The following is a 138,178-nucleotide window of genomic DNA, read 5'->3' on the forward strand; positions in this document are numbered from 1 at the left end:
TGGACGCACGATCTTAGTGAATCGCGGCAGCTCCGAATCCTCGTCGGACATTGCTGATCGGCGGCATCAACGCGACGGGTAAGTAAACGTACCCCATTATGTCTTCAAATATCTGTAAGTATGGTGGATTACACGAGAAAGCCTGTTTTTCCTCTACTTATATATATTAAGAAGACTTGGCACTCCTATTTGTTGCGTTTTGAAAAACAGTGAGTTTTATTTCACAAGTAAATTAGTGTGGCAATCCAATTAAACATGCAACTAGAGATGAGCGAACATACTCGTTCGAGCATTAGCGTACTCGAAACTGCTCGTTGCTCGGACGAATACTTCGCCCGCTCGAGAAAATGGCATCTCCCGCCGTTTTGCTTTTTGGCGGCCAGAAACAGAGCCAATCACAAGCCAGGAGACTCTGCACTCCACCCAGCATGACGTGGTACCCTTACACGTCGATAGCAGTCAGGGCCGCTTCTGCCATGAGGCGGGATGAAAATCCCGCCTCAGGCGGCATTTTGCAGCTCCGTTCAGAGGGCGGCGTTCGGAGCGATCGCCGCTCAACTCACGTTGCCTTGCCGCCGGCAATACCGCCGCTGTGTCCCGGGCTGTGTTGCCGGCGTTTGCGCAGCAGTAAACCGCTGCGCTTAGTCTCCGCCCCCCACGTGTGCCTCCGCGGTCCCGCGGACCGCCCTGACTTCCTCTGGCGCCAGAAGTTCGCGCGCGCCAGAGGACAGAGGACAGCCGAGGACCGCCCCGCACCTGCTTCGACCAGCTCCCGGCCTCTGAGGTAAGAAACTACTAAGGAGGCCTTTGTCGGCCTGGTGTGTCTTTGACTGAAATGCCTATAACCAGTCTTAGACACACCAGGTGGCAGCCCAGTGGATAGGGTTCGATTTCTATATGAACCCTGTCAACTTGCACTGCAGGAATATGAGGAGAATATTCCTTTCATGTGGCTTTCTGCATTGGAAAGGGTTAATATGGCATTGCAAGGGTGGTAAAGGTAGTCCTTTACCACCCTTGCATTGCCATATTAACCCTTTCCAATGCAGAAAGCCACATGAAAGGAATATTCTCCTCATATTAACCCTTTCCAATGCAGAAAGCCACATGAAAGGAATATTCTCCTCATATTAACCCTTTCCAATGCAGAAAGCCACATGAAAGGAATATTCTCCTCATATTAACCCTTTCCAATGCAGACAGCCACATGAAAGGAATATTCTCCTCATATTCCTGCCATGTTGCTTTCTGCAAGGCAAGATGACAGGGTTAATACAGGAAATTTTCCAGCTTGATAGTTCTTAACCCCTCCCCGGGTCCCGGGGCATGGAGAGAGCTCGCGGGCCGAGCCCTCTCCATAGCTGGTAAGTCTTTGCTGCATATTGCAGCAAATGCTTACCGGTAACACCCGCTGATCGCTGCTAGCGGCTTCAAAAAGTTGGCGGCGCATGGGCGCCCCTTATACTGCCATACTGTAGTATGGCAGTATATGATAGGATTGATCAGACAACCTAGGGTTAATGTACCCTAGGGGGTCTGAAAAATAGTAAAAGTGGAAATAAAAAAAAGTGTAAAAAAAATTAATAATAATAAAAAACCTTAAAATTTCAAATCCCCCCCCCTTTCCCTAGAACTGATATAAATATTAATAAACAGTAAAAATCATAAACACATTAGGTTTCGCCGCGTCCGAAAATGCCCGATCTATCAAAATATAATTCCGTTTTTCACTGCGTTAACCCCATAACAGTCCTAAAAATGATAGCAATGAAAACGCTGTCAAAAGTCGCAAAAAATTACACCACCCACAGCTCCTCACCGTACCGCTCTGTGCGCCCATTGCCAGACTATGGGGGACTTGTGTGTATATATATATATATATATATATATATATATATATATATATATTTATATACACACACACACACGACCCCAACAGTTGTGTGAATGTAGCCTAAGGATGTATTCACACAGTTGATTTTTGTATGCATTTTGAAATGCACGTGACGGAACGCAGGCATCTTAAACGCATGTGTTTTGCATGTATTGGTTAGGTGGGTTGCTTTAAAAGTGTCTTTTTTCTTTTCTAGGCTCCTGGAACCTATGGATTAAATAACAAGTGGATTTTATTACAGTTAATAAAATGGTCAAAGAGGGGTCTGGGGGAGTTTTTATTTCAATAAAAAAATTATTTTACATTTTGTGTGTTTTTTTTTATTGTTACCACCATGCAGCCTTAGTAATATTCGCTTACAGACGGCGACCATTACTAAGGCTGGGGGCTTAGTGTCGACCACTAACCCCCAAACAATTACCCCGGCACCCACCGCCACCAGGGGTGTCGGGAAGAGCCGGGTACCCGCAGGAACAGACCATCTACACTGATGGCCTGGCCCTGAGGCGGCAGCAGGCTGGTTTTGCTGGGCCAGGAAGGGCCAATAATAACGGCTCATCCTGCCCTGGCACTGCCAGGCTGCTGCTGCTGGTTGTATCTGGCTGAAGAAGTAAAAATGGGGGAACCCTATTAGTTTTTTTCCCCCTAATTATTTATTTATTTATTTAACAAACAACATGAGTCCCCCCTATATTTTACTTCTTCAGCCAGATACAACCAGCAGCAGCAGCCTGGCAGTGCCAGGGCAGGATGAGCCGATATTATTGGCCCTTCCTGGCCCAGCAAAACCAGCCTGCTGCCGCCTCAGGGCCAGACCATCAGTGTAGATGGTCTGTTCCTGCGGGTACCCGGCTCTTCCCGACACCCCTGGTGGCGGTGGGTGCCGGGGTAATTGTTTGGGGGTTAGTGGTCGACACTAAGCCCCCAGCCTTAGTAATGGTCGCCGCCTGTAAGATAGCGATATTACTAAGGCTGCATGGTGGTAACAATAAAAAAAAACACACAAAAAGTAAAATAATTTTTTTATTGAAATAAAAACTCCCCCAGACCCCTTTTTGACCATTTTATTAACTGTAATAAAATCCACTTGTTATTTAATCCATAGGTTCCAGGAGCCTGCAAAAAAATGAAAATACATTAATATGCATAATATAAATACTACTCACCTGTCCTCAAATTCTTACAGTGCTATCCTAATCCCTGGAGGCAGCAAGAATAGGGACTTATAAATCTCAAATACTCTCCCTAAAAGAGGCGTAGTTTTCCTTATCCCATCCTGGAAAACTTTGCATATTTTCCCAGTCCCTGCTCTCTCTATTTCCATGTGATGTGCCACCTATTGGCCAAATTTAATAATTGCATCTAGATCTGTAACTAAATATTGAAGAGTATAAATAACTGTTAATGTTGAATATAGTGGCATATACATGTGTATAATTGGATGTGAGTTTTATTGGGAAATTGTATGTTCTCATTTGTGTAAAAATTCTGTGTTTGCCACAAAGTTGCGTGAAGGTAGTAGAGGGTGTCAACTGACAAGACAGATGCAATCACTGGATTGTCTGCTTTCAGAAATATATAGGTTTTAGTGCATTTACTTTTCAATGTGGTGATGTAGTATAGCATTTTAATGAATTACTTCCAGTGGACGAAATCTGACCATGGTCATTCAGTTTACACAGCTCGTTATATCACACGGCTCTGATTACTCTCTGTGATATAACGAGCCGTGCACCTGTGTGACCATGTTCAGATTTCTGTCCACTGGATGTAGACGTAGAAGCTTTCTGTAGAATGACAGCAAGCAGAGATCTAGAAAGCTATGAGGAATTAATTCAGAAAGTATATTGGAAAATTGTATAACTTTTCAGTATGCAAGCAATAACATTTATTTGCTGAAATGGGAATACCCCTTTAAGTTTTTGTCATGTTTTAATACCGTTGCATAATAGACAATGCATGCTATAGACAGAAGTATATTTGTCAGCACTGTAGATGAGTTTAAAAATTGCTCTGTGTATTGAGACCTGTAACTATTTAAGAAATTATAACATGAAACACTTATTTTCAGAGAAACGGAAGAATGTCTGATGGAAGAAAGCGCCTCTCTGGAGCGGCATACAAAAAGAGGCGTGAAGCCAAAAATGCTGCTCTTGCCAAACAAAAAGGGTCTCTGTTGAAGTTTTTGTCATCAGAACCACAACGTGAACCCTCTTCTGAACACCGTGAAAACGTCACCATGTCTAGCGATGTTGATCCTAGCACAAGTGCTTCTTCATGCAACCTTGCACCTGTTGAACTTTCTGGTTCCTTACAGACATCAGCAACGTCTCCTGAATTTTTACATGGTCCTGAAGAACAAAGTTCTGAAGACGTATTTGCAGAGGTGTTATCTACTACATCAACATCAGAAATGGACGTAATTTTGGTTCAAGAAGAAGCTGAACTGGAACCCAGTGCAACTGAGGTGGAGCTTGATCTGCGGCCTGGATCCAGTTTGGACTTTGAGCCTATACTATTGCAAGATCCGGGTCTTTGGATGGACATGAACAGAAACCTGAGGGATTTCCTTGTATTGCATGGTCCCCAGCAAGTGAAACGTTTTAGATATCCCAAGGATGGAAGTAAAAGAAGCTTTGACCGCAAGCATTATAATCGTGAACTTCCCAACAAGGAGATAACAGAAAGGCAGTGGCTCATGTATTCAGCAAGCAAAGATGCTGTTTACTGCTTTTGCTGCAAAATTTTCCCTCCTCGATTTATTGTAGCTGCCTTGTGTTCTACTGGTACAAGTGATTGGAGGAACTTAGTTCGAAATTTGGCAACCCACGAAAAAAACGATTACCATGAAAGAGCATTCCAGAAATGGAAAGATCTTGAGACAAGATTGCGGATGAACCTAACCATTGAAGATCAAAATAAAGTAGTTATTGAAGCTGAAACACTTCACTGGCAAAATGTTTTAAAAAGATTGATTGTGCTTGTTAGAACACTGGCTGTGCAAAACTTAGCTTTCCGTGGGACATCCAACAAATTATTTGAAAAAAACAATGGAAACTTCCTGAAGTTTGTGGAGGCAATAAGCGAATTTGATGAGGTCATGGAGAAACATGTTAGAAGAGTAACCAATCATGAAACTCACAATCATTATCTTGGAAGTGGAATTCAGAACGAGATGATCCAATTACTGGCACAACAAGTAAGGCAGAAGATCCTAGCGCAGCTGCATTTTGCAAAATATTACTCGGTTATCTTAGACTGCACTCCTGACATTAGCCACAGAGAACATATGACTTTAATGGTGCGCTTTGTTCGATTGCAGGAAAGTGATACCACTGAGGTGACCATTAAAGAACACTTCTTGAGTTTTATTGAAATGGAAAGCACAACTGGTGGTGAAATGACAAGTGTCCTTCTTCAACATCTGGAAAAACTTGGAATTGACTTCAAAGATATGCGAGGTCAGGGCTACGATAACGGCGCCAATATGAAAGGCAAAATCAGCGGTGTCCAGGCTCGTGTGCGGGAACTAAATCCTCGCGCTTTTTTTGTACCTTGCAGCTCACATTCATTGAACCTTGTTGTCAGTGATGCTGCATCAACTTGTGTGGAAGCTGTGGAATTCTTTAATGTAATTCAAAGCCTTTACATGTTTTTTTCTGCATCCACCCAACGATGGAACCTACTAAAGCAGAATTTGGCAACTTCACAACAATATTTAACCCTAAAACCATTGAGCACTACACGCTGGGAAAGCCGAATAGATGCTGTGAAGGCTGTCAGGAACCAGTTGCCAAAAATAGATGATGCCTTGACTGCAGTTATGGAGGATACTACCTTGACAGGCACAGCTCACTCAAAGACTGTTGCAGAGGCTAGAGGAATTCAGAAAAATGTTACAGAATTCAAATTTTTTTGTGGCCTTGTACTGTGGTTTGACATTTTATTTGAAATAAACGTCACTAGCAAGAGACTCCAAGGCATTGAAATGGACATTTCTGGGGCCATAGAACAATTGGAAAAAACCAAATTGTACCTTCAAGAATATCGTTCTGATGCACAATTTGAAAATGTTCTGAAGGATGCAAAGAAATTAGCAGAGGAATTAAATGTTGATGGAGATTTCCCAGCAGTCCAAGAAGACTATTTGATTATGAGGCAGAGGATGAACAGCTCACAGATCCAAAGGAAGTTTTCAAAGTTCAGTTCTTCTATCAGATTTTAGATTGTGCAATCCAGTCAGTAGAGGAACGTTTTTTGCAGCTTCGAGAGCACAGCAGTGTCTTTGGGGTACTGTATAAAATACCCTAAATAAAAGATTGGACAGTGGAAGAAATCAACATCCATTGCAATAAGTTAGGAGAAATTCTAGCACACGACAATCAACGGGATATTGATGCAGCAGATTTATGCCATGAACTAAAATCTGTCTCCAGATACATTCCCACTGATTGTATCACACCCAAGAGTGTTTTAGAGTATATTGCAAAAACAAAAATGACCAGCATATTTCCTAATATCTGCATCGCTCTTCGCATTCTCCTTACACTTCCAGTAACCGTTGCAAGTGGTGAGCGCAGCTTTTCCAAATTAAAGCTCATCAAATCATATTTGCGGTCAACTATGACACAAGAAAGACTCATTGGCCTGGCCACAATATCCATTGAGCATGAACTTGCCCAAGAATTGGACCTGAATGAAGCAATAGGTACATTTGCTTCTCAGAAGGCAAGAAGAGCAACTTTGTTTTAACATATTGTTGAAGTTTCAAGTTCTGGTTTGTGTTTCAAGTTAAGCAAGTTGGCAAGTTATCAAGTTTTTGCTGTGTAGTTTTTCTGATCCAGAGAGAGAGTAACCATTAAGTCTTCCTGGTAAGTCAATGTTAGCACAAATAACGACAGAAAGTTTATATCTTTTTCTAAAACTTGCTTACTGAAATTCACAGAAATACCTGTTACTTTTTAGTGTATTGAATATGCAATGCATTTTTCTTTTCAAGATCAAAATCCTAATTATCTGTCTATGTTATTGTCTATGTTTTTCGTCTTTATTATAGTTTCAGGTGTTTGATTACTTAAAGTTTCAAGAAGAAGTTTAAAAAATGTGGGCCTTCATCCAGATATCCTGGTAAGTTACTGTTTTACTATTTAAATTCTCTATTTATTTGCAGTTTTAAGTTTTGCCTAGTAAAACTAGTAACATTAAATATTTTCTGTCTTTATTATAGTTATATTTCTGCACATGGGTTAAATATTTTCTGATGCAAAATTTGCTGAAAGAAGCTGGATATAGATTTTTCTGGTAAGTTATAATTTTTCTACTTATAGCTGTGTCAATATTCACATTTAACTGTCATATCATGCATCATTATATCTAAATGTTTAATTTAACTGTGGATGATTCAGTAGTAGGCTACAAGGACTTTTTTTTTTTACCTCTTATGCAGGAAGGGGGGGGGGGGCAGCATTTTAATTTTCGCCTCAGGCAGCAAAAAGGCTAGAATCGGCCCTGATAGCAGTGGTTGGCTGGCCAGATCAGGTGACCCTGGAATAGACTAGCCCCTGCCCGCGCTGCTCGGATCATTCTGTGTCTGGATGCCGCTAGGGAGAGAGCTGCTGCTGGTCAGGGAAAGCGTTAGGGTGTTCTATTAGAATAGTGTTAGGCAGGAGTGATTCTACAAGAACCCAACAGCACTTCTTAGGGCTACAATAACGTTATACTTTTTTTTTTTTTATTTGCTTGTGGCTGGGCTTGCTGGCACTAGTAGTGCAGCTAGTACCATATTGTGAGGAATTTGCAGGGGGACTTGCTACCGTTGTGTTTAGCTCTTAGTGACACACATATCCACCTCAAACACCAAAGTGGGACAATTTATTAGGGGTTTGATTAGAATTAGGCAGAGTCTGCTGATTTATTTATTTTTTTTACCTTTATTTCATTTTATAGCTCAAACTCATCTTGCAAAGTAGTGTGCTTTCAGTGTAGGCTACAAAATAGCCATATGAGAACCCCAACGGCTTACTTAGGCCTACAATAGCGTTATATTTTCCTTTTTTTTGTTTGCTTGCGGCTGGGCTTGCTGGCATTAGTAGTGCAGCTAGTACCATATTGTGAGGAATTTGCTGGGAGACCTGCGACCGTTGTGTTTAGCTCTTAGTGACACGCATATCCACCTCAAACACCGAAGTGGGACAATTTATTAGGGGTTTGATTAGAATTAGGCAGAGTCTGCTGATTTATTATTTTTTTTTACCTTTATTTCATTTTATAGCTCAAACTCATCTTGCAAAGCAGTGTGCTTTCAGTGTAGGCTACAAAATAGCCATAGGAGAACCCCAACGGCTTACTTAGGCCTACAATAGCGTTATATTTTCTTTTTTTTTGTTTGCTTGTGGCTGGGCTTGCTGGCATTAGTAGTGCGGCTAGTACCATATTGTGAGGAATTTGCTGGGAGACCTGCGACCGTTGTGTTTAGCTCTTAGTGACACACATATCCACCTCAAACACCGAAGTGGGACAATTTATTAGGGGTTTGATTAGAATTAGGCAGAGTCTGCTGATTTATTATTTTTTTTTACCTTTATTTCATTTTATAGCTCAAACTCATCTTGCAAAGCAGTATGCTTTCAGTGTAGGCTACAAAATAGCCATAGGAGAAACCCAACGGCTTACTTAGGCCTACAATAGCGTTATATTTTCTTTTTTTTTGTTTGCTTGTGGCTGGGCTTGCTGGCATTAGTAGTGCAGCTAGTACCATATTGTGAGGAATTTGCTGGGAGACCTGCGACCGTTGTGTTTAGCTCTTAGTGACACGCATATCCACCTCAAACACCGAAGTGGGACAATTTATTAGGGGTTTGATTAGAATTAGGCAGAGTCTGCTGATTTATTTTTTGTTTACCTTTATTTCATTTTATAGCTCAAACTCATCTTGCAAAGCAGTGTGCTTTCATTGTAGGCTACAAAATAGCCATAGGAGAACCCCAACGGCTTACTTAGGCCTACAATAGCGTTATATTTTCCTTTTTTTTGTTTGCTTGTGGCTGGGCTTGCTGGCATTAGTAGTACAGCTAGTACCATATTGTGAGGAATTTGCTGGGAGACCTGCGACCGTTGTGTTTAGCTCTTAGTGACACGCATATGCAACATCCCCCACCGGGGCCTAGCCATTTCTCGGGGCCTGGAGTCAGCCGGGGCCCGCAGTACCTGAGTGGCTGGCGGTTGCGGCCTAGGCACGCTAGTGTCACGGTGCTTGGTATGGGGGAACCGGAGGGCTGTCCTACAGCCTGGCAGGTCTCCAGTAGGGTGGTGTTGGCAAGAAATGATGGGGGAGAGGCTGCTATAGCGGATCTCCCTGGGGCAACCCTTTGGTGTCTAGAGCATGAGTCTCTGTGTGGTGGACAGGGTGCCTGTGATGAGGGTAGTTGTAGTAGCAGGGACCAGACGGAGGCAGAGGTTGAACAAAAACAACTTACAGTTCTTTATTGGAACCGACAGGAACTTCAGCAACGTGCCTTTAAAAGAATGGTGGAGTACTGAGATGCAGCTGGAGGAAGCCACAGGAGGTAGATCGCCAGCCTGGATGCAGAGGGCAGGCTGGGAGGTAGCTGTGTCCTAATAGGAAGCTTCAGCTTGTCCTGGAGTGCTTCAGGTATCACCCTTGAGGGTAGGATGGTACCCCTTTCCTCACTAACTCTAATCTATTAGCTCCACTCTTCAGAGGCAGGGGCTAGGCTCTTCCTGCTCTTATCTGGTATGCTGGCTGAATAGAGTCTGGACTGGGGTAACCCAGTCTGCTTCTTCTGATCTGAGATAGGCTAAATCTAAACTCTAGCTGATGTCCTGCAGACCCTCAGGTCTGACCAGGACTGGTCTCTTCTCCCTCCTGGGATAGACTCCCCTCTAGAACATTCCTGGCCAGGGGTTTTGTAACTCCTCTGGTCAGGTGGTGGTTGCTCCTCCAATTACATCTCAGCTTACATTGGATAGAATGCAATACAAGTGATTGGACGACAGATCTTGCATCATACAAAACACTTAACTCCTGCCCTGCCAGGCAGGAGCTACCACTGCAATGTCCCCTGTGTCCTATAAGGACTATGTAGTATGATGAAGTGACACTCTGTGGGACGTATTCGCAAGCATTCCTTCGCCTTGCATCGGCGAGGGTGTTGCACATATCCACCTCAAACACCGAAGTGGGACAATTTATTAGGGGTTTGATTAGAATTAGGCAGAGTCTGCTGATTTTTTTTTTTTTTACCTTTACAGGCGGTCCCCTACTTAAGGACACCCGACTTACAGACAACCCATAGTTACAGACGGACCCCTCTGCCCACTGTGACCTCTGGTGAAGCTCTCTGAAAGCTTTACTATAGTCCCAGACTGCAATGATCAGCTGTAAGATGTCTGTAATGAAGCTTTATTGATAATTCTTGGTCCAATTACACCAAAAATTTTGAAACTCCAATTGTCACTGGGGCAAAAGAAAAAAAATTGTCTAGAACTTCCATTATAAAATATACAGTTTCGACTTACATACAAATTCAACTTAAGAACAAACCTCCAGACCCTATCTTGTATGTAACCCGGGGACTGCCTGTATTTCATTTTATAGTTTAAACTCATCTTGCAAAGCAGTGTGCTTTCATTGTAGGCTACAAAATAGCCATAGGAGAACCCCAACGGCTTACTTAGGCCTACAATAGCGTTATATTTTCCTTTTTTTTGTTTGCTTGTGGCTGGGCTTGCTGGCATTAGTAGTGCAGCTAGTACCATATTGTGAGGAATTTGCAGGGAGACCTGCGACCGTTGTGTTTAGCTCTTAGTGACACGCATATCCACCTAAAGCACCGAAGTGGGACAATTTATTAGGGGTTTGATTAGAATTAGGCAGAGTCTGCTGATTTATTTTTTTTTTTTACCTTTATTTCATTTTATAGCTCAAACTCATCTTGCAAAGCAGTGTGCTTTCAGTGTAGGCTACAAAATAGCCATAGGAGAACCCCAACGGCTTACTTAGGCCTACAATAGCGTTATATTTTCTTTTTTTTTGTTTGCTTGTGGCTGGGCTTGCTGGCATTAGTAGTGCAGCTAGTACCATATTGTGAGGAATTTGCTGGGAGACCTGCGACCGTTGTGTTTAGCTCTTAGTGACACGCATATGCAACATCCCCCACCGGGGCCTAGCCATTTCTCGGGGCCTGGAGTCAGCCGGGGCCCGCAGTACCTGAGTGGCTGGCGGTTGCGGCCTAGGCACGCTAGTGTCACGGTGCTTGGTATGGGGGAACCGGAGGGCTGTCCTACAGCCTGGCAGGTCTCCAGTAGGGTGGTGTTGGCAAGAAATGATGGGGGAGAGGCTGCTATAGCGGATCTCCCTGGGGCAACCCTTTGGTGTCTAGAGCATGAGTCTCTGTGTGGTGGACAGGGTGCCTGTGATGAGGGTAGTTGTAGTAGCAGGGACCAGACGGAGGCAGAGGTTGAACAAAAACAACTTACAGTTCTTTATTGGAACCGACAGGAACTTCAGCAACGTGCCTTTAAAAGAATGGTGGAGTACTGAGATGCAGCTGGAGGAAGCCACAGGAGGTAGATCGCCAGCCTGGATGCAGAGGGCAGGCTGGGAGGTAGCTGTGTCCTAATAGGAAGCTTCAGCTTGTCCTGGAGTGCTTCAGGTATCACCCTTGAGGGTAGGATGGTACCCCTTTCCTCACTAACTCTAATCTATTAGCTCCACTCTTCAGAGGCAGGGGCTAGGCTCTTCCTGCTCTTATCTGGTATGTTGGCTGAATAGAGTCTGGACTGGGGTAACCCAGTCTGCTTCTTCTGATCTGAGATAGGCTAAATCTAAACTCTAGCTGATGTCCTGCAGACCCTCAGGTCTGACCAGGACTGGTCTCTTCTCCCTCCTGGGATAGACTCCCCTCTAGAACATTCCTGGCCAGGGGTTTTGTAACTCCTCTGGTCAGGTGGTGGTTGCTCCTCCAATTACATCTCAGCTTACATTGGATAGAATGCAATACAAGTGATTGGACGACAGATCTTGCATCATACAAAACACTTAACTCCTGCCCTGCCAGGCAGGAGCTACCACTGCAATGTCCCCTGTGTCCTATAAGGACTATGTAGTATGATGAAGTGACACTCTGTGGGACGTATTCGCAAGCATTCCTTCGCCTTGCATCGGCGAGGGTGTTGCACATATCCACCTCAAACACCGAAGTGGGACAATTTATTAGGGGTTTGATTAGAATTAGGCAGAGTCTGCTGATTTTTTTTTTTTTTTACCTTTACAGGCGGTCCCCTACTTAAGGACACCCGACTTACAGACAACCCATAGTTACAGACGGACCCCTCTGCCCACTGTGACCTCTGGTGAAGCTCTCTGAAAGCTTTACTATAGTCCCAGACTGCAATGATCAGCTGTAAGATGTCTGTAATGAAGCTTTATTGATAATTCTTGGTCCAATTACACCAAAAATTTTGAAACTCCAATTGTCACTGGGGCAAAAGAAAAAAAATTGTCTAGAACTTCCATTATAAAATATACAGTTTCGACTTACATACAAATTCAACTTAAGAACAAACCTCCAGACCCTATCTTGTATGTAACCCGGGGACTGCCTGTATTTCATTTTATAGTTTAAACTCATCTTGCAAAGCAGTGTGCTTTCATTGTAGGCTACAAAATAGCCATAGGAGAACCCCAACGGCTTACTTAGGCCTACAATAGCGTTATATTTTCCTTTTTTTTGTTTGCTTGTGGCTGGGCTTGCTGGCATTAGTAGTGCAGCTAGTACCATATTGTGAGGAATTTGCAGGGAGACCTGCGACCGTTGTGTTTAGCTCTTAGTGACACGCATATCCACCTAAAGCACCGAAGTGGGACAATTTATTAGGGGTTTGATTAGAATTAGGCAGAGTCTGCTGATTTATTTTTTTTTTTTACCTTTATTTCATTTTATAGCTCAAACTCATCTTGCAAAGCAGTGTGCTTTCAGTGTAGGCTACAAAATAGCCATAGGAGAACCCCAACGGCTTACTTAGGCCTACAATAGCGTTATATTTTCTTTTTTTTTGTTTGCTTGTGGCTGGGCTTGCTGGCATTAGTAGTGCAGCTAGTACCATATTGTGAGGAATTTGCTGGGAGACCTGCGACCGTTGTGTTTAGCTCTTAGTGACACGCATATCCACCTCAAACACCGAAGTGGGACAATTTATTAGGGGTTTGATTAGAATTAGGCAGAGTCTGCTGATTTTTTTTTTTTTTTACCTTTATTTCATTTAATAGCTCAAACTCATCTTGCAAAGCAGTGTGCTTTCATTGTAGGCTACAAAATAGCCATAGGAGAACCCCAACGGCTTACTTAGGCCTACAATAGCGTTATATTTTCCTTTTTTTTTGTTTGCTTGTGGCTGGGCTTGCTGGCATTAGTAGTACAGCTAGTACCATATTGTGAGGAATTTGCTGGGAGACCTGCGACCGTTGTGTTTAGCTCTTAGTGACACGCATATGCAACATCCCCCACCGGGGCCTAGCCATTTCTCGGGGCCTGGAGTCAGCCGGGGCCCGCAGTACCTGAGTGGCTGGCGGTTGCGGCCTAGGCACGCTAGTGTCACGGTGCTTGGTATGGGGGAACCGGAGGGCTGTCCTACAGCCTGGCAGGTCTCCAGTAGGGTGGTGTTGGCAAGAAATGATGGGGGAGAGGCTGCTATAGCGGATCTCCCTGGGGCAACCCTTTGGTGTCTAGAGCATGAGTCTCTGTGTGGTGGACAGGGTGCCTGTGATGAGGGTAGTTGTAGTAGCAGGGACCAGACGGAGGCAGAGGTTGAACAAAAACAACTTACAGTTCTTTATTGGAACCGACAGGAACTTCAGCAACGTGCCTTTAAAAGAATGGTGGAGTACTGAGATGCAGCTGGAGGAAGCCACAGGAGGTAGATCGCCAGCCTGGATGCAGAGGGCAGGCTGGGAGGTAGCTGTGTCCTAATAGGAAGCTTCAGCTTGTCCTGGAGTGCTTCAGGTATCACCCTTGAGGGTAGGATGGTACCCCTTTCCTCACTAACTCTAATCTATTAGCTCCACTCTTCAGAGGCAGGGGCTAGGCTCTTCCTGCTCTTATCTGGTATGTTGGCTGAATAGAGTCTGGACTGGGGTAACCCAGTCTGCTTCTTCTGATCTGAGATAGGCTAAATCTAAACTCTAGCTGATGTCCTGCAGACCCTCAGGTCTGACCAGGACTGGTCTCTTCTCCCTCCTGGGAGAGACTCCCCTCTAGAACATTCCTGGCCAGGGGTTTTGTAACTCCTCTGGTCAGGTGGTGGTTGCTCCTCCAATTACATCTCAGCTTACATTGGATAGAATGCAATACAAGTGATTGGACGACAGATCTTGCATCATACAAAACACTTAACTCCTGCCCTGCCAGGCAGGAGCTACCACTGCAATGTCCCCTGTGTCCTATAAGGACTATGTAGTATGATGAAGTGACACTCTGTGGGACGTATTCGCAAGCATTCCTTCGCCTTGCATCGGCAAGGGTGTTGCACATATCCACCTCAAACACCGAAGTGGGACAATTTATTAGGGGTTTGATTAGAATTAGGCAGAGTCTGCTGATTTTTTTTTTTTTTTACCTTTATTTCATTTTATAGTTTAAACTCATCTTGCAAAGCAGTGTGCTTTCATTGTAGGCTACAAAATAGCCATAGGAGAACCCCAACGGCTTACTTAGGCCTACAATAGCGTTATATTTTCCTTTTTTTTGTTTGCTTGTGGCTGGGCTTGCTGGCATTAGTAGTGCAGCTAGTACCATATTGTGAGGAATTTGCAGGGAGACCTGCGACCGTTGTGTTTAGCTCTTAGTGACACGCATATCCACCTAAAGCACCGAAGTGGGACAATTTATTAGGGGTTTGATTAGAATTAGGCAGAGTCTGCTGATTTATTTTTTTTTTTTACCTTTATTTCATTTTATAGCTCAAACTCATCTTGCAAAGCAGTGTGCTTTCAGTGTAGGCTACAAAATAGCCATAGGAGAACCCCAACGGCTTACTTAGGCCTACAATAGCGTTATATTTTCCTTTTTTTTGTTTGCTTGTGGCTGGGCTTGCTGGCATTAGTAGTGCAGCTAGTACCATATTGTGAGGAATTTGCTGGGAGACCTGCGACCGTTGTGTTTAGCTCTTAGTGACACGCATATCCACCTCAAACACCGAAGTGGGACAATTTATTAGGGGTTTGATTAGAATTAGGCAGAGTCTGCTGATTTTTTTTTTTTTTACCTTTATTTCATTTAATAGCTCAAAGTCATCAGGCACAGCACAAAATCCAGTTGTGTGCTGTCAGTGTAGGTTAGAAACTAGCCATAGCAATAGAATAGCATCGTTTTGTTAAAAAAAATAAAAATTAAAAATAAAAAATACAAAAAAAAAAAAAAATTAAAAGTTTACACTTTAATTTGGCAAATGTTTAACCCGAGGGCTAGGGGTAGAGGACGAGGGTGTGGACTTGGGCGTCCAACTACTGCAGGGGTCAGAGGCCGTGGTCCTGGGCAGGGTGAGACACCACCTGCTGATGAGGGAGCAGGGGAACGCCGCAGAGCTACACTCCCTAGGTTCATCATGTCTCAAGTTACTGGGACTCGTGATAGAGCACTGTTGAGGCCAGAACAGTGCGAAGAGGTGATGTCGTGGATTGCGGACAATGCTTCTAGCCATTTGTCCACCAGTCAGTCTTCCACACAGTCCACCCATGTCACCGAAATCAGCACTCCTCCAGCTCCTCCACCTCAGCCTCCTTCCCCCCAGTCTGCCCCCTCCCAGCAAAATTTGGCATTTGAACCGGCATACTCTGAGGAACTGTTTTCTGGACCCTTCCCACAGTCACAAACCACTTGTCCAGTTGCGGCTGAGCAATTTTCCGATGCCCAGGTTTTCCACCAGTCGCAGTCTGTGGGTGATGATGACATTATTGACGTAGTGGAAGAAGTGTGTAAAGAGGTGTCGGACGATGAGGAGACACGGTTGTCAGACAGTGGTGAAGTTGTTGTCAGGGCAGGAAGTCCGAGGGGGGAGCAGACTGAGGGATCGGAGGATGATGAGGTGACAGACCCAAGCTGGGTTGATAGGCTGGGTGAACACAGTGCTTCTGAGACGGAGGCGAGTCCTATAGCAGAACAGGTTGGAAGAGGCAGTGGTGGGGCCAGACGGAGAGGCAGGGCCAGAGCTGGTGCATCAGCGCCAAATGTTGCCCGTAGTCAAGCTCCCGTGGCGAGGGCTAGATTTTCAGAAGTCTGGAGGTTCTTTAAAGAAACACCGGATGACCAACGGACTGTGGTGTGCAACCTGTGCCAAACCAGGATCAGCAGGGGTTCCACAACTACTAGCTTAACTACCACCAGTATGCGCAGGCATATGAATGCTAAACACCCCACTCAATGGCACCAAGCCCGTTCACCTCCGGCCGGGCACACCACTGCTCCTTCCCCTATGTCATCTGCTAGTCAGCCCCCTGCCCAGGACCACGGCCCAAACACCTCCCGTGTGAAAACCCCATCTTTGCCTCCATGATCCTCCACAGCATCCACCAGCGTTCAGCTCTCCATACCCCAGACGCTGGAGCGCAAAAGGAAGTATAGCGCAACCCACCCACACGCCCAAGCCCTCAACTCCAAGTTGCTTAGCCTGGAGATGCTGCCCTATAGGCTGGTAGAGACTGAGGCCTTTCGAAACCTCATGGCGGCGGCCGCCCCTCGGTATTCGGTCCCCAACCGCCACTACTTTTCCTGATGTGCCGTCCTAGCCCTGCACAAGCACGTGTCAGAGAACATCATCCGTGCCCTGACCAACGCCGTTTCTGACAAGGTCCACCTGACCACGGACACGTGGACGAGTGCTGCCGGGCAGGGCCACTATATATCGCTGACGGCACATTGGGTTAACTTGGTGGAGGCTGGGACCGAGTCTGACCCTGGGGCTGCTCATATACTGCCGACGCCGAGGATTGCGGGGCCTACCTCGGTCCAGGTCTCAAAGGCCTACTATGCCTCCTCCTCCTCCCACCCCTCCTCCACCTCCTCCGAATTACCATCCGTGGGCATGGCGCCATCAGTCGCTAGCTCTAGGCACAGCAGCAGTGCCATCGCTAAGCGACAGCAGGCGGTGCTCAAACTGCTGAGCCTAGGCGATAAAAGGCACACCGCCCAAGAACTATTACAGGGCATCACGGCGCAGACTGATCTGTGGCTGGCACCGCTGAACCTGAAGCCAGGCATGGTTGTGTGTGACAACGGCCGTAACCTGGTGGCGGCTCTGCAACTCGGCAGACTGACACATGCGCCATGCCTGGCCCATGTGTTAAATCTCATAGTTCAGCGTTTCCTCAAGACATACCCCAATCTGTCTGATTTGCTCATGAAGGTGCGCCGCATCTGTGCGCATTTCAGGAAGTCCAGCACAGATGCTGCCACTCTCAGGGCAGCGCAGCGCCGCCTCCAACTGCCCGCTCACCGACTGTTGTGCGACGTGTCCACGAGGTGGAATTCAACATTAACCATGTTATCCAGAGTTTACCAGCAGCGCAGAGCGATTGTAGACTGCCAGATGTCAACTTCCACCAGAACTGGTAGTCAGGTCAGTCAGCTTCCTCAAGTCTACAAGAGGAGTGGACGTGGATGTCTGATATCTGTCAGGTGCTGAGTAACTTCGAGGAGTCAAGACAGATGGTCAGTGGCGATGCCGCCATCATCAGCCTCACCATCCCGCTGCTTGGCCTGTTGAAAAACTCTCTGGTCAGCATGAAGTCGGAAGCTTTGCGCTCGTCACAAGAGACGGGGGAAGAAGATTCCCTTGTTGATAGCCAAAGCACCCTTAGGTCTGTTTCTCAGCGCATATCGGAGGAGGAGGAGGAGGATGAGGAGGAAGAGGAGGAGAATGTTGGCGAGACAGAAGAGGGGACCATTGTTCAGTCCTTCACTGTTCAGCGTGTATGGGCAGAAGAAGAGGAGTTGGAGGAGTTGGAGGAGGAGGAAATGGGCAGTCAGGCCAGTGAGGGGAGTGAATTCTTGCGCGTTGGGACTCTGGCGCATATGGCAGATTTCATGCTAGGCTGCCTATCCCGTGACCCTCGCGTTCAAAGAATTTATTCCAGCACCGATTACTGGGTATTCACTCTCCTGGACCCACGGTATAAGCAAAATCTTTCCACTCTCATCCCTGGAGAGGAAAGGAGTGTGAGAATGCATGAATACCAGCAGGCCCTGGTGCACAAGCTGAAACACTATTTCCCTTCTGACAGCGCTAGCGGCAGAGGGCGTACTTCTGCGGGACAAGTAGCGAGGGAGAGTAGGCGAGCAGGCAGCTTGTCCAGCACTGGCAGGGGTACACTTTACAAGGCCTTTGCCAGTTTTATGTCACCCCAGCAAGACACTGTCACCTGTCCCCAGTCTCGGCAGAGTAGGGCTGATCTTTACAGAAAGATGGTGAGGGAGTACGTAGCTGACCATACCATCGTCCTAAATGATCACACAGCTCCCTACAACTACTGGGTTTCAAAGCTGGACATGTGGCACGAACTGGCGCTGTACGCCTTGGAGGTTCTTGCTTGCCCTGCCGCTAGCGTGTTGTCCGAGCGGGTTTTCAGTGCAGCTGGTGGCATCATCACCGATAAGCGTACACGCCTGTCGACTGACAGCGCTGACAGGCTGACGCTTTTCAAGATGAATAAAGCCTGGATTTCTCCGGATTTTCATTCTCCACCAGGTGAAAGAAGCTCAACCTGAATAATGTATGCACTCCTCCTCCTCATTGTCCTCCTTCTCCTCCTCTTTGTACACTAAAGCATAGGAAACTGGCTATTTTTTGCCAGGGCCAACTGGCTCTAGCTATAGTACTCTATGTATTTAATTTTTCTGGAGGGCCACCTACCCGGTCCTCTGTTTTAAGCAATTTTTGGGAGTGCCACATACAGGCACTAAATCGATTTAATTTTTCTGGAGGACCACCTACCTGCTCCTCTGGTTTGAAAACTTTTTGGGACTGCCACATACAGGCACTCAATTTATTTAATTTTTCTGGAGGACCACCTACCTGCTCCTCTGGTTTGAAAACTTTTTTGGACTGCCACATACAGGCACTATCCAAATTAAATTGTCTCCATAGCAGCCTCCACATGTCGTCTTTTTAGCTGGCTCCACACGTTGTCTCCATTGCTACCTCCACACGTCATCGCCATAGCTGCCTCCAAAAGTCGTCCATATAGCTGCCTCCATACATGGTCTCCTTATCAAACAAACTGTGTCAGGCAGAATTTTGGGTTGTTTTCATGGATTCCACATCAAACTTGTTAACTTTGTCGCCACCCTGCTGTGTAATCCACAAAATATACTGGCAAACTTTTATCATTTACCAATATTATTTCAGCGCTTCTTGTGCATCTGTTTACATTCCCCTCACCCGCCATATCCTAAACTTATAAGAACGCTACTACACTTGATCTTATACAAAAGGTTCTTAGAAGTGCTGTTTGGGGAGTAGCCTAGAGACAGGGGCTTGGATTGGCGAAAGCTTGCCTGGCAGCGGAGCGCCAGCTCCATCTCAAGATCCAACTAACATAGTTTTAACTGCAGCACCTTTAATCTACTACTAGTTCACTGCCTCCATACATCGTCCCCTTATCAAACGAGCTGTTTCGGGCAGAATTTTGGGTTGTTTTCATGGCTTCCACATCAAACTTGTTAACTTTGTCGCCACCCTGCTGTGTAATCCACAAAATATACTGGCAAACTTTTATCATTTACCGATATTATTTCAGCGCTTATTGCGCATCTGTTTACATTCCCCTCACCCGCCATATCCTAAACTTATAAGAACGCTACTACACTTGATCTTATACAAAAGGTTCTTAGAAGTGCTGTTTGGGGAGTAGCCTAGAGACAGGGGCTTGGATTGGCGAAAGCTCGCCTGGCAGCGCAGCACCTTTAATCTACTACTAGTTCACTGCCTCCATACATCGTCCCCTTATCAAATGAGCTGTGTCAGGCAGAATTTTCAGGTGTTTCACCAGATACATAGTGGAACTCGGCCCATCTGTCGCCGCCATGCTGGAGACCTGAAGTTGCAATCATAGCAGCGCAATATGGATGCCCCATACTGTCGCTCTTAATCATGGAACCATTTCCGTAAAAACAATTAAAAATAGAACCACTATGCTATTCCATTATTCCTAGGTGAAATATTCAAACGACCCAGCCTGCTTTGAAAATTATAATTTTTTCAAAGTAAACGCTTCTGGCCCCCAGGCCCATTTTGGGTGGGGAGGAGCCGAGAGACAGGGGCTTGGACAGGCGAAAGCTCGCCTGGCAGTGGATCGCCAGCTCCATCCCAAGATTAGGCAGCCTCAGAGGCATCCATGCATGCTGCCCCTGCTGTTTCCTGTCCATTTTGCCTCCACGATCCTCCACAGCGTCCACCAATGTCTCATTTCAACTCTCTATACCCCAGACGCTGGAGCACGAGAGGATATGCAGCACATCATCCCCTTATCAAACGAGCTGTGTCAGGCAGAATTTTCAGGTGTTTCACCAGATACATAGTGGAACTCGGCCCATATGTCGCCGCCATGCTGGAGACCTGAAGTTGCAATCATAGCAGCGCAATATGAATGCCCCATACTGTCGCTCTTAATCATGGAAGTCGTCTCCATGGCTGCCTCCACATGTCGTCTCCTTATCAAAAGAGCTGTGTCAGGCTAATTTTTCGGTGTTTCACCAGATACGTTATGGAACTTGGTCACTATGTCGACACCATGCTGTGTTATTGACTAAATATACCGTCAACCTTTTGTTCACATAGGAAATCATTTCACCTCCTTTGGTGAAACCTGAGTCCATTTAGGGTATGTCGCCATGAGACTCTCTAGCCTGCCACTGCTGCCGCTGCCTCTGCATGCCATCCCCTATAGTGTCAGGGTCAATTATTGGATGTTTTAGATGCTATCTAGCCTCATTCGGTCACTCTGTCATGGCCATGCTGTTGCCCATAATTTTGGCATAATGGTGCGATTAAGCAGCCTCAGAGGCATCCATGCATGCTGCCCCTGCTGTTTCCTGTCCATTTCCGTGGTGTTTCCATCCTTTTCTGAGGTTCCCAGGTGTTTGGCCAAGCTTCCCTGTGCAGAGCCTTGGTCCCCTTGAAAAATGCTCGAGTCTCCCATTGACTTCAATGGGGCTCATTATTCGAGACGAGCACTCGAGCATCGGGAAAAGTTCATCTCGAATAACGAGTACCCGAGCATTTTAGTGCTCGCTCATCTCTCATTGTAACCCTTCCCAACTTGATGCCTCAGTGTTCTTTTCTATGGATCAGGACAACTCAGGTGATTCAAAGGGGAATGATGATTGGGAAGATCCCTCTGATACAATTATAGACCCTCCGCAGTTAATTGCCAAACCAATTATCAGAAAAGATCATGCCCCAACCACTAACTTGTTTAAAGAAGTGAAGGCACTGTTATCCGATTACAAGGCTCAGGAGAAAGGGGGCTTGTTTCGGGAAAATTCTTCCCAGGAGTTATAAGACTGATAGAATAGCCAAGCCCACGGTGTAGAATGCCAGACCCCATGTAAATTTGCTAATTGATTAAAGACACAAAAATTATTGAAATGTATTTGCATAAGTAGATATGGGGCAGAGGCTACACTAATTTATGGAAATCCAAGCAAACACTCTGGGCAAAAAGTGACTATTACAGTGCTTGGTATCAGAAAATCATAGGCATTTGAACAAAAATCTGGCTAAAAATAGGGAATCTTCCTGTCAAATAGTAGTGGTTCATTGTAGTATTGTTAATTGTTCTAGTCCCAGTCCCTGAATGCATTATAGATATTGACATTTTAAATTGGATGCAGTTGCAGCTGCCTGACAGGATGCTTGCTTTTGAAGTAAAATTTGTGAAAGTTAATCCAGTTGTGATAGGAAAATTAAACATGAAACTTGTTGAAATCCCTAGAGCCACAAAAACAATCCATGTGAAGTAATACAGAATCCCAGGGGGAACTCAAGATATAATCCTGGGACAATCCAGCTTGAGTTTACGTGGTGTGCAGGTAAGTAATGAGGTAATGGATGTTGATTACTGAGGTGAAATTAGTGTGATTTTATAGAAGCATTGAGAATTCAGGAGGGAGAGAAGATAGAATAATTGCTAGTCTTGTCATACCACAAATCACCCTAGCTAAAGGAGAGGCTCCTACACTCCTGACTGTATAAGGTCCTGGAGGTTTTGGACACTCAGATGGAGCAAAGTATGTGTAAAACAGCCCAAGGTCCTCCCACACCAGCTGAAGTAAATGCAAAAGTCACTGATAATGTGCTGGTTACTATGGCACCTGGTGCAACTCAGTATCAGTGCACCCCAGCCAATAATGTGTACTAACGTGAGTAATTTCTATCTCCTATTAGGTTTGGATCCTGCTAATCCTCATCGGATGTCTTGTGGTGCTGCTATTGTGGACGTATTGCCCTATCAAGCCCCCTGCTGGTCCGAGAACAACCTAAGTCGAGGAGCAAGAGAGTGGGAGAGAGATCTATGAGAACGAAGGAGAACATGTGGCTGTACCTAGCTCGAGTACTGAATAATGTATATACCAGCAATATCCTGGAAACTTGTTTGGTCGCTGTACCAACTCCTGTTGCAGTATGGACTCAACTGTTACGCATACAGTTAAATGATACAGAATTAACGGACAATGATTTACTTATGCATGCGGACTGGATAAGTCCTTATTTTGCTTGTTTAAACTGCCCCACTTACAGTGATTTAGAAGAAAATATGATCAAAATATCAACTGGGGCTATAACTGATGCAGAATTATGCTTTGAATTTACATGTGACAAAACACACATCCCAGCTTGTAATAAATGTTTTCAGCACACCCCTGCACAACCAACAGAACAAACACCAGAACACACTGATGAGCAGGGACAAAGCGCTGAACAAAATGAATCCACAGATGCACACACAAAACCTAAGGCAGTGGTACAGAAAAGTTTGCCAAAAATTTGTGATAGAACTGACAAGGATTGTCACCTTCTAAGAGCCAGACGGCGAATGCAGTGTAACAGAACAATGATTGTCCCATCATTAGACTCACATGTACCCCTGCCCCCAGGTTGGGTTTTAGCTTGTAGCAATAACAGCTATACTTATTTACCTGCCAATGTGACCGGAGGTCTATGTGCATTATCCCGGTTAACCTTAACTATGGTCCCTCCACCACCTGAGCATGCCTTACGTATATCACCTGAGCATGTGTTGAGACACTATACAACTGCCCGAAGACTGTTATTATGATGTAACCCTCCTGTCAGCAGCAGAATATATAAGTCTGGCTGTATCACTAGTAGGAGTTCCCGGCTTAGCCGTAAATAATCAAAGAACACTAGCACATATGGCTTGCTTTATGATAAGAAATATAAATATTACTAGTGCTATTATAGAGGATATTTTGCTAGATTTACATTCACATAAGAAGGCTATATTACAAAATAGAGCTGCAATAGATTACCTGTTACTTAAACACGGTCACGGATGTGAAAGTTTTGCAGGACTGTGTTGCTTTAATTTATCTGATCATTCAGAAGATGTTCATGGTAAATTACAGCAACTGCATGAAATGATTACCCATATAAAACAAGATGTAAATCAAGGGTGGTGGGATTGGCTATTAGCCTTCCTACCGGATTTTGGATATCTCCGACAAATTGTCGGAATTATAATTTGCATAATAGCTCTCTTAATTATAAGTTGCTGTTGTTACCAATGCATTCCATCCTTATGTGCTATGTTCAAACCCACTAAGCGCCAGCATATAAAGGTAGCTTATGGTGCATATAAGGTGACCTGACCTGTCTAGGGTGGAATGTAATGGAAAACCAAAATGGAGTCGAAGATACAACATGTCTTCTCTATAAAAGACAGTTCATGTAACCTTATTTCAACTATGAATGAACCCAAGTTGCAACATAGCTTATCCTCATTTGACACTGTTATATATATATCACATATTTCCTGTATGCGTCCAACTCCTGGGATGCTTTCCGGTGGAAATTGGCCACTTCCATGGGAAACTACACCATTGGGAGGATGACGGGAAACACATGTGCATACACATGTTTTTCCACATAGTTTGGTGACGCAGACATAGGGTATAAAAACTCGGGGCTATCACCTAGTGGCAGGACACAAGAGAGACTTACAGATTAGAACAGAACAAATTTGAAAGCTAGCTATATACTGTTGCAGTTTGTATCTCTGTGGGACGCCTGGAGAACAAACTTGATGTTACCTGTCAATACCTGTCATTCTACTGCTTGGTGATAGTCCGTGAAGATCCCTACCTGCCGGGAGGTCATCAATGATGCTGGACAGTGTTGTAAGTTGATAAGCCCGTGAAGATTTGTGTGCCGGAGCTCATCAATGAAAGTTGACAGTGTTGTGAGTATTACATTTTATTTAACTCTTTATGTACTTTTGTATTGCAATAAACCTTTTAAATATTGTTGACTGTGTAATATTTCTTGTTCTATAACACGAAATCCAAAGAACCTGTCTCTCTTTGCAACACAGGGGCATAATCCCCCGGATATATTGTTTGTTTAGAGCAAAGGCTTCAGCTCAAAGCCAGCACACAGCAGCTGCCATGGAGGAGGTGATCAAGCACCTTGTGCAGTCAAACTTGCAGCAACAGAGAGCACATGCTGAGGCTTTGCGAGCCCAACAGGAGACCAACAAGCTCCTTGTCCAGCAGATGGCAGTACTGACAGACGCAGTCCGCATGCCGGAGAGTCCAGCTCTGCCAGACCAAGATGATGGTCACCTTGTCAGAAAGACTGTATGGGAAGCATTGCAGAAGATGACTCCGGAGGATGACGTTGAGGTGTTCCTCACAGTGTTTGAGCAACCTGCCGCCAGGTCAGTGGGCTGAAGTACTGGCTCCATATTTAACTGGCAAGCCCCAAAAGGCATATTATGAGATACTGGCACGGCTTGGTGCCACCTTAGCAGTCCGAGCACAGAGGGTGCACCACTGGGCCTATAGCCTGGACAAGCCGCCAAGATCACAGCTGTTTGACCTTTTGCATCTAGTCCAGACGTGGTTGCAACCAGACACCTGCTCTCCAGCCCAGATTGTCGAACGAGTGGTTGTGGACCAATTTATGCACTCACTTCCCCGTGCCATACAGTGCTGGGTTGCACAGGGTGTCCCCCAGAATGCAGATGATCTAGTGGGATTGGTGGAGAGGTTCCACACTATGGAGAAATCCCTGGGAGGGCCAGGGGATATGAAATCTGTATACTGGGAGCCCCAAAAAGTTTGGAACTGTCAGAGACTGGGGCCTAAAACCTCATGATGGTCGCACCAAGGACAAAGAGGGGCGCAAACCAGTGACCAAAGGGATACCCCGGGAGGTAATCTGTTGGAGATGTCACGCTCCGGGTCATATGGCGGCCCAGTGTCCCCTCACCACAGAGCCCATGGATTGCTACGTGGGTCGCCGCAGTTCCCTTTTTGCCCAGCCTGCATGTAGTGCCATACCAGCCAAGGGGGAGGGACCACAGATGTGTACCCTGATGGTTAATGGGACTCTTGTTTCAGGACTGTTTTCAGGGAGTTTGGTCACTCTCATCTCGGCCACTCTCCCTCACATTATGGCCCCCGGGAAAACTGGTTGTCACGTGCATCCATGGGGACACCAAGGTTTGCCCAGTGGCTCAGGTTATGCTTGGGACAGACCAGGGTACTGTGTTGCGCAATGTGGGGGTTGTTAAACAACTGATGTATGAGGTAATTGTTGGACGTGATTGCCCTCTGTTCTGGGACCTATGGGCCAAGGCAGCTTTGCAAAGTTCCCCAGAGAACCCAGTCAACACTGTTGATGGAAATCCTGAGGAAACACCAGGGTTTCCTCTGAATGTCCTAATAGGGGAGAATGAGGAAGATTCAACTTCAGAGGAGGCAGCTGTCCCTGACTTAAATGTATCCAGGGAAAATTTTGGCACATCCCAACTCCAGGACATGACTTTAAAAGGGGCGCTAGAGAATGTTACAGTGTTAAATGGGGCTGCTCAAGAACCTGGGGCAGACAACCAGTACCCACATTTTGCCCTGAATCAGGACCTTTTATATAGGGTGACTAAAATAAGGTATGAGAGAGTGGAGCAGCTACTAGTCCCAGGGCCATATAGACGTATGGTTATGGATACGGCCCATTCACACGTGTTGGGAGGTCACCTAGGGGTGAACAAAACACTTGAGAGGATACTACAACGATTCTATTGACCAGGTTGTTACCGGGAAATCAGAGATTACTGTCAATCCTGCCCTATCTGCCAGATCACATCCCCAGTGGCACATTTCTGCAGCCCTCTGGTCCCCTTGCCAATTATTGAGGTCCCATTTGAAAGAATAGCAATGGACCTGGTAGGACCCTTAGTGAAGTCAGCTCGGGAGCATCAGTACATCCTAGTCATTGTGGATTATGCAACACGTTACCCCGAGGCTGTCCCCCTAAGGAACCCCTCCTCCCGAAATATTGCCAGGGAGTTGTTCTATGTTTTTTCCCGCAAAGGGATTCCCAAGGAGATCTTAACGGACCAGGGAACCCCGTTCATGTCAAAGGTGATGAGGGAATTGTGTAAGGTGTTAAAAGTCACCCAGTTGCGCACTTCAGTGTACCACCCCCAGACAGATGGTCTTGTGGAGCGGTTTAATAAAACCCTGAAAGCCATGCTGAAAAAGGTGGTAGAGAAGGATGGGCGAGACTGGGACTGTCTTTTACCGTATCTTTTGTTTTCGATTAGAGAAGTGCCCGCATCCTCCACCAATTGTAGGGGATCAACTCAAATGGCAACTTCAGTAACAGTCCAGGTAGCTGTTTTATTTCTTTAACAAAACAGAATAGCTTGCTTCAGCATTTATCAGAAAATACAGTCCATATAAACAGGCTTGACTCACAGTCCTTTGCAGGTTGTGTATCCATCCAGCAGCATAAACAGACAATGTCACTATTGCGGATCCTTGGCTGTGTAACACCTCCAGCTCTGCACGAGATATAGCAGACTCCCAGACTGCAAAACACATCACACAGCTCACCTGAGCTTCCTGGCTTTATTTCGCAGCCAAAACCTGGCCTGGATATGTGGGAGTAGTCACCAACCCTGCTCTTGACTACTCCAATGAAAGCCGGCCCGGATCAACTGCATTAAGATCTATACAATACAACTGATATTCCTGTTGGTAAGATAAATTTCTGGTGTGTTCTTTGTATATCCAGTGTTTTAGACCTTAAAGGGATAGGCATTAGATTAATAAATCTTAATAGATATTTTCTAGACTTTTGTTTTGTCCTGTGGGCGTCAGACTCTGGAGCTTGAATATCTAGTACATCTCCCTTCTTTTGAGATGGTTGAACCTTTGGGGGACCGCGGGGTTGATATGTTCTATCGGGAGCACACTGAAGTCTTTGATGCTGCAATCATGATGGGTAGCTGCATGGCAGGATACACTATGTAAGGCAAAGCCAGTTTGGACGTTGTGTCTGTGTTTGTCAAACCTTTCTCTTAAAGGCTGGATGGTACGTCCAATACATTGCAGTTTGCATTTGCACTCTTTTAAATAGATGATATAATTTGAACTGCAATTTACAAAGCTTTTTATTTGGTAGGTTTCCTTCATTATGTTAGACATAAAAGTCCTCTGTTTATGCTTGATAGACTCACAACACTTGCATCTGCCGTGCCCACATCTATAGCTTCCTATCACTTTGAGGAAAAAGGATACTAGGGGATTCTTAAACACCTCTGGTCGTAATCGGCTGGGGGCCAGGATATTCTTAAGCGTTTGTGCTCTCCTAAAAGTCAGGCGCGGGTTCTTCGGGATAACTTCCCTCAGGAATGGATCGTGCATTAGTACGCCCCAATTTTCATTAGGATTTTTCTTATCTTTTTACTAACAGAATAGAATGTAGTAATAAAATTTTATCAAATGTCCCTTTTTCCTTTACATTTTATTTAGGTTGGAGACATAATTCTTGAGTCAAGGCACCTGCTTTATTGCGAGCCGTGTTTACCAGAGTGGAGGGTTATCCTTTAGCTTTAAATTAGGTTAACACCTGACTCTGATGAACATAATCCGAGTCATCTGTACAATTTTTTCTAATTCGCTTATACTGTCCATATGGCACATTTGTCAACCATTTTTTAAAATGGTTGCCATCAAACCCTAGGTAACTGTTAGTGTCTACCTGTTTAAAAAAGGACTTAGTTCTAATTGAGCCTTCTGTGGGATGGAACACAAAAAAATCTGCATTATTCTTTAAAATATTACAGGTAAACTCCAATATTCACACATTTTCATTCATGTCTCTCACAAAACAGTTAGCTTCTTCTTCACTACCATTCCAAATTATAAATATGTCATCTATGAATCTTTTATATAGTTGACATTGTGCAAAATCTTTGTATTGATAAATAACTTGTTCCTCAAACAACCCGACATAGAGTTGTCTGATTTGTGCGGTCGCACATCGACACCGGGTGCTACTGAGGATTAGGGTTCCCACCCCAAGAGTATTGACGATAAATTAATCCAAGCACTCCTCTTTGATTCAATGCCAGAAAGTGATTTTTATTTACATAAAGTGATCAGTCGGTGATGTTTCAGCCTGTCACAGGCCTTTGTCAAACACTACAAGACATAAATACAATGTACATATAAATATATGGGTAGAATAGCATGAGGACCATCATGATGTATGGTATACAGGTAAGGAGAGTCCTAAAGCGGTTATTCATTACAAAGGTATATAGGTTACTGGGTATCCTCGACAACAATATTGCATAAAGTATCCCTAGATATGTTATGTACATGTAAAACATAGATCCAGTATAGTATCAAAATATCCCTAGATAAGTTACATGCCAAGTACATGTAAAGCATAAATACGGTGCTGCAAAACAATATCCAGAAGTATCCAGAAGTATCCATCGGGGAGGGCAGAGACATCGGGGAGCAGCACAGAGAGATCGGGGAACAGGACAGAGACATAGGGAAGGGCAGAGAAATCGGGAAGGGCAGAGAGATCGGGGAGACTTCAGTGGAAGAAGAGGAGCGGATCCCGGGACAGCGTATCTCCCGACAAGCAGATGTGCCAAACATCTGTAATCTATTATTCACTGTGTTTTTCACTGTGTTTTTCACTTAAATGATCCTGTGTTCACTGTGTTCACTGTTTTTATTCTATTCTTCACTGTTCTTCACTGTTTTTTTTAATTAAATGCTCGATCTCGAGCAGGGGAAATACTCGTCCAAACAACGAGCCGTTTCGAGTACTCTAATAGTCGAACGAGCATCAAGCTCGGACGAGTATACTCGCTCATCTCTAGTTACAGTGCATTAATCCAGTAGCGTATGAGCTTCGCTTTCCTCCCAACATACGCAGTCCAAATTCCTTCCACTTCTCCCTGCTGATGCCTGTCATCCTAAATCGCTTCTCCCTGTAAGTACCTCCTCCTGCTCCTGAAGTTGATGCTTCTGCTGTCTTTGAGGTGAAAGAGGTCCTTGATATGAAGAAGGTCAGAGGGAAGCAATTCTATCTTGTTGACTGGAAGGGGTTAGGCCCAGAGGAAAGGTCTTGGGAACCCAAGGACAACATCCTAGATCGTGCTCTTCTACAGGTGGAGGCCGAAGGGGGGCTATTGTCACGGCCACGGGTGCCCCTGTGTCCCATATCTCGGGTAACAGTCGCACCCATGTGCCTTACTGTGCCCCCGGAGCCTGTCTGCTCATTAACTCACCTCTCCTGGCCCCAGCGGCAGCCTCCTTGCTCCCCACGGTGCGGCGCGTCTGTTCCTGTCTCCTTGGGCATGCTCGCACCGAGTATGTAAGATTTAAAGGCCCAGCGCGCCGATAATTGGTGCTGGCTGGCCCCTGTCGGATCTTTGTGCTTCCATGCCTAAGAGAAAGTTTTGTTCCATGCCCTTTGCCACTGAGGACAAAGTCGCGCCTTTGGAATGACCTGCCGCAGCAAGTACAACCTGCTTTGCGGCTGGTTCCCAGGTGTCGGCTTACATTATCGTCCGCGGAGGTCCAGAGGATCCACTACCTCCGATTCTGACATTCACTGACAAGAGCAATCACAGTATTACTGGATATTATTTAGTGACAGGAGCAATCATGGCATTACTGGATGTTATTCAGTGACAGCAATCACTGTAAACGCTTGAGAATGGCTGCACAGAGTCGCTGTTTCCACTTGTGAAATAAAAAACCACTTATTCCACAGAGTGCTGCTCGCCTGTCTTTTTCTCTTGGATGTGATTCAGTGACAGAAGCATCACATTAATGGACTCTATATGGACGCTGGTCTCTGACAGGAGCAATTACAGTATGTTTGGAACCCGGACCCTCAGGATTGTTCCTTATGGGATTGAAGGCATCTGTTTAGATATCTCCTGAGGAAATTTGGCTGGAAGAATTTAGGGTTATTGTTACCTGGGCTTAAGTCTGCCCGGTGGCAGTCGGTTTTGATTTGTTTTTGATTGGGGCCAATGGTTTACTGTCACTGGGGAGTCTCTTATTATGGCCTTTAGTGACAGCAGATTATTGGCTAGCAGTAGGCAGATCACATGTCCGGGGCTTTCTTTAAGTTTAATTGTGTGGTATCCTTATTTACTTTATGTACCGAGGAGAAAACTCCTGTTAGTTGAAGTCAGTTTTGGCTTATGGCAAAACTTATCTTTTGTAAATAAAAGTTGTTACAAAGTTGTTTTGAATAAAGTTTTATCTGAGTTGTGTTTACAAAGTTTATGTAAGGTAATAAATAAAGGTTGTGGAAATTACTTTTTCCACTCATTGGGTTGTCAGTAGAGATGAGCGAACATACTCGTCCGAGCTTGATGCTCGTTCGAGCATTAGCGTACTCGAAACTGCTCGTTGCTCGGACGAATACTTCGCCCGCTCGAGAAAATGGCAGCTCCCGACGTTTTGCTTTTTGGCGGCCAGAAACAGAGCCAATCACAAGCCAGGAGACTCTGCACTCCACCCAGCATGACGTGGTACCCTTACACGTCGATAGCAGTGGTTGGCTGGCCAGATCAGGTGACCCTGGGATAGACTAGCCGCTGCCCGCCCTGCTCGGATCATTCTGTGTCTGGATGCCGCTAGGGAGAGAGCTGCTGCTGGTCAGGGAAAGCGTTAGGGTGTTCTATTAGCTTACTGTTAGGCAGGAGTGATTCTACAAGAACCCAACAGCCCTTCTTAGGGCTACAATAACGTTATACTTTTTTTTTTTTCTATTTGCAGCTAGTACCATATTGTGAGGAATTTGCAGGGGGACTTGCTACCGTTGTGTTTAGCTCTTAGTGACACACATATCCACCTCAAACACCAAAGTGGGAAAATTTATTAGGGGTTTGATTTCAATTAGGCACAGTCTGCCATTTACTTTTTATTTTACGTTTATTTTTTCATAACTCAGCGTCATCTCATCTGGCATAGCAGTGTGCTTTCATACTTGGCTAGAAAATAGCCATAGGAGAATCCAAACGGCTTACTTACGCCTACAATAGCGTTATATATTTTATTTCTGGTTGATCTGCTGGTGGCTGTCCTTGCTGCAGTGCATCTACTACCAAATTGTGAGGAATTTGTAGTGAGACTTGCGACCGCTGTGTTTAGCGCTTAGTGACGCACATATCCATCGCAAAGACCGAAGTGGGAGAATTTATTAGGGGTTGGATTTCAATTAGGCACAGTCTGCCAGTTTCTTTTTATTTTACGTTTATTTTTTCATAACTCAGCGTCATCTCATCAGTGTGCTTTCATACTTGGCTAGAAAATAGCCAAAGGAGAATCCAAACGGCTTACTTACACCTACAATAGCGTTATATATATTTTATTTCTGGTTGATCTGCTGGTGGCTGTCCTTGCTGCAGTGCATCTACTACCAAATTGTGAGGAATTTGTAGTGAGACTTGCGACCGCTGTGTTTAGCGCTTAGTGACGCACATATCCATCGCAAAGACCGAAGTGGGAGAATTTATTAGGGGTTGGATTTCAATTAGGCACAGTCTGCCAGTTTCTTTTTATTTTACGTTTATTTTTTCATAACTCAGCGTCATCTCATCAGTGTGCTTTCATACTTGGCTAGAAAATAGCCAAAGGAGAATCCAAACGGCTTACTTACACCTACAATAGCGTTATATATATTTTATTTCTGGTTGATCTGCTGGTGGCTGTCCTTGCTTCAGTGCATCTACTAGCAAATTGTGAGGAATTTGTAGTGAGACTTGCGACCGCTGTGTTTAGCGCTTAGTGACGCACATATCCATCGCAAAGACCGAAGTGGGAAAATTTATTAGGGGTTGGATTTCAATTAGGCACAGTCTGCCAGTTTCTTTTTATTTTACGTTTATTTTTTCATAACTCAGCGTCATCTCATCAGTTTGCTTTCATACTTGGCTAGAAAATAGCCAAAGGAGAATCCAAACGGCTTACTTACGCCTACAATAGCGTTATATATATTTTATTTCTGGTTGATCTGCTGGTGGCTGTCCTTGCTGCAGTGCATCTACTAGCAAATTGTGAGGAATTTGTAGTGAGACTTGCGACCGCTGTGTTTAGCGCTTAGTGACGCACATATCCATCGCAAAGACCGAAGTGGGAAAATTTATTAGGGGTTGGATTTCAATTAGGCACAGTCTGCCAGTTTCTTTTTATTTTACGTTTATTTTTTCATAACTCAGCGTCATCTCATCAGTGTGCTTTCATACTTGGCTAGAAAATAGCCAAAGGAGAATCCAAACGGCTTACTTACGCCTACAATAGCGTTATATATATTTTATTTCTGGTTGATCTGCTGGTGGCTGTCCTTGCTGCAGTGCATCTACTAGCAAATTGTGAGGAATTTGTAGTGAGACTTGCGACCGCTGTGTTTAGCGCTTAGTGACGCACATATCCATCGCAAAGACCGAAGTGGGAAAATTTATTAGGGGTTGGATTTCAATTAGGCACAGTCTGCCATTTCCTTTTTATTTTACGTTTATTTTTTCATAACTCAGCGTCATCTCATCTGGCATAGCAGTGTGCTTTCATACTTGGCTAGAAAATAGCCATAGCAATAGGATAGCATCGTTTGGTTTTAAAAACTAAAAAACACAAAAAAAAAAACTTTCATTTTCAAAATGTTTAACCCGAGGGCTAGGGGTAGAGGACGAGGGCGGGGATGTGGGCGTCCAACTACTGCAGGGGTCAGAGGCCGTGGTCCTGGGCGGGGTGAGACACCACCTGCTGATGAGGGAGCAGGGGAACGCCGCAGAGCTACACTCCCTAGGTTCATCATGTCTGAAGTTACTGGGACTCGTGGTAGAGCACTGTTGAGGCCAGAACAGTGCGAACAGGTGATGTCGTGGATTGCCGACAATGCTTCGAGCAATTTGTCCACCAGTCAGTCTTCCACGCAGTCCACCCATGTCACCGAAATCGGCACTCCTCCAGCTCCTGCACCTCAGCCTCCTCCCCCCCAGTCTGCCCCCTCCCATGAAAATTTGGCATTTGAACCGGCATACTCTGAGGAACTGTTTTCTGGACCCTTCCCACAGTCACAAACCACTTGTCCGGTTGCTGCTGAGCAATTTTCCGATGCCCAGGTTTTCCACCAGTCGCAGTCTGTGGGTGATGATGACCTTCTTGACGTAGTGGAAGAAGTGTGTAAAGAGGTGTCCGACGATGAGGAGACACGGTTGTCAGACAGTGGTGAAGTTGTTGTCAGGGCAGGAAGTCCGAGGGGGGAGCAGACTGAGGGATCGGAGGATGATGAGGTGACAGACCCAAGCTGGGTTGAGAGGCCGGGTGAACACAGTGCTTCTGAGACGGAGGAGAGTTCTCGACCAGAACAGGTTGGAAGAGGCAGTGGTGGGGCCAGACGGAGAGGCAGGGCCAGAGCAGGTGCATCAGCGCCAAATGTGTCACGTAGTGAAGCTCCCGTGGCGAGGGCTCCCGCGGCGAGGGCTAGATTTTCAGAAGTCTGGAGGTTCTTTAAGGAAACACCGGATGACCGACGGACTGTGGTGTGCAACCTTTGCCAAACCAGGATCAGCAGGGGTTCCACCACTACTAGCTTAACTACCACCAGTATGCGCAGGCATATGAATGCTAAACACCCCACTCAGTGGCACCAAGCCCGTTCACCTCCGGCCATGCACACCACTGCTCCTTCCCCTGTGTCAGCTGATAGTCAGCCCCCTGCCCAGGACCCTGACACAAAAACCCCATCGTCGCCTCCACGATCCTCCACAGCATCCACCAGCGTTCAGCTCTCCATACCCCAGACGCTGGAGCGGAAACGGAAATATAGTTCAACCCACCCGCACGCCCAAGCCCTTAATGTCCACATCTCCAGATTGCTTAGCCTGGAGATGCTGCCCTATAGGCTAGTAGAGACCGAGGCCTTTCGCAACCTCATGGCGGCGGCCGCCCCTCGGTATTCGGTCCCCAGCCGCCACTACTTTTCCCGATGTGCCGTCCCAGCCCTGCACCAGCACGTGTCAGACAACATCATCCGTGCCCTGACCAAAGCCGTTTCTGACAAGGTCCACCTGACCACGGACACGTGGACGAGTGCTGCCGGGCAGGGCCACTATTTATCGCTGACGGCACATTGGGTTAACTTGGTGGAGGCTGGGACCGAGTCTGACCCTGCGGCTGGTCATATACTGCCGACGACGAGGATTGCGGGGCCTACCTCGGTCCAGGTCTTTCAGGCCTACTATGCCTCCTCCTCCTCCCACCCCTCCTCCACCTCCTCCTCCGAACTACCATCCGTGGGCATGGCGCCATCAGTCGCTAGCTCTAGGCACAGCAGCAGTGCCGTCGCTAAGCGACAGCAGGCGGTGCTCAAACTGCTGAGCCTAGGCGATAAAAGGCACACCGCCCAAGAACTATTACAGGGCATCACGGCGCAGACTGATCTGTAGCTGGCACCGCTGAACCTGAAGCCAGGCATGGTTGTGTGTGACAACGGCCGTAACCTGGTGGCGGCTCTGCAACTCGGCAGACTGGCACATGTGCCATGCCTGGCCCATGTGTTAAATCTCATAGTTCAGCGTTTCCTCAAGACATACGCCAATCTGTCTGATTTGCTCACGAAGGTGCGCCGCATCTGTGCGCATTTCAGGAAGTCCAGCACAGATGCTGCCACTCTCAGGGCAGCGCAGCGCCGCCTCCAACTGCCCGCTCAACGACTGTTGTGCGACGTGCCCACGAGGTGGAATTCAACATTAACCATGTTATCCAGAGTTTACCTGCAGCACAGAGCGATTGTAGATTGCCAGATGTCAACTTCCACCAGAACTGGTAGTCAGGTCAGTCAGCTTCCTCAAGTCTACAAGAGGAGTGGACGTGGATGTCTGATATCTGTCAGGTGCTGAGTAACTTCGAGGAGTCAAGACAGATGGTCAGTGGCGATGCCGCCATCATCAGCCTCACCATCCCGCTGCTTGGCCTGTTGAAAAACTCTCTGATCAGCATGAAGTCGGAAGCTTTGCGCTCGTCACAAGAGACAGGGGAAGAAGATTCCCTTGTTGATAGCCAAAGCACCCTTAGGTCTGTTTCTCAGCGCATATCGGAGGAGGTGGAGGTGGAGGAGGATGAGGAGGAAGAGGAGGAGAATGTTGGAGAGACACAAGAGGGGACCATTGTTGAGTCCTTCACTGTTCAGCGTGTATGGGCAGAAGAAGAGGAGTTGGAGGAGTTGGAGGAGGAGGAAATGGGCCAGTGAGGGGAGTGAATTCTTACGCGTTGGTACTCTGGCGCATATGGCAGATTTCATGCTAGGTTGCCTATCCCGTGACCCTCGCGTTCAAAGAATTTATTCCAGCACCGATTACTGGGTATTCACTCTCCTGGACCCACGGTACAAGCAAAATCTTTCCACTCTCATCCCTGGAGAGGAAAGGAGTGTGAGAATGCATGAATACCAGCAGGCCCTGGTGCACAAGCTGAAACACTATTTCCCTTCTGACAGCGCTAGCGGCACAGTGCGTAGTTCTGCGGGACAAGTAGCGAGGGAGAGTAGGCGAGCAGGCAGCTTGTCCAGCACTGGCAAGGGTACGCTTTACAAGGCTTTTGCCAGCTTTATGTCACCCCAGCAAGACACTGTCACCTGTCCCCAGTCTCGGCAGAGTAGGGCTGATCTTTACAGAAAGATGGTGAGGGAGTACGTAGCTGACCATACCATCGTCCTAAATGATCACACAGCTCCCTACAACTACTGGGTTTCAAAGCTGGACATGTGGCACGAACTGGCGCTGTACGCCTTGGAGGTTCTTGCCTGCCCTGCCGCTAGCGTCTTGTCCGAGCGGGTTTTCAGTGCAGCTGGTGGCATCATCACTGATAAGCGTACACGCCTGTCGACTGACAGCGCTGACAGGCTGACGCTTATTAAGATGAATAAAGCCTGGATTTCTCATAATTTCCAATCTCCACCAGGTGAAGGAAGCTCAACCTGAATAATTTATGCACTCCTCCTCCTCCTCATTTTCCTCCTTCTCCTCCTCTTTGTACACTAAAGCAGAGGAAACTGGCTATTTTTTGACAGGGCCCACTGGCTCTAGCTATAGTACTTTATGCATTTAATTTTTCTGGAGGGCACCTACCCGGTCCTCTGTTTTAAACAATTTTTGGGAGTGCCACATACAGGCACTCAATCTATTCCATTTTTCTGGAGGGCCACCTACCTGCTCCTCTGGTTTGAAAACTTTTTTGGACTGCCACATACAGGCACTCAATCTATTTCATTTTTCTGGAGGGCCACCTACCTGCTCCTCTGGTTTGAAAACTTTTTTGGACTGCCACATACAGGCACTCAATCTATTCCATTTTTCTGGAGGGCCACCTACCTGCTCCTCTGGTTTGAAAACTTTTTTGGACTGCCACATACAGGCACTCAATCTATTTCATTTTTCTGGAGGGCCACCTACCTGCTCCTCTGGTTTGAAAACTTTTTTGGACTGCCACTTACAGGCACTCAATCTATTTCATTTTTCTGGAGGGCCACCTACCTGCTCCTCTGGTTTGAAAACTTTTTTGGACTGCCACATACAGGCACTATCCAAATTAAATTGTCTCCATAGAAGCCTCCACACGTTGTCTCCATTGCTACCTCCAAAAGTCGTCCATATAGCTGCCTCCATACATCGTCCCCTTATCAAACGAGGTGTGTCAGGCAGAAATTTGGGTTGTTTTCATGGATTCCACATCAAAGTTGTTAACTTTGTCGCCACCCTGCTGTGTTATCCACAAAATATACTGGCAAACTTTTACCATTTAGGGATATTATTTCAGCGCTTCTTGCGCATCTGTTTACATTCCCCTCACCCGCCATATCCCAAACTTATAAGAACGCTACTACACTTAACTTGGTGCAGGCTGGGACCGAGTCTGACCCTGGGGCTGGTCATATACTGCCGACGCAGAGGATTGCGGGGCCTACCTCGGTCCAGGTCTCAAAGGCCTACTATACCTCCTCCTCCTCCCACCCCTCCGCCACCTCCTCCTCCTCCGAATTACCATCCGTGGCCATGGCGCCATCAGTCGGTAGCTCTAGGCACAGCAGCAGTGCCGTCGCTAAGTGACAGCAGGCGGTGCTCAAACTGCTGAGCCTAGGCGATAAAAGGCACACCGCCCAAAAGCTATTACAGGGCATTCCACATCAAACTTGTTAACTTTGTCGCCACCCTGCTGTGTAATCCACAAAATATACTGGCAAACTTTTATCATTTACCGATATTATTTCAGCGCTTCTTGCGCATCTGTTTACATTCCCCTCACCCGCCATATCCCAAACTTATAAGAACGCTACTACACTTGATCTTATACAAAAGGTTCTTAGAAGTGCTGTTTGGGGAGTAGCCTAGAGACAGGGGCTTGGATTGGCGAAAGCTCGCCTGGAAGCGGAGCGCCAGCTCCATCCCAAGATCCAACTAACATAGTTTTAACTGCAGCACCTTTAATCTACTACTAGTTCACTGCCTCCATAATAATAATAATAATAATCTTTATTTATATAGCGCCATCATATTCCGTAGCGCTTTATAAATCATAGGAAACAAATACAAATGTAATGTAACAGAGCACAACATTTGTATGGAACAACAGGAGTGAGGTCCCTGCTCGCCAGAGCTTACGGTTTATGAAGATGATGGGGTAACACGAGGTAAAAGAATATTTAATGGTCAAGCCATTCTTCTTAGGGAATAGAACAAAATATAATAAATGGAATTGCTGTCGCTTGAACCACTCAGCCGTCATCTTATATACCAGGTCCAGGGTGAATGGGACTGCAGAGAAGTCTGGTGCCTGTTGGTTGCTGGATAACAGATGGGAGGACGACACAGGACGGGTTAGTAGAAGAGTTAAAACTTCATGCAGTTAATGAGTGTTATAGGCTTGCCTAAAGAAATGGGTTTTAAGAGCACGTTTGAAACTTTGGAGGTTAGGTATTAGTCTGATAGTCCGGGGCAGAGCATTCCATAGATTTGGTGCAGCTCTAGAGAAGTCTTGGAGACGCGAGTGGGAGGTCCGCACTAGGGTAGAGGTTAATCTAAGATCACTGGCGGATCTAAGAGCACGGGTTGGGCGATAGACTGAGATAAGAGAGGAGAGGTAGGGGGGTGCAGCATTATACAGAGCTTTATGGATGAGGGTTATTATTTTAAACTGTATTCGAAAGGAGACTGGCAGCCAGTGCAGCGACTGGCATGAACTGTAGGCATACATGGTCCCCTTATCAAACGAGCTGTGTCAGGCAGAATTTTGGGTTGTTTTCATGGCTTCCACAACAAACTTGTTAACTTTGTCGCCACCCTGCTGTGTAATCCACAAAATATACTGGCAAACTTTTATCATTTACCAATATTATTTCAGCGCTTTTTGCGCATCTGTTTACATTCCCCTCACCCGCCATATCCTAAACTTATAAGAACGCTACTACACTTGATCTTATACAAAAGGTTCTTAGAAGTGCTGTTTGGGGAGTAGCCTAGAGACAGGGGCTTGGATTGGCGAAAGCTCGCCTGGCAGCGGAGCGCCAGCTCCATGCCAAGATCCAACTAACATAGTTTTAACTGCAGCACCTTTAATCTACTACTAGTTCACTGCCTCCATACATGGTCCCCTTATCAAACGAGCTGTGTCAGGCAGAATTTTGGGTTGTTTTCATGGCTTCCATGTTAACTTTGTCGCCACCCTGCTGTGTAATCCACAAAATATACTGGCAAACTTTTATCATGTACCGATATTATTTGAGCGCTTCTTGCTCACCTCCTTTGGTTCCTCTCTGCCACCCATTGGTTTGAAGCCTGAGTCCATTTAGGGTATGTCGCCATGCCACTCTCTAGCCTGCCGCTGCTGCCGCTGCCTCTGCATGCCATCCCCTATAGTGTCAGGGTCAATTATTGGATGTTTTAGATGCTATCTAGCTTCATTCTGTCACTCTGTCATGGCCATGCTGTTGCCCATAATTTTGGCATAATGGTGCGATTAAGCAGCCTCAGAGGCATCCATGCATGCTGCACCTGCTGTTTCCTGTCCATTTCCGTGGTGTTTCCATCCTTTTCTGAGGTTCCCAGGTGTTTGGCCAAGCTTCCCTGTGCAGAGCCTTGGTCCCCTTGAAAAATGCTCGAGTCTCCCATTGACTTCAATGGGGCTCGTTATTCGAGACGAGCACTCGAGCATCGGGAAAAGTTCGTCTCGAATAACGAGTACCCGAGCATTTTAGTGCTCGCTCATCTCTAGTTGTCAGTGTCATTTTATTATAGTTAAGGGATTTTTGTATACCATTATGCCTTTATAACCCCATTACTGGATACTTTATAAACTCTTGTCACTGACAGGACTAATCACAGTTTTAGCAGATGTTACTCATTGCCAGCAATCACTGTATTACTGGACAGTATACAGGGCCGGATTAAGGGTGGTGGGGGCCCCTGGGCACAAACTGGTGGGGGCCCTTCCAACAATGTTTTTGGAAGTATAAAGCCTGCCAGACTCTTTAGTATATAGCCTGCCAGACCCTGTAGTTTATAGCCTGTAGCCCCCTGTAGAATACAGCCACCAGTCCCCTGTAGAATACAGCCACCGGCTCCCTGTAGTATACACCCACAAGCCCCCTGTAGAATTTAGCTGCCAGTCCCCTGTAGAAAATGGCCACAAAATAATAAACTTCATACTTACCCTCACCTTCCCTTCCAGTGATCCCATGATGCTCTTCCTCGCTCTTCAGGCAGCCGTCGGCCACTGAAGGCACAGCTGCCATCGCTGGGGGAGATTGCTGATGCACTGTTTTGGCAGCAGCACGTAGTGATCAACTGACAGTCGGAAACTGGTGGGGGCCCCTTAAAAAGTGAAAGTGGTGGGGGCCCCGGGGCTAGAGCCCCAGGATCCCCTCCTTTAATCCGGCCTTGACGGTATATAAAACTCTAGTCACTGACAGGACTAATTACAATATTACTGGATGTTATTCAGTGACAGGAACAATCACGGTATAACTGGATGATATTCAGTGACTACAATCACGGGATTACTGTATGCTATTCAGTGACATGAGCAACCACGGTATTACTGGACAATATATGGACTGCCAATATGGCAATATGCATAATGCAGCAAACACTTACTTAACATTGCTAGCACCGATTGCCATCTTTGTTTGATTGCCGTTCCCAGTGACGGGGCGGTTTGGTTGCTATGACAGCCTGGTTTTAACTGCAATACTGTCTGCCATACTGTAGTATGGCAGTAAATGATAGGATCAATCAAACAACTTAGGGTTAAAGTATCCCAGGGAATCTGAAAAATAGTAAAAATTAAAAATAAAAAAAACTTAAGAAAAAAAATTCTACCAAAAAAACCTGTGGCAGTTTATGTATATCTCTTATTCTTATGTATATCTTTCATTCCTAGTTGTAATTGTTGGGGTTGAAAAGGGAGTGGGGGGAACTTTCAATAAAAACAATTTAAAAATAAATAAAATAAATAGATATTCAAATGACCCCCCTTTCCCCAGAAGCCATATAAATATAAATGAACAGTAAAAATCATAATCATAAACATGTCCCAAAATGCCTGATGTATCAAAATATACGTTTTGTACAACGTTTAACCCTGTAACAGAAAATAGCGCCCAAAGTTAAAATGGCCATTTTGAAAAACATAAAAAATTCGATAAAAATTGGTTAAAAGGCCATACAGTCCTAAAAATAGAACCATTGAAAACATCATCAAAATCCACCACTCACAGCTTCGTACACTAAAGTAGAAAAAAGTTATCAGTGCCAGAAGATTTGTTTTTGTGCAGGAGGTTTTAATTTTTGTAAATGCATGAAAACATTATAAGACCTTTACAAATTTGGTATCCCCGTGATCGCACCGACCCAAAGAATAATAGTAATAGTCTTTTTAGAAAGGATCGTATAAATAAAAAAGGGGGAGGGGTTTGTTTATATGTGAATTCTTGCCTCAAGCCTGTCTTGCGAGATGACATCAGTAACGCAAATGCAAATGTGGAGTCCCTATGGATGGAGATAAGGGGAGGGAAAAAGAATAATAAAATATTACAAGGGGTTTGTTATAAGGCTCCGAATATAATGGAGGCAGCAGAGGAAATGCTGATAAGTGAAATGGATGCGGCTTCAAAGCATGGTGAAGTACTTATCATGGGGGACTTCAATTACCCAGATATTGACTGGGGGGCAGAAACATGCAGGTCCTTCAAAGGTAGCAGGTTCTTGTCAACAACAAAAGACAATTACCTGTCGCAAATAGTCCTGGAGCCAACAAGAGGGGGGCCACTGCTGGACCTTATCCTAACCAACAGACCTGATAGGGTATCAAAACTACAGGTTGGGGGGAACCTGGGGAATAGTGATCATAATATCATTGATTTTGTATTACGCTTTACTAAGAACGTTAGGGAAGGGGCAACCAACACTCTAAACTTCAGGAGGGCAAATTTTCAGCAACTAAGGGAAGACCTTAAAGGCTTCAAAGAGATGGCGCCACCCTATTGTCGCGGATCGTTACTCCCCGATGATGTCACGGGGAGCGGTGATCCGTCACCATGGTAGCCTTGGGTGTTCCGAATACCCGAGGCTACTTCGTTTTAACCCACGCATTACAATGTGCTACTTGCACATTGTAATGAATAGGGAGTAAAATCAACATATACTGCCATACAGTAGTATGGCAGTATATGATAGGATGAATCAGACTACCTAGGGTTAGAGTTTGAAAAACAGTAAAATTAAAAATAAAAAAAAGTTTTAAAAAAATTAGAATAAATAAACCTAAAAATTCAAATCACCCCACTTTCCCTATAACTGATATAAATATAAATAAACAGTAAAAATCATAAACACATTAGATATCGCCGCATCCAAAAATGCCCGATCTATCAAAATATAATAACGGTTTTTCACTGCATTTAACCCCGTGATGGAAAATAGCGTCCAAAGTCGAAAATTGCATTTTTTGCCATTTTTAAAAATATAAAAAAGTTCATGAAGAGTGATCAAAAGGTTGCACATTCCCAAAAATTATAGCAATGAAAACGCTATAAAAATTCGCAAAAAATGACACTACCCACAGCTCCATACACCAAAGTATGAAAAAGTTATTGGTGCCAGAAGATGGCAAAATAAAAAAAAAATATTTTGTACAGGTGGTTTTAATTTTTTTAAATGTATGAAAACATTATAAAACCTATACAAATTTGGTATCCACGTGATCGTACCGACCCAAAAAATAAAGTAGATATGTCATTTGGGACGCAGAGTGAAAGCTGTAAAATCCAAGCCCACAAGAAAACGTCGCAAATGTGGTTTTTCACCATTTTCACTGCATTTGGAATTTTTTTCCCGCTTTCCAGTACACGCCATGGAATATTCAATACCATCACTATGAAGTGCAATTTGTTACGCAGAAAATAAGCCATAACACAGCTCTTTATGTGGAAAAATAAAAGAGTTATAGATTTTTGAAGTTTGGTGAGTGAAAAATGGAAGTGAAAAAATTAAAAAAGGCCAAGTCGTTAAGGGGTTAAAAACAAAGAATTACAAAATAAAATGACACACAACACGGCAAAACAGTTATAAAATAAAAAGGGAGAAAAATAACAGAAACTTACAACTTATAGTAAATCCTGATTCCCTGGAGGTGGGGGAAATAAGGAACACACTCAGCTTGTCAAGCAGCCCCCAAAATGTGAACACCAATTCCTGGATTTCATATTGTTTTATATCTTTTCAGTTTGGTTCAGATTTCAGAAACTCCCATTCATTAATTAGTCCAGAGCGTCATTCAGGATTGGGCAAAGTTTTAATGAGGGGGGAGAGTCCAGGAATATTTAAACAGTTCTTTGTCTCCAAATCCCTAAATGCAGGGGTGGGGGTAGGTGCAGAGGAGAGGTGACCAAATGGCTTTTGAGGTCACCACAGAACATTCTGCAGGTCAGAGTTTATCAGGTTGTAAGGATCTCCAGGATGGTGTAAAAGAGGCCTGGATGCTTCAATGGATGCCATATATTTCAACAAAGTTTGTAATTGCCCAATAGTTCAACAAATCTTACACATTCAAGAATAATATTTCCTTGACACCCACTAACGCAAAATAGTGCATAAATGTTCAAAATGCCACTTTTTCGCCATTTTGAAACATATAATAAATTTAACAACAAGTGATAAAAAGGTCTTACAGTCCCAAAAATGGTAGCAAAGAAAACATCAGCTAATCCCGCAAGAATTCACATCTTACACAGTTCCGTACACCAAAGTATGAAAAGGTTATTAGGGTCAGAACTTTTTGTACAAAAGGAAAGTTGTAGAAACCAAGCCCGGTAGAAAATGGCGCAAGTGCATTTTTTTCACCAATTTAGCTGCATTTGTCATTTTTTTTTTCCCACTTCCAAGTACACAACATGGAATATTAAATACAGTCACTAGGTAGAATGGAGAATGGACACAGATCAAGAAGGGGATCACAAGTTACTTTTACTTGTAAGTGGTGTATTGCACATAAAAGATTATGGCTTGCTTAAATGGTTAAGTCCCCTAAGTAACCGCACCTAGTCTGTACGTCCAAAGACCACATACTCAAAACCAAAAATACCCTTCACAGGGAAGGGAAAGGACAAGACTAACAATATACTTGTTCAGAATAAGAAATTGTTTTATTAATGACATACACAAAATAAATTTAATTAGTTAAAGACATTCGGAAACATGCAGACAGACCATGGCCCCATGATAAGGTGTCCACGATAATCAGTGTAAAACGGGATGATGAAATACAGAGAAGAATGGCGGCCACACTCTGGACACTGTGGAACTGTAGTATATACAAAATAATGCCTAAGCAACTGGGCAAATACTAGCGACACATTTGGTGCAGAACTGTCAGTCAATAAAGGTGTATATACAGCTCAGGGGGATCACCCAGCCGTGCCATAGCATGAGGAGGAGACCTAACCTAATATATCCCAGTTCTTACCTAGTGGAGAAAAATCAAATTGTTCCACTGTCCAGGGAGACCGCCTCCCCAGCACGCGTTTCGGGTCAAATGAGCCTTCGTCTGGGGGTGGCGTCTCTTCGGTCAGAGGGCACATGATAAATGGACATCGAACCAATGAATAAGTGATATGAGGTGCACTGTCGAGTCTATTGCACGTAATCCCGCAAGAACACAATACACACATACACAGGGTACGTAATTTGCTGGACACTATGGAGCACTACAAGACGCATGAGCGAGGGGCTCCCCCAGGAGAGGTGTTGGCGCAGCTAAGAAAAGAGAAGAAAAATAGAGAACTTATATGGTTATTCAGGATCGTTGTGCATAAATCGTGTGGCATTGTTGCCAGCTTGCCTTGCATCTATCGCACAGTGAATACGTTTCTACCTAAATAAATACCTGCTTGTAATAATTCATCATAGATAAGAGGTTGTATATAAAGTGCATTGTTTATAATACATAGATAGCAAATAACAATGTACACAGGTAATTTTATAAAAAAAACAACAAAATACAATAATGCGGGGCCATTAGGTTAGGACCGAATGGTGATACAAACACCAATTGATGCAGATGTTGATACTGCTGCATCTTAATCATACATTAAATTTAATACAGATTAAAGTGACCTGTGCATTAATGAAGAGACCTATATGTACCCTACCAAACACCAGTTAGGAATATATAGACATTAAATACATACATACTTAAATATATACTATAAATATAGCAATAACTACCTCTAAGGTGTGAGGGAGGGGGGGGGGCAGGTGAGGGAAGGAAATGTGACGTGAGAAGGTGAGTGAAGGCAAGTGCAGGGGTGGAAGGCGATATATTGAAGCAAGAGCATGAATATTATAATCTTATATGTTCATGGACATCATATCCAGGCTGGCCATTACCTTGGATGTGGTCCATGCCCTGAAAAAATGCATAGGTATGCTCAACAGCAACTTACATCCTAGAGAGCCCACACTAGTGTGCTGTCAAAACAAAAAAAGGGAGAAAGAAACATGTGTATTAAATATCCATATAAGACTCTGATGTCTTGTAGTCCAGCCAGCTCTTCTGCAGTCTGAGGTTTCCAGATCTATCAAGATCTATCACTGTACAGGGTTGTGAATTGGAATGGAGCCGATGTCGCTAAACTGAAACACACAATTAAAAGTTAGAAACATAGAATGTTAAAAACATATAAAAACTGGTGTACTGAGACGCCAGTGTGCAAAGTGCAAAATCACGACCCATTTATGGATGTAATAAATTGAAAAAAAAAAAGGGGGGGGGTCTGGGGAAACTGATAGGAATGGGGTACTGGCGTGTCTATTCAAGGAATGGAGCAAAGCTTAGAGTCTCATTGAGACCTAGAGGTTTAAGGGTGTTGAGGGTCCAATTGAGGGTTTCATATTGTGCCAAGCGTTATTGAATTGGACCACCCCTGGTGCCTAGGCCAATTTTAGCAATGCCGCATCCTTTCAGAAGACTCGGGTCAGAATTGTGTTTTTCCTTGGAGTGAAGTGCCACTTGTTTAGCTTCGGGATCGAAATATGTACCTCGGATGTCTCGCATGTGTTCCCTAATTCGTATTTTCATTGGGCGACTTGTTAGCCCAATATAGATCAGGTTGCACGGCATGTGGCATAGTACACCACCGCCTTTGTATTACATGAGATACTGTGTGTAATGTTATGTTTTACTCACTGAGGAGTCTGTGAATGTGTTTGCTCTTTCCACATTAGGGCATGTGATACAGCGCCCACAAGGTTTGCATCCCCATGGTGGCCGATTGGCACCAAAAATGGTGCTGGATAGCTCTATAGTGGCTCTTGACTAAACAGGTCGCGTAAATTTTGTGCTCTCCGGGCTGTCACAGAGGGGTATGGTGTAACATATTTACCCACAATGGAATCACTTTGTAAAATTGGCCAGTATCGTGTAAGTATTTGGAGCATTTCATGCCATTTTGAATTGTAGTTGGTAATAAATCATACCTGATCTGAGGTTTTTTTTCTTCTCCTTAGGTATCAGTAAAGTTTGACGTGCTGTCCCCTTTGTGCACCTATATGCCCGTTTCAGTACTCTGTTGCAATTGTTGAAATCTAGAACACAGATCTGCTGCTTGTCTTTTAAAATCTTCTTCGGTGGAGCATATCCTCCTGATATGGAGAAATTGTCCTGTAGGGATTGCTTTTATTGTTTGAATTGGGTGGGATGCTGAGATATGCAGTAACGAGTTGACAGAGGTCTCTTTTCTGTAGACATCTGTCTGCAGAAATCCGTTTGCGTCTTTCCTAATGGCTACATCCAAAAAAGAGACACAGGACTTATCAGCATTATACGTTAGCTTGATATTGTATGCGTTGTTATTCAGTGTAGCAAAGAAACGCTGTAACTCCAATAAGACGCCCCTCCAGACAATCAGGATGTCGTCTATGTACCTGGTCAAAAAAAGGACCCAATCCATAGCGACATCCCGATCTTCGATCTCCCAGAAGGTCCCTCTCCCACAGCCCCATAAATGGGTTGGGGTTTTGGACTTTGCACACTGGCGTCTCAGTACACCAGTTTTTATATGTTTTTAACATTCTATGTTTCTAACTTTTAACCCCTTACCGACATTTGATGTATTATGTCACATGCCCGGTCCCGGTGCATGGAGAGGGCTCGCGGGCCGAGCCCTCTCCATAGCCAGTAAGACTTTGCTGCATACCGCGCCTTACCGGTAACACCCGCGATTGGTGCCGGATCGTTGCTCCCCGTGACGTCATCGGGAAGCGGCGATCCGTCGCCATGGTAGCGTTGGGTCTAACGAAGACCCAAAGCTACTTCGGCTTAACCCATGCATTACAATGTGCTATCAGCACATTGTAATGTATGAGGAATAAAATCCCCATATACTGCCATACTGTAGTATGGCAGTAAATGATAGGATCGTACAGACACCCTAGGGATAAAGTAAAAATGAAAAATAAAAAAAAGTTAAAAAAAATATATAATAAAACAACCTAAAAATTTTAATCACCCCCCACGTAACAGAAAATTGTGCCCAAAGTCGAAAATGGCACTTTTTTTGCCATTTTAAAAAAAAATGTAAAATTCTATAAAAAGTGATCAATAGGTTGCACAGTCCTAAAAATGATAACATTGTAAATATCATTAAAATAAGCAAAAAACAACATCAGCCACAGCTCCATACATCAAAGTATAAAAAAGTTATTAGCCCCAGAAGATGGCAAAATCCCCCCAAAAAATGTTGTACAGGAGGTTTTAATTTTTTTAAATGCATGAAAATATTATAAAACCTATATAAATTTGTTATCCATGTAATCGTACCGACCAAAAGAAAGAAGTAGACACGTCATTTGGGGCGTACAGTTAAATCTGTAAAATCCAAGTCCACAAGAATACGGCACAAATGCGTTTTTTTACCAATTTCAATTCATTTGGATTTTTTTTCCTGCTACCCAGCAAAAGGCAAGGAATATTAAATACCACCATTTTAAAGTGTAATTTGTTACGCAGAAAATAAGCTGTGAGACAGCTCTGTACATGGAAAAATAAAAAAGTTACAGATTTTTGAATGTGAAGAGTGAAAAATAAAATTGCAAAAACTAAAAAGGGCTGCAGAGGGAAGGGGTTAATTGTGTGTTTCAGTTTAGCGACATCTGCTCCATTCCAATTCACAACCCCGTACAGTGATAGATCTTGATAGATCTGGAAACCTCAGATTGCAGAAGAGCTGGCTGGACCACAAGACATCAGAGTTTCTCTATGAAATAGTAAAAGAAGGAAGAAATTAGGCAGTTGCTGTCATCGGCCATTCTAAGCTGAATGTGCCTGCTCTCGTCAGATCGCAGCAGCAATGCAGCTTAAGGCTTGGCAAGTACCAGCATGGGAGACTGGCTGGAAATCCCAAGTTCCGTTGACCTTATTGAACCTGAAAACTGTGTTAGTTTCTCTATGAGATAGTAAAAGAAGGTAGAAATAAGGCAGCTGCTGTCATCGGCCATTCTAAGCAGAATGTGCCTGCTCTCGTCATATCACAGCAGCAATGCAGCTTAAGGCTTGGCAAGTACCAGCATGGCAGACTGGCTGGTAATCCCATGTTCCGTTGACCTTTTTGAACCTGAAAACTATGTTAATTTTTCTGTCAAAGATGGTAAAAGAAGGTTCAAATTGAACAGCTGCTGTCAACTGCCATTCTAAGCTGAATGTGCCTCCTCTCGTCAGATCGCAGCAGCAATGCAGCTTAAGGCTTGGCAAGTACCAGCATGGGAGACTGGCTGGGAATCCCAAGTTCTGTTGACATTTTTGAACCTGAAAACTGTGTTAGTTTCTTTATGAGATATTAAAAGAAGGTAGAAATTCGGCAGCTGCTGTCATCGGCCATTCTAAGCTGAATGTGCCTGCTCTCGTCAGATCGCAGCAGCAATGCAGCTTAAGGCTTGGCAAGTACCAGCATGGAAGACTGGCTGGGAATCCCAAGTTCCGTTGACCTTTTTGAACCTGAAAATTGTGTTAGTTTCTCTATGAGATAGTAAAAGAAGGTAGAAATTAGGAAGCTGCTGTCAACGGCCATTCTAAGCTGAATGTGCCTGCTCTCGTCAGATCGCAGCAGCAATGCAGCTTAAGGCTTGGCAAGTACCAACATGGGAGACTGGCTGGGAATCCCAAGTTCCGTTGACCTTTTTGAACCTGAAAACTATGTTAGTTTCTCTATGAGATAGTAAAAGAAGGTAGAAATTATACAGCTGCTGTCATCGGCCATTCTAAGCTGAATGTGCCTGCTCTCGTCAGATCGCAGCAGCAATGCAGCTTAAGGCTTGGCACGTACCAGCATGGGAGACTGGCTGGGAATCCCAAGTTCCGTTGACCTTTTTGAACCTGAAAATTGTGTTAGTTTCTCTGTCAAAGATGGTAAAAGAAGGTTCAAATTGAACAGCTGCTGTCAACGGCCATTCTAAGCTGAATGTGCTTGCTCTCGTCAGAACGCAGCAGCAATGCAGCTTAAGGCTTGGCAAGTACCAGCATGGGAGACTGGCTGGGAATCCCAAGTTCCGTTGACCTTTTAAAATCTGAAAATTGTGTTAGTTTCTCTGTCAAAGATGGTAAAAGAAGGTTCAAACTGAACAGCTGCTGTCATCGGCCATTCTAATCTGAATGTGCCTGCTGTCGTCAGATCGCAGCAGCAATGCAGCTTAAGGCTTGGCAAGTACCAGCATTGGGAGACTGGCTGGGAATCCCAAGTTCTGTTGACCTTTTTGAACCTGAAAATTGTGTTAGTTTCTCTGTCAAAGATGGTAAAAGAAGGTTCAAATTGAACAGCTGCTGTCAACGGCCATTCTAAGCTGAATGTGCTTGCTCTCGTCAGATCGCAGCAGCAATGCAGCTTAAGGCTTGGCAAGTACCAGCATGGGAGACTGGCTGCGAATCCCAAGTTCCGTTGACCTTTTAGAACCTGCAAATTGTGTTAGTTTCTCTGTCAAAGATGGTAAAAGAAGGTTCAAAATGAACAGATGCTGTCAACGGCCATTCTAATCTGAATGTGCCTTCTGTCGTCAGATCGCAGCAGCAATGCAGCTTAAGGCTTGGCAAGTACCAGCATTGGGAGACTGGCTGGGAATCCCAAGTTCCGTTGACCTTTTTGAACCTGAAAATTGTGTTAGTTTCTCTATGAGATAGTAAAAGAAGGTAGAAATTAGGCAGCTGCTGTCTTCGGCCCTTCTAAGCTGAATGTGCCTGCTCTCGTCAGATTGCAGCAGCAATGCAGCTTAAGGCTTGGCAAGTACCAGCATGGGAGACTGGCTGGGAATCCCAAGTTCCATTGACCATTCTGAACCTAAAAACTGTGTTAGTTTCTCTATGAGATAGTAAAAGAAGGTAGAAATTAGACAGCTGCTGTCATCGGCAATTCTAAGCTGAATGTTCCTGCTCTCGTCAGATCGCAGCAGCAATGCAGCTTAAGGTTTGGCAAGTACCGTCATGGGAGACTGGCTGGGAATCCCAAGTTCCGTTGACCTTTTTGAACCTGAAAATTGTGTTAGTTTCTCTGTCAAAGATGGTAAAAGAAGGTTCAAATTGAACAGCTGCTGTAAACGGCCATTCTGTTTTAAGCTGAATGTGCCTGCTGTCGTCAGATCGCAGCAGCAATGCAGCTTAAGGCTTGGCAAGTACCAGCATGGGAGACTGGCTCGGAATCCCAAGTTCCGTTGACCATTTTGAACCTATAAACTGTGGTAGTTTCTCTATGAGATAGTAAAAGAAGGTAGAAATTAGACAGCTGCTGTCATCAGCCATTCTAAGCTGAATGTGCCTGCTCTCGTCAGATCGCAGCAGCAATGCAGCTTAAGGTTTGGCAAGTACCAGCATGGGAGACTGGCTGGGAATCCCAAGTTCCGTTGACCTTTTAAAATCTGAAAATTGTGTTAGTTTCTCTGTCAAAGATGGTAAAAGAAGGTTCAAACTGAACAGCTGCTGTCATCGGCCATTCTAAGCTGAATGTGCCTGCTGTCGTCAGATCGCAGCAGCAATGCAGCTTAAGGCTTGGCAAGTACCAGCATGGGAGACTGGCTGGGAATCCCAAGTTCTGTTGACCTTTTTGAACCTGAAAATTGTGTTAGTTTCTCTTTCAAAGATGGTAAAAGAAGCTTCAAATTGAAAAGCTGCTGTCAACGGCCATTCTAAGCTGAATGTGCTTGCTCTCGTCAGAACGCAGCAGCAATGCAGCTTAAGGCTTGGCAAGTACCAGCATGGGAGACTGGCTGGGAATCCCAAGTTCCGTTGACCTTTTAAAATCTGAAAATTGTGTTAGTTTCTCTGTCAAAGATGGTAAAAGAAGGTTCAAACTGAACAGCTGCTGTCATCGGCCATTCTAAGCTGAATGTGCCTGCTGTCGTCAGATCGCAGCAGCAATGCAGCTTAAGGCTTGGCAAGTACCAGCATGGGAGACTGGCTGGGAATCCCAAGTTCTGTTGACCTTTTTGAACCTGAAAATTGTGTTAGTTTCTCTTTCAAAGATGGTAAAAGAAGCTTCAAATTGAAAAGCTGCTGTCAACGGCCATTCTAAGCTGAATGTGCTTGCTCTCGTCAGATCGCAGCAGCAATGCAGCTTAAGGCTTGGCAAGTACCAGCATGGGAGACTGGCTGCGAATCCCAAGTTCCGTTGACCTTTTAGAACCTGCAAATTGTGTTAGTTTCTCTGTCAAAGATGGTAAAAGAAGGTTCAAAATGAACAGCTGCTGTCAACGGCCATTCTAATCTGAATGTGCCTGCTGTCGTCAGATCGCAGCAGCAATGCAGCTTAAGGCTTGGCAAGTACCAGCATTGGGAGACTGGCTGGGAATCCCAAGTTCCGTTGACCTTTTTGAACCTGAAAATTGTGTTAGTTTCTCTATGAGATAGTAAAAGAAGGTAGAAATTAGGCAGCTGCTGTCTTCGGCCATTCTAAGCTGAATGTGCCTGCTCTCGTCAGATCGCAGCAGCAATGCAGCTTAAGGCTTGGCAAGTACCAGCATGGGAGACTGGCTGGGAATCCCAAGTTCCATTGACCATTCTGAACCTAAAAACTGTGTTAGTTTCTCTATGAGATAGTAAAAGAAGGTAGAAATTAGACAGCTGCTGTCATCGGCCATTCTAAGCTGAATGTTCCTGCTCTCGTCAGATCGCAGCAGCAATGCAGCTTAAGGCTTGGCAAGTACCAGCATGGGAGACTGGCTGGGAATCCCAAGTTCCGTTGACCTTTTTGAACCTGAAAATTGTGTTAGTTTCTCTGTCAAAGATGGTAAAAGAAGGTTCAAATTGAACAGCTGCTGTCAACGGCCATTCTAAGCGGAATGTGCTTGCTTTCGTCAGATCGCAGCAGCAATGCAGCTCAAGGCTTGGCAAGTACCAGCATGGGAGACTGGCTCGGAATCCCAAGTTCCGTTGACCTTTTTGAACCTGAAAATTGTGTTAGTTTCTCTGTCAAAGATGGTAAAAGAAGGTTCAAATTGAACAGCTGCTGTCATCGGCCATTCTAAGCTGAATGTGCCTGCTCTCGTCAGATCGCAGCAGCAATGCAGCTTAAGGCTTGGCAAGTACCAGCATGGAAGACTCGCTGGGAATCCCAAGTTCTGTTGACCTTTTTGAACCTGAAAATTGTGTTAGTGTCTCTATGAGATAGTAAAAGAAGGTAGAAATTAGGAAGCTGCTGTCATTGGCCATTCTAAGCTAAATGTGCCTGCTCTCGTCAGATCGCAGCAGCAATGCAGCTTAAGGCTTGGCAAGTACCTGCATGGGAGACTGGCTGGGAATCCCAAGTTCCATTGACCTTTTTGAACCTGAAAACTATGTTAGTTTCTCTATGAGATAGTAAAAGAAGGTAGAAATTGGACAGCTGCTGTCATCGGCCATTCTAAGCTGAATATGCCTGCTCTCGTCAGATCGCAGCAGCAATGCAGCTTAAGGCTTGGCAAGTACCAGCATTGGGAGACTGGCTGGGAATCCCAAGTTCCGTTGACCTTTTTGAACCTGAAAATTGTGTTAGTTTCTCTGTCAAAGATGGTAAAAGAAGGTTCAAATTGAACAGCTGCTGTCAACGGCCATTCTAAGCTGAATGTGCCTGCTGTCGTCAGATCGCAGCAGCAATGCAGCTTAAGGCTTGACAAGTACCAGCATGGGAGACTGGCTGGGAATCCCAAGTTCCGTTGACCATTTTGAACCTATAAACTGTGTTAGTTTCTCTATGAGATAGTAAAAGAAGGTAGAAATTAGACAGCTGCTGTCATCTGCCATTCTAAGCTGAATGTGCTTGCGCTCGTCAGATCGCAGCAGCAATGCAGCTTAAGGTTTGGCAAGTACCGTCATGGGAGACTGGCTGGGAATCCTAAGTTCCGTTGACCTTTTTGAACCTGAAAATTGTGTTAGTTTCTCTGTCAAAGATGGTAAAAGAAGGTTCAAATTGAACAGCTGCTGTTAACGGCCATTCTAAGCTGAATGTGCCTGCTCTCGTCAGAACGCAGCAGCAATGCAGCTTAAGGCTTGGCAAGTACCAGCGTGGGAGACTGGCTGGGAATCCCAAGTTCCGTTGACCTTTTAAAATCTGAAAATTGTGTTAGTTTCTCTGTCAAAGATGGTAAAAGAAGGTTCAAATTGAACAGCTGCTGTCAACGGCCATTCTAATCTGAATGTGCCTGCTGTCGTCAGATCGCAGCAGCAATGCAGCTTAAGGCTTGGCAAGTACCAGCATTGGGAGACTGGCTTGGAATCCCAAGTTCTGTTGACCTTTTTGAACCTGAAAATTGTGTTAGTTTCTCTATGAGATATTAAAAGAAGGTAGAAATTAGGCAGCTGCTGTCTTCGGCCATTGTAAGCTGAATGTGCCTGCTGTCGTCAGATCGCAGCAGCAATGCAGCTTAAGGCTTGGCAAGTACCAGCATGGGAGACTGGCTGGGAATCCCAAGTTCCATTGACCATTTTGAACCTAAAAACTGTGTTAGTTTCTCTATGAGATAGTAAAAGAAGGTAGAAATTAGACAGCTGCTGTCATCGGCCATTCTAAGCTGAATGTGCCTGCTCTCGTCAGATCGCAGCAGCAATGCAGCTTAACCCCTTAACGACTTGGCCTTTTTTAGTTTTTTCACTTCCATTTTTCACACCCCACCTTCAAAAATCTATAACTTTTTTATTTTTCCACATAAAGAGCTCTGTTATGGCTTATTTTCTGCGTAACAAATTGCACTTCGTAGTGACGGTATTTAATGTTCCATGGCGCGTACTGGGAAGCGGGAAAAAAATTCCAAATGCAGTGAAAATGGTGAAAAAACACATTTGTGACGTTTTCTTGTGGGCTTGGATTTTACAGCTTTCACTGTGTGCCCCAAATGACAGGTCTACTTTATTCTTTGGGTTGCTACGATCACAGGGATACCACATTTGTACAGGTTTTATAATGTTTTCATACATTTAAAAAAAATTAAAACCTCCTGTACAAAAATTTTTTTTTTGATTTTGTCATCTTCTGGCGCTAATAACTTTTTCATACTTTGGTGTACGGAGCTGTGGGTGGTGTCATTTTTTGCGACTTTTGATGCCGTTTTCATTGCTATCATTGTTAGGACAGTGCTACCTTTTGATCACTTTTTATTAATTTTTTTATATTTTCCAAAATGGCAAAAAAATGTCATTTTTGACTTTGGACGCTATTTTCCGTTACGGGGTTAAACGCAGTGAAAAACCGTTATGATATTTTGATAGATCGGACATTTTCGGACGCGGTGATACCTAATGTGTTTATGATTTTTACTGTTTATTAATATTAATATCAGTTCTAGGGAAAGGGGGGTGATTTGAATTTTTAGGTTTTTTTAATATAATTTTTTTTTTTTAAACTTTTTTTTACTTTTACTTTAACTATTTTTCAGACTCCCTAGGGTACTTTAACCCTAGGTTGTCTGATCGATCCTACCATATACTGCCATACTGCAATATGGCAGTATATGGGGATTTTACTCCTCATTCATTACAATGTGCTGATAGCACATTGTAATGAATAGGTTAAAACGAGACAGCTTCGGGCCTTCGTGAGGCCCGATGCTGTCATGGCAACGGATCACCGCTCCCCGTGACGTCATCGGGGAGCGAAGATCCGCGCCAAGATGGCGGCGCCCATGCGGCGCCATCTTTTTGAAGCCTCCGGCAGCATTGGCGGAGGTGATCGCGGTGAAAGCACCCGCGATCGGTGCTAGCACCGATCGCGGGTGTTACCGGTAAGCCTTTGCTGCAATATGCAGCAAAGACTTACCGGCTATGGAGAGGGCTCGGCCCGCGAGCCCTCTCCATGCCCCGGGACCCGGCGCGCGCCGTACTAGTACGGCGCGCGTCGGGAAGGGGTTAAGGCTTGGCAAGTACCAGCATGGCAGACAGGCTGGTAATCCCATGTTCCGTTGACCTTTTTGAACCTGAAAATTGTGTTAGTTTCTCTGTCAAAGATGGTAAAAGAAGGTTCAAATTGAACAGCTGCTGTCAACGGCCATTCTAAGCTGAATGTGCTTGCTCTCGTCAGAACGCAGCAGCAATGCAGCTTAAGGCTTGGCAAGTACCAGCATGGGAGACTGGCTGGGAATCCCAAGTTCCGTTGACCTTTTAAAATCTGAAAATTGTGTTAGTTTCTCTGTCAAAGATGGTAAAAGAAGGTTCAAACTGAACAGCTGCTGTCATCGGCCATTCTAAGCTGAATGTGCCTGCTGTCGTCAGATCGCAGCAGCAATGCAGCTTACGGCTTGGCAAGTACCAGCATGGGAGACTGGCTGGGAATCCCAAGTTCTGTTGACCTTTTTGAACCTGAAAATTGTGTTAGTTTCTCTTTCAAAGATGGTAAAAGAAGCTTCAAATTGAACAGCTGCTGTCAACGGCCATTCTAAGCTGAATGTGCTTGCTCTCGTCAGATCGCAGCAGCAATGCAGCTTAAGGCTTGGCAAGTACCAGCATGGGAGACTGGCTGCGAATCCCAAGTTCCGTTGACCTTTTAGAACCTGCAAATTGTGTTAGTTTCTCTGTCAAAGATGGTAAAAGAAGGTTCAAAATGAACAGCTGCTGTCAACGGCCATTCTAATCTGAATGTGCCTGCTGTCGTCAGATCGCAGCAGCAATGCAGCTTAAGGCTTGGCAAGTACCAGCATTGGGAGACTGGCTGGGAATCCCAAGTTCCGTTGACCTTTTTGAACCTGAAAATTGTGTTAGTTTCTCTATGAGATAGTAAAAGAAGGTAGAAATTAGGCAGCTGCTGTCTTCGGCCATTCTAAGCTGAATGTGCCTGCTCTCGTCAGATCGCAGCAGCAATGCAGCTTAAGGCTTGGCAAGTACCAGCATGGGAGACTGGCTGGGAATCCCAAGTTCCATTGACCATTCTGAACCTAAAAACTGTGTTAGTTTCTCTATGAGATAGTAAAAGAAGGTAGAAATTAGACAGCTGCTGTCATCGGCCATTCTAAGCTGAATGTTCCTGCTCTCGTCAGATCGCAGCAGCCATGCAGCTTAAGGCTTGGCAAGTACCAGCATGGGAGACTGGCTGGGAATCCCAAGTTCCGTTGACCTTTTTGAACCTGAAAATTGTGTTAGTTTCTCTGTCAAAGATGGTAAAAGAAGGTTCAAATTGAACAGCTGCTGTCAACGGCCATTCTAAGCGGAATGTGCTTGCTTTCGTCAGATCGCAGCAGCAATGCAGCTTAAGGCTTGGCAAGTACCAGCATGGGAGACTGGCTCGGAATCCCAAGTTCCGTTGACCTTTTTGAACCTGAAAATTGTGTTAGTTTCTCATTCAAAGATAGTAAAAGAAGGTTCAAATTGAACAGCTGCTGTCATCGGCCATTCTAAGCTGAATGTGCCTGCTCTCGCAGATCGCAGCAGCAATGCAGCTTAAGGCTTGGCAAGTACCAGCATGGAAGACTCGCTGGGAATCCCAAGTTCTGTTGACCTTTTTGAACCTGAAAATTGTGTTAGTTTCTTTATGAGATAGTAAAAGAAGGTAGAAATTAGGAAGCTGCTGTCATTGGCCATTCTAAGCTAAATGTGCCTGCTCTTGTCAGATCGCAGCAGCAATGCAGCTTAAGGCTTGGCAAGTACCTGCATGGGAGACTGGCTGGGAATCCCAAGTTCCGTTGACCTTTTTGAACCTGAAAACTATGTTAGTTTCTCTATGAGATAGTAAAAGAAGGTAGAAATTGGACAGCTGCTGTCATCGGCCATTCTAAGCTGAATATGCCTGCTCTCGTCAGATCGCAGCAGCAATGCAGCTTAAGGTTTGACAAGTACCAGCATGGGAGACTGGCTGGGAATCCCAAGTTCCGTTGACCATTTTGAACCTATAAACTGTGTTAGTTTCTCTATGAGATAGTAAAAGAAGGTAGAAATTAGACAGCTGCTGTCATCTGCCATTCTAAGCTGAATGTGCTTGCTCTCGTCAGATCGCAGCAGCAATGCAGCTTAAGGTTTGGCAAGTACCGTCATGGGAGACTGGCTGGGAATCCCAAGTTCCGTTGACCTTTTTGAACCTGAAAATTGTGTTAGTTTCTCTGTCAAAGATGGTAAAAGAAGGTTCAAATTGAACAGCTGCTGTCAACGGCCATTCTAAGCTGAATGTGCTTGCTCTCGTCAGAACGCAGCAGCAATGCAGCTTAAGGCTTGGCAAGTACCAGCGTGGGAGACTGGCTGGGAATCCCAAGTTCCGTTGACCTTTTAAAATCTGAAAATTGTGTTAGTTTCTCTGTCAAAGATGGTAAAAGAAGGTTCAAATTGAACAGCTGCTGTCAACGGCCATTCTAATCTGAATGTGCCTGCTGTCGTCAGATCGCAGCAGCAATGCAGCTTAAGGCTTGGCAAGTACCAGCATTGGGAGACTGGCTGGGAATCCCAAGTTCTGTTGACCTTTTTGAACCTGAAAATTGTGTTAGTTTCTCTATGAGATATTAAAAGAAGGTAGAAATTAGGCAGCTGCTGTCTTCGGCCATTCTAAGCTGAATGTGCCTGCTGTCGTCAGATCGCAGCAGCAATGCAGCTTAAGGCTTGGCAAGTACCAGCATGGGAGACTGGCTGGGAATCCCAAGTTCCATTGACCATTTTGAACCTAAAAACTGTGTTAGTTTCTCTATGAGATAGTAAAAGAAGGTAGAAATTAGACAGCTGCTGTCATCGGCCATTCTAAGCTGAATGTGCCTGCTCTCGTTAGATCGCAGCAGCAATGCAGCTTAACCCCTTAACGACTTGGCCTTTTTTAGTTTTTTCACTTCCATTTTTCACACGCCACCTTCAAAAATCTATAACTTTTTTATTTTTCCACATAAAGAGCTCTTTTATGGCTTATTTTCTGCGTAACAAATTGCACTTCGTAGTGACGGTATTTAATGTTCCATGGAGCGTACTGGGAAGCGGGAAAAAAATTCCAAATGCAGTGAAAATGGTGAAAAAACACATTTGCGACGTTTTCTTGTGGGCTTGGATTTTACAGCTTTCACTGTGTGCCCCAAATGACAGGTCTACTTTATTCTTTGGGTTGCTACGATCACAGGGATACCACATTTGTACAGGTTTTATAATGTTTTCATACATTTAAAAAAAATTAAAACCTCCTGTACAAAAATTTTTTTTTTGATTTTGTCATCTTCTGGCGCTAATAACTTTTTCATACTTTGGTGTACGGAGCTGTGGGTGGTGTCATTTTTTGCGACTTTTGATGCCGTTTTCATTGCTATCATTGTTAGGACAGTGCTACCTTTTGATCACTTTTTATTAATTTTTTTATATTTTCCAAAATGGCAAAAAAATGTCATTTTTGACTTTGGACGCTATTTTCCGTTACGGGGTTAAACGCAGTGAAAAACCGTTATGATATTTTGATAGATCGGACATTTTCGGACGCGGTGATACCTAATGTGTTTATGATTTTTACTGTTTATTAATATTAATATCAGTTCTAGGGAAAGGGGGGTGATTTGAATTTTTAGGTTTTTTTAATATAATTTTTTTTTTTTAAACTTTTTTTTACTTTTACTTTAACTATTTTTCAGACTCCCTAGGGTACTTTAACCCTAGGTTGTCTGATCGATCCTACCATATACTGCCATACTGCAATATGGCAGTATATGGGGATTTTACTCCTCATTCATTACAATGTGCTGATAGCACATTGTAATGAATAGGTTAAAACGAGACAGCTTCGGGCCTTCGTGAGGCCCGATGCTGTCATGGCAACGGATCACCGCTCCCCGTGACGTCATCGGGGAGCGAAGATCCGCGCCAAGATGGCGGCGCCCATGCGGCGCCATCTTTTTGAAGCCTCCGGCAGCATTGGCGGAGGTGATCGCGGGGAAAGCACCCGCGATCGGTGCTAGCACCGATCGCGGGTGTTACCGGTAAGCCTTTGCTGCAATATGCAGCAAAGACTTACCGGCTATGGAGAGGGCTCGGCCCGCGAGCCCTCTCCATGCACCGGGACCCGGCGCGCGCCGTACTAGTACGGCGCGCGTCGGGAAGGGGTTAAGGCTTGGCAAGTACCAGCATGGCAGACAGGCTGGTAATCCCATGTTCCGTTGACCTTTTTGAACCTGAAAATTGTGTTAGTTTCTCTGTCAAAGATGGTAAAAGAAGGTTCAAATTGAACAGCTGCTGTCAACGGCCATTCTAAGCTGAATGTGCTTGCTCTCGTCAGATCGCAGCACCAATGCAGCTTAAGGCTTGGCAAGTACCAGCATGGGAGACTGGCTGGGAATCCCAAGTTCCGTTGCCCTTTTTGAACCTGAAAATTGTATTAGTTTCTCTGTCACAGACGGTAAAAGAAGGTTCAAATTGAAAAGCTGCTGTCAATGGCCAGTCTAAGCTGAATGTGCCTGCTCTCGTCAGATCGCAGCAGCAATGCAGCTTAAGGCTTGGCAAGTACCAGCATGGGAGACTGGCTGGGAATCCCAAGTTCCGTTGACCTTTTTGAACCTGAAAATTGTGTTAGTTTCTCTTTTAAAGATGGTAAAAGAAGGTTCAAATTGAACAGCTGCTGTCAACGGCCATTCTAAGCTGAATGTGCCTGCTGTCGTCAGATCGCAGCAGCAATGCAGCTTAAGGCTAGGCAAGTACCAGCATTGGGAGACTGGCTGGGAATCCCAAGTTCTGTTGACCTTTTTGAACCTGAAAATTGTGTTAGTTTCTCTATGAGATATTAAAAGAAGGTAGAAATTAGGCAGCTGCTGTCTTCGGCCATTCTAAGCTGAATGTGCCTGCTCTCGTCAGATCGCAGCAGCAATGCAGCTTAAGGCTTGGCAAGTACCAGCATGGGAGACTGGCTGGGAATCCCGACTTCCATTGGCCATTTTGAACCTGAAAACTGTGTTAGTTTCTCTATGAGATAGTAAAAGAAGGTAGAAATTAGACAGCTGCTGTCTTCGGCCATTCTAAGCTGAATGTTCCTGCTCTCGTCATATCACAGCAGCAATGCAGCTAAAGGCTTGGCAAGTACCAGCATGGTAGACAGGCTGGTAATCCCATGTTCCGTTGACCTTTTTGAACCTGAAAACTGTGTTAGTTTCTCTATGAGATAGTAAAAGAAGGTAGAAATTAGACAGCTGCTGTCATCGGCCATCCTAAGCTGAATGTGCCTGCTCTCGTCAGATCGCAGCAGCAATGCAGCTTAAGGCTTGGCAAGTACCAGCGTGGGAGACTGGCTGGGAATCCCAAGTTCCGTTGACCTTTTAAAATCTGAAAATTGTGTTAGTTTCTCTGTCAAAGATGGTAAAAGAAGGTTCAAATTGAACAGCTGCTGTCAACGGCCATTCTAATCTGAATGTGCCTGCTGTCGTCAGATCGCAGCAGCAATGCAGCTTAAGGCTTGGCAAGTACCAGCATTGGGAGACTGGCTGGGAATCCCAAGTTCTGTTGACCTTTTTGAACCTGAAAATTGTGTTAGTTTCTCTATGAGATAGTAAAAGAAGGTAGAAATTAGGCAGCTGCTGTCTTCGGCCACTCTAAGCTTAATGTGCCTGCTGTCGTCAGATCGCAGCAGCAATGCAGCTTAAGGCTTGGCAAGTACCAGCATGGCAGACAGGCTGGTAATCCCATGTTCCGTTGACCTTTTTGAACCTGAAAATTGTGTTAGTTTCTCTGTCAAAGATGGTAAAAGAAGGTTCAAATTGAACAGCTGCTGTCAACGGCCATTCTAAGCTGAATGTGCTTGCTCTCGTCAGATCGCAGCAGCAATGCAGCTTAAGGCTTGGCAAGTACCAGCATGGGAGACTGGCTGGGAATCCCAAGTTCCGTTGACCTTTTTGAACCTGAAAATTTTGTTAGTTTCTCTGTCAAAGATGGTAAAAGAAGGTTCAAATTGAACAGCTGCTGTGAACGGCCATTCTAAGCTGAATGTGCCTGCTGTCGTCAGATCGCAGCAGCAATGCAGCTTAAGGCTTGGCAAGTACCAGCATTGGGAGACTGGCTGGGAATCCCAAGTTCTGTTGACCTTTTTGAACCTGAAAATTGTGTTAGTTTCTCTATGAGATAGTAAAAGAAGGTAGAAATTAGACAGCTGCTGTCATCGGCCATTCTAAGCTGAATGTGCCTGCTCTCGTCAGATCGCAGCAGCAATGCAGCTTAAGGCTTGGCAAGTACCAGCATGGGAGACTGGCTGGGAATCCCAAGTTCCGTTGACCTTTTTGAACCTGAAAATTGTGTTAGTTTCTCTGTCAAAGATGGTAAAAGAAGGTTCAAATTGAACAGCTGCTGTTAATGGCCATTCTAAGCTGAATGTGCCTGCTGTCGTCAGATCGCAGCAGCAATGCAGCTTAAGGCTTGGCAAGTACCAGCATGGGAGACTGGCTGGGAATCCCAAGTTCCGTTAACCTTTTTGAACCTGAAAATTGTGTTAGTTTCTCTGTCAAAGATGGTAAAAGAAGGTTCAAATTGAACAGCTTCTGTCAATGGCCGTTCTAAGCTGAATGTGCCTGCTGTCGTCAGATCGCAGCAGCAATGCAGCTTAAGGCTTGGCAAGTACCAGCATGCGAGACTGTCTGGGAATCCTAAGTTCTGTTGACATTTTTGAACCTGAAAACTGTGTTAGTTTCTTTCTGAGATAGTAAAAGAAGGTAGAAATTCGGCAGCTGCTGTCATCGGCCATTCTAAGCTGACTGTGCCTGCTCTCGTCAGATCGCAGTAGCAATGCAGCTTAAGGCTTGGCAAATACCAGCATGGGATACTGGCTGGGAATCGCATGTTCCGTTGACCTTTTTGAACCTGAAAATTGTGTTAGTTTCTCTGTCAAAGATGGTAAAAGAAGGTTCAAATTGAACAGCTGCTGTCATCAGCCATTCTAAGCTGAATGTGCTTGCTCTCGGCAGATCGCAGCAGCAATGCAGCTTAAGGCTTGGCAAGTACCAGCATGGGAGACTGGCTGGGAATCCCAAGTTCTGTTGACCTTTTTAAACCTGAAAATTGTGTTAGTTTCTCTATGAGATAGTGAAAGAAGGTAGAAATTAGGCTGCTGTTGTCATCGGCCATTCTAAGCTGAATGTGCTTGCTCTCGTCAGATCACAGCAGCAATGCAGCTTAAGGCTTGGCAAGTACCAGCATGGGAGACTGGCTGGGAATCCCAAGTTCCGTTGACCTTTTTGAACCTGAAAATTGTGTTAGTTTCTCTGTCAAAGATGCTAAAAGATGGTTCAAATTGAAAAGCTGCTGTCAATGGCCATTCTAAGCTGAATGTGCTTGCTCTCGTCAGATCGCAGCAGCAATGCAGCTTAAGGCTTGGCAAGTACCAGCATGGGAGACTGGCTGGGAATCCCAAGTTCCGTTGACCTTTTTGAACCTGAAAACTATGTTAGTTTCTCTATAAGATAGTAAAAGAAGGTAGAAATTAGACAGCTGCTGTCGTCGGCCATTCTAAGCTGAATGTGTATGCTCTCATCAGATCGCAGCAGCAATGCAGCTTAAGGCTTGGCAAGTACCAGCATGGGAGACTGGCTGGGAATCCCAAGTTCCGTTGACCTTTTTCAACCTGAAAATTGTGTTAGTTTCTCTGTCAAAGATGGTAAAAGAAGGTTCAAATTGAACAGTTGCTGTCAACGGCCATTCTAAGCTGAATGTGCGTGCTGTCGTCAGATCGCAGCAGCAATGCAGCTTAAGGCTTGGCAAGTACCAGCATGGGAGACTGGCTGGGAATCCCAAGTTCCGTTGACCTTTTTGAACCTTAAAATTGTGTTAGTTTCTCTGTCAAAGATGGTAAAAGAAGGTTCAAATTGAACAGCTGCTGTCATCAGCCATTCTAAGCTGAATGTGCTTGCTCTCGGCAGATCGCAGCAGCAATGCAGCTTAAGGCTTGGCAAGTATCAGCATGGGAGACTGGCTGGGAATCCCAAGTTCCGTTGACCTTTTTGAACCTGAAAATTGTTTTAGTTTCTCTGTCAAAGATGCTAAAAGATGGTTCAAATTGAACAGCTGCTGTCAACGGCCATTCTCAGCTGAATGTGCTTGCTCTCGTCAGATCGCAGCAGCAATGCAGCTTAAGGCTTGGCAAGTACCAGCATTTGGAGACTGGCTGGGAATCCCAAGTTCCGTTGACCTTTTTCAACCTGAAAATTGTGTTAGTTTCTCTATGAGATAGTAAAAGAAGGTAGAAATGAGGCAGCTGCTGTCAATGGCCATTCTAAGCTGATTGTGCCTGCGCTCGGCAGATCGCAGCAGCAATGCAGCTTAAGGCTTGGCAAGTACCAGCATGGGAGACTGGCTGGGAATCCCAAGTTCCGTTGACCTTTTTGAACCTGAAAATTGTGTTAGTTTTTCTATGAGATAGTAAAAGAAGGTAGAAATGAGGCAGCTGCTGTCAATGGCCATTCTAAGCTGATTGTGCCTGCGCTCGTCAGATCGCAGCAGCAATGCAGCTTAAGGCTTGGCAAGTACCAGCATGGCAGACTGGCTGGGAATCCCAAGTTCCGTTGACCTTATTGAACCTAAAAATTGTGTTAGTTTCTCTGTCAAAGATGGTAAAAGAAGGTTCAAATTGAACAGCTGCTGTCAACGGCCATTCTAAGCTGAATGTGCTTGCTCTCGTCAGATCGCAGCAGCAATGCATCTTAAGGCTTGGCAAGTACCAGCATTTGGAAACTGGCTGGGAATCCCAAGTTCCGTTGACCTTTTTCAACCTGAAAAGTATCTTAGTTTCTCTATGAGACGGTAAAAGAAGGTAGAAATGAGGCAGCTGCTGTCAATGGCCATTCTAAGCTGAATGTGCCTGCGCTCGTCAGATCGCAGCAGCAATGCAGCTTAAGGCTTGGCAAGTACCAGCATGGCAGACTGGCTGGGAATCCCAAGTTCCTTTGACCTTTTTGAACCTGAAAATTGTGTTAGTTTCTCTGTCAAAGATGGTAAAAGAAGGTTCAAATTGAACAGCTGCTGTCAACGGCCATTCTAAGCTGAATGTGCTTGCTCTCGTCAGATCGCAGCAGCAATGCAGCTTAAGGCTTGGCAAGTACCAGCATGGGAGACTGGCTGGGAATCCCAAGTTCCGTTGACCTTTTTGAACCTGAAAATTGTGTTAGTTTCTCTGTCAAAGATGGTAAAAGAAGGTTCAAATTGAACAGCTTCTGTCAACGGCCATTCTAAGCTGAATGTGCGTGCTGTCGTCAGATCGCAGCAGCAATGCAGCTTAAGGCTTGGCAAGTACCAGCATGGGAGACTGGCTGGGAATCCCAAGTTCCGTTGACCTTTTTGAACTTGAAAATTGTGTTAATTTCTCTGTCAAAGATGGTAAAAGAAGGTTCAAATTGAACAGCCGCTGTCAATGGCCATTCTAAGCTGAATGTGCCTGCTCTCGTCAGATCGCAGCAGCAATGCAGCTTAAGGCTTGGCAAGTACCAGCTTGGGAGACTGGCTGGGAATCCCAAGTTCCGTTGACCTTATTGAACCTGAAAACTGTGTTAGTTTCTCTATGAGATAGTAAAAGAAGGTAGAAATTAGGCAGCTGCTGTCATCAGCCATTCTAAGCTGAATGTGCCTGCTCTCGTCAGATCGCAGCAGCAATGCAGCTTAAGGCTTGGCAAGTACCAGCATGGGAGACTGGCTGGGAATCCCAAGTTCCGTTGACCTTTTAGAACCTGAAAATTGTGTTAGTTTCTCTGTCAAAGATGGTAAAAGAAGGTTCAAATTGAACAGCTGCTGTCATCGGCCATTCTAATCTGAATGTGCCTGCTGTCGTCAGATCGCAGCAGCAATGCAACTTAAGGCTTGGCAAGTACCAGCATGGGAGACTGGCTGGGAATCCCAAGTTCTGTTGAGCTTATTAAACCTGAAAACTGTGATAGTTTCTCTATGAGATAGTAAAAGAAATTAGAAATTAGGCAGCTGCTGTCATCGGCCATTCTAAGCTGAATGTGCCTGCTCTTGTCATATCACAGCAGCAATGCAGCTAAAGGCTTGGCAAGTACCAGCATGGCAGATTGTCTGGTAATCCCATGTTCCATTGACCTTTTTGAACCTGAAAACTGTGTTTGTTTCTCTATGAGATAGTAAAAGAAGGTAGAAATTAGACAGCTGCTGTCAACGGCCATTCTAATCTGAATGTGCCTGCTGTCGTCAGATCGCAGCAACAATGCAGCTTAAGGCTTGCCAAGTACCAGCATTTGGAGACTGGCTGGGAATCCCAAGTTCCGTTGACCTTTTTCAACCTGAAAATTGTGTTAGTTTCTCTATGAGAAAGTAGAAGAAGGTAGAAATGAGGCAGCTGCTGTCAATAGCCATTCTAAGCTGAATGTGCCTGCGCTCGTCAGATCGCAGCAGCAATGCAGCTTAAGGCTTGGCAAGTACCAGCATGGCAGACTGGCTGGGAATCCCAAGTTCCGTTGACCTTTATGAACCTGAAAATTGTGTTAGTTTCTCTGTCAAAGATGGTAAAAGAAGGTTCAAATTGAACAGCTGCTGCCAACGGCCGTTCTAAGCTGAATGTGCTTGCTCTCGTCAGATCGCAGCAGCAATGCAGTTTAAGGCTTGGCAAGTACCAGCATGGGAGACTGGCTGGGAATCCCAAGTTCCGTTGACCTTTTTGAACCTGAAAATTGTGTTAGTTTCTCTGTCAAAGATGGTAAAAGAACGTTCAAATTGAACAGCTGCTGTCAACGGCCATTCTAATCTGAATGTGCCTGCTGTCGTCAGATCGCAGCAGCAATGCAGCTTAAGGCTTGGCAAGTACCAGCATTTGGAGACTGGCTGGGAATCCCAAGTTCCGTTGACCTTTTTCAACCTGAAAATTGTGTTAGTTTCTCTATGAGATAGTAAAAGAAGGTAGAAATGAGGCAGCTGCGGTCAATGGCCATTCTAAGCTGAATGTGCCTGTGCTCGTCAGATCGCAGCAGCAATGCAGCTTAAGGCTTGGCAAGTACCAGCATGGCAGATTGGCTGGGAATACCAAGTTCCGTTGACCTTTTGAACCTGAAAATTCTGTTAGTTTCTCTGTCAAAGATGGTAAAAGAACGTTCAAATTGAACAGCTGCTGTCAACGGCCATTCTAATCTGAATGTGCCTGCTGTCGTCAGATCGCAGCAGCAATGCAGCTTAAGGCTTGGCAAGTACCAGCATTTGGAGACTGGCTGGGAATCCCAAGTTCCGTTGACCTTTTTCAACCTGAAAATTGTGTTAGTTTCTCTATGAGATAGTAAAAAAAGGTAGAAATGAGGCAGCTGCTGTCAATGGCCATTCTAAGCTGAATGTGCCTGCGCTCGTCAGATCGCAGCAGCAATGCAGCTTAAGGCTTGGCAAGTACCAGCATGGGAGACTGGCTGGGAATCCCAAGTTCCGTTGACCTTTTTGAACCTGAAAATTGTGTTAGTTTCTCTGTCAAAGATGGTAAAAGAAGGTTCAAATTGAATAGCTGCTGTCAATGGCCATTCTAAGCTGAATGTGCCTGCTCTCGTCAGATCGCAGCAGCAATGCAGCTTAAGGCTTGGCAAGTACCAGCATGGGAGACTGGCTGGGAATCCCAAGTTTTGTTGACCTTATTGAACCTGAAAACTGTGATAGTTTCTCTATGAGATAGTAAAAGAAGGTAGAAATTAGGCAGCTGCTGTCATCGGCCATTCTAAGCTAAATGTGCCTGCTCTCGTCATATCACAGCAGCAATGCAGCTTAAGGCTTGGCAAGTACCAGCATGGGAGACTGGCTGGGAATCCCAAGTTACGTTGACCTTTTTGAACCTGAAAATTGTGTTAGTTTCTCTGTCAAAGATGGTAAAAGAAGGTTCAAATTGAACAGCTGCTGTCAATGGCCATTCTAAGCTGAATGTGCCTGCTCTCGTCAGATCGCAGCAGCAATGCAGCTTAAGGCTTGGCAAGTACCAGCATGGGAGACTGGCTGGGAATCCCAAGTTTTGTTGACCTTTTTGAACCTGAAAACTGTGTTAGTTTCTCTATGAGATAGTAAAAGAAGGTAGAAATTAGACAGCTGCTGTCATCGGCCATTCTAAGCTGAATGTGCCTGCTCTCGTCAGATCGCAGCAGCAATGCAGCTTAAGGCTTGGCAAGTACCAGCTGGGAGACTGGCTGGGAATCCCAAGTTCCGTTGTCCTTTTTGAACCTGAAAATTGTGTTAGTTTCTCTGTCAAAGATGGTAAAAGAAGGTTCAAATTGAACAGCTGCTGTCAACGGCCATTCTAAGCTGAATGTGCTTGCTCTCGTCAGATCGAAGCAGCAATGCAGCTTAAGGCTTGGCAAGTACCAGCATGGGAGACTGGCTGGGAATCCCATGTTCCGTTGACTTTTTTGAACCTGAAAATTGTGTTAGTTTCTCTGTCAAAGATGGTAAAAGAACGTTCAAATTGAACAGCTGCTGTCAACGGCCATTCTAATTTGAATGTGCCTGCTGTCGTCAGATCGCAGCAGCAATGCAGCTTAAGGCTTGGCAAGTACCAGCATTTGGAGACTGGCTGGGAATCCCAAGTTCCGTTGACCTTTTTGAACCTGAAAATTGTGTTAGTTTCTCTATGAGATAGTAGAAGAAGGTAGAAATGAGGCAGCTGCTGTCAATAGCCATTCTAAGCTGAATGTTCCTGCGCTCGTCAGATCGCAGCAGCAATGCAGCTTAAGGCTTGGCAAGTACCAGCATGGCAGACTGGCTGGGAATCCCAAGTTCCGTTGACCTTTTTGAACCGGAAAATTGTGTTAGTTTCTCTGTCAAAGATGGTAAAAGAAGGTTCAAATTGAACAGCTGCTGCCAACAGCCGTTCTAAGCTGAATGTGCTTGCTCTCGTCAGATCGCAGCAGCAATGCAGCTTAAGGCTTGGCAAGTACCAGCATGGGAGACTGGCTGGGAATCCCAAGTTACGTTGACCTTTTTGAACCTGAAAATTGTGTTAGTTTCTCTGTCAAAGATGGTAAAAGAATGTTCAAATAGAACAGCTGCTGTCAACGGCCATTCTAATCTGAATGTGCCTGCTGTCGTCAGATCGCAGCAGCAATGCAGCTTAAGGCTTGGCAAGTACCAGCATTTGGAGACTGGCTGGGAATCCCAAGTTCCGTTGACCTTTTTCAACCTGAAAATTGTGTTAGTTTCTCTATGAGATAGTAAAAGAAGGTAGAAATGAGGCAGCTGCTGTCAATGGCCATTCTAAGCTGAATGTGCCTGTGCTCGTCAGATCGCAGCAGCAATGCAGCTTAAGGCTTGGCAAGTACCAGCATGGCAGATTGGCTGGGAATCCCAAGTTCCGTTGACCTTTTTGAACCTGAAAATTGTGTTAGTTTCTCTGTCAAAGATGGTAAAAGAACGTTCAAATTGAACAGCTGCTGTCAACGGCCATTCTAAGCTGAATGTGCCTGCTGTCGTCAGATCGCAGCAGCAATGCAGCTTAAGGCTTGGCAAGTACCAGCATTTGGAGACTGGCTGGGAATCCCAAGTTTCGTTGACCTTTTTCAACCTGAAAATTGTGTTAGTTTCTCTATGAGATAGTAAAAGAAGGTAGAAATGAGGCAGCTGCTGTCAATGGCCATTCTAAGCTGAATGTGCCTGCGCTCGTCAGATCGCAGCAGCAATGCAGCTTAAGGCTTGGCAAGTACCAGCATGGGAGACTGGCTGGGAATCCCAAGTTCCGTTGACCTTTTTGAACCTGAAAATTGTGTTAGTTTCTCTGTCAAAGATGGTAAAAGAAGGTTCAAATTGAACAGCTGCTGTCAACGGCCATTCTAAGCTGAATGTGCTTGCTCTCGTCAGAACGCAGCAGCAATGCAGCTTAAGGCTTGGCAAGTACCAGCGTGGGAGACTGGCTGGGAATCCCAAGTTCCGTTGACCTTTTAAAATCTGAAAATTGTGTTAGTTTCTCTGTCAAAGATGGTAAAAGAAGGTTCAAATTGAACAGCTGCAGTCAACGGCCATTCTAATCTGAATGTGCCTGCTGTCGTCAGATCGCAGCAGCAATGCAGCTTAAGGCTTGGCAAGTACCAGCATTGGGAGACTGGCTGGGAATCCCAAGTTCTGTTGACCTTTTTGAACCTGAAAATTGTGTTAGTTTCTCTATGAGATAGTAAAAGAAGGTAGAAATTAGGCAGCTGCTGTCTTCGGCCACTCTAAGCTGAATGTGCCTGCTGTCGTCAGATCGCAGCAGCAATGCAGCTTAAGGCTTGGCAAGTACCAGCATGGGAGACTGGCTGGGAATCCCAAGTTCCATTGACCATTTTGAACCTAAAAACTGTGTTAGTTTCTCTATGAGATAGTAAAAGAAGGTAGAAATTAGACAGCTGCTGTCATCGGCCATTCTAAGCTGAATGTGCCTGCTCTCGTCAGATCGCAGCAGCAATGCAGCTTAAGGCTTGGCAAGTACCAGCATGGGAGATTGGCTGGGAATCCCAAGTTCCATTGAACATTTTGAACCTGAAAACTGTGTTAGTTTCTCTATGAGATAGTAAAAGAAGGTAGAAATTAGACAGCTGCTGTCAACGGCCATTCTAAGCTGAATGTGCTTGCTCTCGCCAGATCGCAGCAGCAATGCAGCTTAAGGCATGGCAAGTACCAGCATGGGAGACTGGCAGGGAATCCCAAGTTCCGTTGACCTTTATGAACCTGAAAATTGTGTTAGTTTCTCTGTCAAAGATGGTAAAAGAAGGTTCAAATTGAACAGCTACTGTCAACGGCCATTCTAAGCTGAATGTGCTTGCTCTCGTCAGATCGCAGCAGCAATGCAGCTTAAGGCTTGGCAAGTACCAGCATGGGAGACTGGCTGGGAATCCCAACTTCCATTGACCATTTTGAACCTGAAAACTGTGTTAGTTTCTCTATGAGATAGTAAAAGAAGGTAGAAATTAGGTAGCTGCTGTCTTCGGCCATTCTAAGCTGAATGTGCCTGCTCTCGTCAGATTGCAGCAGCAATGCATCTTAAGGCTTGGCAAGTACCAGCATGGGAGACTGGCTGGGAATCCCAACTTCCATTGACCATTTTGAACCTGAAAACTGTGTTAGTTTCTCTATGAGATAGTAAAAGAAGGTAGAAATTAGACAGCTGCTGTCTTCGGCCATTCTAAGCTGAATGTTCCTGCTCTCGTCAGATCGCAGCAGCAATGCAGCTTAAGGCTTGGCAAGTACCAGCATGGGAGACTGGCTGGGAATCCCAAGTTCCGTTGACCTTTTTGAACCTGAAAATTGTGTTAATTTCTCTGTCAAAGATGGTAAAAGAAGGTTCAAATTGAACAGCTGCTGTCAACGGCCATTCTAAGCTGAATGTGCTTGCTGTCTTCAGATCGCAGCAGCAATGCAACTTAAGGCTTGGCAAGTACCAGCATGGGAGACTGGCTGGGAATCCCAAGTTCTGTTGACCTTATTAAACCTGAAAACTGTGATAGTTTCTCTATGAGATAGTAAAAGAAATTAGAATTTAGGCAGCTGCTGTCATCGGCCATTCTAAGCTGAATGTGCCTGCTCTTGTCATATCACAGCAGCAATGCAGCTAAAGGCTTGGCAAGTACCAGCATGGCAGACTGTCTGGTAATCCCATGTTCCGTTGACCTTTTTGAACCTGAAAACTGTGTTTGTTTCTCTATGAGATAGTAAAAGAAGGTAGAAATTAGACAGCTGCTGTCAACGGCCATTCTAATCTGAATGTGCCTGCTGTCGTCAGATCGCAGCAGCAATGCAGCTTAAGGCTTGGCAAGTACCAGCATTTGGAGACTGGCTGGGAATCCCAAGTTCCGTTGACCTTTTTCAACCTGAAAATTGTGTTAGTTTCTCTATGAGATAGTAGAAGAAGGTAGAAATGAGGCAGCTGCTGTCAATAGCCATTCTAAGCTGAATGTGCCTGCGCTCGTCAGATCGCAGCAGCAATGCAGCTTAAGGCTTGGCAAGTACCAGCATGGCAGACTGGCTGGGAATCCCAAGTTCCGTTGACCTTTTTGAACCTGAAAATTGTGTTAGTTTCTCTGTCAAAGATGGTAAAAGAAGGTTCAAATTGAACAGCTGCTGTCAACGGCCATTCTAATCTGAATGTGCCTGCTGTCGTCAGATCGCAGCAGCAATGCAGCTTAAGGCTTGGCAAGTACCAGCATTTGGAGACTGGCTGGGAATCCCAAGTTCCGTTGACCTTTTTCAACCTGAAAATTGTGTTAGTTTCTCTATGAGATAGTAGAAGAAGGTAGAAATGAGGCAGCTGCTGTCAATAGCCATTCTAAGCTGAATGTGCCTGCGCTCGTCAGATCGCAGCAGCAATGCAGCTTAAGGCTTGGCAAGTACCAGCATGGCAGACTGGCTGGGAATCCCAAGTTCCGTTGACCTTTTTGAACCTGAAAATTGTGTTAGTTTCTCTGTCAAAGATGGTAAAAGAAGGTTCAAATTGAACAGCTGCTGTCAACGGCCATTCTAATCTGAATGTGCCTGCTGTCGTCAGATCGCAGCAGCAATGCAGCTTAAGGCTTGGCAAGTACCAGCATTTGGAGACTGGCTGGGAATCCCAAGTTCCGTTGACCTTTTTCAACCTGAAAATTGTGTTAGTTTCTCTATGAGATAGTAAAAGAAGGTAGAAATGAGGCAGCTGCTGTCAATGGCCATTCTAAGCTGAATGTGCCTGTGCTCGTCAGATCGCAGCAGCAATGCAGCTTAAGGCTTGGCAAGTACCAGCATGGCAGATTGGCTGGGAATACCAAGTTCCGTTGACCTCTTTGAACCTGAAAATTCTGTTAGTTTCTCTGTCAAAGATGGTAAAAGAACGTTCAAATTGAACAGCTGCTGTCAACGGCCATTCTAATCTGAATGTGCCTGCTGTCGTCAGATCGCAGCAGCAATGCAGCTTAAGGCTTGGCAAGTACCAGCATTTGGAGACTGGCTGGTAATCCCAAGTTCCGTTGAGCTTTTTCAACCTGAAAATTGTGTTAGTTTCTCTATGAGATAGTAAAAGAAGGTAGAAATGAGGCAGCTGCTGTCAATGGCCATTCTAAGCTGAATGTGCCTGCGCTCGTCAGATCGCAGCAGCAATGCAGCTTAAGGCTTGGCAAGTACCAGCATGGCAGACTGGCTGGGAATCCTAAGTTCCGTTGACCTTTTTGAACCTGAAAATTGTGTTAGTTTCTCTGTCAAAGATGGTAAAAGAAGGTTCAAATTGAACAGCTGCTGTCAACGGCCATTCTAAGCTGAATGTGCTTGCTCTCGTCTGATCGCAGCAGCAATGCAGCTTAAGGCTTGGCAATTACCAGCATGGGAGACGGGCTGGGAATCCCAAGTTCCGTTGATCTTTTTGAACCTGAAAACTGTGTTAGTTTCTCTGTCAAAGATGGTAAAAGAAGGTTCAAATTGAACAGCTTCTGTCAACGGCCATTCTAAGCTGAATGTGCCTGCTGTCGTCAGATCGCAGCAGCAATGCAGCTTAAGGCTTGGCAAGTACCAGCATGGGAGACTGGCTGGGAATCCCAAGTTCCGTTGACCTTTTTGAACCTGAAAATTGTGTTAATTTCTCTGTCAAAGATGGTAAAAGAAGGTTCAAATTGAACAGCTGCTGTCAACGGCCATTCTAAGCTGAATGTGCTTGCTGTCTTCAGATCGCAGCAGCAATGCAACTTAAGGCTTGGCAAGTACCAGCATGGGAGACTGGCTGGGAATCCCAAGTTCTGTTGACCTTATTAAACCTGAAAACTGTGATAGTTTCTCTATGAGATAGTAAAAGAAATTAGAATTTAGGCAGCTGCTGTCATCGGCCATTCTAAGCTGAATGTGCCTGCTCTTGTCATATCACAGCAGCAATGCAGCTAAAGGCTTGGCAAGTACCAGCATGGCAGACTGTCTGGTAATCCCATGTTCCGTTGACCTTTTTGAACCTGAAAACTGTGTTTGTTTCTCTATGAGATAGTAAAAGAAGGTAGAAATTAGACAGCTGCTGTCAACGGCCATTCTAATCTGAATGTGCCTGCTGTCGTCAGATCGCAGCAGCAATGCAGCTTAAGGCTTGGCAAGTACCAGCATTTGGAGACTGGCTGGGAATCCCAAGTTCCGTTGACCTTTTTCAACCTGAAAATTGTGTTAGTTTCTCTATGAGATAGTAGAAGAAGGTAGAAATGAGGCAGCTGCTGTCAATAGCCATTCTAAGCTGAATGTGCCTGCGCTCGTCAGATCGCAGCAGCAATGCAGCTTAAGGCTTGGCAAGTACCAGCATGGCAGACTGGCTGGGAATCCCAAGTTCCGTTGACCTTTTTGAACCTGAAAATTGTGTTAGTTTCTCTGTCAAAGATGGTAAAAGAAGGTTCAAATTGAACAGCTGCTGTCAACGGCCATTCTAATCTGAATGTGCCTGCTGTCGTCAGATCGCAGCAGCAATGCAGCTTAAGGCTTGGCAAGTACCAGCATTTGGAGACTGGCTGGGAATCCCAAGTTCCGTTGACCTTTTTCAACCTGAAAATTGTGTTAGTTTCTCTATGAGATAGTAAAAGAAGGTAGAAATGAGGCAGCTGCTGTCAATGGCCATTCTAAGCTGAATGTGCCTGTGCTCGTCAGATCGCAGCAGCAATGCAGCTTAAGGCTTGGCAAGTACCAGCATGGCAGATTGGCTGGGAATACCAAGTTCCGTTGACCTCTTTGAACCTGAAAATTCTGTTAGTTTCTCTGTCAAAGATGGTAAAAGAACGTTCAAATTGAACAGCTGCTGTCAACGGCCATTCTAATCTGAATGTGCCTGCTGTCGTCAGATCGCAGCAGCAATGCAGCTTAAGGCTTGGCAAGTACCAGCATTTGGAGACTGGCTGGTAATCCCAAGTTCCGTTGAGCTTTTTCAACCTGAAAATTGTGTTAGTTTCTCTATGAGATAGTAAAAGAAGGTAGAAATGAGGCAGCTGCTGTCAATGGCCATTCTAAGCTGAATGTGCCTGCGCTCGTCAGATCGCAGCAGCAATGCAGCTTAAGGCTTGGCAAGTACCAGCATGGCAGACTGGCTGGGAATCCTAAGTTCCGTTGACCTTTTTGAACCTGAAAATTGTGTTAGTTTCTCTGTCAAAGATGGTAAAAGAAGGTTCAAATTGAACAGCTGCTGTCAACGGCCATTCTAAGCTGAATGTGCTTGCTCTCGTCTGATCGCAGCAGCAATGCAGCTTAAGGCTTGGCAATTACCAGCATGGGAGACGGGCTGGGAATCCCAAGTTCCGTTGATCTTTTTGAACCTGAAAACTGTGTTAGTTTCTCTGTCAAAGATGGTAAAAGAAGGTTCAAATTGAACAGCTTCTGTCAACGGCCATTCTAAGCTGAATGTGCCTGCTGTCGTCAGATCGCAGCAGCAATGCAGCTTAAGGCTTGGCAAGTACCAGCATGGGAGACTGGCTGGGAATCCCAAGTTCCGTTGACCTTTTTGAACCTGAAAATTGTGTTAATTTCTCTGTCAAAGATGGTAAAAGAAGGTTCAAATTGAACAGCTGCTGTCAACGGCCATTCTAAGCTGAATGTGCTTGCTGTCTTCAGATCGCAGCAGCAATGCAACTTAAGGCTTGGCAAGTACCAGCATGGGAGACTGGCTGGGAATCCCAAGTTCTGTTGACCTTATTAAACCTGAAAACTGTGATAGTTTCTCTATGAGATAGTAAAAGAAATTAGAATTTAGGCAGCTGCTGTCATCGGCCATTCTAAGCTGAATGTGCCTGCTCTTGTCATATCACAGCAGCAATGCAGCTAAAGGCTTGGCAAGTACCAGCATGGCAGACTGTCTGGTAATCCCATGTTCCGTTGACCTTTTTGAACCTGAAAACTGTGTTTGTTTCTCTATGAGATAGTAAAAGAAGGTAGAAATTAGACAGCTGCTGTCAACGGCCATTCTAATCTGAATGTGCCTGCTGTCGTCAGATCGCAGCAGCAATGCAGCTTAAGGCTTGGCAAGTACCAGCATTTGGAGACTGGCTGGGAATCCCAAGTTCCGTTGACCTTTTTCAACCTGAAAATTGTGTTAGTTTCTCTATGAGATAGTAGAAGAAGGTAGAAATGAGGCAGCTGCTGTCAATAGCCATTCTAAGCTGAATGTGCCTGCGCTCGTCAGATCGCAGCAGCAATGCAGCTTAAGGCTTGGCAAGTACCAGCATGGCAGACTGGCTGGGAATCCCAAGTTCCGTTGACCTTTTTGAACCTGAAAATTGTGTTAGTTTCTCTGTCAAAGATGGTAAAAGAAGGTTCAAATTGAACAGCTGCTGTCAACGGCCATTCTAATCTGAATGTGCCTGCTGTCGTCAGATCGCAGCAGCAATGCAGCTTAAGGCTTGGCAAGTACCAGCATTTGGAGACTGGCTGGGAATCCCAAGTTCCGTTGACCTTTTTCAACCTGAAAATTGTGTTAGTTTCTCTATGAGATAGTAAAAGAAGGTAGAAATGAGGCAGCTGCTGTCAATGGCCATTCTAAGCTGAATGTGCCTGTGCTCGTCAGATCGCAGCAGCAATGCAGCTTAAGGCTTGGCAAGTACCAGCATGGCAGATTGGCTGGGAATACCAAGTTCCGTTGACCTCTTTGAACCTGAAAATTCTGTTAGTTTCTCTGTCAAAGATGGTAAAAGAACGTTCAAATTGAACAGCTGCTGTCAACGGCCATTCTAATCTGAATGTGCCTGCTGTCGTCAGATCGCAGCAGCAATGCAGCTTAAGGCTTGGCAAGTACCAGCATTTGGAGACTGGCTGGTAATCCCAAGTTCCGTTGAGCTTTTTCAACCTGAAAATTGTGTTAGTTTCTCTATGAGATAGTAAAAGAAGGTAGAAATGAGGCAGCTGCTGTCAATGGCCATTCTAAGCTGAATGTGCCTGCGCTCGTCAGATCGCAGCAGCAATGCAGCTTAAGGCTTGGCAAGTACCAGCATGGGAGACTGGCTGGGAATCCCAAGTTCCGTTGACCTTTTTGAACCTGAAAATTGTGTTAGTTTCTCTGTCAAAGATGGTAAAAGAAGGTTCAAATTGAACAGCTGCTGTCAATGGCCATTCTAAGCTGAATGTGCCTGCTCTCGTCAGATCGCAGCAGCAATGCAGCTTAAGGCTTGGCAAGTACCAGCATGGGAGACTGGCTGGGAATCCCAAGTTCCATTGACCTTTTTGAACCTGAAAATTGTGTTAGTTTCTCTGTCAAAGATGGTAAAAGAAGGTTCAAATTGAACAGCTGCTGTCTTCGGCCATTCTAAGCTGAATGTGCTTGCTCTCGTCAGATCGCAGCAGCAATGCAGCTTAAGGCTTGGCAAGTACCAGCATGGGAGACTGGCTGGGAATCCCAAGTTTTGTTGACCTTTTTGAACCTGAAAACTGTGATAGTTTCTCTATGAGATAGTAAAAGAAGGTAGAAATTAGGCAGCTGCTGTCATCGGCCATTCTAAGCTGAATGTGCCTGCTCTCGTCATATCACAGCAGCAATGCAGCTAAAGGCTTGGCTTGTACCAGCATGGCAGACTGGCTGGTAATCCCATGTTCCGTTGACCTTTTTGAACCTGAAAACTGTGTTAGTTTCTCTATGAAACTGTAAAAGAAGGTAGAAATTAGACAGCTGCTGTCATCGGCCATTCTAAGCTGAATGTGCCTGCTCTCGTCAGATCGCAGCAGCAATGCAGCTTAAGGCTTGGAAAGTACCAGCTGGGAGACTGGCTGGGAATCCCAAGTTCAGTTGTCCTTTTTGAACCTGAAAATTGTGTTAGTTTCTCTGTCAAAGATGGTAAAAGAAGGTTCAAATTGAACAGCTGCTGTCAACGGCCAATCTAGCTGAATGTGCTTGCTCTCGTCAGATCGCAGCAGCAATGCAGCTTAAGGCTTGGCAAGTACCAGCATGGGAGACTGGCTGGGAATCCCATGTTCCGTTGACTTTTTTGAACCTGAAAATTGTGTTAGTTTCTCTGTCAAAGATGGTAAAAGAACGTTCAAATTGAACAGCTGCTGTCAACGGCCATTCTAATTTGAATGTGCCTGCTGTCGTCATATCGCAGCAGCAATGCAGCTTAAGGCTTGGCAAGTACCAGCATTTGGAGACTGGCTGGGAATCCCAAGTTCCGTTGACCTTTTTGAACCTGAAAATTGTGTTAGTTTCTCTATGAGATAGTAGAAGAAGGTAGAAATGAGGCAGCTGCTGTCAATAGCCATTCTAAGCTGAATGTGCCTGCACTCATCAGATCGCAGCAGCAATGCAGCTTAAGGCTTGGCAAGTACCAGCATGGCAGACTGGCTGGGAATCCCAAGTTCCGTTGACCTTTTTGAACCTGAAAATTGTGTTAGTTTCTCTGTCAAAGATGGTAAAAGAAGGTTCAAATTGAACAGCTGCTGTCAATGGCCATTCTAAGCTGAATGTGCCTGCTCTCGTCAGATCGCAGCAGCAATGCAGCTTAAGGCTTGGCAAGTACCAGCATGGGAGACTGGCTGGGAATCCCAAGTTTTGTTGACCTTATTGAACCTGAAAACTGTGATAGTTTCTCTATGAGATAGTAAAAGAAGGTAGAAATTAGGCAGCTGCTGTCATCGGCCATTCTAAGCTAAATGTGCCTGCTCTTGTCATATCACAGCAGCAATGCAGCTTAAGGCTTGGCAAGTACCAGCATGGGAGACTGGCTGGGAATCCCAAGTTACGTTGACCTTTTTGAACCTGAAAATTGTGTTAGTTTCTCTGTCAAAGATGGTAAAAGAAGGTTCAAATTGAACAGCTGCTGTCAATGGCCATTCTAAGCTGAATGTGCCTGCTCTCGTCAGATCGCAGCAGCAATGCAGCTTAAGGCTTGGCAAGTACCAGCATGGGAGACTGGCTGGGAATCCCAAGTTTTGTTGACCTTTTTGAACCTGAAAACTGTGTTAGTTTCTCAATGAGATTGTAAAAGAAGGTAGAAATTAGACAGCTGCTGTCATCGGCCATTCTAAGCTGAATGTGCCTGCTCTCGTCAGATCGCAGCAGCAATGCAGCTTAAGGCTTGGCAAGTACCAGCTGGGAGACTGGCTGGGAATCCCAAGTTCCGTTGTCCTTTTTGAACCTGAAAATTGTGTTAGTTTCTCTGTCAAAGATGGTAAAAGAAGGTTCAAATTGAACAGCTGCTGTCAACGGCCATTCTAAGCTGAATGTGCTTGCTCTCGTCAGATCGCAGCAGCAATGCAGCTTAAGGCTTGGCAAGTACCAGCATGGGAGACTGGCTGGGAATCCCATGTTCCGTTGACTTTTTTGAACCTGAAAATTGTGTTAGTTTCTCTGTCAAAGATGGTAAAAGAACGTTCAAATTGAACAGCTGCTGTCAACGGCCATTCTAATTTGAATGTGCCTGCTGTCGTCAGATCGCAGCAGCAATGCAGCTTAAGGCTTGGCAAGTACCAGCATTTGGAGACTGGCTGGGAATCCCAAGTTCCGTTGACCTTTTTGAACCTGAAAATTGTGTTAGTTTCTCTATGAGATAGTAGAAGAAGGTAGAAATGAGGCAGCTGCTGTCAATAGCCATTCTAAGCTGAATGTTCCTGCGCTCGTCAGATCGCAGCAGCAATGCAGCTTAAGGCTTGGCAAGTACCAGCATGGCAGACTGGCTGGGAATCCCAAGTTCCGTTGACCTTTTTGAACCGGAAAATTGTGTTAGTTTCTCTGTCAAAGATGGTAAAAGAAGGTTCAAATTGAACAGCTGCTGCCAACAGCCGTTCTAAGCTGAATGTGCTTGCTCTCGTCAGATCGCAGCAGCAATGCAGCTTAAGGCTTGGCAAGTACCAGCATGGGAGACTGGCTGGGAATCCCAAGTTCCGTTGACCTTTTTGAACCTGAAAATTGTGTTAGTTTCTCTGTCAAAGATGGTAAAAGAATGTTCAAATAGAACAGCTGCTGTCAACGGCCATTCTAATCTGAATGTGCCTGCTGTCGTCAGATCGCAGCAGCAATGCAGCTTAAGGCTTGGCAAGTACCAGCATTTGGAGACTGGCTGGGAATCCCAAGTTCCGTTGACCTTTTTCAACCTGAAAATTGTGTTAGTTTCTCTATGAGATAGTAAAAGAAGGTAGAAATGAGGCAGCTGCTGTCAATGGCCATTCTAAGCTGAATGTGCCTGTGCTCGTCAGATCGCAGCAGCAATGCAGCTTAAGGCTTGGCAAGTACCAGCATGGCAGATTGGCTGGGAATCCCAAGTTCCGTTGACCTTTTTGAACCTGAAAATTCTGTTAGTTTCTCTGTCAAAGATGGTAAAAGAACGTTCAAATTGAACAGCTGCTGTCAACGGCCATTCTAAGCTGAATGTGCCTGCTGTCGTCAGATCGCAGCAGCAATGCAGCTTAAGGCTTGGCAAGTACCAGCATTTGGAGACTGGCTGGGAATCCCAAGTTTCGTTGACCTTTTTCAACCTGAAAATTGTGTTAGTTTCTCTATGAGATAGTAAAAGAAGGTAGAAATGAGGCAGCTGCTGTCAATGGCCATTCTAAGCTGAATGTGCCTGCGCTCGTCAGATCGCAGCAGCAATGCAGCTTAAGGCTTGGCAAGTACCAGCATGGGAGACTGGCTGGGAATCCCAAGTTCCGTTGACCTTTTTGAACCTGAAAATTGTGTTAGTTTCTCTGTCAAAGATGGTAAAAGAAGGTTCAAATTGAACAGCTGCTGTCAACGGCCATTCTAAGCTGAATGTGCTTGCTCTCGTCAGAACGCAGCAGCAATGCAGCTTAAGGCTTGGCAAGTACCAGCGTGGGAGACTGGCTGGGAATCCCAAGTTCCGTTGACCTTTTAAAATCTGAAAATTGTGTTAGTTTCTCTGTCAAAGATGGTAAAAGAAGGTTCAAATTGAACAGCTGCAGTCAACGGCCATTCTAATCTGAATGTGCCTGCTGTCGTCAGATCGCAGCAGCAATGCAGCTTAAGGCTTGGCAAGTACCAGCATTGGGAGACTGGCTGGGAATCCCAAGTTCTGTTGACCTTTTTGAACCTGAAAATTGTGTTAGTTTCTCTATGAGATAGTAAAAGAAGGTAGAAATTAGGCAGCTGCTGTCTTCGGCCACTCTAAGCTGAATGTGCCTGCTGTCGTCAGATCGCAGCAGCAATGCAGCTTAAGGCTTGGCAAGTACCAGCATGGGAGACTGGCTGGGAATCCCAAGTTCCATTGACCATTTTGAACCTAAAAACTGTGTTAGTTTCTCTATGAGATAGTAAAAGAAGGTAGAAATTAGACAGCTGCTGTCATCGGCCATTCTAAGCTGAATGTGCCTGCTCTCGTCAGATCGCAGCAGCAATGCAGCTTAAGGCTTGGCAAGTACCAGCATGGGAGACTGGCTGGGAATCCCAATTTCCATTGAACATTTTGAACCTGAAAACTGTGTTAGTTTCTCTATGAGATAGTAAAAGAAGGTAGAAATTAGACAGCTGCTGTCAACGGCCATTCTAAGCTGAATGTGCTTGCTCTCGCCAGATCGCAGCAGCAATGCAGCTTAAGGCTTGGCAAGTACCAGCATGGGAGACTGGCAGGGAATCCCAAGTTCCGTTGACCTTTTAGAACCTGAAAATTGTGTTAGTTTCTCTGTCAAAGATGGTAAAAGAAGGTTCAAATTGAACAGCTACTGTCAACGGCCATTCTAAGCTGAATGTGCTTGCTCTCGTCAGATCGCAGCAGCAATGCAGCTTAAGGCTTGGCAAGTACCAGCATGGGAGACTGGCTGGAATCCCAACTTCCATTGACCATTTTGAACCTGAAAACTGTGTTAGTTTCTCTATGAGATAGTAAAAGAAGGTAGAAATTAGGTAGCTGCTGTCTTCGGCCATTCTAAGCTGAATGTGCCTGCTCTCGTCAGATTGCAGCAGCAATGCATCTTAAGGCTTGGCAAGTACCAGCATGGGAGACTGGCTGGGAATCCCAACTTCCATTGACCATTTTGAACCTGAAAACTGTGTTAGTTTCTCTATGAGATAGTAAAAGAAGGTAGAAATTAGACAGCTGCTGTCTTCGGCCATTCTAAGCTGAATGTTCCTGCTCTCGTCAGATCGCAGCAGCAATGCAACTTAAGGCTTGGCAAGTACCAGCATGGGAGTCTGGCTGGGAATCCCAAGTTCCGTTGACCTTTTTGAACCTGAAAATTGTGTTAGTTTCTCTGTCAAAGATGGTAAAAGAAGGTTCAAATTGAACAGCTGCTGTCAACGGCCATTCTAAGCTGAATGTGCTTGCTCTCGTCAGATCGCAGCAGCAATGCAGCTTAAGGCTTGGCAAGTACCAGCATGGGAGACTGGCTGGGAATCCCAAGTTCCGTTGACCTTTTTGAACCTGAAAATGTATTAGTTTCTCTGTCACAGACGGTAAAAGAAGGTTCAAATTGAACAGCTGCTGTCAATGGCCAGTCTAAGCTGAATGTGCCTGCTCTCATCAGATCGCAGCAGCAATGCAGCTTAAGTCTTTGCAAGTACCAGCATGGGAGACTGGCTGGGAATCCCAAGTTCCGTTGACCTTATTGAACCTGAAAACTGTGTTAGTTTCTCTATGAGATAGTAAAAGAAGGTAGAAATTAGGCAGCTGCTGTCATCGGCCATTCTAAGCTGAATGTGCCTGCTCTCGTCATATCACAGCAGCAATGCAGCTAAAGGCTTGGCAAGTACCAGCATGGCAGACAGGCTGGTAATCCCATGTTCCGTTGACCTTTTTAAACCTGAAAACTGTGTTAGTTTCTCTATGAGATAGTAAAAGAAGGTAGAAATTAGACAGCTGCTGTCATCGGCCATTCTAAGCTGAATGTGCCTGCTCTCGTCAGATCGCAGCAGCAATGCAGCTTAAGAATTGGCAAGTACCAGCATGGGAGACTGGCTGGGAATCCCAAGTTCCGTTGACCTTTTTGAACCTGAAAATTGTGTTAGTTTCTCTGTCAAAGATGGTAAAAGAAGGTTCAAATTGAACAGCTGCTGTCATCAGCCATTCTAAGCTGAATGTGCTTGCTCTCGGCAGATCGCAGCAGCAATGCAGCTTAAGGCTTGGCAAGTACCAGCATGGGAGACTGGCTGGGAATCCCAAGTTCCGTTGACCTTTTTAAACCTGAAAATTGTGTTAGTTTCTCTATGAGATAGTGAAAGAAGGTAGAAATTAGGCTGCTGCTGTCATCGGCCATTCTAAGCTGAATGTGCTTGCTCTCGTCAGATCACAGCAGCAATGCAGCTTAAGGCTTGGCAAGTACCAGCATGGGAGACTGGCTGGGAATCCCAAGTTCCGTTGACCTTTTTGAACCTGAAAATTGTGTTAGTTTCTCTGTCAAAGATGCTAAAAGATGGTTCAAATTGAACAGCTGCTGTCAATGGCTATTCTAAGCTGAATGTGCTTGCTCTCGTCAGATCGCAGCAGCAATGCAGCTTAAGGCTTGGCAAGTACCAGCATGGGAGACTGGCTGGGAATCCCAAGTTCCGTTGACCTTTTTGAACTTGAAAACTATGTTAGTTTCTCTATGAGATAGTAAAAGAAGGTAGAAATTAGACAGCTGCTGTCGTCGGCCATTCTAAGCTGAATGTGCATGCTCTCATCAGATCGCAGCAGCAATGCAGCTTAAGGCTTGGCAAGTACCAGCATGGGAGACTGGCTGGGAATCCCAAGTTCTGTTGACATTTTTGAACCTGAAAACTGTGTTAGTTTCTTTATGAGATAGTAAAAGAAGGTAGAAATTCGGCAGCTGCTGTCATCGGCCATTCTAAGCTGAATGTGCCTGCTCTCGTCAGATCGCAGTAGCAATGCAGCTTAAGGCTTGGCAAATACCAGCATGGGAGACTGGCTGGGAATCCCAAGTTCCGTTGACCTTTTTGAACCTGAAAATTGTGTTAGTTTCTCTGTCAAAGATGGTAAAAGAAGGTTCAAATTGAAAAGCTGCTGTCATCAGCCATTCTAAGCTGAATGTGCTTGCTCTCGGCAGATCGCAGCAGCAATGCAGCTTAAGGCTTGGCAAGTACCAGCATGGGAGACTGGCTGGGAATCCCAAGTTCCGTTGACCTTTTTGAACCTGAAATTTGTGTTAGTTTCTCTGTCAAAGATGGTAAAAGAAGGTTCAAATTGAACAGCTGCTGTCAACGGCCATTTTAAGCTGAATGTGCTTGCTCTCGTCAGATCGCAGCAGCAATGCAGCTTAAGGCTTGGCAAGTACCAGCATTTGGAGACTGGCTGGGAATCCCAAGTTCCGTTGACCTTTTTCAACCTGAAAATTGTGTTAGTGTCTCTATGAGATAGTAAAAGAAGGTAGAAATGAGGCAGCTGCTGTCAATGGCCATTCTAAGCTGAATGTGCCTGCGCTCGTCAGATCGCAGCAGCAATGCAGCTTAAGGCTTGGCAAGTACCAGCATGGCAGACTGGCTAGGAATCCCAAGTTCCGTTGACCTTATTGAACCTATAAATTGTGTTAGTTTCTCTGTCAAAGATGGTAAAAGAAGGTTCAAATTGAACAGCTGCTGTCAACGGCCATTCTAAGCTGAATGTGCTTGCTCTCGTCAGATCGCAGCATCAATGCAGCTTAAGGCTAGGCAAGTACCAGCATTTGGAGACTGGCTGGGAATGCCAAGTTCCGTTGACCTTTTTCAACCTGAAAATTGTGTTAGTTTCTCTAGGAGACGGTAAAAGAAGGTAGAAATGAGGCAGCTGCTGTCAATGGCCATTCTAAGCTGAATGTGCCTGCGCTCGTCAGATCGCAGCAGCAATGCAGCTTAAGGCTTGGCAAGTACCAGCATGGCAGACTGGCTGGGAATCCTAAGTTCCGTTGACCTTTTTGAACCTGAAAATTGTGTTAGTTTCTCTGTCAAAGATGGTAAAAGAAGGTTCAAATTGAACAGCTGCTGTCAACGGCCATTCTAAGCTGAATGTGCTTGCTCTCGTCTGATCGCAGCAGCAATGCAGCTTAAGGCTTGGCAATTACCAGCATGGGAGACTGGCTGGGAATCCCAAGTTCCGTTGATCTTTTTGAACCTGAAAACTGTGTTAGTTTCTCTGTCAAAGATGGTAAAAGAAGGTTCAAATTGAACAGCTTCTGTCAACGGCCATTCTAAGCTGAATGTGCCTGCTGTCGTCAGATCGCAGCAGCAATGCAGCTTAAGGCTTGGCAAGTACCAGCATGGGAGACTGGCTGGGAATCCCAAGTTCCGTTGACCTTTTTGAACCTGAAAATTGTGTTAATTTCTCTGTCAAAGATGGTAAAAGAAGGTTCAAATTGAACAGCTGCTGTCAACGGCCATTCTAAGCTGAATGTGCTTGCTGTCTTCAGATCGCAGCAGCAATGCAACTTAAGGCTTGGCAAGTACCAGCATGGGAGACTGGCTGGGAATCCCAAGTTCTGTTGACCTTATTAAACCTGAAAACTGTGATAGTTTCTCTATGAGATAGTAAAAGAAATTAGAATTTAGGCAGCTGCTGTCATCGGCCATTCTAAGCTGAATGTGCCTGCTCTTGTCATATCACAGCAGCAATGCAGCTAAAGGCTTGGCAAGTACCAGCATGGCAGACTGTCTGGTAATCCCATGTTCCGTTGACCTTTTTGAACCTGAAAACTGTGTTTGTTTCTCTATGAGATAGTAAAAGAAGGTAGAAATTAGACAGCTGCTGTCAACGGCCATTCAAATCTGAATGTGCCTGCTGTCGTCAGATCGCAGCAGCAATGCAGCTTAAGGCTTGGCAAGTACCAGCATTTGGAGACTGGCTGGGAATCCCAAGTTCCGTTGACCTTTTTCAACCTGAAAATTGTGTTAGTTTCTCTATGAGATAGTAGAAGAAGGTAGAAATGAGGCAGCTGCTGTCAATAGCCATTCTAAGCTGAATGTGCCTGCGCTCGTCAGATCGCAGCAGCAATGCAGCTTAAGGCTTGGCAAGTACCAGCATGGCAGACTGGCTGGGAATCCCAAGTTCCGTTGACCTTTTTGAACCTGAAAATTGTGTTAGTTTCTCTGTCAAAGATGGTAAAAGAAGGTTCAAATTGAACAGCTGCTGTCAACGGCCATTCTAATCTGAATGTGCCTGCTGTCGTCAGATCGCAGCAGCAATGCAGCTTAAGGCTTGGCAAGTACCAGCATTTGGAGACTGGCTGGGAATCCCAAGTTCCGTTGACCTTTTTCAACCTGAAAATTGTGTTAGTTTCTCTATGAGATAGTAAAAGAAGGTAGAAATGAGGCAGCTGCTGTCAATGGCCATTCTAAGCTGAATGTGCCTGTGCTCGTCAGATCGCAGCAGCAATGCAGCTTAAGGCTTGGCAAGTACCAGCATGGCAGATTGGCTGGGAATACCAAGTTCCGTTGACCTCTTTGAACCTGAAAATTCTGTTAGTTTCTCTGTCAAAGATGGTAAAAGAACGTTCAAATTGAACAGCTGCTGTCAACGGCCATTCTAATCTGAATGTGCCTGCTGTCGTCAGATCGCAGCAGCAATGCAGCTTAAGGCTTGGCAAGTACCAGCATTTGGAGACTGGCTGGTAATCCCAAGTTCTGTTGACCTTATTAAACCTGAAAACTGTGATAGTTTCTCTATGAGATAGTAAAAGAAATTAGAATTTAGGCAGCTGCTGTCATCGGCCATTCTAAGCTGAATGTGCCTGCTCTTGTCATATCACAGCAGCAATGCAGCTAAAGGCTTGGCAAGTACCAGCATGGCAGACTGTCTGGTAATCCCATGTTCCGTTGACCTTTTTGAACCTGAAAACTGTGTTTGTTTCTCTATGAGATAGTAAAAGAAGGTAGAAATTAGACAGCTGCTGTCAACGGCCATTCAAATCTGAATGTGCCTGCTGTCGTCAGATCGCAGCAGCAATGCAGCTTAAGGCTTGGCAAGTACCAGCATTTGGAGACTGGCTGGGAATCCCAAGTTCCGTTGACCTTTTTCAACCTGAAAATTGTGTTAGTTTCTCTATGAGATAGTAGAAGAAGGTAGAAATGAGGCAGCTGCTGTCAATAGCCATTCTAAGCTGAATGTGCCTGCGCTCGTCAGATCGCAGCAGCAATGCAGCTTAAGGCTTGGCAAGTACCAGCATGGCAGACTGGCTGGGAATCCCAAGTTCCGTTGACCTTTTTGAACCTGAAAATTGTGTTAGTTTCTCTGTCAAAGATGGTAAAAGAAGGTTCAAATTGAACAGCTGCTGTCAACGGCCATTCTAATCTGAATGTGCCTGCTGTCGTCAGATCGCAGCAGCAATGCAGCTTAAGGCTTGGCAAGTACCAGCATTTGGAGACTGGCTGGGAATCCCAAGTTCCGTTGACCTTTTTCAACCAGAAAATTGTGTTAGTTTCTCTATGAGATAGTAAAAGAAGGTAGAAATGAGGCAGCTGCTGTCAATGGCCATTCTAAGCTGAATGTGCCTGTGCTCGTCAGATCGCAGCAGCAATGCAGCTTAAGGCTTGGCAAGTACCAGCATGGCAGATTGGCTGGGAATACCAAGTTCCGTTGACCTCTTTGAACCTGAAAATTCTGTTAGTTTCTCTGTCAAAGATGGTAAAAGAACGTTCAAATTGAACAGCTGCTGTCAACGGCCATTCTAATCTGAATGTGCCTGCTGTCGTCAGATCGCAGCAGCAATGCAGCTTAAGGCTTGGCAAGTACCAGCATTTGGAGACTGGCTGGTAATCCCAAGTTCCGTTGAGCTTTTTCAACCTGAAAATTGTGTTAGTTTCTCTATGAGATAGTAAAAGAAGGTAGAAATGAGGCAGCTGCTGTCAATGGCCATTCTAAGCTGAATGTGCCTGCGCTCGTCAGATCGCAGCAGCAATGCAGCTTAAGGCTTGGCAAGTACCAGCATGGGAGACTGGCTGGGAATCCCAAGTTCCGTTGACCTTTTTGAACCTGAAAATTGTGTTAGTTTCTCTGTCAAAGATGGTAAAAGAAGGTTCAAATTGAACAGCTGCTGTCAATGGCCATTCTAAGCTGAATGTGCCTGCTCTCGTCAGATCGCAGCAGCAATGCAGCTTAAGGCTTGGCAAGTACCAGCATGGGAGACTGGCTGGGAATCCCAAGTTCCATTGACCTTTTTGAACCTGAAAATTGTGTTAGTTTCTCTGTCAAAGATGGTAAAAGAAGGTTCAAATTGAACAGCTGCTGTCAATGGCCATTCTAAGCTGAATGTGCTTGCTCTCGTCAGATCGCAGCAGCAATGCAGCTTAAGGCTTGGCAAGTACCAGCATGGGAGACTGGCTGGGAATCCCAAGTTTTGTTGACCTTTTTGATCCTGAAAACTGTGATAGTTTCTCTATGAGATAGTAAAAGAAGGTAGAAATTAGGCAGCTGCTGTCATCGGCCATTCTAAGCTGAATGTGCCTGCTCTCGTCATATCACAGCAGCAATGCAGCTAAAGGCTTGGCTTGTACCAGCATGGCAGACTGGCTGGTAATCCCATGTTCCGTTGACCTTTTTGAACCTGAAAACTGTGTTAGTTTCTCTATGAGATTGTAAAAGAAGGTAGAAATTAGACAGCTGCTGTCATCGGCCATTCTAAGCTGAATGTGCCTGCTCTCGTCAGATCGCAGCAGCAATGCAGCTTAAGGCTTGGAAAGTACCAGCTGGGAGACTGGCTGGGAATCCCAAGTTCCGTTGTCCTTTTTGAACCTGAAAATTGTGTTAGTTTCTCTGTCAAAGATGGTAAAAGAAGGTTCAAATTGAACAGCTGCTGTCAACGGCCATTCTAAGCTGAATGTGCTTGCTCTCGTCAGATCGCAGCAGCAATGCAGCTTAAGGCTTGGCAAGTACCAGCATGGGAGACTGGCTGGGAATCCCATGTTCCGTTGACTTTTTTGAACCTGAAAATTGTGTTAGTTTCTCTGTCAAAGATGGTAAAAGAACGTTCAAATTGAACAGCTGCTGTCAACGGCCATTCTAATTTGAATGTGCCTGCTGTCGTCATATCGCAGCAGCAATGCAGCTTAAGGCTTGGCAAGTACCAGCATTTGGAGACTGGCTGGGAATCCCAAGTTCCGTTGACCTTTTTGAACCTGAAAATTGTGTTAGTTTCTCTATGAGATAGTAGAAGAAGGTAGAAATGAGGCAGCTGCTGTCAATAGCCATTCTAAGCTGAATGTGCCTGCACTCATCAGATCGCAGCAGCAATGCAGCTTAAGGCTTGGCAAGTACCAGCATGGCAGACTGGCTGGGAATCCCAAGTTCCGTTGACCTTTTTGAACCTGAAAATTGTGTTAGTTTCTCTGTCAAAGATGGTAAAAGAAGGTTCAAATTGAACAGCTGCTGCCAACGGCCGTTCTAAGCTGAATGTGCTTGCTCTCGTCAGATCGCAGCAGCAATGCAGTTTAAGGCTTGGCAAGTACCAGCATGGGAGACTGGCTGGGAATCCCAAGTTCCGTTGACCTTTTTGAACCTGAAAATTGTGTTAGTTTCTCTGTCAAAGATGGTAAAAGAAGGTTCAAATTGAACAGCTGCTGTCAACGGCCATTCTAAGCTGAATGTGCCTGCTCTCGTCAGATCGCAGCAGCAATGCAGCTTAAGGCTTGGCAAGTACCAGCATGGGAGACTGGCTGGGAATCCCAAGTTTTGTTGACCTTATTGAACCTGAAAACTGTGTTAGTTTCTCTATGAGATAGTAAAAGAAGGTAGAAATGAGGCAGCTGCTGTCAATGGCCATTCTAAGCTGAATGTGCCTGTGCTCGTCAGATCGCAGCAGCAATGCAGCTTAAGGCTTGGCAAGTACCAGCATGGCAGATTGGCTGGGAATCCCAAGTTCCGTTGACCTTTTTGAACCTGAAAATTCTGTTAGTTTCTCTGTCAAAGATGGTAAAAGAACGTTCAAATTGAACAGCTGCTGTCAACGGCCCTTCTAATCTGAATGTGCCTGCTGTAGTCAGATCGCAGCAGCAATGCAGCTTAAGGCTTGGCAAGTACCAGCATGGGAGACTGGCTGGGAATCCCAAGTTCCGTTGACCTTTTTGAACCTGAAAATTGTGTTAGTTTCTCTGTCAAAGATGGTAAAAGAAGGTTCAAATTGAACAGCTGCTGTCAACGGCCATTCTAAGCTGAATGTGCCTGCTCTCGTCAGATCGCAGCAGCAATGCAGCTTAAGGCTTGGCAAGTACCAGCATGGGAGACTGGCTGGGAATCCCAAGTTTTGTTGACCTTATTGAACCTGAAAACTGTGATAGTTTCTCTATGAGATAGTAAAAGAAGGTAGAAATTAGGCAGCTGCTGTCATCGGCCATTCTAAGCTGAATGTGCCTGCTCTCGTCATATCACAGCAGCAATGCAGCTAAAGGCTTGGCAAGTACCAGCATGGCAGACTGGCTGGTAATCCCATGTTCCGTTGACCTTTTTGAACCTGAAAACTGTGTTAGTTTCTCTATGAGATTGTAAAAGAAGGTAGAAATTAGACAGCTGCTGTCATCGGCCATTCTAAGCTGAATGTGCCTGCTCTCGTCAGATCGCAGCAGCAATGCAGCTTATGGCTTGGCAAGTACCAGCTGGGAGACTGGCTAGGAATCCCAAGTTCCGTTGTCCTTTTTGAACCTGAAAATTGTGTTAGTTTCTCTGTCAAAGATGGTAAAAGAAGGTTCAAATTGAACAGCTGCTGTCAACAGCCATTCTAAGCTGAATGTGCTAGCTCTCGTCAGATCGCAGCAGCAATGCAGCTTAAGGCTTGGCAAGTACCAGCATGGGAGACTGGCTGGGAATCCCATGTTCCGTTGACTTTTTTGAACCTGAAAATTGTGTTAGTTTCTCTGTCAAAGATGGTAAAAGAACGTTCAAATTGAACAGCTGCTGTCAACGGCCATTCTAATTTGAATGTGCCTGCTGTCGTCAGATCGCAGCAGCAATGCAGCTTAAGGCTTGGCAAGTACCAGCATTTGGAGACTGGCTGGGAATCCCAAGTTCCGTTGACCTTTTTGAACCTGAAAATTGTGTTAGTTTCTCTATGAGATAGTAGAAGAAGGTAGAAATGAGGCAGCTGCTGTCAATAGCCATTCTAAGCTGAATGTGCCTGCGCTCGTCAGATCGCAGCAGCAATGCAGCTTAAGGCTTGGCAAGTACCAGCATGGCAGACTGGCTGGGAATCCCAAGTTCCGTTGAACTTTTTGAACCTGAAAATTGTGTTAGTTTCTCTGTCAAAGATGGTAAAAGAAGGTTCAAATTGAACAGCTGTTGCCAACGGCCGTTCTAAGCTGAATGTGCTTGCTTTCGTCAGATCGCAGCAGCAATGCAGTTTAAGGCTTGGCAAGTACCAGCATGGGAGACTGGCTGGGAATCCCAAGTTCCGTTGACCTTTTTGAACCTGAAAATTGTGTTAGTTTCTCTGTCAAAGATGGTAAAAGAATGTTCAAATAGAACAGCTGCTGTCAACGGCCATTCTAATCTGAATGTGCCTGCTGTCGTCAGATCGCAGCAGCAATGCAGCTTAAGGCTTGGCAAGTACCAGCATTTGGAGACTGGCTGGGAATCCCAAGTTCCGTTGACCTTTTTCAACCTGAAAATTGTGTTAGTTTCTCTATGAGATAGTAAAAGAAGGTAGAAATGAGGCAGCTGCTGTCAATGGTCATTCTAAGCTGAATGTGCCTGTGCTCGTCAGATCGCAGCAGCAATGCAGCTTAAGGCTTGGCAAGTACCAGCATGGCAGATTGGCTGGGAATCCCAAGTTCCGTTGACCTTTTTGAACCTGAAAATTCTGTTAGTTTCTCTGTCAAAGATGGTAAAAGAACGTTCAAATTGAACAGCTGCTGTCAACGGCCATTCTAATCTGAATGTGCCTGCTGTCGTCAGATCGCAGCAGCAATGCAGCTTAAGGCTTGGCAAGTACCAGCTTTTGGAGACTGGCTGGGAATCCCAAGTTTCTTTGACATTTTTCAACCTGAAAATTGTGTTAGTTTCTCTATGAGATAGTAAAAGAAGGTAGAAATGAGGCAGCTGCTGTCAATGGCCATTCTAAGCTGAATGTGCCTGCGCTCGTCAGATCGCAGCAGCAATGCAGCTTAAGGCTTGGCAAGTACCAGCATGGGAGACTGGCTGGGAATCCCAAGTTCCGTTGACCTTTTTGAACCTGAAAATTGTGTTAGTTTCTCTGTCAAAGATGGTAGAAGAAGGTTCAAATTGAACAGCTGCTGTCAACGGCCATTCTAAGCTGAATGTGCTTGCTCTCGTCAGATCGCAGCAGCAATGCAGCTTAAGGCTTGGCAAGTACCAGCATGGGAGACTGGCTGGGAATCCCATGTTCCGTTGACTTTTTTGAACCTGAAAATTGTGTTAGTTTCTCTGTCAAAGATGGTAAAAGAACGTTCAAATTGAACAGCTGCTGTCAACGGCCATTCTAATTTGAATGTGCCTGCTGTCGTCAGATCGCAGCAGCAATGCAGCTTAAGGCTTGGCAAGTACCAGCATTTGGAGACTGGCTGGGAATCCCAAGTTCCGTTGACCTTTTTCAACCTGAAAATTGTGTTAGTTTCTCTATGAGATAGTAGAAGAAGGTAGAAATGAGGCAGCTGCTGTCAATAGCCATTCTAAGCTGAATGTGCCTGCGCTCGTCAGATCGCAGCAGCAATGCAGCTTAAGGCTTGGCAAGTACCAGCATGGCAGACTGGCTGGGAATCCCAAGTTCCGTTGACCTTTTTGAACCTGAAAATTGTGTTAGTTTCTCTGTCAAAGATGGTAAAAGAAGGTTCAAATTGAACAGCTGCTGCCAACGGCCGTTCTAAGCTGAATATGCTTGCTCTCGTTAGATCGCAGCAGCAATGCAGTTTAAGGCTTGGCAAGTACCAGCATGGGAGACTGGCTGGGAATCCCAAGTTCCGTTGACCTTTTTGAGCCTGAAAATTGTGTTAGTTTCTCTGTCAAAGATGGTAAAGGAATGTTCAAATAGAACAGCTGCTGTCAACGGCCATTCTAATCTGAATGTGCCTGCTGTCGTCAGATCGCAGCAGCAATGCAGCTTAAGGCTTGGCAAGTACCAGCATTTGGAGACTGGCTGGGAATCCCAAGTTCCGTTGACCTTTTTCAACCTGAAAATTGTGTTAGTTTCTCTATGAGATAGTAAAAGAAGGTAGAAATGAGGCAGATGCTGTCAATGGCCATTCTAAGCTGAATGTGCCTGTGCTCGTCAGATCGCAGCAGCAATGCAGCTTAAGGCTTGGCAAGTACCAGCATGGCAGATTGGCTGGGAATCCCAAGTTCTGTTGACCTTTTTGAACCTGAAAATTCTGTTAGTTTCTCTGTCAAAGATGGTAAAAGAACGTTCAAATTGAACAGCTGCTGTCAACGGCCATTCTAATCTGAATGTGCCTGCTGTCGTCAGATCGCAGCAGCAATGCAGCTTAAGGCTTGGCAAGTACCAGCATTTGGAGACTGGCTGGGAATCCCAAGTTTCGTTGACCTTTTTCAACCTGAAAATTGTGTTAGTTTCTCTATGAGATAGTGAAAGAAGGTAGAAATGAGGCAGCTGCTGTCAATGGCCATTCTAAGCTGAATGTGCCTGCGCTCGTCAGATCGCAGCAGCAATGCAGCTTAAGGCTTGGCAAGTACCAGCATGGGAGCCTGGCTGGGAATCCCAAGTTCTGTTGACCTTTTTGAACCTGAAAATTGTGTTAGTTTCTCTGTCAAAGATGGTAAAAGAAGGTTCAAATTGAACAGCTGCTAACAACGGCCATTCTAAGCTGAATGTGCTTGCTCTCGTCAGATCGTAGCAGCAATGCAGCTTAAGGCTTGGCAAGTACCAGCATGGGAGACTGGCTGGGAATCCCAAGTTCTGTTGACCTTTTTGAACCTGAAAATTGTGTTAGTTTCTCTGTCAAAGATGGTAAAAGAAGGTTCAAATTGAACAGCTGCTGTCAATGGCCATTCTAAGCTGAATGTGCCTGCTCTCATCAGATCGCAGCAGCAATGCAGCTTAAGGCTTGGCAAGTACCAGCATGGGAGACTGGCTGGGAATCCCAAGTTTTGTTGACCTTATTGAACCTGAAAACTGTGATAGTTTCTCTATTAGATAGTAAAAGAAGGTAGAAATTAGGCAGCTGCTGTCATCGGCCATTCTAAGCTGAATGTGCCTGCTCTCGTCATATCACAGCAGCAATGCAGCTAAAGGCTTGGCAAGTACCAGCATGGCAGACTGGCTGGTAATCCCATGTTCCGTTGACCTTTTTGAACCTGAAAACTGTGTTAGTTTCTCTATGAGATTGTAAAAGAAGGTAGAAATTAGACAGCTGCTGTCATCGGCCATTCTAAGCTGAATGTGCCTGCTCTCGTCAGATCGCAGCAGCAATGCAGCTTAAGGCTTGGCAAGTACCAGCTGGAGACTGGCTGAGAATCCCAAGTTCCGTTGTCCTTTTTGAACCTGAAAATTGTGTTAGTTTCTCTGTCAAAGATGGTAAAAGAAGGTTCAAATTGAACAGCTGCTGTCAACGGCCATTCTAAGCTGAATGTGCTTGCTCTCGTCAGATCGCAGCAGCAATGCAGCTTAAGGCTTGGCAAGTACCAGCATGGGAGACTGGCTGGGAATCCCATGTTCCGTTGACTTTTTTGAACCTGAAAATTGTGTTAGTTTCTCTGTCAAAGATGGTAAAAGAACGTTCAAATTGAACAGCTGCTGTCAACGGCCATTCTAATTTGAATGTGCCTGCTGTCGTCAGATCGCAGCAGCAATGCAGCTTAAGGCTTGGCAAGTACCAGCATTTGGAGATTGGCTGGGAATCCCAAGTTCCGTTGACCTTTTTCAACCTGAAAATTGTGTTAGTTTCTCTATGAGATAGTAGAAGAAGGTAGAAATGAGGCAGCTGCTGTCAATAGCCATTCTAAGCTGAATGTGCCTGCTCTCGTCAGATCGCAGCAGCAATGCAGCTTAAGGCTTGGCAAGTACCAGCATAGGAGACTGGCTGGGAAACCTAAGTTCTGTTGAACTTTTTGAACCTGAAAACTGTGTTAGTTTCTCTATGAGATCGTAAAAGAAGGTTCAAATTGAACAGCTGCTGTCAACGGCCATGCTAATCTGAATGTGCCTGCTCTCGTCAGATCGCAACAGCAATGCAGCTTAAGGCTTGGCAAGTACCAGCATGGGAGACGGGCTGGAAATCTCAAGTTCCATTGACCTTTTTGAACCTGCAAACTGTGTTAGTTTCTCTATGAGATAGTAAAAGAAGGTAGAAATTAGGCAGCTTCTGTCATCGGCCATTCTAAGCTTAATGTGCCTGCTCTCATCAGATCGCAGCAGCAATGCAGCTTAAGGCTTGGCAAGTACCAGGATGGGAGACTGGCTGGGAATCCCAAGTTCCGTTGACCTTTTTGAACCTGATAACTGTGTTAGTTTCTCTATGAGGTAGTAAAAGAAGGTAGAAATTAGGCTGCTTCTGTCATCGGCCATTCTAAGCTGAATGTGCCTGCTCTCGTCAGATCGCAGCAACATTGCAGCTTAAGGCTTGGCAAGTACCAGCATGGGAGACTGGCTGGGAATCCCAAGTTCCGTTGACCTTTTTGAACCTGAAAATTGTGTTAGTTTCTCTGTCAAAGATGGTAAAAGAAGGTTCAAATTGAACAGCAGCTGTCAACGGCCATTCTAAGCTGAATGAGCCTGCTCTCGTCAGATCGCAGCAGCAATGAAGCTTAAGGCTTGGCAAGTACCAGCACGGGAGACTGGCTTGGAATCCCAAGTTCCGTTGACCTTTTTGAACCTGAAAACTGTGTTCGTTTCTCTGTCAAAGATGGTAAAAGAAGGTTCAAATTGAACAGCTGCTGCCATCGGCCATTCTAAGCTGAATGTGCCTGCTCTCGTCAGATCGCAGCAGCAATGCAGCTTAGGCTTGGCAAGTACCAGCATGGGAGACTGGCTGGGAATCCCAAGTTCCGTTGACCTTTTTGAACCTGAAAATTGTGTTAGTTTCTCTGTCAAAGATGGTAAAAGAAGGTTCAAATTGAACAGCTGCTGTCAACGGCCTTTCTACGCTGAATGTGCCTGCTCTCATCAGATAGCAGCAGCAATGCAGCTTAAGGCTTGGCAAGTACCAGCATGGGAGACTGGCTGGGAATCCCAAGTTCCGTTGACCTTTTTGAACCTGATAACTGTGTTAGTTTCTCTATGAGATCGTAAAAGAAGGTTCAAATTGAACAGCTGCTGTCAACGGTAATGCTAAGCTGAATGTGCCTGCTCTCGTCAGATCGCAACAGCAATGCAGCTTAAGGCTTGGCAAGTACCAGCATGGGAGACGGGCTGGGAATCTCAAGTTCCGTTGACCTTTTTGAACCTGCAAACTGTGTTAGTTTCTCTATGAGATAGTAAAAGAAGGTAGAAATTAGGCAGCTTCTGTCATCGGCCATTCTAAGCTTAATGTGCCTGCTCTCATCAGATCGCAGCAGCAATGCAGCTTAAGGCTTGGCAAGTACCAGGATGGGAGACTGGCTGGGAATCCCAAGTTCCGTTGACCTTTTTGAACCTGAAAATTGTTTTAGTTTCTCTGTCAAAGATGGTAAAAGAAGGTTCAAATTGAACAGCTGCTGTCAACGGCCATTCTAAGCTGAATGTGCCTGCTCTCGTCAGATCGCAGCAGCAATGAAGCTTAAGGCTTGGCAAGTACCAGCATGGGAGACTGGCTGGGAATCCCAAGTTCCTTTGACCTTTTTGAACCTGAAAATTGTGTTAGTTTCTCTGTCAAAGATGGTAAAAGAAGGTTCAAATTGAACAGCTGCTGTCAACGGCCATTCTAAGCTGAATGTGCCTGCTCTCGTCAGATCGCAGCAGCAATGCAGCTTAAGGCTTGGCAAGATGCAGCTGCATGGGAGACTGGCTGGGAATCCCAAGTTCCGTTGACCTTTTTGAACCTGAAAACTGTGTTAGTTTCTCTATGAGATAGTCAAAGAAGGTAGAAATTAGGCAGCTTCTGTCATCGGCCATTCTAAGCTGAATGTGCCTGCTCTTGTCAGATCGCAGCAGCAATGCAGCTTAAGGCTTGGCAAGAACAAGCATGGGAGATTGGCTGGGAATCCAAAGTTCCGTTGACCTTTTTGAACCTGAAAATTGTGTTAGTTTCTCTATGAGATAGTAAAAGAAGGTTCAAATTGAACAGCTGCTGTCAACGGCCATTCTAAGCTGAATGTGCCTGCTCTCGTCAGATCGCAGCAGCAATGCAGCTTAAGGCTTGGCAAGTACCAGCATGGTAGACTGGCTGGGAATCCCAAGTTCCGTTGACCTTTTTGAACCTGAAAATTGTGTTAGTTTCTCTGCAAAAGATGGTAATAGAAGGTTCAAATTGAACAGCTGCTGTCAACAGCCATTCTAAGCTGATTGTGACAGCTCTCGTCAGAATGCAGCAGCAATGCAGCTTAAGGCTTGGCAAGTCCCAACAAGGGCGACTGTCTGGGAATCCCAACTTCCATTGACCTTTCTGAACTAGAAAATTGTGTTAGTTTCTCTGTCAAAAATGGTAAAAGAAGATTCAAATTGAACAGCTGCTGTCAACGGCCATTCTAAGCTGAATGTCCCTGCTCTCGTCAGATCGCAGCAACAATGCAGCTCAAGGCTTGGAAAGTACCAGCATGGGAGACTGGCTGGGAATCCCAAGTTCTGTTGACCTTTTTGAACCTGAAAATTGTGTTAGTTTCTCTATGAGATAGTAAAAGAAGGTAGAAATTAGACAACTGCTGTCAGCGGCCATTGTAAGCTGAATGTGCCTGCTCTCGTCAAATCGCAGCAGCAATGCAGCTTAAGGCTTGGCAAGCACCCGCATGGGAGACTGGCTGGGAATCCCAAGTTCTGTAGACCATTTTGAACCTGAAAATTGTGTTAGTTTCTCTGTCAAAGATGGTAAAAGAAGGTTCAAATTGAACAGCTTATGTCAACGGCCATTCAAAGCTGATTGTGCCAGCTCTCGTCAGATTGCAGCAGCAATGCAGCTTAAGGCTTGGCAAGTACCAGCATGGGCGACTGTCTGGGAATCCCAAGTTCGGTTGATCTTTTTGAACCTGAAAATTGTGTTAGTTTATCTGTCAAAGATTGTAAAAGAAGGTTCAAATTGAACAGCTGCTGTCAACGGCCATTCTAAGCTATATGTGCCTGCTCTCGTCAGATCGCAGCAGCAATGCAGCTTAAGGCTTAGCACGTACCAGCAAGGGAGGCTGGCTGGGAATCCCAAGTTCCATTGACCTTTTTGAACCTGAAAATTGTGTTAGTTTCTCTGTCAAAAATGGTAAAAGAAGGTAGAAATTAGGCAGGTACTGTCATCGGACATTCTAAGCTGAATGTGCCTGCTCTCGTCAGATCGCAGCCGCAATGCAGCTTAAGGCTTGGCAAGTACCAGCATGGGAGACTGCCTGGGAATCCCAAGTTCCGTAGACCATTTTGAACCTGAAAATTGTGTTAGTTTCTCTGTCAAAGATGGTAAAAGAAGGTTTAAATTGAACATCTTATGTCAACGGCCACTCAAAGCTGATTGTGCCAGCTCTCGTCAGATTGCAGCAGCAATGCAGCTTAAGGCTTGGCAAGTACCAGCATGGGCAACTGTCTGGGAATCCCAAGTTCCGTTGACCTTTTAGAACCTGAAAATTGTGTTAGTTTCTCTGTCAAAGATGGTAAAAGAAGGTTCAAATTGAACAGCTGCTGTCAACGGCCATTCTAAGCTGAATGTGCCTGCTCTTGTCAGATCACAGCAGCAATGCAGCTTAAGGCTTGGCAAGTACCAGCATGGGATACTATCTGGGAATCCCAAGTCCTGTTGACCTTTTTGAACCTGAAAACTGTGTTAGTTTCTCTATGAGAATGTAAAAGAAGGTAGAAATTAGGCAACTGCTTTCATCGGCCATTCTAAGCAGAATGAGCCTGCTCTCATGAGATCGCAGCAGCAATGTAGCTTAAGGCTTGGCAAGTAGCAGCATGGGAGACTGTCTGGGAATCCCAAGTTCCGTTAACCTTTTTGAACCTGAAAATTGTGTTAGTTTCTCTGTCAAAGATGGTAAAAGAAGGTTCAAATTGAACAGCTGTTGTCAACGGCCTTTCTAAGCTGAATGTGCCTGCTTTCGTCAGATTGCAGCAGCAATGCTTGGCAAGTACCAGCCTGGAGACTGGCAGTTAATCCCAAGTTCTGTTGACTTTTTTGAACCTGAAAATTGTGTTAGTTTCTCTGTCAAAGATAGTAAAAGAAGGTTCAAATTGAACAGCTGCTGCCAACGGCCATTCTAAGCTGAATGTGCCTGCTCTCGTCAGATCGCAGCAGCAATGCAGCTTAAGGCTTGGCAAGTACCAGCATGGGAGACTGGCTGGGAATCCCAAGTTCTGTTGACCTTTTTGAACCTGAAAACTGTGTTAGTTTCTCCATGAGATAGTAAAAGAAGGTAGAAATTAGGAAGCTGTTGTCATCGGCCATTCTAAGCTGAATGTGCCTGCTCTCGTCAGATCACAGCAGCAATGCAGCTTAAGGCTTGGCAAGTACTAGCATGGGAGACTGGCTGGGAATTCCAAGTTCTGTTGACCTTTTTGAAACTGAAAACTGTGTTAGTTTCTCTATGAGATATTAAAAGAAGGTAGAAATTAGGCAGCTGCTTTCATCGGCCATTCTAAGTTGAATGTGCCGGCTCTCGTCAGATCGCAGTAGCAATGCAGCCTAAGGCTTGGCAAGTACCAGCATGGGAGACTGGCTGGGAATCCCAAGTTCTGTTGACCTTTTAGAACCTGAAAATTGTGTTAGTTTCTCTGTCAAAGATGGTAAAAGAAGGTTCAAATTGAACAGCTGCTGTCAACGGCCATTCTAGCTGAATGTGCCTGCTCTCGTCAGATCGCAGCAGCAATGCAGCCTAAGGCTTAGCACGTACCAGCAAGGGAGGCTGGCTGAGAATCCCAAGTTCCATTGACCTTTTTGAACCTGAAAATTGTGTTAGTTTCTCTGTCAAAAATGGTAAAGGAAGGTAGAAATTAGGCAGGTACTGTCATCGGACATTCTAAGCTGAATGTGCCTGCTCTCGTCAGATCGCAGCCGCAATGCAGCTTAAGGCTTGGCAAGTACCAGCATGGGAGACTGCCTGGGAATCCCAAGTTCCGTAGACCATTTTGAACCTGAAAATTGTGTTAGTTTCTCTGTCAAAGATGGTAAAAGAAGGTTTAAATTGAACATCTTATGTCAACGGCCACTCAAAGCTGATTGTGCCAGCTCTCGTCAGATTGCAGCAGCAATGCAGCTTAAGGCTTGGCAAGTACCAGCATGGGCAACTGTCTGGGAATCCCAAGTTCCGTTGACCTTTTAGAACCTGAAAATTGTGTTAGTTTCTCTGTCAAAGATGGTAAAAGAAGGTTCAAATTGAACAGCTGCTGTCAACGGCCATTCTAAGCTGAATGTGCCTGCTCTCGTCAGATCGCAGCAGCAATGCAGCCTAAGGCTTGGAAAGTACCAGCATGGGAGACTGGCTGGGAATCCCAAATTCTGTTGACCTTTTTGAACCTGAAAACTGTGTTAGTTTCTCTATGAGATAGTAAAAGAAGGTAGAAATTAGGCAGCTGCTGTCATCGGCCATTCTAAGCTGAATGTGCCGGTTCTTGTCAGATCGCAGCAGCAATGCAGCTATATATTATATATAAAAATATAATTAATAAATTGTACATATATAATTTGGACATGATTTTATGTATAATTAGGACAAGTTATAAAAATGTTAATACATTTAGTACATTTGCATAAAATCATTGATTAAAGGAAATCTACCGCCAGGATGAAGATTGTAAACCAAGCACACTAACGTACTGTTGTGTGCCCCCTCTGGCACAAGCTTCTCTTCTTGTAGCTTCGTAAAAAGAGGTTTTAAAAATTATGCAGATGAGCCTTCAAGGCTTAGAGTCTGGAGCCCCTGAGGTTCATTTGCATAATCTGTGAAACCTTTTTATTGTAAAATAAGGTCCTAAGGAGCTAAAAGAAAAGCAGAACCTGCCAGAGGGGGCACTCACCAGTATGTCAGTGTGCTTGGTTTACAATTCTTTATCCTGGTGGTAGATGTCCTTTAAGCAGCAGTGTGTATAAAAAGAATAAGTAGATTGTTATATAACACATTCTTTAGTAGGGGCAGTGTATAAAAATAATTAGAAGGGACATGAAATAGGTAAATTAATACACTAAAGGGGGCCCTGTAGAAACTAAATATTATGTAATATTATTATGTAATAATATTAATATAATACAGAGAAACTAAATATTATGTAATTAATAGCACACATGATTTTTTAGGGGCACAGTATAATTTATTCAGGGAGTGTAGTATATTTGGGGGTAACAAAGTTATTTTTGATATATGCTGGGGGCACAGAGTTGTTTTGTTATGTAGACTTTTTAGAAGCACAGTGTGGGACATTGTGTTATCCAGGTGACATTATATTGTAAGTAACTGATGTTTTTATGGGCTCAGTGAGGGGGATGTGCTGCCCAGAGCTGAACACATCTGCCGGAAAATTCTACAACCAGATTTTACGTCTATTCTCAACCCATAGGAGATCCTACTTATTCCTGTGTCAGATCAGTATTGTATTCACTGACTAACCTTCTAGCCCCCCCCCCCCAGCGCCATTTTCGGGGGCACCGATTGTTGCAATGACAGCCCTAGGGTCCAATCAGGACCCCAGAGCTGCCTGTAGGCACTGCTTGAAAGATCTGTGACATCTAGGCTGACACTGCTTGTTTATGTCCCATGGTGGAAATAGTGAAAAAGTAGAGATGAGCGAGTATACTCGTCCGAGCTTGATGCTCGTTCGAGTATTAAGGTACTCGAGACGGCTCGTTGCTCGGACGAGTATTTCCCCTGCTCGAGATCGAGCATTTAATTAAAAAAACACAGTGAAGAACAATGAAGAATAGAATAAAAACAGTGAACACAGTGAACACAGGATCATTTAAGTGAAAAACACAGTGAAGAACACAGTGAAGAATAGATTACAGATGTTCGGCACATCTGCTTACTTGTCGGAAGATACGCGCGGAACGGTGCGAACAAAATAGTATGTGAAGAACAATATATATGTGTGAAGAACACGGTGAGCAGCACAGAGACATGGGGCAGCGGCAGCACGGAGACATCGAGGGGCACGGGGAGACATCGAGGGGCACGGAGACATCGAGGGGCACGGAGACATCGAGGGGCACGGAGACATCGAGGGACACGGAGACATCGAGGGGCACGGAGACATCGAGGGGCACGGGGAGACATCGAGGGGCACGGGGAGACATCGAGGGGCACGGAGACATCGAGGGGCACGGAGACATCGAGGGGCACGGAGACATCGAGGGGCACGGAGACATCGAGGGGCACGGAGACATCGAGGGGCACGGAGACATCGAGGGGCACGGAGACATCGAGGGGCACGGGGAGACATCGAGGGGCACGGGGAGACATCGAGGGGCACGGAGACATCGAGGGGCACGGAGACATCGAGGGGCACGGAGACATCGAGGGGCACGGAGACATCGAGGGGCACGGAGACATCGAGGGACACGGAGACATCGAGGGGCACGGAGACATCGAGGGGCACGGGGAGACATCGAGGGGCACGGAGACATCGAGGGGCACGGAGACATCGAGGGGCACGGAGACATCGAGGGGCACGGAGACATCGAGGGACACGGAGACATCGAGGGGCACGGAGACATCGAGGGGCACGGGGAGACATCGAGGGGCACGGGGAGACATCGAGGGGCACGGAGACATCGAGGGGCACGGAGACATCGAGGGGCACGGAGACATCGAGGGGCACGGGGAGACATCGAGGGGCACGGGGAGACATCGAGGGGCACGGAGACATCGAGGGGCACGGAGACATCGAGGGGCACGGAGACATCGAGGGGCACGGAGACATCGAGGGGCACGGAGACATCGAGGGGCACGGGGAGACATCGAGGGGCACGGGGAGACATCGAGGGGCACGGGGAGACATCGAGGGGCACGGAGACATCGAGGGGCACGGAGACATCGAGGGGCACGGGGAGACATCGAGGGGCACGGAGACATCGAGGGGCACGGAGACATCGAGGGGCACGGAGACATCGAGGGGCACGGAGACATCGAGGGGCACGGAGACATCGAGGGGCACGGAGACATCGGGGAGACTTCAGTGGAAGAAGAGCAGCGGATCCCGGGACAGCGTATCTCCCGACAAGTAAGCAGATGTGCAGAACATCTGCAATCTATTCTTCACTGTGTTTTTCACTTAAATGATCCTGTGGTCACTGTTTTTATTCTATTCTTCACTGTTCTTCACATCTGTTAACTTGTCGGGAGATAATATACGCGCGGAACAGTGAAGAATAGATTGCAGATGTTTGCATACATCTGCTAACTTATCAGAAGACATTCTTTTTCAATTAATTAACACATTTTATTCCCGAACCATGGTCCCTTTGAAAAATGCTCGAGTCTCCCATTGACTTCAATGGGGCTCGTTATTCGAGACGAGCACTCGAGCATCTGGAAAAGTTCGTCTCGAATAACGAGCACTCGAGCATTTTAGTGCTCGCTCATCTCTATGAAAAAGTAAAAAAAAAATTTTAAATAGAAAATAAAGTAATAAATCAATAAAAATGCCCAAAAGCCCCATAAAGAGACATATAAAGCAAAAAAAGTCAAAATCTTAACACAAACCCTACATATTTAGTATCACCACATCCTTAACAATCCGTAGAATAAATATTGAACCCACACGATGAACGCCGTTAAAAAAACTTGTTGTATGATTTTTACCTATTCAATCCCACAAAAAATGCTATAAAAAGTGATCAATAAAACATATGTACTCCAGGATGATACTGTTGCAAAGAACAACATGTCCTGCAAAAAACAAGCCATCAAACAGCTCCGTAGCCAAAAAATTAACAATGTTATGGCATTTAGAAGACGGCAATGCAAAAAGGAAAGATTTTTCCCACATTTGGGTTTTATTTGACAAATTTAGTAAAATGTAAGAAAAAATATTCATGTAAGGTATCCCCGTAATCGTATTGACCCATAGAATAAAGATAACATGATTACTAGGCTATACAGTGAACCCCAAAAAAAAAAACAATTAAAAAATCCAGTACAGAATTTATGCTTTTCTACTCCTGCCCTCAAAAAAAAGTTCCTAAATTTTCAACAATAGGGGATACCAACCCCAAAATGGTAACACTGGAAAAAGCATCTCATCTCACAAAAAATGCCATCACATAGCCCAAATAACGAAAAAGCTAAAATTGTATAGCCTAAAAAAGGGGCCAATGACAAAACTAAAATCCTGGCAGCTGCAGGGCACTCCTTCCTTTTTGGGCCTCACTGTGCGCCCATTAAACAAGTAACAGACACATATGGGGGGTCTCTGTACTCGGGAGAAATTGAAGAACAAATTGTAAGATGTGTTTTCTCTTTTTATCTTTTGGAAATGTGTAAATTTTAGGGATAAATGAACGTATAACCGTCAAAATGTAACCATTGATTACAAGGGGTTAACACTCTTCCTAAAACCTGTTTCTGATAGTTTGAGGGGCGCAGATTTGAAAATGGGTTGATTATATAAATGGGTTGATGTAAAATTTGCAAAATTTCATTCAAAACAGTATTTATCCCTAAAGCAGTCGATTCTCAAAATACGGAAAAGCACGTCTCCAGCGCACCTCACCTCCTGGCTTGCTTCCCTCCACTGTGCGTGCGTGTCCCTGACTGCTAGGGCACGTGCGCGACAGCTTCTCCAGATTTAAAGGGCCATATATCCCTAATTCCCTAAGCCCTCCCGGATCTTTGTGCCTCACAGCCTGAGAGAAAGCTTCCTGGTGATTATTCCTGCGTTCCTGTGTATTCCTGCGTTCCTGTGTATTCCTGCGTTCCTGTTTGTTACCCAAGTTCCTCTGTGTTGCTGTGTCCTGTGTGCCTGCCTGGACCTCCCATTGCTGACCCCGGATTTGGACTTGACCTTGCAGATGCCACCTGCCACCTGCCCTGACCCTGAGCCTTGACTTGACTGTCTTCCGCTAAGGTAACTCAACCTTGGCAGCCACTGCGGGCTAGTCGCACCTGTGGAACGACCTGGTGGTATCCTGCCGCAGCAAGTCCAACCCGCTTTGCGGCGAGCTCCGGTCCCAGGTGTCGGCTAGTTCCATCTCCCGTGGTGGTCCAGAGGATCCACTGATCCTGACAGTAAGATCCGCCCATGGATCCTGCCAAGGTTCCGCCTCCCAGTCATCCTGATTTTGCCACCATTGTGATTCATCAATCCCTGCGGATTGCCGCGCAGCGGAATCAGCTACAGAAAGTCACCGCCAGGCTGCAACAGCTGCTAGCCACCCAGCATGAGCAACAGTCTCATGAGGCTGCTCCTGCGAATCCTGCTGCCCCGGCTTATCCTCCTGCTGCTGAACCCAGGCTATGTCTCTCTTTGTCCGGCAAGTATGATGGTTCTTGGGAGAAGCGTGAGCAAAGCTTCTCCACGCTTGACGATTCCTGGACTCAGGCTCTACAGCAAACTTTGTGGACGCAGCCCTGGTCTCCCAGCACCACTTCCCGGTGGTTAGTCTCGAGAAGCCATTGTCCATTGCCGCGGTCAGTGGCCAGATTATTTCCGTACCCATCTGGTTCCAGACTGAACCCCTGCTCTTGCAAGTTGGCGCTCTACATAAAGAGAGACTTTCTTTGTTTGTTACCCCGCTCTCCTGTTAGGCCTCGCCTGGTTACAACGTCATGCCCCTGTGCTGGACTGGTCTTCTGGGGAGATTTTCCGGGTCCGGGTTGTTCCTCTCATCCACTTCCTGTCAGAGTTTCTACCGTGTCTCTTAAGCCTTTGGAGGGGCTTCCCGCTCCATATCTGGACTTCACAGACGTGTTCTCCAAGAAACAGGCTGAGACCCTTCCTCCACATCATCTCTACGACTGTCCAATTGATCTGCTGCCTGGTATTTCTCCTCCACGGGGTCAGGTGAACGTGCTCTCGGTACCAGAGACTGCCGCTATGTCTGAATATGTTAAGGAGAATCTGCAAAGAGGCTCCATTCGCAAATCCTCCTCACCATCTTTGTGGGGCCTACAACCTCATCCGTATCAGGAAGGGTGACGAGTGGAAGATCGCCTTTAACACTCGTGATGGGCATTTTGAATATCTAGTTATTCCCATCGGACTTTGTAATGGAAGACTTCGTCTTCCAAAAATTTGTGAATGATATCTTCCGGTTGTGTTGTGGTTTACCTTGATGACATTCTTGTGTATTATGCTGATCTCAAGTCTCACCAGTCCCACGTACAGCAAGTACTCAGGATGCCTCAGGATGAACCATCTCTATGCCAAACTGGAGAAGTACCAGTTTTATCAGAAGAGCCTTTTGTTCCTTGGCTACATAATTTCTGATAAAGGCTTGCAGATGGATCCTGCCAAGTTATCTGCAGTTCTTCAATGGCCACACCCAGTGGGACTGTGAGCTATACAAAGATTTCTAGGCTTTGCCAATTATTATAGACTATTTATTCCACATTTCTCATCTCTGGTCGCGCCGATGGTGGCGATTACGAAGAAGGCTGCTAATCCCCGTGTTTGGCCTCCAGCGGCAGAAGAGGCCTTCACGAAATTAAAGTCTGCTTTTTCCTCTGCTTCTGTTTTTACCCGACCTGTTACTGGAAAGGCGTTCCTTGTGGAAGTTGATGCCTCCGTGGGCGCTGGGGCACTCCTTACCCAGAAGGGGCCTAGGGGCCGAACTCTCACTTGTGGCTTTTTCTCCAAAACCTTCTCCTCCGCGGAGACAAATACTTCTATCGGTGATCGGGAGCTTCTGGCTATCAAGCTTGCTTTGGAAGAGTGGCGCCATCTGCTGGAGGGAGCCCGATTTCCAGTCTGCATCTTCACGGACCACAAGAATCTTCAGTATCTACAGACGGCTCAGCGATTGAATCCACGTCAAGCCCGGTGGTCCCTCTTCTTTTCTCGCTTTGACTTTCAAATCCATTTTTGTCCTGCTGAGAAAAACATCAAGACTGACGCCTTGTCCCGTGCTTCTGATGTTATGGGGGAGGACCCTGCTCCGAGACATATTCTTCCTCCAGAGGGACTCGTGCTTGCAGCGCCGGTGGACCTCCGGCAACTGCCTCCTGGCAAGACCTGGTCTTCGACCTGGTCTTCGAAAGAGGATCCTGACCTGGGGACATTCTTCTTGTGTGGCTGGGCACACTGGGGTGCAGCGCTCTGTGGCCTTAATTTCCCGATTCTATTGGTGGCCTGATTTGGTCAAGGACATTTGGGATTTTGTGGGTTCCTGTGCCTCTTGTGCTCGCAACAAGCCCTCACGACTAAAACCTGCTGGTCTTCTGTTGCCGTTACCCTGCCTACCAGCCCATGGTCTCATGTAGCTATGGACTTTGTTACGGATCTGCCGCCATCATCTGGCAATACCATGACTGACTGCTTTTCGAAGACGTCTCATTTTGTCCCTCTACCAGGGTTGCCTTCTGCTCCACAGACGTGATAGACAAGATCTGAATGACAGAGTTGCGATTGGTTCAAAAATAAAAATAAAAAAAGATTTGGGAATGATACCCAAAGAAACAATGACTTCAAAAATAGAACAAATAATAGCAAAAATGATTTTAAAAAAACACGAACAATTGTAGAATCACTAAACAACCAACGCCTATACCTGGTAATTACAATAAAAATGTAACTACATTTTTCAATTCTAACACCCGCCAGTCAATTGAAAGAAGCAGGCCTCATAGGGTTAATACAACTTTACCAAAAAAGACAGTGAGTAATATGCAGACCAAAGACATACCAGCAATACTCATACAAGACTCCCCTAAAAGTAAGACAACCATAGTTCTACATTAATCACCAATCCAGAATCACCAACGAAACTACGAAAAGAAAAACTGGATGAGTTCTCAACTACTATACAGATTTTGAGAACAGAGGTTTGAAAATACATCTCTAACGCAGGGACCCCTCAAACCCCCCAAAAGATAAAAGAAACTATGGCCCACCTCAAGAATATACGCATAATGTATCAACACCAAATCACATCATACAAATCTTCAACACTCATCTAGACCAGGAAAAAGACACTATCATTTTTTACGGGACAGCATATTACCACCAAAACCGATACACTCTTTTTTCCAACCAAAAAAGAAAAATCTCGAAAAAAAAAAATTCAAGCGAGGCAAACGGGGAGGCAAAAAAAGAAAAAACGACCTAAAGAGAACTAGCAATGACAATAAATCTACTGTAAAAATTTTCAACCTAACAGATTATGTATTAAAACCCGCAGAAAAGTCCCTCCAGAAAAAGGTCTATCGTTCTGTCCGAATTCAAAACCCAATGACTTTGAATTATTTTTGGACTTAAATCAATATGTTAGAAAATTGGCATTAGCATTTTTTTAAAAAAAGAGAAAGAACCCACAAAAAATTGACACCCAAAATATAAGCATCATAAAGAATAAATCAAAATTCTACCCGGCCATAATATAAAAAAAAAGTGAGGAAAAACCTCACAAAAAAAGAAATGATAGCACTAAAACAACTACAGAAGAACCTGGTCATACGCGGAGCAGATAAGGAGGCAGTATTGTGATCCTCACTCTTACTGCGTACCACCAGGAAGCTCTTCGTGTTCTAAATGATACAAAATATTATATAACCTTACTTTAGATATACAAAAGAAAATAAAATGCTTTATATAACTTTAATATTTTTTGGTTGACAGGGCTTATTTTTTTTTACGTGTTGAGTTGTCCTTTTCAGTGGTACCATTTTGGTGCTCATAACTTTTTTTATCACTTTTTGGAACATTTTTGTGAAGGTGTTTTATGAAAATTTACATTTTTGGCGACTTTTTTGGGTTTTGTTTTTACGGCGTTCACCGTACGGGTCCAATAATGTTTCTGACTTATTGTACTTATTGTATATTATAGCCCCCAGCATTGTGAGACAACAAAGAGAAACAGCGACTGGAAAAGACCAAGGGAATGTGAAAAAATGTGGTAAACCCAGATGTTTATGTTGCACATCTATAAAAACGGGTCCTGCCTTCATTTACACCAGCACTGAAGAAAAATTCATTATAAAAACCGAAATGTCCTGCCAAAGTAAATATATAATATATATAATAGAATGCAAAATATGCAATCTTCAATATGTTGGCAGAACAGTACAATCTTTACGCAGCCGCCTTAACAAACACCGGGAGAATGTAAAAAATAAATTTCTCCTACAAGGTGTTTCTAAGCACTATGGCCTTTTCCACCCAAATAAACTATTTCCCATTACTAATATGCCCATTGATCAGATCTCAAACACAATATCTAATCGCTTCCAAACTCTCAGTAGAAGAGAAGTATATTGGATGTTCAAATTAAATACGCTCTCCCCAAACGGGCTCAACGAGATAAATGAAACCATCCTATAGCATTGTACATATACATAAGAAATATACTTAAAAACAAAGCAGTGTAGAGCAGCAACGTGATTAAAGTTTTGGTGGGTGCAGGTCTTCGTAGGGGTTCTGACAGAAACCTCGCTTAACTAGTAGTAACGATGAAGCAGCACTCCAAGATGAAGAAAAACGGGCCTTTTCCATAAAGGCATTATCAAGCATATCATGCTGACTTATATAGTGGGAGGTGATTAGCAACATGTGAACATCATTGTGACATCATAGGTATAAGAAAACATTGAAATGTATATATCTCATTAAATCAGTGTAATACAAACATCATAATAGGAATGTTACATCTTGATTAGAGGTGAGCGAACATACTCGTCCGAGCTTGATGCTCGTTCGAGCATTAGCGTACTCGAAACTGCTCGTTGCTCGGACGAATACTTCGCCCGCTCGAGAAAATGGCATCTCCCGCCGTTTTGCTTTTTGGCGGCCAGAAACAGAGCCAATCACAAGCCAGGAGACTCTGCACTCCACCCAGAAATAGGGGTTGGATTTCAATTAGGCACAGTCTGCCATTTACTTTTTATTTTACGTTTATTTTTTCATAACTCAGCGTCATCTCATCTGGCATAGCAGTGTGCTTTCATACTTGGCTAGAAAATAGCCATAGGAGAATCCAAACGGCTTACTTAGGCCTACAATAGCGTTATATATTTTATTTCTGGTTGATCTGCTGGTGGCTGGCCTTGCTGTAGTGCATCTACTACCATATTGTGAGGAATTTGCAGTGAGACTTGCGACCGTTGTGTTTAGCGCTTAGTGACGCACATATCCATCGCAAAGACCGAAGTGGGACAATTTATTAGGGGTTGGATTTCAATTAGGCACAGTCTGCCATTTACTTTTTATTTTACGTTTATTTTTTCATAACTCAGCGTCATCTCATCTGGCATAGCAGTGTGCTTTCATACTTGGCTAGAAAATAGCCATAGGAGAATCCAAACGGCTTACTTAGGCCTACAATAGCGTTATATATTTTATTTCTGGTTGAGCTGCTGGTGGCTGGCCTTGCTGTAGTGCATCTACTACCATATTGTGAGGAATTTGCAGGGAGACTTGCGACCGTTGTGTTTAGCGCTTCGTGACGCACATATCCATCGCAAAGACCGAAGTGGGACAATTTATTAGGGGTTGGATTTCAATTAGGCACAGTCTGCCATTTACTTTTTATTTTACGTTTATTTTTTCATAACTCAGCGTCATCTCATCTGGCATAGCAGTGTGCTTTCATAGTTGGCTAGAAAATAGCCATAGCAATAGGATAGCATCGTCTGGTTTTAAAAACTAAAAAACACAAAAAAAAACACAAAAAAAAAGTAAAAAAAAAATTAAAGTTATAACTTTCATTTTCAAAATGTTTAACCCAAGGGCTAGGGGTAGAGGACGAGGGCGGGGACGTGGGCGTCCAACTACTGCAGGGGTCAGAGGCCGTGGTCCTGGGCGGGGTGAGACACCACCTGCTGATGAGGGAGCAGGGGAACGCCGCAGAGCTACACTCCCTAGGTTCATGTCTGAAGTTACTGGGACTCGTGGTAGAGCACTGTTGAGGCCAGAACAGTGCGAACAGGTGATGTCGTGGATTGCCGACAATGCTTTGAGCAATTTGTCCACCAGTCAGTCTTCCACGCAGTCCACCCATGTCACCGAAATCGGCACTCCTCCAGCTCCTGCACCTCAGCCTCCTCCCCCCCAGTCTGCCCCCTCCCAGGAAAATTTGGCATTTGAACCAGCATACTCTGAGGAACTGTTTTCTGGACCCTCCCCACAGTCACAAACCACTTGTCCGGTTGCTGCTGAGCAATTTTCCGATGCCCAGGTTTTCCACCAGTCGCAGTCTGTGGGTGATGATGACCTTCTTGACGTAGTGGAAGAAGTGTGTAAAGAGGTGTCCGACGATAAGGAGACACGGTTGTCAGACAGTGGTGAAGTTGTTGTCAGGGCAGGAAGTCCGAGGGGGGAGCAGACTGAGGGATCGGAGGATGATGAGGTGACAGACCCAAGCTGGGTTGAGAGGCCGTGTGAACACAGTGCTTCTGAGACGGAGGAGAGTCCTCGACCAGAACAGGTTGGAAGAGGCAGTGGTGGGGCCAGACGGAGAGGCAGGGCCAGAGCAGGTGCATCAGCGCCAAATGTGTCACGTAGTGAAGCTCCCGTGGCGAGGGCTCCCGAGGCGAGGGCTAGATTTTCAGAAGTCTGGAGGTTCTTTAAGGAAACACCGGATGACCGACGGACTGTGGTGTGCAACCTTTGCCAAACCAGGATCAGCAGGGGTTCCACCACTATTAGCTTAACTACCACCAGTATGCGCAGGCATATGAATGCTAAACACCCCACTCAGTGGCACCAAGCCCGTTCACCTCCGGCCGTGCACACCACTGCTCCTTCCCCTGTGTCAGCTGATAGTCAGCCCCCTGCCCAGGACCCTGGCACAAAAACCCCATCGTCGCCTCCACGATCCTCCACAGCATCCACCAGTGTTCGGCTCTCTATACCCCAGACGCTGGAGCGGAAAAGGAAATATAGTGCAACCCACCCGCACGCCCAAGCCCTTAATGTCCACATCTCCAGATTGCTTAGCCTGGAGATGCTGCCCTATAGGCTAGTAGAGACCGAGGCCTTTCGAAACCTCATGGCGGCGGCTGCCCCTCGGTATTCGGTCCCCAGCCACCACTACTTTTCCCGATGTGCCGTCCCAGCCCTGCACCAGCACGTGTCAGACAACATCATCTGTGCCCTGACCAACGCCGTTTCTGACAAGGTCCACCTGACCACGGACACGTGGACGAGTGCTGCCGGGCAGGGCCACTATATATCACTGACGGCACATTGGGTTAACTTGGTGGAGGCTGGGACCGAGTCTGACCCTGCGGCTGGTCATATACTGCCGACGCCGAGGATTGCGGGGCCTACCTCGGTCCAGGTCTTTCAGGCCTACTATGCCTCCTCCTCCTCCCACCCCTCCTCCACCTCCTCCTCCAAACTACCACCCGTGGGCTTGGCGCCATCAGTCGCTAGCTCTAGGCACAGTAGAAGTGCCGTCGCTAAGCGACAGCAGGTGGTGCTCAAACTTCTGAGCCTAGGCAATAAAAGGCACACCGCCCAAGAACTATTACAAGGCATCACGGCGCAGACTGATCTGTGGCTGGCACCGCTGAACCTGAAGCCAGGCATGGTTGTGTGTGACAACGGCCGTAACTTGGTGGCGGCTCTGCAACTCGGCAGACTGCCTGGCCCATGTGTTAAATCTGATAGTTCAGCGTTTCCTCAAGACATACCCCAATCTGTCTGATTTGCTCACGAAGGTGCGCCGCATCTGTGCGCATTTCAGGAAGTCCAGCACAGATGCTTCCACTCTCAGGGCAGCGCAGCGCCGCCTCCAACTGCCCACTCACCGACTGTTGTGCGACGTGGCCACGAGGTGGAATTCAACATTAACCATGTTATCCAGAGTTTACCAGCAGCGCAGAGCGATTGTAGACTGCCAGATGTCAACTTCCACCAGAACTGGTAATCAGGTCAGTCAGCTTCCTCAAGTCTACAATGAGGAGTGGACGTGGATGTCTGATATCTGTCAGGTGCTGAGTAACTTTGAGGAGTCAACACAGATGGTCAGTGGCGATGCCGCCATCATCAGCCTCACCATCCCGCTGCTTGGCCTGTTGAAAAACTCTCTGATCAGCATGAAGTCGGAAGCTTTGCGCTCGTCACAAGAGACGGGGGAAGAAGATTCCCTTGTTAATAGCCAAAGCACCATCAGGTCTGTTTCTCAGCGCATATCGGAGGAGGTGGAGGAGGATGAGGAGGAAGAGGAGGAGAATGTTGGCGAGACACAAGAGGGGACCATTGTTCAGTCCTTCACTGTTCAGCGTGTATGGGCAGAAGAAGAGGAGTTGGAGGAGTTGGAGGAGGAGGAAATGGGCAGTCAGGCCAGTGAGGGGAGTGAATTCTTGCGCGTTGGGACTCTGGCGCATATGGCAGATTTCATGCTAGGCTGCCTATCCCGTGACCCTCGCGTTCAAAGAATTTATTCCAGCACCGATTACTGGGTATTCACTCTCCTGCACCCACGGTACAAGCAAAATCTTTCCACTCTCATCCCTGGAGAGGAAAGGAGTGTGAGAATGCATGAATACCAGCAGGCCCTGGTGCACAAGCTGAAACAGTATTTCCCTTCTGACAGCGCTAGCGGCAGAGTGCGTAGTTCTGCGGGACAAGTAGCGAGGGAGAGTAGGCGAGCAGGCAGCTTGTCCAGCACTGGCAAGGGTACTCTTTACAAGGCTTTTGCCAGCTTTATGTCACCCCAGCAAGACACTGTCACCTGTCCCCAGTCTCGGCACAGTAGGGCTGATCTTTACAGAAAGATGGTGAGGGAGTACGTAGCTGACCATACCATTGTCCTAAATGATCACACAGCTCCCTACAACTACTGGGTTTCAAAGCTGGACATGTGGCACGAACTGGCTCTGTACGCCTTGGAGGTTCTTGCCTGCCCTGCCGCTAGCGTGTTGTCCGAGCGGGTTTTCAGTGCAGCTGGTGGCATCATCACCGATAAGCGTACACGCCTGTCGACTGACAGCGCTGACAGGCTGACGCTTATTAAGATGAATAAAGCCTGGATTTCTCATAATTTCCAATCTCCACCAGGTGAAGGAAGCTCAACCTGAATAATTTATGCACTCCTCCTCCTCATTTTCCTCCTTCTCCTCCTCTTTGTACACTAAAGCAGAGGAAACTGGCTATTTTTTGACAGGGCCCACTGGCTCTAGCTATAGTACTTTATGCATTTAATTTTTCTGGAGGGCCACCTACCCTGTCCTCTGTTTTAAACAATTTTTGGGACTGCCACATACAGGCACTCAATCTATTCAATTTTTCTGGAGGGCCACCTACCTGCTCCTCTGGTTTGAAAACTTTTTTGGACTGCCACATACAGGCACTCAATCTATTTCATTTTTCTGGAGGGCCACCTACCTGCTCCTCTGGTTTGAAAACTTTTTTGGACTGCCACATACAGGCACTCAATCTATTTAATTTTTCTGGAGGGCCACCTACCTGCTCCTCTGGTTTGAAAACTTTTTTGGACTGCCACATACAGGCACTCAATCTATTCAATTTTTCTGGAGGGCCACCTACCTGCTCCTCTGGTTTGAAAACTTTTTTGGACTGCAACATACAGGCACTCAATCTATTTCATTTTTCTGGAGGGCCACCTACCTGCTCCTCTGGTTTGAAAACTTTTTTGGACTGCCACATACAGGCACTATCCAAATTAAATTGTCTCCATAGCAGCCTCCACACGTTGTCTCCATTGCTACCTCCAAAAGTCGTCCATATAGCTGCCTCCATACATCGTCCCCTTATCAAACGAGGTGTGTCAGGCAGAAATTTGGGTTGTTTTCATGGATTCCACATCAAAGTTGTTAACTTTGTCGCCACCCTGCTGTGTTATCCACAAAATATACTGGCAAACTTTAATGATTAACCGATATTATTTCAGCGCTTCTTGCGCATCTGTTGATTACACTGCTGTGTAATCCACAAAATATAATGCCAAACTTTTACCATTTACGGATATTATTTCAGCGCCTCTTGCGCATCTGTTTACATTCCCCTCACCCGCCATATCCCAAACTTATAAGAACGCTACTACACTTAACTTGGTGGAGGCTGGGACCGAGTCTGACCCTGGGGCTGGTCATATACTGCCAACGCCGAGGATTGCGGGGCCTACCTCGGTCCAGGTCTCAAAGGCCTACTATACCTCCTCCTCCTCCCACCCCTCCTCCACCTCCTCCTCCTCCGAATTACCATCCGTGGGCATGGCGCCATCAGTCGGTAGCTCTAGGCACAGCAGCAGTGCCGTCGCTAAGCGACAGCAGGCGGTGCTCAAACTGCTGAGCCTAGGCGATAAAAGGCACACCGCCCAAGAGCGGGCATTCCACATCAAACTTGTTAACTTTGTCGCCACCCTGCTGTGTAATCCACAAAATATACTGGCAAACTTTTATCATTTACCGATATTATTTCAGCGCTTGGGGCTTGCATTGGCGAAAGCTCGCCTGGCAGCGGAGCACCAGTTCCATCTCAAGATCCGACTAACATAGTTTTAACTGCAGCACCTTTAATCTACTACTAGTTCAATGCCTCCATACATCGTCCCCTTATCAAACGAGCTGTGTCGGGCAGAATTTTGGGTTGTTTTCATGGCTTCCACATCAAACTTGTTAACTTTGTCGCCACCCTGCTGTGTAATCCACAAAATATACTGGCAAACTTTTATCATTTACCAATATTATTTCAGCGCTTCTTGCGCATCTGTTTACATTCCCCTCACCCGCCATATCCTAAACTTATAAGAACGCTACTACACTTGATCTTATACAAAAGGTTCTTAGAAGTGCTGTTTGGGGAGTAGCCTAGAGACAGGGGCTTGGATTGGCGAAAGCTCGCCTGGCAGCGGAGCGCCAGCACCATCTCAAGATCCAACTAACATAGTTTTAACTGCAGCACCTTTAATCTACTACTAGTTCACTGCCTCCATACATCGTCCCCTTATCAAACGAGCTGTGTCAGGCAGAATTTTCAGGTGTTTCACCAGATACATAGTGGAACGCGGCCCATCTGTCGCCGCCATGCTGGAGACCTGAAGTTGCAATCATAGCAGCGCAATATGGATGCCCCATACTGTCGCTCTTAATCATGGAACCATTTCCGTAAAAACAATTAAAAATAGAACCACTATGCTATTCCATTATTCCTAGGTGAAATATTCAAACGACCCAGCCTGCTTTGAAAATTATAATTTTTTCAAAGTAAACGCTTCTGGCCCCCAGGCCCATTTTGGGTGGGGAGGAGCCGAGAGACAGGGGCTTGGACAGGCGAAATCTCGCCTGGCAGTGGACCGCCAGCTCCATCCCAAGATTAGGCAGCCTCAGAGGCATCCATGCATGCTGCCCCTGCTGTTTTCTGTCCATTTTGCCTCCACGATCCTCCACAGCGTCCACCAATGTCTCATTTCAACTCTCTATACCCCAGACGCTGGAGCACGAGAGGATATGCAGCACATCATCCCCTTATCAAACGAGCTGTGTCAGGCAGAATTTTCAGGTGTTTCACCAGATACATAGTGGAACTCGGCCCATCTGTCGCCGCCATGCTGGAGACCTGAAGTTGCAATCATAGCAGCGCAATATGAATGCCCCATACTGTCGCTCTTAATCATGGAAGTCGTCTCCATGGCTGCCTCCACATGTTGTCCCCTTATCAAAAGAGCTGTGTCAGGCTCATTTTTAGGGTGTTTCACCAGATACGTTATGGAACTTGGTCACTATGTCGCCACCATGCTGTGTTATCGACTAAATATACTGTCAACCTTTTGTTCACATAGGAAATCATTTCACCTCCTTTGGTCCATTTAGGGTATGTCGCCATGAGACTCTCTAGCCTGCCACTGCTGCCGCTGCCTCTGCATGCCGTCCCCTATAGTGTCAGGGTCAATTATTGCATGTTTTAGATGCTATCTAGCCTCATTCGGTCACTCTGTCATGGCCATGCTGTTGCCCATAATTTTGGCATAATGGTGCGATTAAGCAGCCTCAGAGGCATCCATGCATGCTGCCCCTGCTGTTTCCTGTCCATTTCCGTGGTGTTTCCATCCTTTTCTGAGGTTCCCAGGTGTTTGGCCAAGCTTCCCTGTGCAGAGCCTTGGTCCCCTTGAAAAATGCTCGAGTCTCCCATTGACTTCAATGGGGCTCGTTATTTGAGACGAGCACTCGAGCATCGGGAAAAGTTTGTCTCGAATAACGAGTACCCGAGCATTTTAGTGCTCGCTCATCTCTAATCTTGATATATAAGCGTGCTCCAAAACTTAAATCTATGTCAGAGAGAGTGAGGCATGTGTTGCCATGGTTCCCTGTAAACATAGCTCCGTGATGTCCAGTCGGGGGGACACCCCGATCATGAGTGCCCAATCAAAAGATCCTATGTGAATGTATATGGAGAAGTACTCAAAGCTGCAGACATTAGCGGTAACCTCCGATCTCTGAGAATCGCTACACATACTGGCGCCCGCTATAGGAGGGAGACTCGGAGAACACTGTCATGCGCACACGGGAGCGTAACCCCTTCACGGCCACCTCGCAAGAGAAAATCAGTCCATACATACATACATACTCCCTAGGCAACCAGACAACTTTGGTAGGACTAGGACGATCCCAACAGGTGAGACAAACATCAGGATGTGTCGGGTAGGTGCTGCGTGAGCCTCAAGACGGCAGAAAATAAAAGGCATGGATATTCCAAGGGTAAATAGCTCCAAATAAATAATGCGTACTTGTCCATACAATATAGACAAATGTCTATATACAGGAAATCTGGAATAATATCAAGAAAAAAATGTCACATTCTGGGATGTTATACAGCAGGAAATGTGCAGGTCATCAGGGCAAGGAGTAAACTTAGAAATTGAAGCTAGAGAAAGATATTGAGAGGCAAGTCTCTGTTGAGACCATAAGGATTTAGAGAACGCAGCCTATGTATCCATTGTACCTCCCTTCTTTTTAGTAGCAGTTCCCTATTGCCACCCATCTTTGGTGGGGGAATTCTGTCTATTACCGTAAATTTAAGGTCCTCCAACCGATGACCCATTTCTAGAAAATGGTGAGGTACCGGAAGTTCTGTTTTACCAGTGCGCATACTTGACTTGTGATTATTAAGGCGTAACCTACACTCGGTTGTGGTTTCCCCTACATAAAGAAGATTACAGGGACACTGTAGGACATAGATGACATAGTCACTTCGACAAGTAAGATAAAAGTTAATTTTGGTTTTACCTAAGGCGGGGTGGGTAAATGTTTCTCCCTTATTCATAAACGCACAGTTATCGCACGGCATGCATGGGAAACAGCCTTTGCGAATAGTTTTTTCACTGCTAATGTTAGAAGTGTCAGTTTTAACCAATAAATCCCTCAGGTTTTTATTCCTTTTATAGGAAAACAGAGGTGGTCACTGAAATGCTTGTACCTGTTTATAGCAAGTGCTTAGGATACACCAATTTTTGTGAATACAGGCAGTCCCCGGTTTACATACAAGATAGGGTCTGTAGGTTTGTTCTTAAGTTGAGTTTGTATGTAAGTCGGAACTGTATATTTTATTATTGTAATCCCAACCAGAACTTTTTTGGTCTCTGTGAAAATTGGATTTTAAAAATGTTGGGTTGTCATAAGAATCAATATTAACCCTAAAGCTTCATTACAGACACCTGTGTTATCACAGGTGTCTGTTACAGCTGATTATTCTAGCCTAGGGCTAAAGTACAGTAAATTACCAATATCCAGAGGTCCGTTTGTAACTATGTAAGTCAAGTGTTCTTAAGTAGGGGACCGCCTGTAATGGTCGCAATATTAGGACTGTGAGACGTATATGTGGATACCATTGGTATACGAACATTGCTATTTTTGTCGGCAGTGTTTTTGGTCAGTAGAGTCGCTCTGTCCAGGGATTTCCCCGTCTCTATGTGTTTATGTACTCGGGATTTGGGGTAACCTTTTTGGATGAACTTCTCACCCATAGTGTGTAGACCAATTTCTTGTTTGTCTTTGTCATGGATGATTCGCTTCACCCTGAGTAATTGGCTAAAGGGGAGAGAGCGTATCATACCCCTAGGGTGCTGGCTCTCATATTTTAGCAAGGTATTACAATCTGTGGGTTTCACATATAATTCTGTCCTTATTTGTTCTCAATATAAACATTAGTGTCAAGGAATTGTAGAGATTTGTCCGAAACAACCATGGTAAATTTAATGTTGGGGTCAACATTATTCAGAAAGTCAAGAAAATTATTGAGGGATGTACAATCACCCTGCCAAATGGCAAAGACATCGTCTATGTACCGCCACCACTCCAGTATCTGGAGTGGGATACATAGACGAATGTCTCCTAAGATCAGCCATGACTATGTTGGCGTAGGCCGGGGCCACATTGGACCCCATGGCCATTCCGCGCAGTTGCACAAAAAACTTATCATTGAACATAAAGAAATTACATGTCAGTATGATTTCCAAGAGATCTAAGATACATTCCTTGCCCTCCTTGGTGTAATTCGATCCAGAGAGGGCCTTGCCCACACTTAGTAGGCCACGTTCATGGTCAATAGACGTATACAAGCTTGTAACATCAAATGACACCAAGAGGGCACCTGTGGGGAAATGTACAGTAAAAAATTTGTTTAAAAAATCAGTGGTATCTCTAATATAGGACTTAGCCCCAACTGCAAAAGGTCTAAGTATTTTGTCCAAAAATATGGCTGCTGGACTGAATAAAGACTCACGATACTATAGGTCGCCCCGGTGGAGTTGAAAGACTCTTATGTATTTTCAGCAAACAGTACAGGAGCGGTATCTTTGAAAATTTAGGTAACAAGTATGTATGTAAATCCCCATCAATCCCCAACATCAGAGGCAAGGGCATGGTCAATGAGAATTCTTAATCTTTTGGTTAAAGCCTTAGTTGGATCAGACTCCACCCTCCTATAAACAGAGGCATCATGCAATTGTCTATACACCTCCTCCATATACTTAGAACGGTCCATAAAAGCAAAAAGATTAGGTGGTAAGTTAAAAGTTGAAGAGTCCATACTTGTGTGAAAACACGTGCAGAGCTCCGGGTCGGTAACAAAAGCTATTTTTTCTAAATTCCAAAGGGAACAAGAGGAAATTAAACGCCATAAGTGGGCCAGAGACAAAGAAGATTATGCAACCGGTAAGGTCTACACCTGGAAACAGGAGGATCCACAGCGGACCAAGAGAAATAAACGAGATCCAAAGAAACAAAGTAACGCTTCTACTACCCAAGCCTCTACTAAGGATTTTTTAGGACTACCTCCCTCGGACTAGCTCTTAGTGACACGCATATCCACCTTAAACACCGAAGTGGGACAATTTATTAGGGGTTTGATTAGAATTAGGCAGAGTCTGCTGATTTATTTTTTTTTACCTTTATTTCTTTTTATAGCTCAAAGTCATCTTGCAAAGCAGTGTGCTTTCAGTGTAGGCTAGAAAATAGCCATAGGAGAACCCCAACGGCTTACTTAGGCCTACAATAGCGCTATATTTTCCTTTTTTTGTTTGCTTGTGGCTGGGCTTGTTGGCAATAGTAGTGCAGCTAGTACCATATTGTGAGGAATTTGCTGGGAGACTTGCGACTGATGTGTTTATAGCAAGTGCTTAGGATACACCAATTTTTGTGAATACAGGCAGTCCCCGGTTTACATACAAGATAGGGTCTGTAGGTTTGTTCTTAAGTTGAGTTTGTATGTAAGTCGGAACTGTATATTTTATTATTGTAATCCCAACCAGAACTTTTTTGGTCTCTGTGAAAATTGGATTTTAAAAATGTTGGGTTGTCATAAGAATCAATATTAACCCTAAAGCTTCATTACAGACACCTGTGTTATCACAGGTGTCTGTTACAGCTGATTATTCTAGCCTAGGGCTAAAGTACAGTAAATTACCAATATCCAGAGGTCCGTTTGTAACTATGTAAGTCAAGTGTTCTTAAGTAGGGGACCGCCTGTAATGGTCGCAATATTAGGACTGTGAGACGTATATGTGGATACCATTGGTATACGAACATTGCTATTTTTGTCGGCAGTGTTTTTGGTCAGTAGAGTCGCTCTGTCCAGGGATTTCACCGTCTCTATGTGTTTATGTACTCGGGATTTGGGGTAACCTTTTTGGATGAACTTCTCACCCATAGTGTGTAGACCAATTTCTTGTTTGTCTTTGTCATGGATGATTCGCTTCACCCTGAGTAATTGGCTAAAGGGGAGAGAGCGTATCATACCCCTAGGGTGCTGGCTCTCATATTTTAGCAAGGTATTACAATCTGTGGGTTTCACATATAATTCTGTCCTTATTTGTTCTCAATATAAACATTAGTGTCAAGGAATTGTAGAGATTTGTCCGAAACAACCATGGTAAATTTAATGTTGGGGTCAACATTATTCAGAAAGTCAAGAAAATTATTGAGGGATGTACAATCACCCTGCCAAATGGCAAAGACATCGTCTATGTACCGCCACCACTCCAGTATCTGGAGTGGGATACATAGACGAATGTCTCCTAAGATCAGCCATGACTATGTTGGCGTAGGCCGGGGCCACATTGGACCCCATGGCCATTCCGCGCAGTTGCACAAAAAACTTATCATTGAACATAAAGAAATTACATGTCAGTATGATTTCCAAGAGATCTAAGATACATTCCTTGCCCTCCTTGGTGTAATTCGATCCAGAGAGGGCCTTGCCCACACTTAGTAGGCCACGTTCATGGTCAATAGACGTATACAAGCTTGTAACATCAAATGACACCAAGAGGGCACCTGTGGGGAAATGTACAGTAAAAAATTTGTTTAAAAAATCAGTGGTATCTCTAATATAGGACTTAGCCCCAACTGCAAAAGGTCTAAGTATTTTGTCCAAAAATATGGCTGCTGGACTGAATAAAGACTCACGATACTATAGGTCGCCCCGGTGGAGTTGAAAGACTCTTATGTATTTTCAGCAAACAGTACAGGAGCGGTATCTTTGAAAATTTAGGTAACAAGTATGTATGTAAATCCCCATCAATCCCCAACATCAGAGGCAAGGGCATGGTCAATGAGAATTCTTAATCTTTTGGTTAAAGCCTTAGTTGGATCAGACTCCACCCTCCTATAAACAGAGGCATCATGCAATTGTCTATACACCTCCTCCATATACTTAGAACGGTCCATAAAAGCAAAAAGATTAGGTGGTAAGTTAAAAGTTGAAGAGTCCATACTTGTGTGAAAACACGTGCAGAGCTCCGGGTCGGTAACAAAAGCTATTTTTTCTAAATTCCAAAGGGAACAAGAGGAAATTAAACGCCATAAGTGGGCCAGAGACAAAGAAGATTATGCAACCGGTAAGGTCTACACCTGGAAACAGGAGGATCCACAGCGGACCAAGAGAAATAAACGAGATCCAAAGAAACAAAGTAACGCTTCTACTACCCAAGCCTCTACTAAGGATTTTTTAGGACTACCTCCCTCGGACTAGCTCTTAGTGATACGCATATCCACCTTAAACACCGAAGTGGGACAATTTATTAGGGGTTTGATTAGAATTAGGCAGAGTCTGCTGATTTATTTTTTTTTACCTTTATTTCTTTTTATAGCTCAAAGTCATCTTGCAAAGCAGTGTGCTTTCAGTGTAGGCTAGAAAATAGCCATAGGAGAACCCCAACGGCTTACTTAGGCCTACAATAGCGCTATATTTTCCTTTTTTTGTTTGCTTGTGGCTGGGCTTGTTGGCATTAGTAGTGCAGCTAGTATCAAATTGTGAGGAATTTGCTGGGAGACTTGCGACTGATGTGTTTAGCTCTTAGTGACACGCATATCCACCTTAAACACCGAAGTGGGACAATTTATTAGGGGTTTGATTAGAATTAGGCAGAGTCTGCTGATTTATTTTTTTTTACATTTATTTCTTTTTATAACTCAAAGTCATCAGGCACAGCACAAAATCCAGTTGTGCGCTGTCAGTGTAGGTTAGAAATTAGCCATAGCAATAGGATATCATCGTTTTGTTTAAAATAAATAAATAAATAAATAAAAATAAATAAACACACAAAAAAAAAATTAAAGTTTACACTTTAATTTTGAAAATGTTTAACCCGAGGGCTAGGGGTAGAGGACGAGGGCGTGGACATGGGCGTCCAACTACTGCAGGGGTCAGAGGCCGTGGTCCTGGGCGGGGTGAAACACCACCTGCTGATGAGGGAGCAGGGGAACGCCGCAGAGCTACACTCCCTAGGTTCATCATGTCTCAAGTTACTGGGACTCGTGGTAGAGCACTGTTGAGGCCAGAACAGTGCGAACAGGTGATGTCGTGGATTGGGGACAATGCTTCTAGCCATTTGTCCACCAGTCAGTCTTCCACGCAGTCCACCCATGTCACCGAAATCAGCACTCCTCCAGCTCCTCCACATCAGCCTCCTACCCCCCAGTCTGCCCCCTCCCAGCAAAATTTGGCATTTGAACCGGCATACTCTGAGGAACTGTTTTCTGGACCCTTCCCACAGTCACAAACCACTTGTCCGGTTGCTGCTGAGCTATTTTCCGATGCCCAGGTTTTCCACCGGTCGCAGTCTGTGGGTGATGATGACATTATTGACGTAGTGAAAGAAGTGTGTAAAGAGGTATCGAGGAGGAGACACGGTTGTCAGACAGTGGTGAAGTTGTTGTCAGGGCAGGAAGTCCGAGGGGGGAGCAGACTGAGGGATCGGAGGATGATGAGGTGACAGACCCAAGCTGGGTTGATAGGTCGGGTGAACACAGTGCTTCTGAGACGGAGGCGAGTCCTATAGCAGAACAGGTTGGAAGAGGCAGTGGTGGGGCCAGACGGAGAGGCAGGGCCAGAGCTGGTGCATCAGCTCCAAATGTTTCCCGTAGTCAAGCTCCCGTGGCGAGGGCTAGATTTTCAGAAGTCTGGAGGTTCTTTAAAGAAACACCGGATGACCGAAGGACTGTGGTGTGCAATCTGTGCCAAACCAGGATCAGCAGGGGTTCCACAACTACTAGCTTAAATACCACCAGTATGCGCAGGCATATGAATGCTAAACACCCCACTCAGTGGCACCAAGCCCGTTCACCTCCGGCCAGGCACACCACTGCTCCTTCCCCTGTGTCATCTGCTAGTCAGCCCCCTGCCCAAGACCCCGGCCCAAACACCTCCCGTGCGAAAACCCCATCTTAGCCTCCACGATCCTCCACAGCATCCACCAGCGTTCAGCTCTCCATACCCCAGACGCTGGAGCGCAAAAGGAAGTATAGCGCAAGCAACCCACACGCCCAAGCCCTCAACGTCCACATCTCCAAGTTGCTTAGCCTTAGATGCTGCCCTATAGGTAGAGACCGAGGCCTTTCAAAACCTCATGGTGGCGGCCACCCCTCGGTATTCGGTCCCCAGCCGCCACTACTTTTCCCGATGTGCCGTCCCAGCCCTGCACAAGCACGTGTCAGAGAACATCATCCGTGCCCTGACCAACGCGGTTTCTGACAAGGTCCACCTGACCACGGACACGTGGACGAGTGCTGCCGGGCAGGGCCACTATATATCGCTGACGGCGCTAGCGGCAGAGGGCGTACTTCTGCGGGACAAGTAGCGAGGGAGAGTAGGCGAGCAGGCAGCTTTTCCAGCACTGGCAGGAGTACGCTTTACAAGGCCTTTGCCAGTTTTATGTCACCCCCGCAAAACACTGTCACCTGTCCCCAGTCTCGGCACAGTAGGGCTGATCTTTACAGAAAGATGGTGAGGGAGTACGTAGCTGACCATACCATCGTCCTAAATGATCACACAGCTCCCTACAACTACTGGGTTTCAAAGCTGGACATGTGGCACGAACTGGCACTGTACGCCTTGGAGGTTCTTGCCTGCCCTGCCGCTAGCATGTTGTCCGAGCGGGTTTTCAGTGCAGCTGGTGGCATCATCACCGATAAGCGTACATGCCTGTCGACTGACAGCGCTGACAGGCTGACGCTTATCAAGATGAATAAAGCCTGGATTTCTCTGGATTTTCATTCTCCACCAGGTGAAAGAAGCTCAACCTGAATAATGTATGCACTCCTCCTCCTCATTGTCCAACTTCTCCTCCTCTTTGTACACTAAAGCAGAGGAAACTGGCTATTTTTTTGCCAGAGCCAACTGGCTCTAGCTATAGTACTCTATGTATTTAATTTTTCTGGAAGGCCACCTACCCGGTCCTCTGTTTTAAACAATTTTTGGGAGTGCCACATACAGGCACTCAATCTATTTAATTTTTCTGGAGGACCACCTACCTGCTCCTCTGGTTTGAAAACTTTTTTGGACTGCCACATACAGGCACTCAATTTATTTAATTTTTCTGGAGGACCACCTACCTGCTCCTCTGGTTTGAAAACTTTTTTGGACTGCCACATACAGGCACTATCCAAATTAAATTGTCTCCATAGCAGCCTCCATATGTCGGCTTTTTAGCTGGCTCTACACGTTGTCTCCATTGCTACCTCCACACATCATCACCATAGCTGCCTCCAAAAGTCGTCCATATAGCTGCCTCCATACATGGTCTCCTTATCAAACGAACTGTGTCAGGCAGAATTTTGGGTTGTTTTCATGGATTCCACATCAAACTTGTCGCCACCCTGCTGTGTAATCCACAAAATATACTGGCAAACTTTTATCATTTACCGATATTATTTCAGCGCTTCTTGCGCATCTGTTTACATTCCCCTCACCCGCCCATAACCCAAACTTATAAGAACGCTACTACACTTGATCTTATACAAAAGGTTCTTAGAAGTGCTGTTTGGGGAGTAGCCTAGAGACAGGGGCTTGGATTGGCGAAAGCTCGCCTGGCAGCGGAGCGCAGGCTCCATCTCAAGATCCAACTAACATAGTTTTAACTGCAGTACCTTTAATCTACTACTAGTTCACTGCCTCAATACATGGTCCCCTTATCAAACGAGCTGTGTCAGGCAGAATTTTGGGTTGTTTTCATGGCTGCCACATCAAACTTGTTAACTTTGTCGCCACCCTGCTGTGTAATCCACAAAATATACTGGCAAACTTTTATCATTTACCAATATTATTTCAGCGCTTCTTGCGCATCTGTTTACATTCCCCTCACCCGCCATAACCCAAACTTATAAGAACGCTACTACACTTGATCTTATACAACAGGTTCTTAGAAGTGCTGTTTGGGGAGTAGCCTAGAGACAGGGGCTTGGATTGGGGAAAGCTCGCCTGGCGCCAGCTCCATCTCAAGATCCAACTAACATAGTTTTAACTGCAGTACCTTTAATCTACTACTAGTTCACTGCCTCCATACATCGTCCCTTTATCAAACGAGCTGTGTCAGGCAGAATTTTCAGGTGTTTCACCAGATACATAGTGGAACTCGGCCGATCTGTCGCTCTTAATCATGGAACCATTTCCGTAAAAACAATTAAAAATAGAACCACTATGCTATTCCATTATTCCTAGGTGAAATATTCAAACGACCCGGCCTGCTTTGAAAATTATAATTTTTTCTAAGTAAACGCTTCTGGCCCCCAGGCCCATTTTGGGTGGGGAGGAGCCGAGAGACAGGGGCTTGGACAGGCGAAAGCTCGCCTGGCAGTGGACCGCCAGCTCCATCCCAATATTAGGCAGCCTCAGAGGCATCCATGCATGCTGCCCCTGCTGTTTCCTGTCCATTTTGCCTCCACGATCCTCCACAGCGTCCACCAATGTCTCATTTCAACTCTCTATACCCCAGACGCTGGAGCACGAGAGGATATGCAGCACATCATCCCCTTATCAAACGAGCTGTGACAGGCAGAATTTTCAGGTGTTTCACCAGATACATAGTGGAACTCGGTCTATCTGTCGCCGCCATGCTGGAGACCTGAAGTTGCAATCATAGCAGCGCAATATGAATGCCCCATACTGTCGTTCTTAATCATGGAAGTCGTCTCCATGGCTGCCTCCACATGTCGTCCCCTTATCAAAAGAGCTGTGTCAGGCTCATTTTTCGGGTGTTTCACCAGATACCTACTCGGAATGGTCACCAGTTATGAGTGGTGTACCCCAGGGTTCTGTGCTTGGCCCACTACTATTTAATATATTTATTAATGATATAGAGGTAGGAATTAATAGCACTGTGTCTATTTTTGCAGATGACACCAAACTGTGTAGTGTAATACAGTCTATGGAGGATGTTCATAGGCTGCAGGGTGACTTGGACAAACTGAATGTTTGGTCATCCACTTGGCAAATGAGGTTTAATGTGGATAAATGTAAGGTTATGCACCTGGGGGCCAATAATCCAAAGGCAAAATATGTCCTTGGGGGAGTAAATCTGGGAGAGTCCCTTGTTGAGAAGGACCTGGGGGTACTAGTAGATCATAAATTGAATAACAGCATGCAATGTCAATCAGCTGCCTCTAAAGCCAGTAGGATCTTGTCATGTATCAAAAGTGGTATGGACTCTCGTGATAGGGATGTAATATTACCACTATACAAGGCACTGGTTCGGCCACACCTGGAATATGCTGTCCAGTTCTGGGCACCGGTCCATAAAAAGGATGCCCTGGAGCTGGAGAGGGTTCAACGTAGAGCCACAAAAATGATAAGGGGTATGGAGGGTCTCAGTTATGAGGAAAGATTAAAACAACTAGATTTATTTAGTCTGGAAAAGAGACGACTACGAGGGGACATGATTAATTTATTTAAATATATGAATGGTCCATACAAAAAATATGGTGGTAAGTTGTTTAAGATTAGATCAAATCAAAAGACGAGGGGGCACTGTCTCCGTTTGGAGAAATCAAGGTTTAATCACCGGAGGCGACAGGGCTTTTTTACTATGAGAACGGTCAATCTGTGGAATAGCCTGCCTCAGGCGCTGGTCACAGCAGGGACAGCGGATGGCTTCAAGAAGGGTCTAGATGCCTTTTTACACCTAAATAACATTGATGGTTATGTTCTATAGAATTGTTTCCCCTAAACCCCTTCCTCATCCAATCCCTTCCCTTCCTTGGTTGAACTTGATGGACAAGTGTCTTTTTTCAACCGTAGAAACTATGAAACTATGAAGATACGTTATGGAACTTGGTCACTATGTCGCCACCATGCTGTGTTATCGACTAAATATACTGTCAACCTTTTGTTCACATAGGAAATCATTTCACCTCCTTTGGTGAAACCTGAATCCATTTAGGGTATGTTGCCATGACACTCTGTAGCCTGCCGCTGCTGCCGCTGCCTCTGCATGCCGTCCCCTATAGTGTCAGGGTCAATTATTGCATGTTTTAGATGCTATCTAGCCTCATTCGGTCACTCTGTCATGGCCATGCTGTTGCCCATAATTTTTGCATAATGGTGCGATTAAGCAGCCTCAGAGGCATCCATGCTTGCTGCCCCTGCTGTTTCCTGTCCATTTCCGTGGTGTTTCCATCCTTTTCTGAGGTTCCCAGGTGTTTGGCCAAGCTTCCCTGTGCAGAGCCTTGGTCCCCTTGAAAAATGCTCGAGTCTCCCATTGACTTCAATGGGGCTCGTTATTCGAGACGAGCACTCGAGCATCGGGAAAAGTTCGGGAGCATTTTAGTGCTCGCTCATCTCTACTCCTGGTCCTTGGGATTTCACTACCCCTATCAAAGGATACGATGATACAGCTGGTCTGGGTTCTGGAAAGTGGGTTTGGATAGCGTGTCTCAATTGAAGGAATTTGTAAAAATGAGTACAGGCAGTCCCCTACTCGACTTACATACGACCCCTAGTTACAAACGGACCTCTGGATATTGGTAATTTATTGTGCTTTAGTCCTAGGCTACAATGATCAGCTGTAACAGTTATCAAATGTGTCTGTAATGAAGCTTTAGTGTTAATCCTGATTCTTATGACAACCCAACATTTTTAAAATCCAATTGTCACAGAGACTAAAAAAGTTCTGGCTGGGATTACAATGATAACATATACAGTTCCGACTTACATACAAATTCAGCTTAAGAACAAACCTACAGAACCTATTTTGTATGTAACCCAGGGACTGCCTGTTTGCTGTAACTGAAATTAGGATTCTATTGGTTATATGATACAAATTTGTTATCTCTAATACATCTCCCATTGTGCCTAAGGTCTGCCACATGTCAGCATCAGGTAATTGTTTTAATTGTGGTATACCGTCGTTGTACCACAGCGGGGTTTCCACAGGAATCTCGCAAAACGGACACAGGGCTCTTGCCTCTTTCCACACCGACCTAGCCACTTTATGAACAGGAAGTAATTCTTTCATTTGCCGTTCTCTAAGATTCAATATATACCAGAGGCATTTGAGATCTAAGAATTCAGCCAGTGTATGCTGAGGGCGTGGGGGTGTGCCGGGGGTTAACCAACCAGGAAGATATTTAAGTTGGCCTACTAAATAGTACAGAAACAAGTTTGGTAATGCCATGCCCCCTAATGATTTGGGGGCGTTGCAACTTGGCAAATTGAAGCTTAGAACGGGATGAGCCCCATATAAACGGTATAACCATTGAGTCCAGATTCTTAAAGAATGATTTAGGAATCGGGTAAAATACATGTTGGATTACATATAGTGCTTTAGGTAATATTACCATTGTAAGCAGCGATGCCCATATCTTAAATTTATCTCGAAAGAGACCCAGCAAGGGGGTGACATTAACCTCCAGTGTTATCAGGGATTGTCTGGTGATAACAATGCCCAAATATTTAAATGTATCCACTACTACAAGGTTGTGAATCTGAGGCGGAGTTTCGTCAACTCTTTTACTGTTTAAATACATAAGGTACGATTTCTCCACAATTTATATGTAAGCCTGAGAAACTTCCCATCCATATCTATCAATTCTATAGCCCTGGGTAGAGATTATTCAGGGTACGACGTGAGGAGAAGATCATCCAAGACGATCCTGTCCTGTCCCATGTGGCACCCCTACATACAGTGCATCAGTTTGCAACCTTATCGCAAGGGGCTCTATAGCTAATGCAAAAAGTAGGGGTGATAAAGTGCAGCCCTGACGATTGCCCCAGGCTAAGGGGAATGAGGCTGATAAATTGTTATTGATAGCTATTCGGGCATAAGGGGAGCGCTACAAAAGAGAGACTCATATCCTAAAACCTATGCCAATCTACTCAAAACTGCTTTGAGATAATTCCACTCCAGAGAGTCAAAGGCCTTGGCCGCATCTAGCATAACCAAGACCCAGTCCACCTGCCTGGCATATCCCACTTGTGATATTATCTGGGCTCACCTCAAATTATCTGAGGTGCTCCTGTCTGGGATGAAACCGGACTGATCACAGTGTACTAAGGATGTTACCACTTTGTTTAGACGTGTTGCCAAGACTTTGGTAAGGATTTTGTAATCCATATTCAAAAGTGAAATGGGTCGATATGATCCACATTCCGTAGGTTCTTTGTCTGGTTTAATTATAACCACATTAGTGGCATCATAAAATGAGTCTGGCAAGGCGCCTTTATCAAACACAGTCTGTAACAATGCTAGCATGGCAGGTAAGTAAATCCACCTGGTATTTTATACACATTTCTAGGGGCAGGTCGTCGGGACCTGACGCCTTTCCCTTAGCCATTGCTGAGAGGGCTTCCTGTAATTCCTCCAGGGTAATCTTTGCGTTTAGCATCTCCCGCTGCTCTTAAGAAAGGGTGGGGAAAACTATGTCACCTAAGTAACTGTCAATCTCTGCCTCAGAGCACGTACTTTTTGATTCATACAAATCAGTATAAAATTTTGCAAAGGTCTCTAGAATCTCTGTATTAGAGGAGAGCATTTCGCCCAAATTTGTAGAACACACAGAGGTTGAATTCTGGTGGATTAGGTGTGCTTGGAGGCTGCTAGACTGATTCCCTAATTCATTGTATTTTTATTTATTAAAAAAAAGAACGCTTTTTATCTTTCTCATATAAAAACTGCAAGTATAATCTACCTGTGTGTAACCAAGATTGCTTGTTTGCGTCTGTGGGTTGCGCAACATATGAGGCTTCCAGTGAAACACACAGATCTCTTAACCTATTTTCTTCCTGCCGGGCTTCCTGTTTGACATTAGTTATCGTTGATTGTAAACACCCTCTAATATATACTTTAAGGGATTCCCAAAAGGATTTGTAACCATCGTCTAGACTGTTGCTGGCTAGAAACGCAGCTATCAGAGTAGGGGTGTGATCTGTGATGGGTAGTGTTGTGAGCCAAAAGGGATGAATTTTATATGGTCTTGATCCCTTTCGTGTGTAATGGTCTCTGAACTCTGCAAAAATGGGGGAGTGTTCTGAGATGGCCCGTGGCAAGTGGGATATAGCACGTAACATGGTTTCAGCTTTTCTGTTGCCACATAGGTAGTCTATGCGGGATAAAGAGTCTCGCCCTGGATTATAATAAGTATATTGTTGTATACGCTGTCTCCACAGATCTGCTGCTGTCTCCACAGATCTAACCAACCCATCTCTGAAAGAAACATAGCTAGTTGCATAGGGGATAAGGTGGTAGAGCTATCAGTACCAGGGGTATGTTTATCCATGTGTATGTCATGTAGAGAATTAAAATCTAAGCATAACCTAAGCATAACATCGTAGCATGTGGGAATTAGGAGGCAAACATGGCAACTTCATGTAATACCTGTAAATTGTCAGTAAGGGGTTTGTAAATACCCATTATAATATACGGGGAGCAGTTTATGTGGGCATGTACAAAAATGTATCGCCCCGCAGGGTCCTTTTTTACTATGCCAGGCTCCCATCTGACTGACATGTGTACCAATAGAGACACGCCACGGGAGTGTGTGGTATGAGTATAATGGGCTGACCACTGTATTAAGGCATTTTGTTGTGGCAGGGGTCAAATGTGTCTCCCGGAGATATGGTGGAGGTATGGCGTCTGATTAGATCAAAAAATAAGTTACGCTTCCGCGCCTCTCCTAGACCTCTGACGTTCCATGAACAGAAAAAGCCATTACATCACGTTACACTGGGCATGTCAACAAAAACAAAACATTAACAAAGAAACTTAAGCGAAAATGATTATTAAATCCCTTAAATACGAGTAAGAAAGCAGTGTTTGTCCACTGGTACCGTCCAGGTTAACCTGGCTAATCTCAGGGACAAACTGCAGCATCTCAGGGACAAACTGCAGCCCACTATTAATCAGAATGTCACTAATCGAATTAGCACTAGAATTGGGTAGCTTGCGTTAGTGTGTGTTTTTTATATATACATACCATAACATATACACGAGGTGTCTGTTCATATGCATATAGTTCCCTAAGGAGAAATCTGCTTATATTCCAATATGATAATCTAGCCATATCATCTCTGTCTATTCTGTAGAGATACTAGGATGTTTTTGGGGGAAGCCCCGGAATACCAATAGTATGCGTACTAAATAGAAGCATCTAACAGACACCCTGGCACAGAAAACAACAAAAAGATTTTTAACACCCAAAGTCCAATTAGGTATACTCCTCCTCCTCCGTCATTAAATGAAAAGAAGGAAAGTCCACCCAATGGAGTAGTGCAGCTTGGCATAATTTGCTAGCGAGCCAGTCTGCGTAGTGTGTTTAGCCAGTCATCTGGCTAAGCAAAAAATGACACTTTAAAAAATGACACTTTATCAGCGTAAACAACCCTGAGCCGGGCCGGGAAGGCCATGGAGTAAGGTATTTGCAGTTCTCTGAGACACTTCTTTACTCCCAGGAAAAGTGTGGAAAAAAAAGTGTCATCCGATGGTGAAGCAAAAAATGACACTTTATCAGCGTAAAAAACCCTGAGCAGGGCCGGGAAGGCCATAAAGTTAGGTATTTGCAGTTCTCCAAGACGCTTCTTTACTCCCAGGAACGAAGCTCTAGATTTTTGCAGAGCATTAGAAATCAGGTACGAGATGGTGCCAGTGTGTCTAGCAGACTTTAAAATGGCATCACGGTCATTGCTACACAGGACTCGTGCCAGCATAGGGCGTGGAGGGGCCCCTGGTATCGGTCGTTTTGCTGGTACCCTATGGACTCGCTCTATGGCGTAGATGGTAGACAGTTCAGCGTTTGGCAGTACTTCATGTATCCACGATTCCATGAATTTTATGGGATCTGCACCCTCCACCCACTTTGGTAGGCCCAATATACGTACATGGTTGCCCGGACCACAACTGCGCTGCTCTTTCTAGGCTGGCTATTTGCGCGGGAACCGGGGCTGTGTCAACCACTACCTGGTATATATGCTGTTCAGTGTCTTTCACCTGCATAACTTTTGCATGTTGTGCCTTATAAGACTCACATCCACTCAAATTTCTTCAATCTTGATAGTAAGTCAGGCAGTAGACTGTTGTATAGTTGTTATCAGCTGCGCCAACATCTCCTTTAATGTTAGCTCGGGCTCCTGGTCTTCAGTAGCTGCTGCGTCATCTCCAACCTCCCAGTCAGCACAAGAGGTGCTAGCGCCATCTTGGGATTGACCTGGGGCTGGTCATATACTGCCGACGCCGAGGATTGCGGGGCCTACCTCGGTCCAGGTCTCAAAGGCCTACTATGCCTCCTCCTTCTCCCACCCCTCCTCCACCTCCTGCTCCTCCGAATTACCATCCGTGGGCATGGCGCCATCAGTCTACCGACTGATGGCGCCATGCCCACGGATGGTAATTCGGTGCTAGGCGGTGCAGTGTAGGCGGTGCTCAAACTGCTGAGCCTAGGCGATAAAAGGCACACCGCCCAAGAGCTATTACAGGGCATCACGGCGCAGACCGATCTGTGGCTGGCACCGCTGAACCTGAAGCCAGGCATGGTTGTGTGTGACAACGGCCGTAACCTGGTGGCGGATCTGCAACTCGGCAGACTGACACATGTCCCATGCCTGGCCCATGTGTTAAATCTCATAGTTCAGCGTTTCCTCAAGACATACCCCAATCTGTCTGATTTGCTCACGAAGGTGCGCCGCATCTGTGCGCATTTCAGGAAGTCCAGCACAGATGCTGCCACTCTCAGGGCAGCGCAGCGCCGCCTCCAACTGCCCGCTCACCGACTGTTGTGCGACGTGGCCACGAGGTGGAATTCAACATTAACCATGTTATCCAGAGTTTACCAGCAGCGCAGAGCGATTGTAGACTGCCAGATGTCAACTTCCACCAGAACTGGTAGTCAGGTCAGTCAGCTTCCTCAAGTCTACAATGAGGAGTGGACGTGGATGTCTGATATCTGTCAGGTGCTGAGTAACTTTGAGGAGTCAACACAGATGGTCAGTGGCGATGCCGCCATCATCAGCCTCACCATCCCGCTGCTTGGCCTGTTGAAAAACTCTCTGGTCAGCATGAAGTCGGAAGCTTTGCGCTCATCACAAGAGACGGGGGAAGAAGCACCCTTAGGTCTGTTTCTCAGCGCATATCGGAGGAGGTGGAGGAGGATGAGGAGGAGAATGTTGGCGAGACAGAAGAGGGGACCATTGTTCAGTCCTTCACTGTTCAGCGTGTATGGGCAGAAGAAGAGGAGTTGGAGGAGGAGGAAATGGGCAGTCAGGCCAGTGAGGAGAGTGAATTCTTGCGCGTTGGGACTCTGGCAGATTTCATGCTAGGCTGCCTATCCCGTGACCCTCGCATTCAAAGAATTTATTCCAGCACCGATTACTGGGTATTCACTCTCCTGGACCCACGGTACAAGCAAAATCTTTCCACTCTCATCCCTGGAGAGGAAAGGAGTGTCAGAATGCATGAATACCAGCAGGCCCTGGTGCACAAGCTGAAACAGTATTTCCCTTCTGACAGCGCTAGCGGCAGAGGGCGTACTTCTGCGGGACAAGTAGCGAGGGAGAGTAGGCGAGCAGGCAGCTTTTCCAGCACTGGCAGGAGTACGCTTTACAAGGCCTTTGCCAGTTTTATGTCACCCCCGCAAGACACTGTCACCTGTCCCCAGTCTCGGCACAGTAGGGCTGATCTTTACAGAAAGATGGTGAGGGAGTACGTAGCTGACCATACCATCGTCCTAAATGATCACACAGCTCCCTACAACTACTGGGTTTCAAAGCTGGACATGTGGCACGAACTGGCACTGTACGCCTTGGAGGTTCTTGCCTGCCCTGCCGCTAGCATGTTGTCCGAGCGGGTTTTCAGTGCAGCTGGTGGCATCATCACCGATAAGCGTACATGCCTGTCGACTGACAGCGCTGACAGGCTGACGCTTATCAAGATGAATAAAGCCTGGATTTCTCTGGATTTTCATTCTCCACCAGGTGAAAGAAGCTCAACCTGAATAATGTATGCACTCCTCCTCCTCATTGTCCTCCTTCTCCTCCTCTTTGTACACTAAAGCAGAGGAAACTGGCTATTTTTTGCCAGAGCCAACTGGCTCTAGCTATAGTACTCTATGTATTTAATTTTTCTGGAGGGCCACCTACCCGGTCCTCTGTTTTAAACAATTTTTGGGAGTGCCACATACAGGCACTCAATCTATTTAATTTTTCTGGAGGACCACCTACCTGCTCCTCTGGTTTGAAAACTTTTTTGGACTGCCACATACAGGCACTCAATTTATTTAATTTTTCTGGAGGACTACCTACCTGCTCCTCTGGTTTGAAAACTTTTTTGGACTGCCACATACAGGCACTATCCAAATTAAATTGTCTCCATAGCAGCCTCCATATGTCGGCTTTTTAGCTGGCTCTACACGTTGTCTCCATTGCTACCTCCACACGTCATCGCCATAGCTGCCTCCAAAAGTCGTCCATATAGCTGCCTCCATACATGGTCTCCTTATCAAACGAACTGTGTCAGGCAGAATTTTGGGTTGTTTTCATGGATTCCACATCAAACTTGTCGCCACCCTGCTGTGTAATCCACAAAATATACTGGCAAACTTTTATCATTTACCGATATTATTTCAGCGCTTCTTGCGCATCTGTTTACATTCCCCTCACCCGCCCATAACCCAAACTTATAAGAACGCTACTACACTTGATCTTATACAAAAGGTTCTTAGAAGTGCTGTTTGGGGAGTAGCCTAGAGACAGGGGCTTGGATTGGCGAAAGCTCGCCTGGCAGCGGAGCGCAGGCTCCATCTCAAGATCCAACTAACATAGTTTTAACTGCAGTACCTTTAATCTACTACTAGTTCACTGCCTCAATACATGGTCCCCTTATCAAACGAGCTGTGTCAGGCAGAATTTTGGGTTGTTTTCATGGCTTCCACATCAAACTTGTTAACTTTGTCGCCACCCTGCTGTGTAATCCACAAAATATACTGGCAAACTTTTATCATTTACCAATATTATTTCAGCGCTTCTTGCGCATCTGTTTACATTCCCCTCACCCGCCATAACCCAAACTTATAAGAACGCTACTACACTTGATCTTATACAAAAGGTTCTTAGAAGTGCTGTTTGGGGAGTAGCCTAGAGACAGGGGCTTGGATTGGGGAAAGCTCGCCTGGCGCCAGCTCCATCTCAAGATCCAACTAACATAGTTTTAACTGCAGTACCTTTAATCTACTACTAGTTCACTGCCTCCATACATCGTCCCTTTATCAAACGAGCTGTGTCAGGCAGAATTTTCAGGTGTTTCACCAGATACATAGTGGAACTCGGCCGATCTGTCGCTCTTAATCATGGAACCATTTCCGTAAAAACAATTAAAAATAGAACCACTATGCTATTCCATTATTCCTAGGTGAAATATTCAAACGACCCGGCCTGCTTTGAAAATTATAATTTTTTCTAAGTAAACGCTTCTGGCCCCCAGGCCCATTTTGGGTGGGGAGGAGCCGAGAGACAGGGGCTTGGACAGGCGAAAGCTCGCCTGGCAGTGGACCGCCAGCTCCATCCCAATATTAGGCAGCCTCAGAGGCATCCATGCATGCTGCCCCTGCTGTTTCCTGTCCATTTTGCCTCCACGATCCTCCACAGCGTCCACCAATGTCTCATTTCAACTCTCTATACCCCAGACGCTGGAGCACGAGAGGATATGCAGCACATCATCCCCTTATCAAACGAGCTGTGACAGGCAGAATTTTCAGGTGTTTCACCAGATACATAGTGGAACTCGGTCTATCTGTCGCCGCCATGCTGGAGACCTGAAGTTGCAATCATAGCAGCGCAATATGAATGCCCCATACTGTCGTTCTTAATCATGGAAGTCGTCTCCATGGCTGCCTCCACATGTCGTCCCCTTATCAAAAGAGCTGTGTCAGGCTCATTTTTCGGGTGTTTCACCAGATACCTACTCGGAATGGTCACCAGTTATGAGTGGTGTACCCCAGGGTTCTGTGCTTGGCCCACTACTATTTAATATATTTATTAATGATATAGAGGTAGGAATTAATAGCACTGTGTCTATTTTTGCAGATGACACCAAACTGTGTAGTGTAATACAGTCTATGGAGGATGTTCATAGGCTGCAGGGTGACTTGGACAAACTGAATGTTTGGTCATCCACTTGGCAAATGAGGTTTAATGTGGATAAATGTAAGGTTATGCACCTGGGGGCCAATAATCCAAAGGCAAAATATGTCCTTGGGGGAGTAAATCTGGGAGAGTCCCTTGTTGAGAAGGACCTGGGGGTACTAGTAGATCATAAATTGAATAACAGCATGCAATGTCAATCAGCTGCCTCTAAAGCCAGTAGGATCTTGTCATGTATCAAAAGTGGTATGGACTCTCGTGATAGGGATGTAATATTACCACTATACAAGGCACTGGTTCGGCCACACCTGGAATATGCTGTCCAGTTCTGGGCACCGGTCCATAAAAAGGATGCCCTGGAGCTGGAGAGGGTTCAATGTAGAGCCACAAAAATGATAAGGGGTATGGAGGGTCTCAGTTATGAGGAAAGATTAAAACAACTAGATTTATTTAGTCTGGAAAAGAGACGACTACGAGGGGACATGATTAATTTATTTAAATATATGAATGGTCCATACAAAAAATATGGTGGTAAGTTGTTTAAGATTAGATCAAATCAAAAGACGAGGGGGCACTGTCTCCGTTTGGAGAAATCAAGGTTTAATCACCGGAGGCGACAGGGCTTTTTTACTATGAGAACGGTCAATCTGTGGAATAGCCTGCCTCAGGCGCTGGTCACAGCAGGGACAGCGGATGGCTTCAAGAAGGGTCTAGATGCCTTTTTACACCTAAATAACATTGATGGTTATGTTCTATAGAATTGTTTCCCCTAAACCCCTTCCTCATCCAATCCCTTCCCTTCCTTGGTTGAACTTGATGGACAAGTGTCTTTTTTCAACCGTAGAAACTATGAAACTATGAAGATACGTTATGGAACTTGGTCACTATGTCGCCACCATGCTGTGTTATCGACTAAATATACTGTCAACCTTTTGTTCACATAGGAAATCATTTCACCTCCTTTGGTGAAACCTGAATCCATTTAGGGTATGTTGCCATGACACTCTGTAGCCTGCCGCTGCTGCCGCTGCCTCTGCATGCCGTCCCCTATAGTGTCAGGGTCAATTATTGCATGTTTTAGATGCTATCTAGCCTCATTCGGTCACTCTGTCATGGCCATGCTGTTGCCCATAATTTTTGCATAATGGTGCGATTAAGCAGCCTCAGAGGCATCCATGCTTGCTGCCCCTGCTGTTTCCTGTCCATTTCCGTGGTGTTTCCATCCTTTTCTGAGGTTCCCAGGTGTTTGGCCAAGCTTCCCTGTGCAGAGCCTTGGTCCCCTTGAAAAATGCTCGAGTCTCCCATTGACTTCAATGGGGCTCGTTATTCAAGACGAGCACTCGAGCATCGGGAAAAGTTCGGGAGCATTTTAGTGCTCGCTCATCTCTACTCCTGGTCCTTGGGATTTCACTACCCCTATCAAAGGATACGATGATACAGCTGGTCTGGGTTCTGGAAAGTGGGTTTGGATAGCGTGTCTCAATTGAAGGAATTTGTAAAAATGAGTACAGGCAGTCCCCTACTCGACTTA

The 138,178-nt window shown here is 45.3% G+C and overlaps 76 pseudogenes; all 76 read left to right on the plus strand.

The window, feature by feature from the left end:
* Positions 1-48,326: 48,326 nt before the first annotated feature.
* Positions 48,327-48,445, plus strand: LOC140112769 (5S ribosomal RNA; annotated as a pseudogene).
* Positions 48,446-48,895: 450 nt separating this feature from the next.
* Positions 48,896-49,014, plus strand: LOC140111340 (5S ribosomal RNA; annotated as a pseudogene).
* Positions 49,015-49,084: 70 nt separating this feature from the next.
* LOC140096896 (5S ribosomal RNA) lies at positions 49,085-49,203 on the plus strand (annotated as a pseudogene).
* Positions 49,204-49,273: 70 nt separating this feature from the next.
* Positions 49,274-49,392, plus strand: LOC140112148 (5S ribosomal RNA; annotated as a pseudogene).
* A 72-nt stretch (positions 49,393-49,464) lies between these two features.
* Positions 49,465-49,583, plus strand: LOC140096762 (5S ribosomal RNA; annotated as a pseudogene).
* A 264-nt stretch (positions 49,584-49,847) lies between these two features.
* On the plus strand, positions 49,848-49,966 carry LOC140111361 (5S ribosomal RNA; annotated as a pseudogene).
* Positions 49,967-51,184: 1,218 nt separating this feature from the next.
* Positions 51,185-51,303, plus strand: LOC140096774 (5S ribosomal RNA; annotated as a pseudogene).
* Positions 51,304-51,566: 263 nt separating this feature from the next.
* LOC140111372 (5S ribosomal RNA) lies at positions 51,567-51,685 on the plus strand (annotated as a pseudogene).
* Positions 51,686-51,947: 262 nt separating this feature from the next.
* On the plus strand, positions 51,948-52,066 carry LOC140113339 (5S ribosomal RNA; annotated as a pseudogene).
* Positions 52,067-52,136: 70 nt separating this feature from the next.
* Positions 52,137-52,255, plus strand: LOC140103946 (5S ribosomal RNA; annotated as a pseudogene).
* A 263-nt stretch (positions 52,256-52,518) lies between these two features.
* Positions 52,519-52,637, plus strand: LOC140112741 (5S ribosomal RNA; annotated as a pseudogene).
* A 70-nt stretch (positions 52,638-52,707) lies between these two features.
* On the plus strand, positions 52,708-52,826 carry LOC140113348 (5S ribosomal RNA; annotated as a pseudogene).
* A 262-nt stretch (positions 52,827-53,088) lies between these two features.
* On the plus strand, positions 53,089-53,207 carry LOC140113110 (5S ribosomal RNA; annotated as a pseudogene).
* A 261-nt stretch (positions 53,208-53,468) lies between these two features.
* On the plus strand, positions 53,469-53,587 carry LOC140096863 (5S ribosomal RNA; annotated as a pseudogene).
* Positions 53,588-55,517: 1,930 nt separating this feature from the next.
* LOC140096785 (5S ribosomal RNA) lies at positions 55,518-55,636 on the plus strand (annotated as a pseudogene).
* A 263-nt stretch (positions 55,637-55,899) lies between these two features.
* On the plus strand, positions 55,900-56,018 carry LOC140111392 (5S ribosomal RNA; annotated as a pseudogene).
* Positions 56,019-56,280: 262 nt separating this feature from the next.
* LOC140113340 (5S ribosomal RNA) lies at positions 56,281-56,399 on the plus strand (annotated as a pseudogene).
* A 70-nt stretch (positions 56,400-56,469) lies between these two features.
* Positions 56,470-56,588, plus strand: LOC140103814 (5S ribosomal RNA; annotated as a pseudogene).
* Positions 56,589-57,228: 640 nt separating this feature from the next.
* On the plus strand, positions 57,229-57,347 carry LOC140113011 (5S ribosomal RNA; annotated as a pseudogene).
* Positions 57,348-57,608: 261 nt separating this feature from the next.
* Positions 57,609-57,727, plus strand: LOC140097637 (5S ribosomal RNA; annotated as a pseudogene).
* Positions 57,728-59,657: 1,930 nt separating this feature from the next.
* LOC140113040 (5S ribosomal RNA) lies at positions 59,658-59,776 on the plus strand (annotated as a pseudogene).
* A 72-nt stretch (positions 59,777-59,848) lies between these two features.
* On the plus strand, positions 59,849-59,967 carry LOC140108039 (5S ribosomal RNA; annotated as a pseudogene).
* A 640-nt stretch (positions 59,968-60,607) lies between these two features.
* Positions 60,608-60,726, plus strand: LOC140106945 (5S ribosomal RNA; annotated as a pseudogene).
* A 453-nt stretch (positions 60,727-61,179) lies between these two features.
* Positions 61,180-61,298, plus strand: LOC140100154 (5S ribosomal RNA; annotated as a pseudogene).
* Positions 61,299-61,560: 262 nt separating this feature from the next.
* Positions 61,561-61,679, plus strand: LOC140103760 (5S ribosomal RNA; annotated as a pseudogene).
* A 72-nt stretch (positions 61,680-61,751) lies between these two features.
* On the plus strand, positions 61,752-61,870 carry LOC140113261 (5S ribosomal RNA; annotated as a pseudogene).
* A 641-nt stretch (positions 61,871-62,511) lies between these two features.
* LOC140113345 (5S ribosomal RNA) lies at positions 62,512-62,630 on the plus strand (annotated as a pseudogene).
* A 72-nt stretch (positions 62,631-62,702) lies between these two features.
* Positions 62,703-62,821, plus strand: LOC140105271 (5S ribosomal RNA; annotated as a pseudogene).
* A 1,594-nt stretch (positions 62,822-64,415) lies between these two features.
* Positions 64,416-64,534, plus strand: LOC140100165 (5S ribosomal RNA; annotated as a pseudogene).
* Positions 64,535-64,797: 263 nt separating this feature from the next.
* On the plus strand, positions 64,798-64,916 carry LOC140103830 (5S ribosomal RNA; annotated as a pseudogene).
* Positions 64,917-64,986: 70 nt separating this feature from the next.
* On the plus strand, positions 64,987-65,105 carry LOC140112956 (5S ribosomal RNA; annotated as a pseudogene).
* Positions 65,106-66,697: 1,592 nt separating this feature from the next.
* Positions 66,698-66,816, plus strand: LOC140111192 (5S ribosomal RNA; annotated as a pseudogene).
* Positions 66,817-66,888: 72 nt separating this feature from the next.
* LOC140106799 (5S ribosomal RNA) lies at positions 66,889-67,007 on the plus strand (annotated as a pseudogene).
* A 261-nt stretch (positions 67,008-67,268) lies between these two features.
* Positions 67,269-67,387, plus strand: LOC140106803 (5S ribosomal RNA; annotated as a pseudogene).
* Positions 67,388-68,981: 1,594 nt separating this feature from the next.
* LOC140111203 (5S ribosomal RNA) lies at positions 68,982-69,100 on the plus strand (annotated as a pseudogene).
* A 72-nt stretch (positions 69,101-69,172) lies between these two features.
* Positions 69,173-69,291, plus strand: LOC140097648 (5S ribosomal RNA; annotated as a pseudogene).
* Positions 69,292-70,500: 1,209 nt separating this feature from the next.
* On the plus strand, positions 70,501-70,619 carry LOC140109633 (5S ribosomal RNA; annotated as a pseudogene).
* Positions 70,620-72,784: 2,165 nt separating this feature from the next.
* Positions 72,785-72,903, plus strand: LOC140112894 (5S ribosomal RNA; annotated as a pseudogene).
* Positions 72,904-74,687: 1,784 nt separating this feature from the next.
* LOC140112895 (5S ribosomal RNA) lies at positions 74,688-74,806 on the plus strand (annotated as a pseudogene).
* Positions 74,807-76,208: 1,402 nt separating this feature from the next.
* Positions 76,209-76,327, plus strand: LOC140111225 (5S ribosomal RNA; annotated as a pseudogene).
* Positions 76,328-76,399: 72 nt separating this feature from the next.
* On the plus strand, positions 76,400-76,518 carry LOC140098048 (5S ribosomal RNA; annotated as a pseudogene).
* Positions 76,519-77,729: 1,211 nt separating this feature from the next.
* On the plus strand, positions 77,730-77,848 carry LOC140106825 (5S ribosomal RNA; annotated as a pseudogene).
* Positions 77,849-78,109: 261 nt separating this feature from the next.
* Positions 78,110-78,228, plus strand: LOC140106832 (5S ribosomal RNA; annotated as a pseudogene).
* A 260-nt stretch (positions 78,229-78,488) lies between these two features.
* On the plus strand, positions 78,489-78,607 carry LOC140110679 (5S ribosomal RNA; annotated as a pseudogene).
* Positions 78,608-79,822: 1,215 nt separating this feature from the next.
* LOC140111236 (5S ribosomal RNA) lies at positions 79,823-79,941 on the plus strand (annotated as a pseudogene).
* Positions 79,942-80,013: 72 nt separating this feature from the next.
* LOC140097660 (5S ribosomal RNA) lies at positions 80,014-80,132 on the plus strand (annotated as a pseudogene).
* A 640-nt stretch (positions 80,133-80,772) lies between these two features.
* Positions 80,773-80,891, plus strand: LOC140113120 (5S ribosomal RNA; annotated as a pseudogene).
* Positions 80,892-81,531: 640 nt separating this feature from the next.
* On the plus strand, positions 81,532-81,650 carry LOC140100176 (5S ribosomal RNA; annotated as a pseudogene).
* Positions 81,651-82,479: 829 nt separating this feature from the next.
* Positions 82,480-82,598, plus strand: LOC140113346 (5S ribosomal RNA; annotated as a pseudogene).
* Positions 82,599-82,670: 72 nt separating this feature from the next.
* On the plus strand, positions 82,671-82,789 carry LOC140110021 (5S ribosomal RNA; annotated as a pseudogene).
* A 259-nt stretch (positions 82,790-83,048) lies between these two features.
* Positions 83,049-83,167, plus strand: LOC140112859 (5S ribosomal RNA; annotated as a pseudogene).
* Positions 83,168-84,192: 1,025 nt separating this feature from the next.
* LOC140113347 (5S ribosomal RNA) lies at positions 84,193-84,311 on the plus strand (annotated as a pseudogene).
* A 72-nt stretch (positions 84,312-84,383) lies between these two features.
* Positions 84,384-84,502, plus strand: LOC140112897 (5S ribosomal RNA; annotated as a pseudogene).
* Positions 84,503-87,045: 2,543 nt separating this feature from the next.
* Positions 87,046-87,164, plus strand: LOC140111214 (5S ribosomal RNA; annotated as a pseudogene).
* A 72-nt stretch (positions 87,165-87,236) lies between these two features.
* LOC140098059 (5S ribosomal RNA) lies at positions 87,237-87,355 on the plus strand (annotated as a pseudogene).
* A 72-nt stretch (positions 87,356-87,427) lies between these two features.
* On the plus strand, positions 87,428-87,546 carry LOC140112714 (5S ribosomal RNA; annotated as a pseudogene).
* A 259-nt stretch (positions 87,547-87,805) lies between these two features.
* Positions 87,806-87,923, plus strand: LOC140113366 (5S ribosomal RNA; annotated as a pseudogene).
* Positions 87,924-87,995: 72 nt separating this feature from the next.
* On the plus strand, positions 87,996-88,114 carry LOC140110690 (5S ribosomal RNA; annotated as a pseudogene).
* A 644-nt stretch (positions 88,115-88,758) lies between these two features.
* Positions 88,759-88,877, plus strand: LOC140103555 (5S ribosomal RNA; annotated as a pseudogene).
* Positions 88,878-89,329: 452 nt separating this feature from the next.
* On the plus strand, positions 89,330-89,448 carry LOC140103560 (5S ribosomal RNA; annotated as a pseudogene).
* A 1,783-nt stretch (positions 89,449-91,231) lies between these two features.
* Positions 91,232-91,350, plus strand: LOC140111247 (5S ribosomal RNA; annotated as a pseudogene).
* A 72-nt stretch (positions 91,351-91,422) lies between these two features.
* Positions 91,423-91,541, plus strand: LOC140110701 (5S ribosomal RNA; annotated as a pseudogene).
* A 1,597-nt stretch (positions 91,542-93,138) lies between these two features.
* On the plus strand, positions 93,139-93,257 carry LOC140103932 (5S ribosomal RNA; annotated as a pseudogene).
* A 448-nt stretch (positions 93,258-93,705) lies between these two features.
* On the plus strand, positions 93,706-93,824 carry LOC140110713 (5S ribosomal RNA; annotated as a pseudogene).
* A 262-nt stretch (positions 93,825-94,086) lies between these two features.
* On the plus strand, positions 94,087-94,205 carry LOC140113064 (5S ribosomal RNA; annotated as a pseudogene).
* Positions 94,206-94,464: 259 nt separating this feature from the next.
* On the plus strand, positions 94,465-94,583 carry LOC140097017 (5S ribosomal RNA; annotated as a pseudogene).
* Positions 94,584-94,653: 70 nt separating this feature from the next.
* Positions 94,654-94,772, plus strand: LOC140113002 (5S ribosomal RNA; annotated as a pseudogene).
* Positions 94,773-95,414: 642 nt separating this feature from the next.
* Positions 95,415-95,533, plus strand: LOC140113172 (5S ribosomal RNA; annotated as a pseudogene).
* Positions 95,534-95,603: 70 nt separating this feature from the next.
* Positions 95,604-95,722, plus strand: LOC140097028 (5S ribosomal RNA; annotated as a pseudogene).
* Positions 95,723-96,366: 644 nt separating this feature from the next.
* LOC140103729 (5S ribosomal RNA) lies at positions 96,367-96,485 on the plus strand (annotated as a pseudogene).
* Positions 96,486-96,748: 263 nt separating this feature from the next.
* Positions 96,749-96,867, plus strand: LOC140099256 (5S ribosomal RNA; annotated as a pseudogene).
* A 643-nt stretch (positions 96,868-97,510) lies between these two features.
* LOC140098391 (5S ribosomal RNA) lies at positions 97,511-97,629 on the plus strand (annotated as a pseudogene).
* Positions 97,630-98,452: 823 nt separating this feature from the next.
* Positions 98,453-98,571, plus strand: LOC140104286 (5S ribosomal RNA; annotated as a pseudogene).
* Positions 98,572-98,641: 70 nt separating this feature from the next.
* On the plus strand, positions 98,642-98,760 carry LOC140112658 (5S ribosomal RNA; annotated as a pseudogene).
* A 451-nt stretch (positions 98,761-99,211) lies between these two features.
* Positions 99,212-99,330, plus strand: LOC140098402 (5S ribosomal RNA; annotated as a pseudogene).
* A 263-nt stretch (positions 99,331-99,593) lies between these two features.
* LOC140113239 (5S ribosomal RNA) lies at positions 99,594-99,712 on the plus strand (annotated as a pseudogene).
* Positions 99,713-138,178: the final 38,466 nt, after the last annotated feature.

This window comes from Engystomops pustulosus, chromosome 1, assembly GCF_040894005.1.
Source record: "Engystomops pustulosus chromosome 1, aEngPut4.maternal, whole genome shotgun sequence".
NCBI lineage: Eukaryota > Metazoa > Chordata > Amphibia > Anura > Leptodactylidae > Engystomops > Engystomops pustulosus.